The sequence below is a fragment of the Haemaphysalis longicornis genome, unplaced genomic scaffold, assembly GCF_048455015.1.
Source record: "Haemaphysalis longicornis isolate Haplotype H1 unplaced genomic scaffold, Haemaphysalis longicornis Haplotype H1 scaffold_5, whole genome shotgun sequence".
NCBI lineage: Eukaryota > Metazoa > Arthropoda > Arachnida > Ixodida > Ixodidae > Haemaphysalis > Haemaphysalis longicornis.
Window position 1 is genome coordinate 4,123,280 of NW_027526385.1, and position 121,896 is coordinate 4,245,175.

Genomic DNA, 121,896 nt, shown 5'->3' on the forward strand with positions numbered 1-121,896 from the left:
GTAAAATCGACAGTTGGGCAAGTTTGTTCTTGCACATCGTACAGTGCTTGAAGACGAGGAGAACAGATAAGGAGGGAGACGATGGCGTGAACTTGCAACCGATTTTTATTAGGCATAAACAAATGTGTATACTACCAGAACAAACACGTGCCCAGGGCGTCAGCTTGATATTGCGGTGCGATAAACACAAGATTAAGATACTCCTACACACGCATTTCTCTCTCCACTCAGTAGCGTCTCCATTGACCATTCTCCTTCTCATCACTTTTCTCCTCCTTCCCCTCACAGTCCCCACTCAATGTTCACTCCTTCCCCTCGACCTCATCTTTCACTGGCGACTGTTCTCCTCGGCATCCTCTTCCGCCTGCACTATGGTCGTTCTCCTGTTTCCTTCATGTAGTCCCTCGCTCTCTCCAGCCAACCCTCCCCCGTTCCTTCCCCCACGTTACTCCTTTCCCTTCCCTAATGGTCCAACCACCAATCAATTCCCAGTTGGTTATCTTCGTTCTCCCACGGCTACGCTGGCTTCGGCGTGTTCTTTAATTTCACTCTACGGTGTCATGGCCTCGCACGACGAGGCGCGGAATGTAAGAACCGCTGTGGGCCAAGTGAACTGTTCAGTTCCCGCAGCACCTGTACCTCTTTTCATTCCGGTGGTGAAAACTATCGCTCGGCCGTGACACATCTGCGCGCGCTTCAATGTCTGCTTTAATTTTACTTTCCGGCTTCCATGGCTGCACGCGGGTGAAGGAACGCGGCGTGGATTCTAAGGACAGCTGTGAGCCCAGTTCTTTCAGTTCTTTTTCCATGTTCCCCCGACGGTAGTGGAATGACACATACGCCATTTATTCCCCGCAGCGCGATATCACCGCTCGCTTCGGCGTGTATTTTTATTTCCGACCATGCAGCTGAATAAAAATTCATCCATGTCCAGGCTTCAAACTTCGTAAAAACGCGGGCAGTCGCTCTACCAACGAAGATAACCAGAAAGCTAGCCGTTCGTAGCGGAGGGCGAACTAGCAAGTTAATTGAAAATTAGAAGTGAGAGGAAACTGTTAGGCGACCAATTTTCGGGTAACCCCCGAGGTGGAGTAAGCATCTGCGAAGGGAAAATGTTTTGAAGCCATAAAAACCGGGCCATCTTAACAAATGTGAAACCTGGGGAGGGGTGAAGCATGCAGTGTATATATGTATTTAATGGTTGTAAGTCTCTGTCTTGCCACAGGGCGTGCGGTGATTGGGCGCCCGAAATCGCCGCTGGGAAGAGCAATCGCGCGCTTGCTAAGGCGGTGGCGCCCTCTCTTGCGTTGAACTAGATTTAACCAATTAAAGGCGAGACAGACGGACTGTCAGTTGTCTTCGTGTTTGGGGCGCGAGGCGTTTGGGAAAAGAGTTTCCGTGTGTGTTATTTTAGTGTGCGTTACGTTCTAGCGCAAGGCGTCGGAAAACGTGTGTAGGTGTTTTAGTACCGCGACTAAAGGAGACGACGGCAGGAGCCGGCGACAGCCCGAGCCGCTAAGGTGCTCCGCCTCTAAAAGATAAACACCCGTGGACATGTTAGCTGCCTTGTCAGGGCACCATTTCCTCCGTACGTTTCTATATCACATATTCTTTATCACACTATTTATTACATTATTTCCGTAACAGTGGAGCTAAAACTTTATCACGCAAATACTTGAATACACGGACACTATTTATTAATCTAAGGTATATATGCCTCGCTTTCCACATATTGTCACGAAGCTAGAGACAACACAGTTGTCTTGAAGGAAAACACGTTTATTGGAGCGAACTTGTGCTACCCTAACAACTCAAAGAATACACTGGCGGCGAAGCAGCCAATCCAATCCAATAATTTCCAATAATCCAATAATTTCTTCCGTTCTTCTTGCGGTAACGCCGGATTCACGTCGAAGTGATTCGGAAGCTTGAAGGTACCTTCGGGTGCGCGTTCAAAGTCGGCAACCGCGATCACGTCACTTGCTTCTTGCGTTTCTTCGAGGTACGCAATTGCAGCACCCCTGTTTAAATGCTGGCATTCCCGGCTGAAATTAGTGACCAAAACTTGGGATTTGCGTTGCTTAAAGCGCGCAATGCCTCTTGCGACAGAGACACCACGGTCGAGGAGCAACCTTTGGTCACTCTCTACGATAGCGTCGACGTCAGGAACCGCATCTTCACAGTAGACGCTGATCATCAAGCTTGTGCGGGGTGGCAGGGTGACATGATCGTCGGCGATGCTGATAGCAGCACGGTTTTCGGGGTTGGGTTTCGGCGTCATGCAGTGATCGGAGGAAAATGTTATAGACTTGGCCTGTAGATCAATTATTGCACCGTTGTCCGTCAAAAAGTCCATTCCGAGAATTACGTCACGGGAGCAGTTAGGCAGAATGACGAACACCACAGGGTACGTTGTGCCGTCTATGGTGACGCGCGATGTGCACGTTCCACTTGGCGTCACGAGGTGGCCTCCTGCTGTGCGGATGTGCGGACCGTCCCATCTTGTAATAATTTTTTTCAGCTTAAACGCAAATGGTCCGCTCATGACTGAGTAGTCGGCTTCCGTGTCTATGAGGGCGACTACTTCAAATCGTTCGATGGACAGTTGAACGTCGGACGCTGCTTTCTTCGAGTTCCAGGTGCGTTGTGGCGTCGTATCTCGTCTTGTGCGTGTTGACGGACTGGCACTGTGCGTCGTGGTCGTCGTCTTCTTCGTCGTCGTCTTCATGGTCGTCGTCTTCCCAGTACCTCTCAAACATATTTCTACCCACAAGATCTCCTCCACAGAACTGCTTCATAGACAGCAGTGCTTCGCCCTGCGAGTCTCGCGTATATGCTCCGCACAGCCGCCGAGGTTCTAAAAAAACATGAAATATAGCCTTTAATGCCATATTTATTTCAAATTATTAGTTTCATTAGTTTATTAGTTTCAAATAAGATCAAGCCTATTTTCTGAGGCAGCAATGCTAAGTTCATAGAATAATTCTGTTGAAGTATATATTTTTTCCATCTTATATAGAATACAATAAAGCCTCATTTCAGAGATTTCCGTTTTGGATGCGACGCATCTCTTTAACTCGCCTTGTCCCGCGTCGTTGTCGCGGTGTAGTCCGCATCCTCGGCGCGGCAGCTGTGCGCTCCGCCGTTCTCACCGCAGCGCCATGTGTGCGTCAGCGCGGTCTGCTCGCTCTCGTCGCCGTGCCAGCTGTGCGTTAGCGCGCAGCTTGCGCTCGCGCTTGCGGTCGCTCTTGCGCTCGGTTAACACATGCGCATGCGCATGCGCTGCTATGCGCTGCTATGCGCTGCTCTCTCTCATTCCGCTGCATATAAACGCGGTAAGTTCCGCCGCCGGCGTTCCGCCGCCGGCGCTCCGATGACATCGTCCGATGATTTGAATAACGCAACGGCAACCCCCGATGCGTCGCATCTACCCCATGGTTCCCCTCGCGGAAAGATGGTGTAAATTTTTTTCCTGAAATTTCGCGTATGAAATATGGGTATAACTTTGACATACTTCTGAGATTAACCCATCCAGTTTGTTCAGTAGGAGGAGCTGCATTGCATTTTCGTATTTTATATTTTTTGTAATTTTCCGAGGGATCTGTCGGATGTATCTTACAAAGGTGATATTTTATATGCAGCATACTGGTTGCTTGTACATTAGAGGAAGAGGTTTTGTCAAAGTAAAACACTTTTTGGATCATGCCCAAATAATGGAATTGAACACAACCAATATTGAAGATAGAGCAAGGTTTTATATAAAGTAATCCGGTGCCACAAATGCCATGCATGACACTGTAGCTGTCAATCTATTTGTGTAAAGGTATTATCTTAGTTCGACGCAAGAAATGTACTACGTTGAATATATTCTGCAAGTAATCTGGAAGAATCTCACGTGACGTGTTCAATATCTTTTTTATTGGTGTACAGTTAGGCGAAATTTCAGCAAACTTGTGGGGAGTCCAGGGTTCAGCATTATTTGCCTTCAAATGAACATGTTACAATAAACACCTGACACTGAAAAGTCACATGACATAACTGAAAGAACACACAAAGGAACGTTTAACATCAAAACACGGCTCATTGAATGATGGGAAGACAAACAGGTGCAAACAATCAAACGCAGTTACAAAATCTGCTCATCTTAACAGCTGCAAACTCTAGATTTGAGTGAAAAATTGGGAAAGAAGAGGAGGCTACATTAGAGCTAAATTGTTAGATACAGCATTCAGGCTTATTAAACATCTGTACATCTCAACAACTGCCAGCTGACAATTCAACTCTTCGAAAAAAGCATGGTAGCAAAACCAAACAAATAAACACAAAGAAAACCAGCTGAAATGGGGTAGCTCACAGCCAGATATTTAGAGACGTTATCCAGGTTTGCTCAAAACTCCATCCTAATTGTTGCATGTAGCAGTTCCGAAAATATTGCGAAAAGGCAGAAGTAAATAGCGGGGCACAAAACTTTTTACACATACCATTCGGGTTTGTTTAAAAACATGCATCAAATAAACAGCAAACTGAAAATGCACTCGCTGTTATGTATTAGACAGTAATGATAAGTGAAAAGCAAATGATAAGGAGCACAAGAGGCAGAATTAGACAATGTGCAGAAGGCTGAATCGAGCAAATATAAAATGTCGTAGATGTATGAACAATGCATCAGTGGGAAAGAGGTCAACACAGGCAAAACAAACTTTAACTAGCAGCTTCACAATCATTCAGCTGAATGCCAAAACCGAAACCTGAGCAATGACCATCAACCGCTCCTGTATAAATGTAAATAAAAGAAAATAGCCTGCAAAAGAGAAGAAACATGAATATCAACACATGAGACACTATAACTTCACAAGACCTACTTTCAATGCCGACATATTGCTAAAAACATCAACATCATTTGACCTCACATCATTATACAAATGAAACAGTCGTTGCATAGGAGAACAAACTTTGTTCCCAACACATTTAATTCTCGAAATAGCTTATAAGGTACCCACAAGTGTATTGACGACGGCAAACTCTCTCACTCAGTCACACGATGCAAATATTTAAACAGAAATATAAAATCTGCATCCTTCCTTCTCTTGGACAGTGTTACCAAGTGCAATTTACCCAAAACGTTATTATAGTGGTAACACGCTCTCCGATCAAAATGCCTATCATAAACAATTCTAACAAACCGTCGTCGAACATCTTCAATCTTCGCAGCCTGGCTTGCATACAAGTTTTTCCATAGGATAGATCCGAAATGAAGTTTCGGAATGACTAAGGATAAAAACAAACGTTTGAGACACGACACATTATGGAAAGGACGTGTGATGCTTGATATTACTCCTAACTGACTGTATGCCTTATTAACAAGCTTTTCAATGGGCACATAAAAACGTAGTGCTGAATTGACAAAAATTCCTAGGCCATGACACCCATCAACCCTTCTCAGGATGCATTGATCTAACGTGTAATCATATAAAACACTTGTGCATTTCCTGGTTAGACTCATTACATGTGTTTTGGTAGAATTTATTAATAACTTGTTAACAAGGCACTGATTACGCTGCAAATGTCGGACTGTAAAAGGGCACAGTCATCACGAGAGTCAACTTTTCGGAACATCTTGATGTCATCCGCGTAGAGAAGCATTTGGCTATTGCTTACTGAACAAGCGAGGTCGTTAATAAAAACATTGAACGAAATTGGACCCAAAATGCATCTTTGAGGGACTCCTGTGTTGGAAAAAAAGGGTTTAGACAACACGCCACCTACGTTCGGTCGGTCTGGTCAGCTATTTAGATAGTCACGATGAACATGCAAAGGTTGCTGCACACACCATATCGCAGCAGCTTTTGAAGTAGAAGATTTTGATCCACTAAGTCAAAAGCCTTAGACAGATCAAAGTACATTACATCAACCTGGCCGCGATTGGCGATGATTCAGCTAGTGCATTCAACAAACGTTGTCAGGTTGGTTTCAACCGACCAGATCAAAGTAAACTACATAAATATGGCCGCGATTGGCGATGATTGGGCTACTGCATTCAACAAACGTTGTCAACTTAGTTTCAACCGATGAGCCTTTTAGGGATACATGCTGAGAAATACTTGACATATAAAAAAGAAAGATAAATGCATAATAACGCAATTTGAAAAACCTTGGCAAAATGACTTAGAAAACATATTGGTCGGGGTTTTGTAACGTCACGCTCATCTTGTAGCTGCGAACATTGAGCAGACGGTGAGCACTCAGCTGTAGCAAGTGGGCATATCGGTAGAGAATGTCCTTGCTAGATTCCAGTTGCTTAAAATTTTATTTTTTGTGGTTATACGTAGGTATACATAGGCATTGGGGTATACATAGGCATGAATGGGAATCTACATTTAGCTTTTATAGCATCGGACATAACCTTTTGTTAAATAAGCCAGCACTCACTTCCAGCGCTTCCGCCTGCAGCACAACTTCAACGGTGCGGCAGCTTGCGTGATGACTTTTGTGGCCTGTGGCTGAATACCGATGGAAAAGCAGTACTCCTTAGCTTCTTTATGTCGAACTTCCAGAGGATGCTTGGCTCAAACGGGTTCTGTGTGAAGTGAGACCTCATAAGAAACAGCTACATATTATACCACAAAAAGAAGTCGTTGTCAAGCTACCAATGCAGTTCAAGGCCAGCCTGCAGAAAATCAGAACAAGTGAACGAAATGACCCGTTATGTAAACGGGTTGAGGGATCTGTCGATGTTTAAAAAGTGATACACATTGGCAGCAGATTACGAAGTTTGTTACGAATCTGGACTAAAAGCGTTGAGGCGAGTCAATGCAAAAACTTGTATTACTAGACTGCCTTCACTTTCATTCGAAGCTATTTCAACGCCTTTAAAAATTGAATGCACCACGGTGGCTCAGGGGCTAAGTAAGGTGTTGTGCTGCTGAGCGATACAGGCCACGGTGGCTGCTTTTCCGATGCAGCCGAAAAGCGAAAACGTCCGTGTGTCGAGATTTCGACGCACGTTGAAGATCCCCAGGCGGTCAAAATTAATCAAAATAATATTAGTAAGTGAGAGCCAAATGCTCGAAACTAGAGGTTTCCCCGAGTGCTTTTAAAGACGATAGTCTTTCTTAGGTTACTTAAACCCAGAAATTTTGGTCTGTCTGTCTGTCTGTCTGTCTGTCTGTCTGTCTGTCCGTCTTTTTTTTTATTACCAGTCTTCAACACACACTTACAACACAAAAATAACCACACTGCATTTGGTACAACACACACCGCCATTAACATACCAGCCGTGCCTCCGGCTAAGCTTTGTCATTTAATCATCACTTTAGAGAAATTAACGGCTCCACAAACTCCAACCAATCTGGTACTGGCTGCTGGACTCTCAGCCCCTCAACGAACTGCGGGACACTCTCCCGCAGAAACTGTCAGGCCGGTCGGGCATCCACGTCGCCATGGAGCCACGCCATGCGAGCCCTCCATATGCTGTGAAGGCCCAGGAGCATTATTAAATCGTAGGGGACTCCTTCGTTATTCTCTGTGGGTAAATACCGTATACCATGCGGGGTAAGTGGGAAGTCTTTGTGTAAAGTTCGCTGCATAACATCCCAAAAGTGAACCGCCATCCAGCAGTGTATAAAAACGTGGTCTATGTTATCCGGTTGTTTACAAATTAGACAGCCGCAACTGGCAAACTGTTCGCAAAAAAGGATCGCTTGTATCGCGAAGAAAAAGGAACCTATTCACCAACTGGCGGACAATCAGGTGCTACAACCCAAGACCGCCCTCCTTGACGCGTCGAAAAAGGCTATCTCTACTGCACCTTTCCCATGTAGATGACCAGATAAACATAGCAAATGAAACGATGCATTTTCTGTACATTCAAACGCGAACAGTGCAACACTTACATAACGTACCACACTTTGGCAATAAAAAATAAATTACAAACAGTCGCTTTAGCAAACATTGAAAGAAAAACCCCTTTCCACTTTTCTGCCCTTCGCGTATGTCCTGCGTTCGGGCACGCCAATACGGTTCGCTGTCCTGGTAGCACTCCAGCGGCGTCCCTAGATACGTAACGGGACTGGTTTCCCAGCTCACGTTGGCAAAAAATTCCGGTGTCAAAGACCAGTCCCCATGCCAGAATCTCAAACATTTCCCTCAGTTTACCCCACTACTTGTAATTGACCCAAAACGTTTAACAATGTCCACCGCTTTTGTAACACTATCCTTGGTCGTACAGAAAAGAGTAATGTCGCCTGGGTAGGCCAGAAGTTTTACCTCTGCCTCGCATAGCTTAAACCCGCGAATGTGTTCACTTTCAATTATATTTAAGCAGAGCGTTTCGATATACAGGCAGAAAAGAAGTGGGCTCAGAGGGCAGCCCTGGCGCACCCACCGTTCCACGCTAATGGGGCCCCCAGCGTCTTGTTTACAATTAATCTCGTGGTGCACTTCCGGTACGCCAGAGCCACCCCTCCTTGATGACTGTTCCAACGTTCACATGATCTAAAATCAGCAACAATATTTCATGGGACACACAGTCAAACGCCTTCTCGAAATCAAGCTGGAGAACAGCCACGCGAGCTCGGGCAGCGTCGCAGCATTCCAGCACACATATCGCCTTGTGTGTGTTTGAAAAAATAGTGCGTCCTTTTATGCCACACGTCTGGTGTGGCCCTACAGTCTGCTTGATGACTGTTTGAATTCTTTGTGCAAGCACCTTCATAAAAATTTTGTAACCGACATTTGTCAAGGATATAGGGCGATATGCTGTAACATGTTTAAGTTTGTCCGTGTCCTCTGTTTTAGGTATGAGTATCGTGTGCGCTTCTCCGTAAGAGGGTGGCAATGCCTTTATTTCGAAGGCCTCGTTAAATAGTGCAGCCAAAAGTGTCGATAAATCGTTTTTGAAGACCTTGTAAAAGGCTGCAGTTAATCCGTCTGGACCCGGTGACTTTCCGTTGTTCAAACTATCGATTGCACATTCAACTTCAGCAACCGCAATAGGCTGGCTTAAACTTTCTTTGTAGTCTTCATCAATCCTTGAGAAAGCACTGATAAACTCGGTTTTAAAGGCCTCCACCTCAGCCCTGCGGAAGGCAAACAAATCTTTGTAGTAGTGATGAAAAGCCCGTTCAATCTCTTGCTGATCACCCGTCACCCGTCCTTCCCACTCTATCTCCCTTATATGATTACGTCGAGCGTTCGCCCGTTCTATACCCAGCGCACGCTTGGTAGGGGCCTTTCCACCGGCTAATCGGTCCACTGTCGCTCTCACGAGGGCTCCCCGGTAGCGTTCATCATCAAGCGCCTCAAGTTTCTGTTTCGTTTTTCTGATATCCTCGCTAAACACCCCAGGCGCATTGCACTCTTCACGGATAAGTTTTTCTAGGTTTGACCTTAGTGTCTTTTCTATAATTTTCTGTTCATATCGTACGACAGTAGACATGTCAATGGCCCTCATTTTTACCTCTTGTTTACACCACTCCCACTGTTCACCGATTTTATCCCCTTCTATTTTCCGAATCAAACCACTCACTTTTTCAAAAAAGTTTTCATCCTTTAGTAACTTATCATTTAATTTCCACAGCTCCCACGTGAAAGGATTGGTCCGTTTCTTGTATCCTAGATTACACACCACCCGGCAGTGATCTGAAAATGATACAGGCTTTACTTCGTACCCTTCACATTTTTCAATCAAATCACACGATACATACACTCTATCCAGTCTAGCGTGACTGACTCCTTGAAAATGGGTAAATTGCACCTCCCGTCCTCCCTCTAGCCATTCACCCACATCCACCAACCCAATAGTATTTATTATTTCCTGCAGCACAGTCGTGCTCTCATCACAAAATGGCCGATTACTAATCTTATCTCGCGTGGATAAGACGCAATTAAAATCCCCTAGTACGACAAGACGCTTGTCTGTCAACAGATGCGGCCTAATGTTATTATAAAATTCAGCCCTTTCTCTAACTTTATTCGGCGCGTACAAGCACACTATTCGCCACTCTTCACCACTCAATACTACATCGCATACAACGAGTCGCCCTGACAAGCCAGAGCACACCTCTCGCACTCCAATCCAAGCCCCGGAAACATTTTCACCAATAACATGCAGCCAGCAGAAAAGCCAACTGCGTGGCTGACGCACACATAATACCGCGACGTGAAACGTTGCACCATGCCCCCGGTCTCCTCCACCCCCTCTACCTTTGTCTCCTGAACAGCTGTCTGTCTGTGACTCGATTCAGCCACCCGGCCAAAGTAAAAATTGATATTGCGCAATAGTCTTATATACTCACAGCCACATGTAAACGTCTTAGCCCGGTTGATATGTTCATATTTGTCAACTTTGTTGAACAAGAACAAGACTTTGCGCAAATATAAGAGAGGAAATTAGTGCACAGGGGACATTTACAGTGTTCCTTTATTAAAAAATTCATGGATGCTTGGTTTTTCGATAGGAAATGATATTCGACATCTACTGCAGAAAACCGCCGCCTCCTGGCGGCATATGAAAAATCACGCAGCAACAGCAACGAAAGGTTCCACTAGCTAGGTTCCACGTTCTGCTTGGAACGCACGTGGAGCACGGCCACGCGGCTCTATAAACCTTCTAGTCGGCCGCCTCCTTTCACGCGCGTTTCCGCCGTACTGCAGCGCTGGCATCGAGGAACCCGGCCTGTTGCAGTGGAACGCGGTAAATTCAAATCGCCTTGCGCAAACCTTTAGTATGTTTACCCTGGAATGAGCGCGACGGTACAGGAACAGCATAAGAGGTGAGCGGGAAAGCAAAGAGGAGCATTTCCTTGGCAAATGTCTACAAAGACTATCGTCTTTTGACGACATTTGCAACAAAAGGAGCAGATACGCGGCCAATTTTTTTTTCATCCTTTGCTATCTCCGGTTTGATTTGACTAACATGACGTCGCCCTGCCCTCCCGCTTCGCAGCGAAAACAGCTTCGTCGCTAATTCCTCGGTGCGATGTCATGTTCTAAGCTGTTGATTTCACCTTCAATTTGCCCACTCTAACCCTCCCCCAAAGTTTCAATCGAAAAACGGCCTTCGTTTTTGAGATAGAAGGACGATTTTTCAGCTCTTAAGACTGGCAAAATAGCGTTTGTCGTCGTCATAGCAACAGGCTCGCGGGATGGCGAATGCATACGAGTTAAGGCAGCCTCCGACGGCGGAGTTTTCAAACTGGCCTAATCTAAAAACGTTTGTCGTAGCGACTGTACTGGTTTGCAAGCGTTGCGAGGCAGCCACATACCAAGCGCCTTAAAAATTTGTCCGTTCTATTTGCCCAAGTTTGGCCGCCGCAGTTGTAAACAAGTAAGCAACATTGTCTATGGGCCCAAGAAAAATGACGCCACTTCCTCCACACTTTTCGCAATGCATTGGGATGCTAGGGGCCTCCCATGGAGGAAAGAATACTCCGGAGAGGCCCCTAGCATCCCAATGCATTGCAAAAAGTGTGGAGAAAATTACGTCATTTTTCTTGAGCCCATGGACAATGTTGCTTACTTGTTTACAACTGCGGCGGCCAAATTTGGGCAAATAAAACGGACAAATTTTTAAGGCGCTTGGTATGTCGCTGCCTCGCTACGCTTGCAAACCAGCGCAGTCGCTACGACAAACGTTTTTAGATTAGGCCAGTTTGAAAACTCCGCCGTCGGAGGCGGCCTTAACTCGTATTCCGCAAGCCTGTTGCTATGACGACGACAAACGTATACTTCGCCAGGCTTACGAGCTGAAAAATCGTCCTTCTATCTCAAAAACGAAGGCCGTTTTTCGATTGAAACTTTGGGTGAGGGTTAGAATGGGCAAATTGAAGGCGAAATCAACAGCTTAGAACATTATATCGCACCGAGGAATTAGCGACGAAGCTGTTTTCGCTTCGAAGCGGGAGGGCAGGGCGACGCCATGTTAGTCAAATGAAACCGGAGACAGCAAAGGATGATGGGATAGAGTGCTGGGCTCCATGGGCTCAAGTCATGGCGGGACTCGGCTTCACAAATGTGACGTCAGGGCCTCTCCTAACCTTTTGTTTCCTCCATGGGGCCTCCCCTGAGTTTCTTTCCTCCATGCGTCAGGGCCTCTCCCATGGAGGAAGAAAAATGTTAGGAGGGAGCATGACGTCAGGCGGCGCAGCTTCGGCAAGCCAACCTCCTCTGAAGCCGCTTTCTCCTCTCCTCGGGCTCCTCCCGCGCAATACATTATGGAAAATCCACCACGCTCAGGCCCGCGGTAGCATTTAGTGGCTCCGGCTGGCTGCCGGTGGAGATTGAGGCGAGCGCCGTCGCCGAAGGCACCGTACAGGATTGTTCACCAGCGTTGCGCTCCAAGCGTCGTATCGTGGAAGTACTGCCGCTGTCGCTGTTCAATGCAAGGCGAGACTTCGATCGCATTCACCCACACGAGCTGCAACCCGAATTTCACTTCTGACGTTGGATCGCTCGAACGCGCCGCCGTAAACATTCACAAGCATGGAGCGGCCTACATCTGCGCGGTGTTTGCCAGGCGTGCTGTGACGTTTGCGTTTGGCATTCTGCTGAGTTATCGCGCGTAACGAGTGTCGTGTCGGCGGGGAGGTGGTGAGACTGGCTTTGGTTTCGCTCGCGCGCGCTTTTGCATACGTTCGCCTTTTCGGTGCTGCGGCGTGGTGGTACGTTTTTATCTACGTCAGTGCACTGGAAAACAAAGGGTTCAGAACCCTTATGTTGATTGTGACCACCTCGCGTCGCAAGCAGTACGCCGGCTGTTTGTCCGCTGAGGACCGCTCGATCGGTGCGATACGTATATGAAAAAAAAAAAAAAAAACGAATGCTAGATTACGCCTGGGAGGGACCTTGCTGAATTGTGGACTGACTGCGCCTTGTCAATAAATGGTTAAAGAAACGGTTGAAATGGTTGATCTTCTCAACTTTGCCTGAGCGGCAAAGTTGAAAAGATCATTTCCACTTCTGCACGCGGCGGCGGTACACAATACTCCGACTGCGGCGTGAACTTCGACGGGTCCGAAAGCTCAGTAAACAAAGATGTTTTCTGCCTCTCCCGTCCGACCACTTTGCCCGCACGATCAGGCCGCTGCGCGTTTCGGGTTGCAGGCAGAGCTGCGCGCAACGACTCGTCGCCGAAACTCGAATACGCGGACGGCCCGGCAACCAAACGGATAGACGCGCGCACGCAGCGTCGGCGAAGGGCCACATGAGGCGCAAAGAACTACCGCTTGCCTGTCACGTGAATAGAACACCTCCCATCAGTCTTTCCTTTTTATTTTTTATGACTAGGCTTCACGATTGTCACGTGACGCTCCCTCCTAAACTTTTCTTTCCTCCATGGCCTCTCCTAACCTTTTCTTTCCTCCATGGATCGAGCAAAACAGCTTGATCGATCATGGCGAACGGAAACGGAAAACGCAAGCCGGAACCGGAAATTTTTTGAAACCGGAACAGGAACTAAGGTGTGAGCCAATAGCAGGGCGCGTTGGCACATCAATCGTTGTTGCTACTTAGCTAAAGCAGACGAAGGGACTTTACAAGCCTCTTTCGACGGATCGACCTACTGGTAAAAGGACCCCCCTTGCCCCGACCTCGGAGACCTCCCGCCCCCGCGACCTTCACTGGGTAAGCCAAACCCTTTGTCTTCCCTTGCGAGAACGCTGCAGTAGGACAGGACTCTCCTCCCTGCTGTGGCTGCTGGTCTGTTTGCACGCGCAACGATATTAGCTATAATAAACCTGTTGATTGTTTGTTGCGAGTCCGCGGTGTCCTTTTTCGCCCGAACCCTGAGCCCCGCGTGACTTTGCGCGCGGCGGTTTGGGAGTCGCGTGAGAGCCGCCAAGTTATAAAGACCGGGCAGCTGGACGGGTGGCGCCACCACTCGGCGCTACCCTCGTCAGTGGAATGAGCCGGTGCATCGGACTACACAGCCTCCCGTTATTTTTGTCGTGTTTGCTTCGGTGCTTTGAATGTTTTGGTGGTGTTGTGAGCGGTCATGTGAGATTAAACGAAGTCTAGACAGATGTGTTGGGTTTTTAGATGCAGTAACGACTGCGTAAACCTGTCGGACGCTTCTAAAGTCGGACGCTTCTAAAGTTGGGTATCGGCTGCAATGGCATGAGCGCTTTTTGCAGCGATTTGCGCTTTGCTCCACCCGTTCTGAGTACGAATAAAACTACTATTATTAGTATTCATTTCTCCTTAAATGCACTCACGGCTACGCACACTTATTGCATGCTTCTAGGGTTGGGAATGGGCTACATTGACATGAGAACTTTTTGCTGTACTATGCGCCCATGGCTCCGCGCGATCTAAGTAGGAATAAAACTATTAGGAATATTAGTATTCATATCTACCACTTTAAATTATCTTCACTGGTTTCAATGACTATGGTTTCTGCGCCAGCCTTAGCGCTGGGATACCTCGATACGTGTGGTTTGAAGAGAAAGGCACTTGCGTACAATATGGGTTGCCGTGTAGCCGTAGAAACGTTGCGGTAATTTACACTTTCTGAAACCGTGAGCTTTGTGCCTTCGGTTTTGGTGAGCGACACTGTGACAGTATGGGAGCCTGAAAGCCGAAGTGGAACTCCCACGTTTGTGGTGGTCATTTTATCAAGAGCCAAAGTTATTCACCCACCCAACAGCCCAAGCCATAAACCATCCCTCCTTCCCGTTTTACCACCTGCGTAGAATAAAGGCTGACACCGATAGTTAAAAAATGTGGCAGTGTCAACGTCAGCCGGTGTTTTTTAATGCTTAAGTATTGTTTACAGAGTACCTAAAAATCGTGTAATGCCTTGTGAAGACACCAAAAACGCGCGATTAGTTGCCTCTAATATCGGTGCACCATGAGTCCTCCAGCACAGACACATTTCCGACACGCTTGAAAAAGTTTAGTTTGGAGAGGGGTGCATGGCAGTTCAAACTTAAACAGCAAAATCATCGATCCTCTCGTCTAATGATTACGATGGTTGAACGCAGAGTTTTCTTCGTGCGAAATGAATGAGAAATGTTCAAAGTCAAAGACGCTGCTATCAAAAGACCAAATTGCGTGCTGGTCAAATTCGAAGCTCAACTAGTCAAAGTTTAAATCCAGATGGCAACCAAGGAAACCCATACGAGAAAGCTTTGCGATAAACCATCATCGTCGTTAGACGGAGGAGTGCATAATTTTTCAAGCGTAGGTTGCAGATTGTAACCGCAGAATTCAGTTTTGAAGCTGAGTACAGGCTTCGGGCACCCTCCTGTAATGCGTCCTTTAGCCACGCAGGAATTGGTTTTTGAAAAACCATTTACCAACTAGCCAGGAACCATTGCAATTCTTATAAATCAATGCTTCTCCACTACAAGCAATAACGTTCTACTATTATGCGGTATTTATTCTATCAACGATTCCAGATGACTGTAGTAAGAGCATTTTTGTGAAATTAAACACGTTTCAGCCGTAGGTAATGAAGTTACGGAAGCGTCGTCCATCACAAGTTCTGTTTTGAGGTAAATCTTAGAAGGCACCACCCCCCTTTGTCTTTCGCTTGTGCACGTCGACGCCGTTTTGTCATCAACTGCCAAAAAAAAAGGAAGGCCAGGAAGGCCAGCGCCGCTGAATTCCTCGATCGGTTGCACACACCGGCTTTGTGGGAGCATTTAGCTGCAATGTACTCCTCTATACGGGAACCTGCATGCAGTCATGAAAAAATTACATGAAGGAACGGACTTTCACTTCAAGCTTGACTTCCAGCTCGGCGCATTGAGCGTCGTCTGCTATTTGTAAATACTGAGTATGGGCGTAAATCAAGCACACGGCATGCCTCGTAAAGGTCACATCCACGCTCAAGATTTACCGATCTGAAAAAAGTCCTTGTGGTTATGTACCCTTTGCAAGCCGCACCGCAGAAAAACGACAGAAAGCCATGCACAATAACGCTGCGCTGACCGCCACCGGCATTCCACTAACCAGTGGTTCGCCACGGGCGGCGCTGTTCACTGAAGCGACGGTGGTGCCATACAATGGCCGCCCCGTCCCTATAGTTTGAGCAGGTCTTATCACGTGTCCTTCCGTTGTCTAGCGGGTATAGACCTTATGCAAAAACTGGCGCCCTCTTGCGGGAACCGTGTGCGCTTCCGCCATGTTGGGGGCTTCCCGGATCTCCGGATACGGCTGTATACCGGGGTTAGCGACGCGCACGTTGGCATTTATCGTTGTCCGAGATGCCCAAATACTACCGTGTAATTTGCTGTGCACAAAGATGATACGAGGGCGACCACGGAAATAGTGCACACATCTTTTTTTTTATTATTTCTGAGCGGAAGCATGCCTCCAGCCCTGCGCGAAGCCGCTTGCGGGTGTTGACTTCCCTTTGCGCAGTAATATTATAGCTAGACCGCATGCATAGTCACGAAACGAACAAGATGTGCAGGAATAAAAAGGATCCAAAGTGAGCTATTTTCTAGCCTGTATTTGGCGCGGAGCACTCCTCCCTGCTGGTAGTTAAGGCGCCCTGCATCGGTAAGCTCGTACTTTATCGTGCCGGTAGAGTTTTGAGTCTGCCGTTCGTGTTTTGCGCGCCCGTGTTTTCTTTTTATTCTGGACATTCGGTAGGATTTTATAGAAGTACTACGCATTCTTTCATTTGCCAAAAGTTAGAGGAAATAAGGGATCCGCGAGAGTCACACGTCGCGCAATGAGTAGCGCAAGTAACGTACGAAGTTCAAATCAAATCAAAGTTTATGAGCTACATCATAGTGAACAAATACATTGGAGTGGTACAGAAAGACCGAAGGAAAGGTACAGTAATTCCGTGTATCGGTCATTTACCGCTCGTCGCATGCTGTTCGAGCATAGCGTATATTCCCAAGATCAAAATTTTCGAGCGGAATTTTCTAAGCGGTAGTGTGCACCCAGTTTTGTTGGTGACGGCGCGAGCAAAGGACGCTCAACGGTCGCCGCGAGGCACGTGCTCACTGAGCGCTCGGCATTTTCTCGCTCTTTCAGGTTTTTGCAGTTTTTTTTTTGCTAAAGCCTTTGCGTGTGCTGGGGATGCTCGGCGGTTGCCGCGAGGCACGCGCTCACCAGCGCTCGGCAATTTATGGGTAATTTAGTTATTCATTGGCAATTTATTCGTAATTTATTTGCAATACGCGTTATACGCGTTATACGCGCTATACGCGTTATACGCCACACACGTTACGCGCTACACATTACGGCCAGCTGCGACAGCTCTGCTGTTAAAAATGCCAGGTATGCAATTTATTTTGTTAAGTGATTTTTTTTTTCAGGTTTCCTCTGCGTCCCAGAGGATCCTTAGCGTATAGCTATATCGGGAGTGCACCCCTCCCCCATTTCAACCTCACGACAGCCCGCAAGTTTCGAAGCGTTTCAGGAATGACCTCCTGAGAAACCCGCAGGATGCGAAACAACACGGATGTACTTCAATGTTTGCGTTCTCAAAGCCCCCCCTCCCCTCCCCCCCTTCCAAAAAAAAGAGAGAAGAAACGCGACAGCCAGCCCCCAAAATCTTCCCTGCCGGTGCCTCCCTGACTGCTTTTTCGATGCATAATGCGTATTTACGAAGTCTCCCGCAAATGTGGGCAACAGATAAAGGTCCTCAGATCACTCGTCGCTCATTTTGCTGCGCTTAAATCTGAATATAAAAGAATTGCCAAGGCGAGAAAGCCTCTCTCACGCTCCGTACCAAGCAATCCCGCGACCGCCATCCCCCAACATGGCGTCGCGTGCTCGTTTCGTTTTCATTCCGGTAGATGGCGGCACTTTTGCATAAGGTCTATTTCTACAGCTGCCCGATAGCGTTCCTCTCGGGTAGTTTTCTCCAACACCAAACTTACGGCCAGTAACACCAGCTCCTCTGTTGAAACCTGCAGACCCATCTTGGCGAAGTTTCAAACACACCATTGCTGTAGTGGCTGCCATACACAATTTTGCCTTATGACAGCGCCCCCTTCCTCCCGCCAAGCCCGATAACCTGTCAGAACCGCTACTTCTCTTACGCGAGGATTAGTTGCGTAACACGTTACACGAGCAGTTGCAAAAAAAAAAAAAAAAACTGCAATGCCGAAAAACCCTCACACCCTGCCAGTTAACATAACTGCGCAACGTCTTGAAAAGCCCACTTCATGGTACATGTTTGAAAGTCCGTACTCAAGGCGCACTGTCGACTAAACTTTGACACAGCTACTTCTACTTTAGTTGTACGGAACTCAAGCTAGACTTTTCAACTGTTAAGCCTGGCGCTACTAGGTCCACACGATATGCTTGTGCGAATAACTGCTGTTCGGGAGGTGCCTCCGCAGGGCCCACTATTACTGCGCTTAGAGAGACACTGAATGTTCATCTTGGACCAGGCGTTCTCATTTTGCTCTATATTTTCGTCCCACAACGAAAAGCTCCAAGAATAAAAATTAATGGTAATATCCCGATTTGATTGCTTGATTGAATAAACTTTATTCAAGACAGCAAGCGCGATGTTAGGGCGCCCGCCCGGTGAGAGGCGTCCTCAGTCCAGGATGTCTTGGAGTTGACCTGCTCGCGTTGCCCTCTCTACCAGCATGCGCTGGGTAGAGGGGTCGGAGCTGGTCAGCAACTCCACCCACTGCTGTGTGGTGATGTTGGGGAGTGGCGGTTGGGTAGGGGTGTTGGGGCATTCTACGGTAATGTGGTAGATAGTTCCCATGTTAGGACAAAAGTGACACGTGGCTGGGTATTGGGTAGTGTTGCGATCGAGCGGGGGCACCCGATCGGAGTTCCGTGGCCTCCAACATACGATGGGTAGAGTGTATGATGCGAGCGGCCAGCCGCTGATGCAGCCGAAGAGAAGTCCAGAGCAGTAGGATAACGTAACTGTTTACTTCATAGCGAGAGGTGAGCCGAAGCCAAAAAAACATACAATGCTCTGACGGGCGAGGTTACAATACAGGACTGGAGTAGAGCGCCCGCATGGATTCGCTGCTCAGACAGGAATGAATTTCAACGTTTGTGCTGCTTCTATTTATACCCAAAAAACGCCCCCAAGAGTAACACGGCACGAACATCACAGACACCCACACGCTCTTTCCATAGTTCGTGAGTCATCCATGGCTTCGTCCCACATGGCGTCCGAGAGGGGGGGAGAGAGTGTCCTTGAAAGGTGCCGGGGTCGCGCTATCGAAGGTTTGATCGCGCCGATAGCGAAACGTCGGAGCCGGGGAGGTCAAGGCGGGACTCACCGACGCGCAGGTGCCTGAAGGGTGTGGCGAACGTCATGAAGCATACCTGGGCGTGCCGCTGGCAGCCGCCGGAGGCGCGTTGCAAAGCGAGGTGACTGACCCGGCATGGCGAGACACGAAAGTACGATTCACCGACACGCGGGCGCACGTGGTCGATTCCCACGTGGTGGCTGATGCGGGAAAATACGGCGGCGTTGGCCGATTCGTAACAGCTTCTCCGCCGGGGGTCCGAGATCCCGATGGATAAGGGTCTGCAACCGTTGTCCGGAGGGATGCTTTCGCAGTGAAGTGCTCAGCAGACGCTCGACTCCAGGCCGGGGCTGTACGACACCGTGCTGGAGCTTCACAGGGCCGATCACTGGACGAGTAGTGGCTCCCCAAGAACGTCTCTGGCTTGGTCAGGCAAGCAACAGAACAACACAGCAAGACACAACCGCATCGCCGGCAAGTGCGAAGACAAATCCACACTGAAGATCTACCAGTCTTTTAGGTGCGAAAAAAATACGCTAATAACTAACTACACTAGTTATATTTTTAGCCCAGCAGTACGTTAGACAAGTGCACACACCTGAAAGGTGACATTTCGCGTGATTGGAAATGTCCCACACACACACAAAAAAACGTAATCGTAAAGGCGAAACCTGCTTCAGGAAAAACAAAGAAATTTGAGAAAGTCAGGCGTCTACAGGCCACTTCTCGCGCCGAGAGCTGCGATTTGAGCTCTCGTCAATGCCCTGAGTTTTTCCCTTCCGGTACCGCACTTTAGGTGCAGCCGTTCTCTCAACGCTGCTGTGACCGCGTGAAATGACACCGGTCGTCTTGTTTGACATAGGTCGCGCGCGCGGAGGAGCGAGCGGGATTTTCCCCCGTTCATACGTTATGCGCGCACTGCTTCTAGGCGGCGTTCCCTCGGCGCGATGCGAGCTCGCGGCTTTGCTCGCACTGAAACACGTGCCACAATTACGCGCTGAAGTTTTTGCTACCTCCTCGTTGCTCGCCTTTTTACGAACGCGTTCGGCAAGCAAACGCCGGAACGCGTTTGCGCTCTTTCCTCTAGGCTGGTCGGTTCCCGACTTCGATTCAGCCAGAGGCGACACCGCAACCTTAACTAGCTCAGCCGATGTTGGCCTATCGTCGGGAGCATCAGCTGGGAGTGAAACGGGCACGATGAGCTCTTTATACATCTTGTAGTTCCGTACAGTCACTAACTCGTCGCCCCTCGCGCTTTCAGCGACAGCCTCGGCACGCGAAAACCGAAGCGTGTTTCCGTTCTCCTTCCTTCCTGCCAGAACCACACTACACCCAGGCTGCCCTGTCTCAAAAGACGGCTCAGTTGCCCGCGAACTGCGCGCGTTCGGGTCGACAGCCGTTTTCAAGGATTCCATTGATCTAGCGCACTTCGAACATGGCGACGAAACATCTCTGCTCATCGTAGGGGCCTTACACACAGTGTACTTACGCTGCCCTCCATCTTGAGCCTCTGGAAATACCCAATCATCGCTTTCGGTCTGAGTTTCGCCATTCCTCACAGAGGTGGCGACCCTATCGTTACTCGAGCTCTTCGCAGCGAGCTCAGCTGGTTCTTTACTCGGCAGTTTCTCAAAATTGTACCCCTTTTCCCTTAACAGCTGATCCGACTTGTTCGAGAATAGGTACCTGTACTCCGGAAGTAGTTGTGGGGATACTGCTACCTGCTTCATAAGTTCACCAAACGGACCTCCGATGCTGACCTTAGCAATCGGCAGACGAACGTTTCGTGCACCTACGGCTGGCTTCACCCAAACACACTGTCCAGTTAGCTGATCCGGTTCAACGTACGAAGGGTGGACCATGTCTACCGTCGCCGCGGAGCCACGAAGAACTCGGCACGGTTTACCATTGACGACAAGCTCACGTACGTACGGCTCTAGAAACTGCCTGCTGTCCTCACTCTGATCTTGTACGTGAAAAACTAGTTTTCCCTTCTTACAACTGGCAGCGAAATGTCCCGTCTCGCTGCAGTTGTAACACGCAGCCTGTCTGCGCGCTTCGAAAGCTTTCTTTCTGCGCTGCTCCGCAGCGTCTGCTGCTCTCTCTTCGTTATCGTGGCCAGTTTCTCTATCCACGAAAACGACTTACCTTGCTCCACCGTCTTCCCGGGGAGCTCTGCCTTTCGGCCCTGACTTATCAGGCCTCGGCCTGAACTCTTTGTGGCCGTCTTTCGGCCCCTGCGCACCTCGAGGTGCGACGAACTCGTCGGCTAGCTGAGCTGCCTGATCCACAGTTTTTACCCCTGGCCTATCTTGCACCCAGAGTCTCAGGTTCTCTGGTAGACGGCGGTAAAACTGCTCAAGACCGAAGCACTCAACTACTTTGTCGTGCTCTCCGAAAGCCTCTGCCTCTTTGAGCCACTCTTCCATATTGGCCTTAAGCTTGTAGGCGAACTCCGAGTACGACTCGCCCCTAGCTGTCTCGGCTTCACCGAACTTCTGGCGAAACGCCTCTGCTGACAGCCTGTACTTACGCAGGAGGCTAGACTTGACTTTCTGGTAGTCCTCCGCCTCCTGCTTTGGCAAGCGGGCCATCACGTCGGATGCCTCACCTGGCAAAAGCATAAGCAGCTTTTGCGGCCATGAGTCTCGGCTAAACTGGGCCCTCTCACACGTACGCTCGAAGTTGACCAAAAAAAGACCGATGTCTTCTCCTACCTTGTAGGGTCGCATTAGGTCACACATTCGCAACGTAGGTCGGTCAGTCGCCGCAGACTGCACGCTGCTGCCACTCTGACGTCAAGGTTGAGACACCTCGACGTCTAGACGCTTCATTTCCAGCTCATGCTGTCGCTTTTCTCGATCGAGTAGGAGCTCATGCTCTCGTCTCCTTTCCTCCTGTTGTTCCTCTTTCTGCCTCTCGCGTTCCTGTTCTCGCTTTTTTTCCTCGCGTTCCTCACGCTGCGCGCAGCCTTTGCAGCCTGACGTTTAGCGGTCTCCCTGCCATTGATCAGCTCAATGCACTCAGACAGCTCGTCATCGTCAGCCCCAACAGCGAGTATAGCCTCTATTAGCTCTGGCTTTCTCAGCGCGTCTGTAACATCCAAGCGCAACTCTTTTGCAAGCTCCGACATTTGCGGTTTTTTCAACGCTTTCAAATTCATGGCCGGTCTAGAGTACTGCTTTCCCACTCCTCCAAAAATGTTTTGCGCGAATAACCCACGCGACAAAAACACACGCCTTACCAGCTATCCTCAGAAGCCTGGTAAAACTCAGTGAAGAAAAGTCCCGCACTCACCCTTGACCGCCGTGAATTCTGCGAAGTCCGAAGCCGCCTTGACGTCCGTGGTGTTGGGTCTCGCACCGCTGGCTCCAGGTGTCACGAAGTTGTCATCCGACCGCTGCCAACCAGTTGTTGCGACCGCGAAGGCCGACTGCAGCCGGGAAGACGTCCAGAGCTGATAGGCAAACGTAACTGTTTACTTCATAGCGAGAGGTGAGCCGAAGCCAAAAAAACATACAATGCTCTGACGGGCGAGGTTACAATACAGGACTCGAGTAGAGCGCCCGCATGGATTCGCTGCTCAGACAGGAATGAATTTCAACGTTTGTGCTGCTTCTATTTATACCCAAAAAACGCCCCCAAGAGTAACACGCCACGAACATCACAGACACCCACACGCTCTTTCCATAGTTCGTGTGTCATCCATGGCTTCGTCCCACATGGCGTCCGAGAGGGGGGGAGAGAGTGTCCTTGAAAGGTGCCGGGGTCGCGCTATCGAAGGTTTGATCGCGCCGATAGCGAAACGTCGGAGCCGGGGAGGTCAAGGCGGGACTCACCGACGCGCAGGTGCCTGAAGGGTGTGGCGAACGTCATGAAGCATGCCTGGGCGTGCCGCTGGCAGCCGCCGGAGGCGCGTTGCAAAGCGAGGTGACTGAACCGGCATGGCGAGACACGAAAGTACGATTCACCGACACGCGGGCGCACGTGGTCGATTCCCACGTGGTGGCTGATGCGGGAAAATACGGCGGCGTTGGCCGATTCGTAACAGTAGGGAACATGGCGTGGTACAGTGTATTGTGGGGGAAGGTGTTTGTCTGCAGCTTGCGTAGTGTAACTGCGTCGGTCCTGGAGAGAGTATGGTGAGGAGGTGGGTATTTCTATCGTTGTAGCCTATAGTGGGTGAGGATAGCGGTGTATGTGAGGAGAGGCGTGGACAGGGTTGGGGGCGGGGCGAAGGGGAGGGAGTTATTAGGGCAGTCGGCAACGGCCCGGAGTACATGTTCGCGGGCTGCGGCATGAGCCGCTTCATTGCCTTCTAATCCCATGTGACCTGGAGTCCATACGATATGTGCGAGGGGCAGATGGAGATTCTGACGTAAAATTCGCAGGGCTTGATGAGAGATGCGGCCGGTGAGGTAGTTGCGGCAGGCTGATTGGGAGTCTGTTAGGATCGTGATATAATCTTCTGTGGTTTGTAACGCGAGGGCAATGGCGACTTCTTCCGTTGTGGTGGGCTGTGAGGTGCGAATCGTAACGGCGGTGAGTTCTTGTCCCTGGTGATTGGTGACGCTGGAAACAAAAGCTTGGGGATTGTATGCCGTAGCATCTTCGTACCGAGTGGTAGTTTGTTGGGCGTATGCAGTCGAATGGTGGTGAGCTCTGGCTTGACGGCGGGCGGTGTGGTACTCTGGATGCATATTGCGTGGTATGGGGGCGATGCGCAATTGCTGGCGGATTGAGAGAGGGATTCGTTCCTTTTGGTCACGGCGAGCTTGAGCTGAGTAGCCGAGTGTGGTGAGTAGGTTCCGGCCAGTGGGTGTAAGGGTGAGCCGACGTAGTTGCGTGGCTTTGTGGGCTTCGATAAGTTCTTGCCATGTGTTGTGGAGGCCCAGTTGGAGTAATTTCTTGGTTGCTGTAGTAGAAGGAAGGCCGAGTGCTGTCTTGTAAGTTTGTCGGATTAGAATGTCGAGCTTCTTGATTTCGGCAGTTTTGAGGAGTAGGTATGGCGTGCCGTACGTGATGCGACTTGTTAGTAGTGCTTGGACGAGTCTCGTGGTGTCATGTTCTTTAAGGCCGTGTCGTCTTCGTGCTACTCGATGTAGGAGGTGTGTTAGCTGGGTCACTGTGCGCTATAATGGTAGGATTGTTTGTGACCCGGAACCGTCGTGTGGGATATTGAGACCTAATATGCGAAGTTGAGAAGCATGGGAGATTGCTGTCCGTTCAAGGTAACTATCGGTAGAGGAATTTTGTCCTTGACGCGATGAGAGGTCTGTTTTGTGAGAGTCAGAATCGATGATTTTTCGGGTGCACATGTCAGACATCTTTGTTGCATGTAGTCTTGAATGATGTGGACAGCTTGCTGTAAGGTGTCTTGTTTTTCTCAAATAGAGCCAGTGGAGGTCCAGAGTGTCAGATCATCCGCAAGGATGGCGTGTTTGAGGTGCGGAAGGGCTTGCAGCAGCGGAGGTAGGTCTTCCATTGCTAGGTTAAATAGAGGAGGGGAAATTACGGATCCTTGGGACGTACCTTGTGGTCGTGTAGGAAAAGGGGCAGTGCGTAGGTGGCTTAACCCCACTGTGGCTGTACGATTTGTCACGAATGCTTTAACGTAGTTGTATGTATGTTGTCCGCAGTTTGTCGAATTTAATCCGGCGAGTATGGCTTCATGGGACACATTGTCAAATGCGCCTTTAATATCAAGTGCCAGGATAGTATAGCGATTGGGAGAAGTAAGGTGGTCGAGGAGGTCTTCTTTTAGGTATAAGAGTATGTCTTGCATTGTGAGGTGGGGACGGAGGCCAAACATGGTGTTGGGGAAGTGGTGATCATCTTCTAGGTATCCAGAGATGCGGTTGTGAACGAGGTGTTCAAAGAGCTTTCCCAGGCAGGAGGTCAGGGAGATGGGGCGGAGATTGTCCAACTTGAGGGGTTTGTTGGGCTTAGGTATAAGGGTGATGTCTGCATGTTTCCATTCTGGTGGGATAGTGCCTTGCGCCCATTGTTCATTGAGATAGTCCAGAAGGTGATCAAGGCTAGCATGGTCCAGGTTTCTGAGGAGCTTATTTGGTATCTTGTCTTTGCCAGGTGTTGTATTGCGTGTAAGTTTGTGAAGGACGAAAGTAATCTTTTTGTCATAAATAAAATTTCGGTGTGCTTAGATTTGAACCGCTGACTTCTTGGTTAGAATTCAGGCATCTTACCGACTACACCATCGATTTTTTTCTTTATTATAACACCATCGCTTCATTCTCGTGAGAAGCACAAGACGAGACTGCGTGAATTTCATTGGCTGCCAAATGTGGTCACACAGTTCTAGCACATAGCCCAAAGAATGACATCCTGCTGAAGAGTCCAGCGGAGGTGCTGCTCTGGCCGTTACGGCGACCGACAGCCAAGAGATGGAACTGGAGAGCTGCCTGTCGCCTTCGGAGGAAGAGCTTGAACCTGCGGAAGAAGCCACGTCATCGTCAACGACCGATATGTCCCTCTTCAAGAGCCTCAGCTCTTCCGAGAGCAGTGACCCCGCGGAGCATGCTCAGCGCGAGCCAGGGCGTGCACTGGAGAAAACCATCGCTCTCCCTGGTTCCTCGAGCGGCTCGAGCAGCCGCCGGAAGGAACGCAGCAAGCCCAGCACGAGCGGCACGTCCTAATCACGCCTCTAAGTCGCCTGTACCTGGCCACAGTACGTCCAGTTCCAGTGATGATCCTACACCGAAGGTGAAGGACTCCCGTCTCGCCAATCCTGTCAGCCAGGTCGCCGATCTGCTGGGTAACACATCTCTCCTAGAGCGACTCGAAGCGTGCACCAAGCAAAGTCAGCCTTCTTCGGCGGACTCAGGTGATGCGGGAGGCACTGACGAGCGTCGCACTGCTGGCCCCTCCCTCGTTGTGACCGACCCTCGTTTCACCAACCCGATAAACCAGGTGCATGACTTGCTTCCTCCCCGACCCTCTCCACCGGATCGCCTAGATGCGTCCAAGCGGGCGTTGCCGTTGTGGGCAGCAGACACCGATGATGCCGACGACAACAAGAAACTGTGCGTCGAAGTCGACGTGCCGTCCGACGATAGTGAGTTTTGAGGATGGGAGGGTTAACGTGGTTTGTGCACTTATCACCTTATGCTGGTACGTTTTCTTACTTTGAATGTCCAGGGCTTTCGGGACTTGGACAAGCAGAGGGAGGTGATTCACTATGCTCGGGCGCAACACGTTGACCTTCTCTTTTTGCAGGAGTGCAATTTTCGTACTCCACGCGACGTTCTTTCTTTTCGCGAGCGCTTTGGTGTGCAAGCTTTTTTTACCTTGTCGGACAAGATGGCTTCGGGCGTAGGCGTTGTATTTCTGCGCGAGAGCTTGCGCCGCAAGGCTCATTGTACCTATGGGATCGGAGGGCGCGTGCTTGCAGTTGATTTTTTCTTGCTTGCTCGTCGCGTCCGAGCTGTTGTTGTGTACGCACCCGTGCAACATTCTGACTCTTCCTCTTTTTAAATGCAGAGCATTTCAGTAACTCACGATGTCACCCGCGTTGACGTCCTTCGTAGTCCGCACCGTCGTTGTCCGCACCCCTCCCCCTACACTATATAAAAAAAATACTATCCGGCGCCTGGTTTCGCTCCCTCGACCCCGCGGGTGGAACGCAATGTACATGGTGCTCTACCCACTGCGCCACAAAGCCGACACAGAATGGGAGGCTACGAACGCGCCTTATATCCTTGACTCATTCAAACTACGTCAAGAAGCTGCTGATACAACGCATTCACTACCACCAACTCCCCAAACACTAAACGTTAACGCAATACACCCACCCCCTATGCGACGCATTTACTCGAGTCCCCCTCGCGGGGAGATGGGCCCAATTTTTTTTCGCATCCCTCCACGCATTCCTGCTCGAACCTTACCCAACATTTTTGGTGGGTGATTTTAATTGTGTAACCGACCCTCAGCGTGATGTACGGGGACGTGGGCAAGGTCGACCCTATTGGCGGTGAGATGTTTGAGTGGCGCCACCTGGATCTGACGTCAGCTTAGGGATCCGCTCCGCTGTCGTCTGCTACACTCGCCCCGCTGCTACACCCGCGCCGCGGTCGTCCGGTTCTGACTCGCAGCAGTGCCTTTGCTAGAAATCACCCGCTTTGATGCTTTGGTGCTTTAAAAAGCGTGTTTTCAATCAGATTCTGACGGCTCTGAATAATTTCAAGCTTTGTCCCGCACAATTTTACAACACACGAGGAGAGAGAGAACGACTTTCAGAGAGCATCGCTCCAGGGGTTTATGCAGAATTTCGATTTTGGGGGGGTGTCGGTGGGATGTTTGAGGGGGGGGGGGTGTTGTATAAATCCCTAGGCAGGGTACTTGTGGTTGTGGAATCTTTTTGGGGGGGGTGTCGAAGTCCTTCTGGGGGGGGGGGGGGTGTTGGGGGGGTGTTAGGGGGGTGTGTATAAATCCCTGCATCGCTCAGACAATCGTGTGTAACTCGCCCTCGTCCTATCTGGCGTATTTGCGAGTTTCAGCGCTCAGAGCTCCTCGATAAGTATTCAAAATGCGTATGCTTCCCTTAACTATTTCTGAGATGCTCTTATGAAGGCTCAACAGTCTAATGCTACGCATCAAGCAGCGGGTCGCACAGCAGGAAATAAAACGGGTGTTTTTATTTCGTTGTTGTTAGATGAACGTTTTTTTTTTCTGTGCCCAACGCATTCATTTTTCTGCACCGTCCTAAACGTCCTAGGAGGTTTGGGGATGTTTGCGAGGCTCACAAAGTTCGTGTGAATATTCAATGCAATAAGATCTGTGCTACGGCGCAGATAACGTTGTCCACAGTACTCGAAGGCGGCTTTTGTGCACCTAATTTCTATCGAACCATCGATATCGTAAAGAACTCGATCTCAACCCGAAAAGTTATGACATGATTACGGTGTTGAAAACTTGATATACTTGCTAACTAACGCAATAACTAGTATACATGCCAATTTTCAGTATAACACAATTCGAAACCAATGAATATGTCCAGACAACTCTTCATTGTTTTCCAACCCATTTAGTCGCAAAGAACAAATCCTGGCCTACTCGGGATGACGTTCGGTGAATTGAAGAATGAATCTTACTCTCTCGTCTTGGACTGAGGAGCCTGCCCACTAACCAGCTCGATTTTACCATTAAAGTTTTCTCCTCCTCCTGGTCCTCCCCCTCTTGAGTGCAGTTTTACTATAACGCCTATCTGAATATTGGGATGATATGGCTGCGGTAAATGTACCGAAATATCCCTCCAAAATCTGAACAAACATAGCCTTACTGTATGTTTGCCTTACAGGTTACTCGTTTTGCTCAATAAGCCTGCATACTGGTTAGAAGCCTGGTATAAAACCAACACGCGCCTATACACACAGCAGGTTATTTGGAAATCAACCTACATTATTTGTGCCCCATAGTGCATGTCGGCACACTTTCATGCCGTGACAACGTAAAGTGACTTGATACAATAGTTTCGAGTGTTAGGCAAGATTGCCAAATCTGTTTTACCTTACATACGATTAGCTGGAATCGTAATGCCTTCTGCCAAAGCCGACAGCCCCGAAGGCCTGGAATTTGTTTTGGTCTTCCGTTTTCGCTGTTGTCGGTTGTCAGTCTGCGGCTGTTACCGTTGTTCGAAAGACTGTTGAACACAGAGGCTGACGGCCTAGCTCCGACTCTTCGCGCTCCGCACAGGACCAGCTTCGCAGCAATGCATGGGCGGCGCCGGCAATATTTTTTTCCGGAGCGGTATCAAAAACTATACTTAAAATCACGCCTTGAGCTAGTTTACGCTATTTTAAATCTTTTGTTACGAAAAAAAAAGTTGCGCATTCGCGAGATCTGCTGCGGACAAGCACAAAATCTCAACCGCGCGCAAAGAAACAGCATAGAGAGCGAGCCCGAGTGAAGCAGACGACAAATGCAAGAATCCCTAAGCCGACGTCACGGAGGCGCGCTCCGCAGCGCCGCCCGTGGTCGCGCTCACCGCCAATAGCGGTGCCCGGCAGTTAAAGGAGCTGATCGGTCAATTCCATCTCTCTGATGCGTGGGTGCAGCTCCACGGCGACAGGTTTGTCGCTACTTGGGAAAGGGGACAATCTGGCAGTCGGCTAGATAAGTTCTATTTCCCACCCGAGCTTAGCTGCTTCGTGGAATTTTGTGCCGTCCTCTCCTTTCCAACGGGGGCTCGTCGCGTGTCTGATCACCGGCCCGTGTTAGCGACGCTTAAACCTTGGCAACTGTGCGCCCCGCCGCCAGATGAGGCGAATGAACGAGCGTGTGCAAACCGACAGAGATAGTTTAGCAGCCCTTAATGCTTCGTTGACTGCTCTGTGCGAGTTCAGTTCTCTGCCTTGGGATGAGTTGAAGGACCACTGGCACGTGCTTTTAGTAAAGGAGGGTCGTGCGCGCATCACGGCCGCGCTTAACGACACGTTGTGGAGGCTTCGCATCGTCCAGAAAGGGGGCACCTTAACCTTCTCGATGCGGGACTATGTTAACCTCCTTAAGGTACGCTACGAGTCCCTCTTACGGCAATCATCGCAAGCGGCGAGCCGTGCGCAGACCTTGGGCAGGCCCGTCTCGGACCCCTCTGTACTAAGGCATATTAGAGCGGGCTCGCTTGACGAGGGTGGGCTAGCTACTGTTCCAGAGGTTACACTCGCTGACGGGTCGGTTAGCACGAGGGCTGAAGATATAGCCGATGTCTTCGTGGGACACTTCGCAAACCTATTCTCGACCGAGAACGCGTCTTGGGATGCAGAGGATTTTGAGGATAAGCTTAGTGCGTTTTGCGGGGTGCTTCCGTGTGTGCCAGATCACCTTGTTGATTCGCTGTGTGCTCCCGTGGATGCTGACGAGCTCGGCGAGTGTGTTAAAAAATTGAATGGTGCGTCGGCGCCTGGGCCTGACGGGATTCCTGCTGGGTTTTACAAGAGGTTTTTTCCGGCCATTCAGGGTGCGCTCCTTGACATGGTGAACGGCTTTTTTCTCCATGGAGTAAGGCCAGAATCCTTCCGTGAAGGTCGCGTAATCTTGATCGAGAAGCCAGGCGGGGATCCTACGCAGCCCCAGGCGTATCGACCGATCACACTCCTCAACACGGACTACAAGATCGTAGCATCCATTTTGGCTAGACGCACAAGTACCGTTTTGCCCGATATATAAGCCAAGTGCAAACGTGCAGCGTAGCAGGTCGCTCAATTTTCTCGGCATTGACGCGCGATTTGTTCAGTTACGCGGCAAAGATTAGCGCTTCTGGGTGCTTCATTTCTCTCGATCAAGCCAAAGCTTTCGACAGAGTGGAACACCGATACTTGCTTGGCGTTTTGCGCCATTATGGCTTTCCGCCAGAGTTTGTAGCTATGCTCGAGCTGTTGTACTCGGACGTGAGCGTTCGAATCTTTGTCAACGGGCTTTTAAGCAGTCCGTTCTCTGTCACCCGTGGGATAAGGCAGGGCTGCCCCTTGTCGCCTTTGCTTTTTGTCACTTGTCTTGACCCACTGCTCCACCGGGTTGATGCAAGCACTGCCATCCGCGGCTTTAAATTGCCAGGAATAGGCCAAGTTAAAGTGTCCGCGTATGCGGATGACGTGTCCCTGTTCATTCGGGACGAGGGCAGCTACCAGGCGTTTATGCGGCTATTTCAGGAGTACAGTGAGCTGTCCGGAGCTCGACTGAACAGTGGAAAAGTATGGCGGTGCGTTTCGGCCACGGAGCAAGATTATATAAGAGAGGAAACGCCCATTGCGGCAGGCGCAATCGAGCGACCAGAACTACGGTGACCTACGGAGCTCCGCAGCTACGGCGGCGAACAATTTGACCGCGGCACCTGGTTGAATGTATTAAAAGCAATACTGTTGTTTGCAGCATTCTTCACAAGGAGTGATAGCTATGCGCTCGAGCTGCTGCTCGACGCGAGGACGGAACGCACGTTTATCTCGGACGCAGCGCGCGCGCGCGCGTGCGCGCGTCATTGTCCCGCAACGATGCTGGCACTTTTCAGTGCACTGTCGCATAACCAATAAATTGGCCGGTGCACTGAACTCGCTTCGAGTGCATCGCATGCGAGATAAGGCCGTGCGTTTACAGGTTTTACATTTTTTTTACGTTTACAGGTTCGTATTTTGGGCTTGCTGCTCGCGCAAATTGCTTACGCATTAAAAGAAAATGCCCCTTTCATTCGCACGTACCGGCCGGATAATTTGACAGAAAATTAATCGCGAAGGCGGGATCATCAGCAAACGGAAGCGCAGAAGAGCGCACACACTCTCGCTTCGGCCACGGAATGTTTCGGCGGCCCGGCGAAACACCGACGCGATGCCGCGGCCGGGTTGCACTGGGCGAGCGCGAACAGAACGCGCGGCGGCCGTGGCGATGACCGCGCACTTCCTTCGCTTGCCGCCAGATGCCGGAAACTTGACGTTCGCCAAGTGCTTGTGACGTTATCAGGCTGCCCCAGGAAGCTCAGTTACCCCTCCTATTTTATTCTTGCTCCGTGGTTTCAGCGCATCCCTCATGAAAATGGACGTTGAGGTTTAATAGACGCCCTATTGTGTTTCTACAGAGTCAATAAAAAGTCAATTAAACCTCATCGTTTATAGACTGTGCTCGTTAAAGAGTCAACAAACTTTGTATTCCAAAACCTCAACGAACCTTTTATTGCCTTGAAGACATTGAGTTTTGATACACTTCATATTGCGTTTTTATAGAGTGAACCAAATCTCCCATCTTAAAAACTGCGGTCAAAATAAAATCAATAAACTTTTTATTACAAAAATACAACATGAAATTTATTGCCTTCACTATATTGAGTTTTAACAAACTTTGTATTACCTTTCTATAAAGTCGTTTGAACTCCGAATGTGTGGACTGTGGTCATTAGACAGGCAATAAACTTTTTATAACGAACACACAGCAAGAATCTTATTAACTTGATTATGTTGAGTTTCAATAGACTCTGTATTGCGTTTCTATAGCCCACCCACGGAGGTCTGGTAGCTTATCGGTGCATATATGTGGGGTGCTATAGCGCCGCCTGCCCCGCCTCATCAACTGAGGTCGCGCGATGGACGTCCCATCACTTCGTCTTGGGAGCACTTGGGAGCGGTGGCGCCTGGGATGGCGGACATCACCGCCGGAGAGTTCGAGCCCCAGCAAAGCTCCTCTGTTAAAACTTCCCAGAAAACCTGAGTCACAGGCAACATGATATTACGACATACTCAATAAGAGTTTTATAGAAAGGTAATAGAGATAAATTTAATAAAAACTCATCAGACATTCTGTTCATTCCTAGCTCATATGCAACAGGTTGTGATGACTGGGCACAATAAGGATTTTATAGAAATCCAATTGATATAAATTTAATAGAAACCCGTCAGAAACTGTATTCAAGGCTGACTCAAACGCAACAGGTTGATACGACCATACTCAATAAAAATTTTGAGAAAGCTAATTCAGGCAAATTTAATAAAAACTCATCAAAAATTCTATTTAAACTTTATTTACATGCAACACGATGTTACGACTATACTCAATAAGAATTTTATAAAAAATTAATTGCCATAAATTTAATACAAATCTGTCAGAAACTGTATTCAAAGCTGATTTCCACGCAACAGGCTGTTGCGACTGTACTCAGTAAGAATTGCATAGAAAACCTATTGAATATATTTTACAAAAACCCCATAAGAAACTCATAAGAAACTACATTTAGAACCGATAAGGCCTACTGACTTGGCTCTATAGACTTTAATGGAAACGGGGTGGCCAATTTGTAATGGAAACTCAATAGAAATATTCTATAGAATGTTGACAAAATTTTTATAGGATTCTTTTGAGCAATATCTATAACAAGTTCATTAAATCTTGGTAAAGATTTTTATGAGGGATTTGCGTCTGGCTTGGCGGGCGACGTAGAATGGGTGACGGGTGTTCGAGTACTTGGCGTGGTTTTCCATTCCTCGGGTGAGGTGGCGCGTAGTACGTGGAAGCGCCTCCTTGAGACTGCGGAGCAGCGTCTTGCAAGTCGTCCGTCGCGGTGGCGCTTTTTTATGTAGCACGCGTAGCAAAACCGCCACGCCATTTCACCCGACAGTTCGCCACAAAGTTTGGATCGTTCTTCTGGGCGGGCAAAACAGAAACAGTGTCAGGAGCGCTGCTGAGGCTGCCCAAGTCAATGGGTGGTTTTAGACTGCTCTGTTTGGAAACCATGTGCAGCGTGCTGGCGGTACGTGCAGTGATCGACCTAGTAGACTCAGACGAGTATCCAGGGAAGGCGCTGCTACAGTACTTTCTGGGAACTTTCCGGGCATTATTTTATGACGTGCACATCGCTGGTCCTTCTGCTGAGCAGCCGCCACCATTTTACGCGTATGTTATAAAAAATTTGCGAAATCTCCAGTCTTCCTTGCCAAGCCTAAGTTTTAGGGAAAGTACGGCAAGTGAAGTGTGCGAAAAAATGGCAATAACCCAATTAGACAACCAACAGATAGGAAGGTCACCCGGTGTCCGTTGGAATCAGCTGACTTCGGCGGCACTTCCGACTGATGTTCGGGATTTCGGGAGGTTACGTGGATGGGAAGTTCTCCCGACGTGTGACCGTCTGGCGAGATTCGGCGTTGTGCTTTCCGCACTGTGTCCACAGTGCGGCCACACTGAAACGTTAGAACATGCCTTGTTTCACTGTCGTGTAGCGGCAACGTTTTGGACTGTATTAAGCAGGTTGTTCGGACTCACACTTCGAATGAAGACTCGTTCAAATGATGTGTTGGTGAATTTTCTGATGTGCGCTGGTGCTTTCGTTTTGTGGAGAAATCGTGGTTCTGCATGTCTTCGAGCCCGGCCGCAACGGGCAATGTACCCTCTGCTGTGGCATGTCCGGTTGACAGAATCGACAGCTGGGCTAGTTGGTATCAGTCCATCCTAAACAGCGCGTAACAAAACAACGACGAGAAGGGACACAAGGCAGCGCCGTCTTGTGTCCCTTCTTCTCGTCGTTGTTTTGTTAAGCGCTGTTTAGGGTATCCGGTCGATTCTCATGAGTAATTTGGAGCATGAGTTGGCAGTTCTAGGGGAAGAAGCTTTCCTTTTGCTCCTGACAACTATATAGTGGTCAGGAGCAACATCCTGAGCGTTTCCCTAGTGCCGTACTGAGTTCAGCATAGTTTATGAACTCTTTCTTTGAACGCTGATGGACTTTGTGTGACATCATTTGCAGTAGCTTGTTGCCCACGCCAAACATTTTTGCGCAGTGTGTAGAATGACCACGTTACATGAAAACTGATTGGATAATTTTCTGTACTTAGGGCAGCGCTGTCATCACTAGTCGCTGCGTCTTGACATGTGGGTTATAATAAATTCTCTTTATCCCCTTGTAGAGCCATGGTTTCTTACATTCCCGGGGTACTGCGAGAAGCCACTAGTCCGGAGCCCGTCGTCCTCATCAAACAGCGTTTGTTTATTAGCCCGTAGTTGAAGGACAGAGAAAGAAATCGCGCATGCAGTTTGCCAACCTCTTTTTCCACTGACGTGAGCAAACGCTTATGCATCATTTTCATAACACTCAGAAGAGTTTCTTCGCGTTTTTGTATGTGCTTGGCACCGCTCGCCGTAGCGCAAAGTGGCATCTATTTCTTTTTCTTCTGTTTTGTTCAGCTTTTACTTCGCATTTCGTCTAATCTGTTTTTTTAACTCCAACAAGATGTTTTACTTCGTATTTGGTTTTTGTGTACTGGCGTGTGGCAGAGTCTTTTTTCTTGTCTTTTGCTATTATGCCCCGTTCGTGGGTGGTGCGGGTGGTGTTGCGAACAGGAGAAAACTACTCGACCAAGAAAAGCGCGGATGCCAAAGCCTCGAAAAACTGTGTAACTAGCCGAAGAGTGGTACGCAATAAAAACCTGACGTCGTGGTACCGTAGATCCACAGGTAAATGTATCCTTGTATAGCCTACAAGGCGAATTACTTTCAGTAGGAAGTGTTGTGTTTCACATAAGTGACCTGTAGTAAGTTGAGGGAGAGCGCTAGGAATATCGGAACTATTTAACCTGTGCCAAGGCGATACACTATAAGACTCGCAACACTTTTTCGTTAGCAAATTACACAGTTCCCAAGGCATCCATGAAATGCTGCGATAAGTGACAAGCAATTGGCGACGCAAAAATCTAAACGACCCGAGGTCGACTGAGGAAATGGCAGAAGTTTCGATGTAAGGTATGTGCCACTGAGAGGGCAAGAAAGAAGAAGCGCCTTTCCGCGTCTTCTAAGAAATGGGTAAGTGGATGCCGTCCCGCCATTGCTTCTCGTGGATTTTAGACTCTAAATAAACGGCATCGGTATTCACTATTCCCGCAACTCTAGCATTCATTTTCCCGCTTCTCGAGCGGAACGGGTAGTAGAAGGATCCAAATGCTGCTAGGCCAAATACCGCGCCATGGCTTATCGTGCCTCCTTCTTCGTTCAATGTTCTCCCTCTGGCTAATGTCTCTTGCGCTCCTTATCCTTAACACAACACCGCGCCCTAATCGTATATTGTGACTTGCCATCTCGGTTCCCGTGTTTTCTGAGTGTGTGCTACAAACATTTCAGGTTGAAGTGTCGATGCCTTGCTCACAGCTGCTCTAGCTCGAGGGAGAAAAACTGCGCGCATGTCACCTTTCATCGTTTAAAAAGTTCCTGCACAAGGGTCTACCCCTAAGTCAGGGAAGTCGAGGTGAAATGTAAGGACACGAAGCTTTTTGATAGAGTATATTGGAAGTTTGTAACCGTCACAAATCATGAAACATATTAGGTCAATATCTATGCGCATTGTGCACGCAGAACGCTTTAGGGAAATTGCGTATGGATAGTTTCTACGAAAGCCTGCGTATTTGCTTCATTCTGCGAATGTTCACGTTCTCCACATGCAAAAATAATTTTTAAGTTAAACTTGCAGCTAAAATTGAGTGCACCGAAAAAATAAGATTTGAAGCTTGTATAAAGAAGGATTAATGATACAGTCCACTTTGGTAGTCTGTATTATTGAAGAAGGTTGGGTGGTGGCATCCTTTACAGGAATGGCCTTATTTGTTCAATTATGTTATCCCTGACCACTTTCTCTGCCATGAAGTACAATGCAGTAAGAATCGACGTTTACACCAACAGCGGTCACAGTAATGGTGAGACTTGTACCGGCTGCAGGAGCTGACCTCCTGAACCACTGCGTTTAGCACACATTTAAACCGGGTACTGCTTTTTTACCATGAAATTTGTGTTGCCAAAAATATGTATCGATTTGACTAAAATTTTGCTCCTGCTTTTCTTTTCATACAAGCTGAACTCAGCCCCGCATCCTTTAGTAAGTATGTTGCTGAACACCACAGCATTTTTTGAAGAAAGCTGCTTGAGCTTCGCTCGGTATATAATACACGTAGACGGGAATAAATCAATTTTAAAGCTTCCAACCTGAGCAACGCTCGGAAGCAACAAACGATGATTGATATTTAAAGGTTTTAAAACAAAAAAAGAAATTTTCTCCTAATAAATATGCACAAGTTTTGGTTTGTTTAACCCAGATACTAACCCCCGTCACGAAATTCTATACGTGAATTCTTACTACTTTCTACTTCAACGAACATTCCAGTTGCTTGCTACCGTGCGCATGACTGCGACAACTTCTTCAAAGACGATCTCTACTCCGTCCTCCTACAATGCTGGCCATCCTTCATCCCCTGCTCAAGTGTTGTCTGGCGTCCCACAAGGCTCAGTTCTTGGTCCGCTACTATTTTCAATCTATAGCAACGACATTTCATCTGGCATTTCTTGAAATATCCGCCTCATCGCCGATGATTGCGTTTTTTATCGCCGAATAAGTAACAACCTAGACTAAATTCTACTATAAACAGATTTAAAATGATAGAAAACTGGTGCATTCTTCGGCTAACGACACTCAACTTACCCAAGTGTGAATTCATGTACATAACACATAAACGTTCCGAAGTTAATTACGCATGCACGGTAATGTCAACTTGCCTTTCACTAGTAGAATCATACCGATACCTGGGAATTCTGTTAACCGCAAACCTAACCTGGTCCGAACACATACTAAAACTCGCTGCGGAAGCATCTAAAGCGCTTAGTACATTAGAAGAAACCTTTCATTATCACCCCCAACCATACGCAAAATGGCATACGAGACCTTCATCCGAACAAAGCTAGAATACGCATCCGCTATTTGGAACCCTCGATGGAGGCGAAAAGCAAAAACGCCCGTGTGTGCACAAGATTTCGGCGCAAGTTAAAGATCCCCAGGTGGTCAGAACTAAACCGGAGCCCTCCACTACGGCGCGCCTCATCGCCTGCGTTGCGTCGGCGCGTTAAACACTACGATCAATCAATTTGGAACCCTCATCAGTCGTACCTAATCAATGCCATTGAATCAGTCCAGAACCGCGCGGCTCGCTTCATCACTTCTAAATATGATTGGCATCTCAACGACATAAAAGCATCCCTCTCCATCCCCTCCCTGACAACGAGACGTGAAATTGGACAGATATGCCTCTTACACAAACTGTATTATCGCTTTCACCATCTCCGCACTTCCCTCCTGCTCACACTATCCCGTTACTCACGCCATCTGTTCAATTCCATGAGCATCCAACGATTGCATGGTTCATCTAACCCATTCAATAGGTCATTCCTACCACGTGACATCGAAGAATAGAACAAGCTGCCAGACTCTGTTGTCCGTGAACGCAATCCGGCCAAATTCAAAGAATTATTGTTATCTCACCTTAGCCTTTAATTTCATACAATCCCCACGTCTTGCCCCTGCTGCCTTTTCTATTTTATTATTAATTTTGTTGTATAAATTTTCGAATTAATTAATTTTGGTGCAGAAATTTTCTAATGAACCATGTATCGAAGCGTATTTTTCTTGTGCCACATATGCACTACGACGACTAGCCCCCCCTCTTATGTAATAACCCTCTGGGGTCTTTAAGGGTTTAATAAATGATGATGATTATGATGATTATGATGATACTGTTAACCGGTCTATTTCTTCATATCTGCGGGACCCAGACTTACACAAGTTCTATCATCGTCTTATTCATACATTTATGTACAGGCGCAAAACTCACCAAGGAATTGAATGTGCGACTTCTTCGAAACACGTACCGTTATTCACTATCTCTTTCTTTTGAATTACCCAACTGCTATCGAATTAAGTTTAGGTTAAAACTGCTGGTTACTTAAGGAGAGCGGTCGCTGGCTATAGGGACCGTGCGATAGGGACCGTGCGACCTTCCGATACTACACGGTGGGATCCCGAGCAGACAGCCCTGAGGTAGCTACGCAGGCGCGGCGACTTCGTGATGTCGCATACGAACTGTTGCGCCGTGAACTGTGCTAATTCTTAGGCTAATTGCCCGCCGGGAACGAAGTTTTTTCGGTTTTCGACACGGCCGCATGCCTTGAGGACCAGCGAACGCAATGGATACGCTGCGTGCGCCGTGTGAAGTAAGTGGTTGTTGACATTTTCGTCCTGATATGTCCGTGTGCTGAACACGACGGTAAATTGCTTTTTTTTACATAGTACCGATGGGTCCGAATGGCAGCCGTCAAAAAGGGCAAGAATATGCAGTGCCCACTTCGTTGGCGGTAAACCATCGATATATACAGGATCGCCAGCATATGTTCCCACGATCTTCCCGCAGACCTACCGCAAAAGGACTACGATAGCTGGAGACAGTGGCTCCCGTTATGAAAAGTCAGTCTGTTTCCTCTATTACTTCTTATCGGCTGATAATTTTGGTGTCTGGGAATCTCGTGAGCGATTCCTAGTTGATAGAAAAGCGTGCATTTGGTTGACAACTGCAAGCGTCAATGTCGGCTCCTTTTGCGTGTCGGTAAATCAGTACTCGGGGAGGCTTTCCCCCCCTCGAATCGTCGCGGTTTTTATCACTCGCTGCAACCCACCGTATTCACTGATTAGGTACGTGTACAGACCGACGTTTACTAGCGACAGCGCACTCCAAATCAAGTCACCGCTGTCAATGATTTATGTAAAAGAAAAATGAGCGTCCGAGTATTCGTCAGCTGTTGTGCGTTTTGTGATCCCTGTTTGTTTCGTTCTTGTGCAGTGCGCTGCACGAAGAACAAGCACAGCCCTACCGCACACACCTGAACAATGACACGAACGGCAGAAACAAATGTTACGTTCGTTTTTTAGTTTTTTTTCGCCCGCGGTGAGCTGTTACATCTCGGTTATGAGGCTTCCGTAGTGGAGGGCTCCGGGCTAATTTTGACCACGGGCTTTTAATGTGCGCCGAAATCTCGACACACATTCGTTCCCGTTTTTCGCCTTCATTTCAAAAGAGCTCAGCAGCACAACGCCTTAGCCACTAAGCCACCACGGTGGATCGTTTCTTAGTTCACTGCGCACGCGACAGGCATACCAATGAATTGAAATTTCGCTATCCGCAACCCATATTACCGTCTTCAACACCCGGGGTTGTGCACATGCTGTTTTTTTTTGCAGCTCCCTCATTAATGCTACTTTTTAACACTCAAACCAAGCACAACAACAGAAGACTGTGGCTTTGGTCTAATATGTTTCTCTTATTTTGTTTTGTGCCAATGTTTCCATTTCACACACCATGACCCAACCATGATGAGAAATAAAACGCTACATATATGCCGTGGTGAGTTGCTGAGGAATTCTGAGTGATGTGAAGAAAACGTAGATACAACCTGTCATTTCTGAGCAGTTTCATTTGCTGAGGCCCATAAAATCCATTGTTTCGACCTGGCATTGCGATGCACTGGCGAAAAGATGGTGTGGTAACGAAGTTTTTCTTTTTTAACCAAGGTGGAGAAAATGCCCGCATGGTGCAGCTTTTTTCGAAGAGAGTAGGAGCAGTCAAGTTGACGAAGAGGAGTCACAACCCCAGCCGGAATCGTCACCTCCTGAAGACGAGTCCAACTCACAGGAGGAATTATCTGAGGATGACACGCATGCTGTAGAAGTTCAGGAGGTAAGAAGTTCCTCATTGATACGCATATATTTGTTTCAACTATCCCTACTTAAAGCACAATTAATGTCATATTCAGACCAGTTTGACTCGGATATTGGTCACAACGTATGTAGCACGCATGGTAGCTGTGTTCACCAATTTTAAGTTTTGTGACACATTAAATCACAATGAAATGCAACTCAGAAAAAGTATGCAGGTGTGGATTATTTTAGTTTTTTTTGTCGCACCAAAGTACTGAAATACTTTGTCAGGTGACACTGTAGCTTGCATAACTGCAACCACAAAAATTATCCAGGTTGACAGCATGTTGTCTTTTTTACCCAGAGATTGCAACATGATTTGGTTAAATATTTGCGTCTTCATAGGGACGTGCCCCAACTAGCATACGTCGACGCACAATATAATTACCATAAAGGATAAAAAGGTAATCAACAGAACTGTGTATGGGAAACAATATATTACATCATGATAGTTTTCACGATACAAACATGGTGACCACCTATTTTTTGAAAAGCATTAAACTGGTACAGTTTTAGTTTGATGCATCGTTTAATTTAAATGCTGACAAGGTTTTTTTTCTGTGACACTTCTTGGTGCATTACAGGTAACACACATTAATCACTGCATTAGACCTCTTAGATTTCGTTAAATGTACCCCCAAAAGTAAATTACCAAGATTAAAACTGCAGCTTTTAGGCCCTGATGAGAGCTTTAGGTTTGGTCGAGTAAACAACGAATTTCGTTCTGCTGAGGCGGAGTTGAATTGACAGTATTAGAAATGTCATAAAAACTGCTCCACACACAAAATTACACACGATAACAGTGGTTTCGTTCTTTTTAATTTTTTTCCCAGGCTTCAACTCAGACTGATGCAGGTGCCTGCAGTGCAGATGCATCCTGTATTGTTCTCAACTGCACACTCCAGGCAAATGGTTCCGTGTTTGAGGCTGCTGTTCAGTGCAGCCATGTCCCTGTGCCACCCAAAAAAAAACTTGTGACTAAGCCACTGGGACCATCAACACGGAGCAGTTCCAGCCCAGGGGTTTTCAAGGATACGAGTCTTTTTGTACTGAACTTATATAGTCCTCTAAGCCGCAAGAAAGAGGACTTCGATTACCTATTCGCTACAAACCTGACACCCGTGAAGAGAAACGGAGTGGTCATCCTGGGAGATTTTAATGCGCCACAACCGGCCTGGGGATACGGCAAAGCAACCGCAAAAGGAAATAAGCTATGGGAACTCATCCACCAACAAGGCCTGACACTTTACACGGATCCTAACCATCCAACAAGAATTGGTAACGGCATAACACGAGACATCTGTCCCGACCTGACGATGGCGAAAAACGTATTAAGAGCAGAACGGCACAACTCTGAAGAGACACTTGAGAGCGATCATTGTATTCTAGTCACCACACCACAGTCCCTCTCATTGCAAGGACCATCCCGTAAAGAAAACCCGCCTCGTCAACTGGGATGCATTTCGAAAGCAGAGAGAAACAATGCCTCTTCAGAGATTACCAACATAGAAGAGTGGATTCGGGATCTGCAGGAAGACGTATCCAGCCAATCCAAGGAGCCGACTTTATCGGAAGTAAAAGCAGCCTTCGACCCTCATTTACTTCACCCCTGTCAAGCCCGAAGAAGTATGCTCATGAGACGGCGCCGACACAAAATGAATAGGAGACTCAAAATTCGAATAGCAAAAATTACGGAAGGAGCCGCCAAGTACGCAGCGGAACTCATGCGGCCAAACTGGAACGAACTCTGCAACAAACTCCAAGGCACGTTAGGTAGTGCAAAAACCTGGGCGCTATTGAGAAATTTCCTGGACCCTACAAAAAGCCAATCAGCTACGCAAAACACCATCAAGAAAATCATGCACCAACACCCAAGAACCAACCAAGACATCCTTGATGCTACGGGACAAATATATAGGGCAACAGCAACCGTCGGACAAGCCAGTGGAGTACAGAGGCGACCCCAACGAAGACCTGGACAGACCAATCACCCTCTCTGAAGTCAAGCAGGCGGTTCAGGCCCTCACGAGTAACACCACACCGGGAGCAGATAAGGTCACGAACCGCATACTCCGAAACTTGGACGATCTCCATACAGGCCCTTACAACTTATTTCAACCACCACTGAGAAGAAGGCACACTGCCAAGAGAATAGACTTACGCTGATATCGTCCTGATTCCCAAGCCAGGCAAGCCACCCAAGCTGGAAAACCCGCGGCCTATTTCCCTAACCTCTTGCATAGGCCAACAGTTCGAGCCCGTTGTCCTAAACAGACTTCAGCCTTACATAGAAAAAAATAACTTTTTGCAACCAACAATGTCTGATTTTCGTCCTCACCTTAGCTCCCATTCTCCTCCAACTCCACGAAGAAATTACGCAGCAGATGTCTCCCTACAGCACCAAAGCCATCCTGGCATTAGACCTCAAGGCTGCATTTGATAACGTCAGCCACAAAACCATACTCAGAAACCTCAGCGATATAAACTGCGGGCAACGTACTTTCGCGTACATCAGCGCCTTCCTCCGCAACCGTACCGCCACGGTCGGCATAGGGGACCTCAGAACCCCCCCTCTTTCTACTCCAAACAAAGGAACCCCGCAAGGAGCTGTATTGTCCCCAACACTCTTTAACATAGCGATGATGAAAATTCCCGCTCAACTCGCGGTGATAGACGGCGTGCACCATGCTATCTACGCCGACGACGTCACCATATGGGCAAACACCGGCTCGGACGGCGAGATACAGGAAGCCCTGCAGTGTGCGGCCGACATTATCCAACAGTGCGCGCGCAAAAGTGGTCTTGAATGTGCGCCGGAAAAGTCGGAGCTACTCTTGATGAAGAAAAAATGCGGAAAAAGTCCATACGACCCATCTCAAACCTCCCTCACATTGGACAATCAAGATATTCCACAAGTACAGACTATTAGAATCCTCGGACCCTACCTTCAACAAGATGGCGGTGGATCGCACGCACTTCAATGACTCAAGCACACCACAAATCAAGTCATCCGCATCATGAGCCGAATCGCAAACAGGCGCCATTGCCTTAAAGAAGAAGATACCACCCATCTAGTACAAGCACTCGTCATCAGCCGGGTAACTTACACCGTACCCTACATCACACTCAACAGGCGTCAACAGGCGCAATTAGAATACCTCGTCCAGCAAGCCTACAAGAGAGCCCTAAATCTCCCACCCACCACCTCGACGAAGAAGCTACTGGCTCTCAGCGTTCACAACACGGCAGAAGAACACGTTGCTGCACACTTCGTCAGCCAACGAGAAAGACTCCAGCTGACCGCGAAGGGCAGGCAGGTTCTCGAACGCTTAGGGTATCCAACACAAAATACAGGCCATAACCACACGATGACACTCCCATACATGTATCGCGACAAAATTCATGCAGGTCCTATACCTAAAACATGCATCGTGAATACAACCAGGGGAGACGAGAAGCCCGCGCCCGTGCTCTCCAAATCAAATTTCAAAAATCCAAAGACGTTCGGTACACCGACGCAGCCAGCTACCCAGGGAGGCCCGCTATGGTCATCAGCGTTATTAGAGAGTTTTAGTAGTCCGTATGCTCCGGCCGTTCCGTTCGTTACGTTGCTACCGGGTTTACCGGGACCCGACTGCGCATGCGCGCGCACGTACCGGGTTCTTTCCGTGTAATCAGACGGAAAACGTGTTTTAGCACTCCGTAGCGTCGTACCGTTCGTTCCGTGTGACGGCTGATTAGTCGAGTTGTTGAAAAAATCCACACGCTAAAAATACGTAAATAAACAACGCAGTTTCCCCTAAAGCATTGCAAATCTAAAATAAATCGCGCTCGGCCGGACGCATTGTGAGGCAGGGGCTGCGGCGGCGGCGACGGCACCAGAGCGAGCGCAGGTGACGACATGGTCGCGCGCCGTTCACGTGGAGGAATGGCCTTGGCCTTGCCCGATTAAAGCGCTAGACACATGTACGATTGGTACACGCGATTCGTATGCGACTGATCGTTACGACTGTCACCACGACTAGTCGTACGCGTGAATTTGAGACACATGACCCGATGCGGGTGTGCTATGCCTCGTCGGCGCCGCTCCGCCCACTGTCGCACCTGCCAGATCGGCACACTCAGCGGCTCGAACCGGCGCAGACCACGGTAGCAACCGCTTGTCGCTGCTCTTTTGAATCAATCTGATCGCTAAAACGAAGTTCCACCTGCAAGAAAGTAGGTGTTAGTGTGGTGAAAAATTGTGCCAGGGATTGTTCTCAGGGCTTATTTTAAAAGCGGCGATCAGATATCTGCCGCGATGCAAACCTATGCTGCCCGGCCGTGGATACCGCGGCACGCGGTGCGCCGAGCGGCCGAGAGATGGCGATACCTGCGCGGAAGCATCGAAACCCAAAATATAGCCGGTTGTGCATCGAAACAGGCTACGCAGATGTCTCGGTCACCGATCGCTCAAACGGCAGTTGTAGCTCAAATAAAGTTTCACATGCGAGAAAAGGATGATAGTGTGGTGAAAAGTTGTGTTACGGATTGTAATTCGCAGTTGCACAGATAGCGGCGATCAAATATTCGCCAGGACCCTAAGCCTAAAGTTCCCAACACCCGCCAAGCCAACCAGAGCAACGCAAGCCGGTTGCGGGCTCCGGAAACGGTAACACGGAAGCAGAGCGCCGGGAGAGACGCCGGCCGCGTACGGAACAAATGGCGCATGCGGAGTCGGGTCCCGGTAAACCCGGTAGCAACGTAACGAACGGAACGGCCGGAGCATACGGACTGCTAAAACTCTCTATTGATGAGGACATGCGAGAATGAACGACCGCCACAGTAAGTACACCACGCCCTTTAGAAGCAGAGGAAACGGCAATAAAACTACCCATCACGTCAGCCCTGCGAGCCAAACACTTAACAGTAGTATCCGACTCACAAGCAGCCTGTCGCAGCTTTAGCAAAGGCCAAATATCTAAAATCGCCCACCAAATACTGACCAAACATTCGCCCAGTCAACTCCCCACCCCTTCAGTAATCTGGACACCAGGACACAGCACCCTGGACGGGAACGAACGAGCGCATGCATCAGCCCGAGCTATGATTATCCGGTCCCTGCCACCTCAGGGCGACCAGTCCACAGTTCCAGCGCCAATCCCTTTGACATATCATGATATTCTGCAACATTAGCGTTTAAGTCGTCGCTCTCTTCCTCCGCCGCCCAAACACCTAACCAAAGAGGAGACAGTAGAATGGCGCCTGCTGCAGACGAATACGTACCCACATCCCAGCCTCCTCCACTCGATGCACCCTGCAGTCCATCCGTCAAATCAATGCCCACTATGCGAGCGAGAAAAAGCTACTCTTTACCACGACACATGGGCCTGTCCCGCAACTGAGATAGTGCCCGTGAATGACAATCCAACGACTGAACAGTGGGAAGCGGAGCTGTCCAGCTCGACCCTGGAAGATCAGCGCAGACTGGTCGAGAGGGCCCGGGCGACAGCCAAAGCTGGCTATAGAATGAGAGCTCCTCTCACTTGGGAAGACGAAGATATATTTTTTGCCACCAATAAAGTTTTTCCTCCTCCTCCTCCATCCGACGACGCGGACTGACTGAGAAGCTTCTGCGACGGTATTTCGGACCCTACCGGATTCTACGACGTGTTGGCCAACTTCCAGGGGATCCCGATGGTGATTCCGGAACATCACGACGACGCACGCGGCCCGAAGTAGTCCACGTGGTTCGCTTGAAACCTTACTATGCAAGATGACGGACATTTTTGTTGTTTGCTCGGATTGTCCTTTGTTTTAGCATTGGGTAGATGCACTCTTAGAGAGGGGGCGTAATGCCACGAACCATGTATGGGTTTGTTTATTTATTGTTTGTTTTTACTGCCCGGCCACGCCCGGCTCTGTTATCTGTGTCCCAAGCGAAGCGTGTCTTCCTTTCTTTATTTTTATGCCGCACGGGCAATCAGATAAGCAGACTGTTCTGCCCTAACGTCACTAGCCCAGAATACTACAATGTTGTGGATGTAAATCGACGGTTCCAGAAACACTCGCGCATAAGGATAAAAGCCTGCAGAGCAGACGCCGCGGCATTCGAATCGTTGACGCTCGCCTTCACACATCACTTTGTTGATTGCTGCTTCGCCGCCTGTGTATTCTTTGAGTTGTTAGGGGAGCACAAGTTCGCTCCAATAAACTTGTTTTTCTTGAAGACAACTGTGTCGTCTCTGGCTTCGTGACAATATCAAGGAAGGTATAGGTGCTGCAGATTATATATTTAGCATGCGGAAAACGAGTCTGAAGGTCTAGGAGGACGGAGTAGAGGTAATCGAGGAAGGAACTGTCGCAGTCAGGCGCACGGTAGCAAGCAACTAGAAAGTTCGTTGAAGTAGGAAGTATAGTAAGAATTCACGCGTAGAATTTCGTGACGGGTGTTAGTAGGTCGGTGAAACTGTATGTGGGTGAAACTAACTAAAACTTGTCTATATTTACTAGAAGAAAATTTATCTTCTTGTTTTAAAACCTTAAAATATCAATCATTGTTTGTTGCTTACGAGTGTTACTCAGGTTGGAAGCTTCAAAATTGGTTTATTCCCGTCTACGTGTATTATATACCGAGCCAAGCTCAAGCAGCTTTCTTTAAAAAAATTCTGTGGGGTTCCGCAACATACTTAATAAAGGATGCGGGGTTCAGCTTGTATGAAAAGAAAAGCAGGAGGAAAATTTTAGTCAAATCGATACATGTTTTTGGCAAGCCAAATTGCGTGGTAAAATAGCAGTACCGGGTTCAAATGTGTGCAAAACGCAGTGGTTCAGAAGGTGAGCTCCTGCAACCGGTACAAGTCTCAACAATTACTGTGACCGCTGTTGGTGCGGTCAAGCGGAGAGAGAGAAAAAACTTTATGTGAGCACTAGTTGGACTAACGACGAGTGGTGACCAGCGCTTGGAGGGTGCCGTTGACCTGAGCTGCTCGTTCAGCAAGTCCTTGCTGGACTTGAGGGTCCGAGCTGCGTCCAGTGCTCCTCAGAAGAGATGCGAGGGAATGAGTTGTGGAGGCATTGTCAAATGATATGAGAGATTGTTTCAGGGGCTCCGCAGTCGGGGCATTGGGGAGAAGGAGATATTGAGGGATAAATTGCATGTAGTCTGGCGCGACAAGGCAGGGTATTGGTTTGGATAAGGCGCCAGTATCGTTCCTCTGCGACAGAAAGTGGCCAGTGGGTTGGGGGGAAGCGCCGGCGAGAGAGGTGGTAGTGGCAGGTAATTTTTTGGAAAGTTAACAGGCTGTCACGGGCTGATTGGGCTCCATGGGAAGGGGTGCGACTTGACCCAGCTCGGACGGTTAGCTCTTGAGCTGCAAGGTTAGCCGCTTCATTTCCTTCCAACCCCACATGGGCTGGAGTCCAAATCAGCTCCGCGTGGGAGGTGGGAGGATTTCGAAGAATCATTTTGAGTTTCGCCGTTTTCGAATCAGAGATAACAATTGTTGGGGTAGGCCGGTGAGTGAGCGCAACAGCAATGGCCGCCTCTTCCGCAGTGGCAGGGGAGCGCGCTACGATAGTTAGTCATTGATAAGGGGGTTCTTTAAGGTCGAAGAGTGCGGTGACTGCATAAGCATTGTGGTGGCGATAACTAGCTGCGTCCACATATGCGGTGGTCGGGCCCATGGGATATTTACGGGCGAGCACGCATGCACGATTTTCACGGCGTTTAGCATTGTGCTCCGGGTGCATATTACGGGGAATTGGACGAACGAGCAGGAGATTGTGTAAGTCGGGAGGAATGCGTACTCTCTCGTCAGTAAAGGTCGGTGCATGAAGCGCGAGGGAATCTAAGATGGATTTGCCTGCAGGGGTGGTAGAAAGGCGGGAAAGTTGAATCACAGAGTGGGCTTCCGTGAGCTCTTCAGCTGTGTAATACATGTCTAGGCCTTCCAGTTTGGCAGTGCAAGTGCTTTGAGGGATTAGAAGCACCGTTTTGTAGATTTTTCGGATGAGGCAATTTACTTTATACAGTTCTGTTTTAGTTGGATTTAGGTATGGGAGAGAGTATGTGATGCGACTTATTACGAAGGCATGAATTAGTCGGAGACGCTCGAATTCGATCATTTTCTTGTATCGTGCTGTTATGCGATGGATGAGGCCCCTAGTTTGATTGACATGAGAGGTGAGCTAGGAGATGTATCGGGTGTTGGCTCTGTTGTGTTGTATGATCAAGCCCAGTACTTTAAGTATAGAGACACTTGGCACGGAATTATTCTGTATTTTTATCGCTATGTCCGGAGTGTAGCGTGACCGGCGAGGAGCAGCGAGGGATGACTCATGAGCTCCGACATAGTAGAGGAGCACTCAAGACCGACGAGTTCCGCTTCCGCGACTACGACGTCTGTGCCTGCCTGAAACGCCTCCTCAATTTGTGCATCACTACCTCCGGCGCACCAGAGAGTGATGTCATCGGCATACAAACTATGTTTAAGGTGTGGGATTTGAGCTAAGCGTTTAGGGAGATTAAGAAGAGCCAGATTAAAAAGGAGGGGAGAGAGGAATGCTCCTTGAGGGGTACCAACTGAGGGCATGTGAATAGTGCCGGATTATAGGTCACCGACGTGTATTACAGCAGTACGATCAGTGAGAATCTCTTTAATGTAAGTGTAAACTGACTGCCTGGGGTGAGTCATTGCCAGATTTTGTAGGATAGCTTTGTGTGAGACTCTATCGAAGGCTTTAGTGAGGTCTAAGGATAGAATAGCAGCCGTATTTAGCTTAGATGGAGGGATGATGATCTCATGGTGCAGTTGGAGGAGGAGATTCTGGGTCGAGAGACCCTGCCTGAAGCCTAGCATTGTGTGGGGAAGTGCATTGGCCTGGGTGAGATGTTGAACTAGGCGGGTATGAATTAGGTGTTCAAGAGCTTTCTCTACGCTGGAAGTTAGAGATATGGGCCAGAGATATTCCAGTTTCAATGATTTTCCAGGTTTCGGTATCAAGGTTATCTTAGCGTGTTTCCATAACGATGGCAGAGTTCCTGTAGTCCAAAAGTGATTGTAAAACTGTTTAAGGATGGAGATGGGGTTGTCGTCCAAGTTTCGGAGGAGTTTATTGGTGATACCGTCTTGCCCAGGCGCCGAGCCAGGCTGGATCTTCATGAGTGCTGCTCTAACTTCCGTTTCTGAGATTTCCCTGTCCAAATCCGGATTACTATTGCCTGCGTATGCCGGAAGCTCTATGGTGTTCCCTTGGGCTATGTAAAGTGTACGAAGCCGTTCGAGGAGTTGTGTGTCATCACTGTGGAATTGTTGAATGATTTTCATAAGCCGTTTTATTAGCAGCTGTGCGCGAGTGACTGGGATCCAGCATGTGTTTAAAGGAGGGCCCAAGTACGCCTCATACTGAGGTTTCCTTTCATATCTTCACACGCTTTGCCCCACTGTGCTCGGTCGAGCTCAGAAGTATAAGATTCTGTCATCGTATGGCTAACCTTACTTTCAGGCGTTTATTGTGTTTATGCTTGCGCCATCTACGCTGTATACTGCGATATGCCTCCCAAAGATGATGCAGGTGGGAGTCTACTGTTTCCGCAGGTATTTCAGGGTCCACGGGATGGCCGTGAGCGCGTTTGTAATCGATAATTTGATTGACCCATGACTTATACGTGTCAGAAGTAACCTAGTTTGGCTCCGATAACTGCACCGCACAGGTTTTCCTAAAGGCGTCCCAATCTGTAAGGAATCGTTGGCGGGGACGGCGGGCAATTTCAGATTGGAGCCGTAGATCGAGCTGTACTATGAAATGGCCGCTTGCGAGGGTATGTGGTGTGCAGAGCCACTTAGCGTCTTTGATTCCGCGCGAGAAGGAAAGATCTGGGGAGGTATCTTTTTGCACGCTGTTGCCTATTCTTGTAGGGATAGAGTGATCGGACTCTGAGCTCCCATAGGGGACGACCCTTGCGATGGTGTGTGTGTAACCCCAGGCCGTGTGTGGGGCATTGAAATCGCCAATTTGAGTAAAGGATGAAGTTGTGAAGCCTGAATAGCAAGATGGAACAGTTGCTTGAATATGTGCGAGTGCGCATGGAAGGTACTATATACGTTGAGTATATACAATCGGGAGGCTTTCCTTTTGGTGGGGTAAACGACAACCATATCATGTGGGATATCAATACTGTCAAATTGCAAACGTTCCCCGGGAATGTTACGTTGGACCAATACCGCATGTGTATGGGTTATCCTTGGATTGCAAGACCTGACAGCCCGTCAACTTGACGTTCGGTCCGGGTTCTTGTAATGTTATCGCAAGAGGAGCTTTTGGTTCTGTGGAAAGAAGTAACTGCAGGTTAGAGCGCTTGCGGGTAAAGCCTCTGCAATTCCACTGCCAAACAGAAAACGTGGCTTCCGGCTTATTCATTGTTAAATTCACTAGATGGGAGGGGGTATTTCGCGGCAAATTTCGGTCGCTGGCAGGGGCGACAATTCCCCGAATGCAATTATGTATATCGGCCCGAAGCAATTCAATTGTTGTCTGCATGGCTGCCTAGTTGGCCAAGAGTATTTGGTGGAGTTGTAAATATTCCTCCTTCTGCTGCGCGAGAGCTGCTTGGCAGCAGCCTCGATCCCAGCGAGACGATCGCCTGATGTGGAGGTTGTGTCGGAGAAAATGGGGTTAGTCGTGGCTTTTCGCTTTACAGGGGGTGGTGTGGAAATATCCTTCGAGGCCTGAGTTGGCGGCTCCGATTGAATGGGGGAATATCAGGACGAGCGTGTAGTTGTTGTCTTAAGAGACTATTTTTGCGCTGTAAGGCTGCACTTTCTTGTTTCAGAGTGAGGATTTCTGTCCTGATAGCTTGAAATTCTTTAAGAATTTCAGTTTGCGTATCAGGGGAAGATGAGACACCGGGAGCAATGATGATGATAGAGCACTGGGAGGCGAGCGCTGGCAGCTCACCCTTGTTTTGAGGGTGCCGGATGGTGGGAGCTGTGAGGCATCGGGGTGACATAGGTGACCTGGTCGTCCATCGGGAAGAGTTTCGAATGTCTTGCCAGGTTGCCGCGGAGGAAAGTCCGTGGCACGAAGAGTCCCCGCAGAAGCTGCAGCCTTTGCGTACGAAACAGCAGGTCGGCGTGGTTGGTAGCGCTTGGGACACGCTGCCATCCCAGTAGCATGGGGGCCTTCACAAACGATGCATTTCGGAGTACACGAATGATTTTCTGTGGCGTTTATCAGTCCGCAGCTTGGCACCGAGAGGGAGCTTGTCCGGTTGGGCAGACGTCGCGTCGGTGTCCTGGCCGCCAGCGTAAAGTGCACGCTTCAGGTTTCTTGCGAAAACGCTTGCAGCGGTACGTTGCGGCGCGATACCGAACCCAGTAAGGGACGGTAGTCCCATCGAATAGAATTTGGACAGTGTTAGAATCATTCAGCCGCTTGGCCTCGAGCACCCCAAGTGCAGGGTTGAAGTGGGAGATGCTGTGGAGGATTTGGTCTGGTGTTTCGTCAGCTGGGATATTACAAATGACGCCCGTCGCTGTATTAGATGGAGCGGGTCCGTGCGTGGATAACGGGTATTGCTTGCCATTCAAGGCTAGCGCCTCCAGCTTCGCATAATTGTGAGCTCGCCTTTCGTCGGGGGTGCTAGCAATAAAAAATTCGCCCTCGCGTGAATGAAAATTTGATCGCCGTCATAGTCCCGCTTGCTCTTGCACGGTGTCAGCAAGGGTAGCCAGGGAAACCTGTGTGAGGGCCAGGCCGCCACCAGGCCGAAGGATGATTTTGATGTCGTCCTCCAGTAAAGGGAGGACCGGGGGAATCGGTCGAGCCACCTGACGGCGGCGTCGGCTTGAAGAGGAATTAGGTGCGATGGCGGAATTTCCCTGGAGCGATTGTCCCCGAAGGGCTTGTTGGCAGCGACGAGTGGTCACTCACGAGGGGTGGTTGAGGTCATCTGGAACGATATCATCTCCTTCGACAGTAACTTCCATCATGGTGTTGCCGAGGCGCTGATCCGCGGCTCGGCCGGCGCGCTCGAGCAGCGTAGTCAAAGGTGACGGCATGTGTTATGGAATGCTGCCGGCGGCCGGCGGTTGCGGCGCGGGGCGAGGCCGATGCTGTTCCTCGCTGTGGCGTTAGGGTTAGCTTCCGTAGAGGGCAGTTTGACTCGCCTGTTGGGTCGTTCTTGACGACAGTGGTGCCAGGAGAGTCCTTACATCATGCCGGATCGATTCGTGTGGAAAGCAGGGGTCAGGCACTGCTGGTCCGCGGGCGGCGGAGCAAGATGCGGGAGCGAAGGCAAGCCTGTGGGGCTATGTCGGCCCCCTAGCGGAGCACCGGGCCATAGGTAGGTGCACTTGCCCATTTTAAAGCTTTGAATCTTTTGTAGCCTCCCTGCTGTTTACAGTTTTAGCAACTACAATTCTTTCTGAGTGGATGTTCACGCGGTGATGCAATAAAAGTTGAGGAAATTGTTCACCTTCTTTGTATGTATACGATTCCCTTACACACACAAGAGGCGCCTTACAGATCAGTGATGTTATTTCAGGTCAGTTCGACGGGTAGCGGTTGAAGACTACTGCCACGGATATTTCAGCGTGCCCAAAGGGACGGACGTGTTCGTGCCGGCGCTGCATATCCACTACGACGCGAGTTTGTGGCCCGAGCCAGATAAGTTTGACCCTGATCGGTGAGGAGGGCGCGGTTTTAGCGGCGGCTCAGCGCGGCATTTATGTGTCTGCGTTTGCCCTTGCATGGAAGAGGAAATACTAGCAATGAAAGTGTCTGCATGTTCAGTTGGTGGTGCTTCCACTCTAGCAAAGAATAGCAATAATGCTATAATGTGCTTATGTCAACACGACTGGGAGCGGGCCGCAATCTCTAATTCCAATAACCAGACATTTTACTCCAATTTCATATGAAGCGAATCCACATTGTCAATTTGTCACTTGTGGGGCCAAGATATATGTGCTAGTTTTAACGTATATTGTGAAGAATTCAGACTGAAACCAACCTGCGCGAAGGAGCAAACGGAATGGGAACTGGATAAACGTGAGCGCCAACAGTGAAACTTAAAAAAAAGTTGTCGGCTGAAAGAATTACATCACCAATTTGTGGAGAATTATGTACGTGTGTGCTAGTTAGAAATGTACCAAGTTACCAATGTATTTAATTTTCATCAAGGATACCGTAGAAATTCGTGCCGCACACATTTCGGTGTCTTTAATTTGATGGTCTACATCGCGCGTAAAGCGACACTCACCTACTTGACAAACGCTCTTCATATAACACTTCACGCAAGGATCATTGGTGTTACCCTGCCAAGTGCAATTAGGGTGTCACCCTGTCATACAGTGATGAAATCTACCGCGTATTAATTAAAACGCATAATGTACGGCAGGCGACGAAAGTCTGTAAACATACCTATGGTGCAGTCCAGTTTTTCACCAGTTTATGTTATTAGGTAGAGAATTCTTGCCCTTTAAAATTAACCTCCAAGGCGGCTATCTTGTCCCGCTGTCTGATGTGGCAGTATTCATTTCGGTTGCAGCAGCAGCGTAAGTACGACTTTGTTGCCTAGATTATTATCCTTGTGCGACACGTTCTGAGGCATGCCCGTTTCGTGTGCCCGTCCAAACAGCTTCAGCCCAGAGAACATGCCTTCCATCGAGGCCACGTCGTACCTGCCTTTCGGGCTGGGACCGCGTATGTGCGTGGCAACGGTGCTCGCTCAGACAGAGATCGCGCTCATCATCGCCATGCTGCTGCGGACGTACCGGCTGGAGCTGCCGCCTGAGGAACTCGCCAGTGTGAGTCCCGAATTGGTGCACAGCTTACTAACTTACAGTATCACACACAAAATAAAAAAAGAGCTTGTTTTGCTTAGGAGGCCAAACATGTTAGGGTTCGGGGAGTCCCTTTTGCCTCGAGTACCTAACTGCAGGCCAGCTACACACCGCATTAGTGGCAGCTACTAACTCAGCTTAAGGCAACGCATCCATGACTACTTTTACACCTATCGTGACGCCCGCTATTCCTGTTTTTGAATGCCAGTTCTCAATTCTTTATCTGCAGTTCTCTACCACTTGCGTGAGCGTAAAACTGCCTAAAACATTATCATGTAATTCGGATTGCCTGACTTGTAAAACTCTGGTCTAATTTGTGCGTTAAACGTAGCTTCAGCCTTTGGAAAAGTTTTGCTCCATCGTATTTTTTACATTCTTTAGCAATTTATCTCATATGATTGGGTAATGACGTCTTCTCTCTCTATTCAATGTTCCCCTTTTTGTCTTTTCTTCAGCTTTTTTCCCATGGGTGCTTATCATGCTGGGTTTCACTTAATACCACGGAGTCTGAGCGCTTGATATTATATAGATTTCGTAAGTTTGCAAAACTACCAGCAATGAAAAATTATATTAGAAGCAATAGCGACTCCCCTGCGTCGACATAAGCTATGCGTAGGGGACGGCAAAAAAGGAGAAGCTTTACAAAAAGGCAGGGGAGAGGAAGGGTTAACATTTTCTTACGAAGTCCTCCCAAAATAACACGCAACACGTACCCGAACCATGTTCGGTTAGGTACCTTGCAAAAGGAGTGTGAGACTTTTTTTATTCATTTCAAACCTTGTAAACTACTATAACGCACATACGTGGACTGTGTGTCATGTGTGACGACACAAGTGCAAAGGCAGCTTTGAAAAACTGTTGGCCCAACAACCATAATATGGTGCGTTCATGCTAACTTCAGATTGTTCCCTTTCCCCTAATTCTCACGTTACTCTTCTCTGCAGGACGAGGGTGTGTATACAGCAACGGCGCTCCTAGGAATGCCCAGAGATGGCCTGAGAATAAAGCTGACCAGACTCTGAAATTGCCTTTGGTTAAGGATGTTTCTTGTTGCATATTCCAACCGTTGCCACAACAGCAAAATAACACACGCACGCCAACACGCAAAGAGACAACCAGAAAGGCAGTATAACTAGGAACGCAAAAACAGAAGAACTGCTAACCAAGTAACTACTGCCATGTATAGTATTGAAAGATGGCTATTACTCGGCGCGCAGAAAAAAATGGTCTAAGCTGAGGTCAACAACCTAAGAAATCATTGCCACGAAAACTCTCCTTTTTGACTAGAGCTCACATACATGTCTAAAACTCAGCTAATACGCGCCGTGGAGAAGCGATAATGCGCTAAATATGATAGGCAACTACTTTTGGCAACTAGTTTTTATGTAGAGACAAAAATACGTACTCTGTAAACGGGACCTGCTTGTTAGCAAATGATTTAATGAATCTGTGGTTATTCAGGAAGCAACAAAAGTGTGCTTGGAACATAAAAAGACCACCGTGTTACAACCACGATGCAATAAAAGCTGTTGTGCAATTCCTTCCTACCTTCACGTGAAACGAACGAAAACAAATGCGCTCCCAGCCCAGACAAATGTTAGGGCTAACAACAAAAATGCCGCATTTCCTCGGGTGAAGTTACGAGGCTGTTTTGCGGACCCTGTATGAACTCTGAGCGGTTTGTATCAGAGTTTTTCCAGACGCACCGTGACTCCCTCACTCGGAAAACCTAGGAGCGACGAAGCGGCATACTTCGGAGGTTCCTGGAAAAGGAAACAAGCAAACATTACATTGACGGACGGACGGACGGACAGACAGACAGACAGACAGACAGACAGACAGACAGACAGACAGACAGACAGACAGACAGACAGACAGACACGATTGCAGGCTAATCACATTGTGTAGCGGCAGTGTTTGATTTCAACCAGAGCTAGAAAATGCTTTAAATAAATTTTTAGATTCTCACTCGGATACTACATTGTAATTTGCTGGAAATATTGAAAGAAATGACTTGAAACGATACCCGACAAAACTAAAACAAGAGAACATGTTTGTACGGAACAATTATGGGGGAAATATGAAAGTTTTATTACGCGCGTAGTAGTGGTAAGCTGCACTGAACGAGTAACGAAACAGCAACGAACAGCATGTCTCCTTTCGTATTTCTGCTTGTATGGAGTAGTATGAGCAGGCTCTCGAAAATTATTTGTGAACACTGGATATTTTACATATACACTTACCGCTTATATTGCCGTAAATGATTCCGTTGACCGGTGGTCAAAAGGGGTGGCTTAAGTGGATAAACATGTTTATTCTCTCTCTCTCTCTCTTAGTGGATGGCGGGTTGAATGTATACACAGGCTCTCGTCATTTCCCTGACATGAAATCTTAGATTCGAATGGAGGTTTCACACTGTGGAGCTACATTTGTGTCATGGAACGCGCTGTGCGGAACGGTTGCGGACTAATATAGACAATGTAAGCATGTTTAATGTGAGAAAACCCTCGTACCCGCACCCGCTTTTTTCCTTCAAAAAGAAAAAAAGACGTATAGAATCTGCGAATCGCGCAAACCCACCTAGAAGTGCTGCATCCAATATTCTGGAGGAAATTATGCAAAGGAGAAAGGGAAACTTACACAGTGGCGCCACATCCCCTGTATATACGTTATCCTAACTTTGAACGCGAACATCGATCGCGCAGGTCACGAGGCTGTAGATGTGTCCACTTACGTGCCGGTACTTGGGGCTGGGCAGCAGCCTGTACCTGGTCACCAGCATGGCCAGAGCTAGCGTCAGCTCCATCTGCGACAGCGCGGAAGCGATGCACTTGCGCGGTCCGAATCCATACGGGAAGTAGGACATGGGCCGGATGCTGTCCCGGTTTGCCTTGCTGAAGCTGCGTCATGGCGGAGAAAGAGAGAGAGCATGAAAAAAAAAGCGCATGGACCATTTGACATGCTTCTATTGTGGCTGAAACGTCATTAGCATTATGGGCAATCCAGCCTTACTTTAGACGCATGGATCATACTCGCTGACTTCAAAGATATACAAATTTTAAAGCAGATGGTTCTAGAATGTAGCATTTAACTTTTTTCCCGCCAGTGCCGCTTGCACCCTTCACGCGTAGCTCTCATTCTGCCGTCTCTGTCCAGCTCCACGTCTTCTGAAAGAACCTGTGGACGAGACGTACACCTTGTCATTGCGCCCTTTCAGCAGTTAGCCGCCTGTCTAATTTTCGCCGCTTACTCTGACGTCCAGCCACAACCACTCTTCTGATATAGTCGTGTCAGCGGGTTTGTGAACGTTGCTGGCGGTTTTAATTTCTCTTCAGCGACATGATCCATTCGTTTCGAACACGCTGCTGCTCCACTGATGTCATTCACGCTAAAGCTGGTGATACAAGCGTGTCCCATCCTATTGTGTCGATGCACACGTCTTCAGACATTCGCCTTTCTGTCCAAAATGAACTCCTTTCAAGAGGTAACCTGGAAGCGGCCTTCGACGTCCTTGAGAAGCCTTCAACCGCCGTAGTGGTCTTGCAAATGCACTCCTGGAAATGTCGGATAGATGCGCAAGCCGCTCTGCTGGGTGCCGAACCCTAAAGTTGGTTCCGCTACTACGCAGCATTGCATTGCTGGGAACATATTTTTAGAGTCCGTATAAGAAGTTTGATAATAAAGTATGATGTCTGTATAAACACCTTCATAATAACCATGTATACCGTAGGAAAGCTATACTTTGAGCCCCCTTAAAATTGGCTTCACTACTTTACTCAGCGGCACTGCAAGAAACACATAGTTAGGGGCGATGTCAGCGGTATTATGTGAAAATATGAAGGCTCTGAGAACACTTACAAAAAAAATTGCCCAACTTCACTGATGTAACGTGGCGAACGCTGATGTTGACAGCGGAGCTGCCTGGCGTTCCCCAATCGCAACGAAGAGCTTCATAGAACGTGCCAAAGCCAGCAGCTCGATTCCCGTTCGCGTCAATTCATTTTTGTTGCTGCTGCTGATGATTGAGGATTGCTATTGGTTTCCCCTTTGTAGCGAGGTCATGACATGTCATCTTACCAAAAAGGACTAATATACATATGTTTTATACTTTTTGTTTAATACTAGCGCTGCTTAGGGCAGGCACAAAATACTTTTTTTTTCTGCTACAGGTGGTAACTGTCTTAGGCAATCCTCTCCTGTCTGCTTTTGTTCTACCAGCATTCTAATCTTCTTTTCGTCGCCTCGACAGCCTTGAAGTTAACTTCCTCTGTGCTACCCTTAAATCCTAGGTCTTCTGGAACCCGAATATTTCCCTTATGTAGATCTGGATGGATACCCTCGCATTCTAATACTAAGTGCCGCATAGCTTCTGTTTCTTTGCCGCAGACCACGCATACCCCATCATTTTGTGAATACTTTCCGACAGAGCTCTTAGTTCGCAAGCAACCTGATTTAGAATCAAAAAGCAAAGCACTGCTTTGGGAATTATCGTAGAAATTTTCCTTTCTGATGTCTAACTTCTCAGCCCTGCACATCTCTAACGATGTTTTAGCCTGCATTTTTTCTCTCTATTTATCCGTTTCTTGCCGCCTTGCCTCTTTTTTGGTTACCTTGGCTGTTTTGGATTCTGCACTGTTTTTTCCGTATTTCATCGTTAGCCTTCTAGTCTTCCTTAACCGCTGCTGTGGTCCGCTGAGCGCGTTATCTACTGGAACCTTTTATTACTTTCGAACTTAGAACACTGCCACAAGGGGGCGCCGCGAGCGGTTTTTGTTTTTCACGAGGTATTTTTTATTGCTTTCGCAAAGATCAGGCAGCCATACATTTTTACTCAAAAGAACAATGCAAATATCACTTATGTATTGATGTCTTGCATCAAATATGCTTAATATTTTCTTTTCGGTCAACAATGTTGACAAGTACAAACATTGCCACCACATTTAGTAGTTTACAAAAGCTTTGCCTACGTAAGCGTCTCGTTCAAGTATTCAGTTAAATTGCTGCATATGTGCTTGGCGCTTGCTCTCCTCCTCGCCAGGCAATGATATGCCCTGTGCACATCGCTGCGACCGCGTTACCACATTTCGGCCCATGACCAAGAACTGCTTCGCTGATAATACGCCCAGAAGACCGCATTTATCCCTACGCTACATAAGGGAACTTTTTAAGTTAGGCCGAATTACTATACAACGGTGCTTTGGTAGGAAAATTTTTTTGTGAGTGGGGGCAACATAAGCTCTCCTATATGAGAAGAGAAGATCTAGACCCTAGCGCACTCTTTTAACAGCATTTTAGTATGCGTCGAAGGTGCGAGACTTCCAATGTTACAGAAGAACAGACATTTTTTTTGCTGATCTCACATTGAAAAATCACGCCTTAAAAAAAAAAAAAACACATCTGCCAACCGTTCAGGGTCGAACTTTTTCGGTTCCGGCCACAGCTCGGGGTCGTAGTGGAGGTCGAGGGTCGGCACGGACACGTTCATGCCCTTGAGGATGCGCACTCCGTTGTGTTCGTAGTCTTCGTCGCATATCCTGCGAATCGAGCTGCAAGAACATGAGAGCGGCGCTTGTAGCCTCTTTATGCTGAAAAAAAATTATGAAAGTTTTCAAATTGAAGCTGTTTTATCGAAGCGGAGTGGATGTGTGATTCTGGTGGTTAAAGTTGGCACACTGAATACGGGATGTTTCTGCCTACCTCTACAATACATGAGTTTAAAATATCGACAGGGCAAAGATTATGCACACTCCATTTAACGACGACGATAATTGAACGCCAAGCTTTCTCGTGAGGGATTCCTTCGTTGTCGTCCGAGTTCGGACTTTGACTCGTTCAGCTTTGACCTTGACTCGCACGCAGTTTGGACTTTGGATCACAGCGGCTTTGACTTTGACCCTTCGCCATTTGATGTCGCACGAATAAAGCTCTGCGTTCAACCATCGTCCTCAATAGACGGAAAGTGCATGACTTTTCTGTCTATAGTTTTGCACGGTCATCCACCCCTCTCCAAATCCAAACTACTTCGACCGTTCCTGAATCGCGCAATCGGATAGACGTCGGCTTGACAACGCGAGAGAACCAGGTGCGATTCCGACCACGGGAAGCGTTTTTTTCTTCCCTTCACCCGCGATCGCTCATCATCATCGTCGTCAGAGAAAGTCGGCTTCCTGCAGTGCTTTTTGTGTGGACTGCAGGCCACATTGGTGACAGGCTGCAAGCATCACTTTTAAAGATCATCCGCCTGCCCGTCTAGAGTGGACGCCGCTCTTATTGACGACTAAAACCATTTAGGAGAAGCGAATTCCTGCAACAGATTTTGCGAAAAGCAGGGGTAAGTGAGAAAAACAGAAAGGCGAATCACCCTGGCAGTGCAGGGTAGAGTCTCACGACTTCGGACAAGACTTGTCCCAGGTACGTCAGCGTTCCGATGTTGTCGTACGTCAGTGCCCCCTAGAAAAAAAATATAGCACGGTATTTCTGCACGTGTGCCTGCGTTCATCTAAAGGTTGCTGTTCCACTTCCAAGAAATGCGAATTTCAATGCTTGGTGTTCAGTACGACCAGCGTGAAATAAGGACGCTTACATACTTAATCGAAACTTTCTTTCATTAACATAATATGATGCACAGGCGTTTTGTTGCAGTAAATGTTTTGACAAATAGCTAAGAAATGCATTCAAGATACAGAAAAAGTCACATAACAACTGCAGTGAGCGCTACGTGGCAAATAACAACAATGAAAAAGAACCGCACATCTAATTTATGCTCGTAACTTTGAAGAATAAAAGTGTGTGACCGGGTCTTAAATATACCACGGTGTTTTCAAAAGTGCTTATGTATTTAAGCCGTGTTCTTTTCAAAATAGTTGTGAGTGCAGCGCTGTCCTGTCTCGTTCTTTTGAGCCGTGTTTTCTTGCAGTAATATTTCATGGTGGAGGATAATAAAGACTTCTTAGAGAACATCCTGGCGCACTAAACTCGAAACCAAGTCCATGAAACGTCGCTTACCTCTTTTTCCACAAGGCCCAGCACCTCTGCTCGAGCCCGGTCCTGCACTTCGGGGTGCTCTGAGAGGAGGTAGCAGCCGAATGCCAGTGGGGACGCGATGGCCTCAATACTGAAATGAGGAAACGCGGGTAGCTTTACCTTGAATTTAAATGTAAAATACTTTTTCTCACGATGCACGCACTTCCCATGCCGCGGCTTGGGCATGAGTCGCTAAAGCCTCTCTATTGCTCTGTCACGAAGTAAAAGAGGAAAAAAGCAGCATGCCGGCGTGAATAGGCGCTGGTTCACGATACATTATTGCTAGCGGCAAACGTTGCTGCACAACTCTACTGGTTTTGCTATGCAGACGGTATTCGATTGATTTCAACGCAAACAATAACACAATAACACAAGGCGGAAAAATAAGAAACACATGGGCTGAGAGAGGGGGGGGGGACAGAAGGAGGGAAGGAGGAAAGGAGGGAGAGAGATGAAGAGATAAAAATGCAAGGTAACTCTGGGGCACCATGGGTGCATACACTCGGCGACAAAAAGAAAAGCATAGTGTGAAGGTGGTACTATTCATACCCTGTCGCGAAATTGCGCAATAAAAAGGGGCTTATTTGAGAATGACAGACTTCCCTGTGCGAGTGCTTAACAGTGTTGATAACCTGCTCGTCAACACCTAGTGCCCCTAACCACTGCACCTATGCACATGCTTTTAGTTACCCACAATCAAGAATTTGGTAAAGAACTTCGTCTTCAGTCATAGCAGTAACTGCATAGCAGCAGTAAAAGCCTCAGTAAGTTATCAGTATTGCGCAGGTTCATTACATATAATTTATAGGAGCGGTTAAAACTATGACTGCACATAACCCTAGCACCTACATGCAAATGAGTTGTTCATATGCAAAATGTTTCGCTGTTCATAGGTAAAACGCATAGTTCATCTTGCCTTGTCTAATAAAAATACCGTTTTCACTCTTTTAATTTAGCATTCCACGTGCTGCTGTCATCACAATTAGCGTCTCCGCGGTGCGTTCGTAATCAAATATGTGTCCCTTTGTTAAATTGTGCTTCGAAAAAAAAATGATTATCTTGCTGACTTACCTGGCAATGATGAAGATGCAAGTGTTAGATTCTGTTCGCAGAGTGGCTGGGTGAGCCATAAACACGTCGGAGAGCTTCCTCCCTATTGTAGAAAGGATTCAGGGAGGCTACTCAATATATATCCAGCCACGTTATGTCTGTGCATAGTAGTAGTAGTAGTAAGTATTGCCGAATGAGGCGGACTTAGCCTTGCATAGCTGCCGGCAATTGCTCCGCCTAATCGTCCCCAATACAACATCAGAGACTCTCAAAGTCATCACACCTCCCGTAGTCCTAAAAGAACAGACACACAATGTCACCACACCTCACTTAGTCCTGTGGACTGCAAGAATCCGAGTAGGAGATGAGACACCTCTCTTCGTACAATCCAGTGGCCCCTAAAAAATGTCCTCCGATGTAGCATGGGGCACTCCTAACTTTTGGAGATCACGGAAAAAGTTCGTCCGCTCAGGGTTGGTTTTGGAGCAGTTTATAATGTATTGATCAATGCCACCAGTCACACTGCAGGAGGAGCACAAAGGGGATGAATCAATGCTGATTTTATGTAGCCAAGCTGGTGTACGGGCTGAGTCTGTTCTCACTCGGCGGAGAAGGCAGGCTTCGACTCTTTTCAGACCTTTCGTCATGACTGGACGATGTACTGGTCGCCACTGCTGCCTAAAGTACTCCAGAAAAAGGGTCATGCCACATTCCTTTATATGTCGCAATTGCGAGTTATGAACAGCTGCACCATTCCTCGGTGTCAGTCGAAAAAAACTTAGTCCGCTGTAAAACTAAAAAAATTTTGTCGTGCAGCTGAATGCCTCCGTCACTCTATCACACAGGCTATGAAGTTTTAGCAGCGGAGCTGTTCAAGCTTGAGTTTGGTCCAGCGGCGCTAGAAAAAAAAAACAGCAATAAAAACGACGCACGCGGTGACTTCTGGCGTGGGGGGAGAGCGCGAAACCAGCTTACGTCAGCAAAGAGCTGAGGGCACGCGCTAGCCTCCCTGCCTGGCCTCCCAGCCGGGTCCAAATTCAAGCAGCGTCGAGAGCTTTTGTTGTTCAGTTTTGTTCAGTCATCGTTGTTTTGTTCAATCAGTTTTGTTGTTCAGTCATCGAGTTTATTGCAAGGTAAACGTTATTTCGAGATGCCGCAGTGTTTTAAAGCTGCTTAGCCCCTCCTTTACTTGAATTTGTTTTGGATACGGCATTTCGAAACCACAAAATTGAAAGATGCGTGAGCCACCACAGCCTACATCAATGTTTCGAATAGTTATTGGTACCATCTGACCGTTTAAAAAGGGGAACAATAAAAACTCATAAAAAAGTAGACATTAAAGGGGTCCTGAAATACCTTCCGCCGATGCGTGGATGTAGATGTAACCAAATAAAGCAATGTATTAGCAATCTCCTCCCGCAAAAATTTTGTTGAAACGATGAGTATTAGCTGAGAAATCGTAAATCAAAAACCGCGTATTATCGTCGCGCCGCGTTTCCTCCTCCTTTCTACTTACTCTCCGCTGTTGACGGCGAGCGAGCCTTCCCTCCCATGATGCTGCGCTCCTCGGCGGTGACGTACTTCCGCTATTGCGCTGCTCACATAGCCGTCTGCTACGGGCAAGCTTTGTTGACACCATGAATCCCGCTCTCCGCTCAAGGCTGGAAAAGCGAACGAAAAATCTGGCCGCATGTGTGCGGCGGCCTGGCCTTGCCCTTTCGCGGTGTACGTTGCTGCAGAACTTTGCTATCGGCGGCACGCGACTCTTTATCGGCGGCGAACTCGCAGCCGCACGGGGAGGATCCTGCGCTCACTCCCTTGGATGCACAGCGCACTGTTTATCCAAAAAGCGCCGTATCAGATGTCGCCCCGCTGGTGCCGGGTCTTATTTTGTGGCGGTGGTAATTCCTGGCGGCGGCATGTGAAAAAGACATTTTAAACCGATACAGAACCCGTGCACAAAACGCCAGTTCAGCTTGGGGTGACGCGTGGTGGAGAGCGGCAACGTTGGCAAAACATGCTCCTCCGCGGCTCTGAGCTTTCTAGCGCTGGAGCGAGCACCATTTCTTTGACAATCTCAAACATCGGTTGCCCTGGAAACAAAGCACAAACCGCTCTAGAAGTCAGTTACGGTTGCGTGATCCCGGTTCAGCTTGGGGCCCCACCTCGCGGCATATGGGCACTGCAGGCATACTACTCACTCCCATTTGGAAGTGCGAGATGCGTTTGGCATTACAGGAGGCGATGGTGTGTGTGTTGTGGACGCCTTTGTTTCGCGATGAAATGCGACGTTGTGCTTCTGCGGGTGGATAGTGCTTCCCATGGTCTGGATTATCTTTCTCAAGCGGCGTACGACTCAACCTCGCATGGCGTATGTGCAGTGTGCGTGGCTAAAAGCCATCTCGGCTTGTGCGCCAGAGTTAAGTGACTGGCTGTTCGTCCCCGCAAACCGCGCGCGAGGTGAGTGCCGAATTTACGAGGGGCAGGAGGAGGCAACCCATCGTCTGTCAATCGCGGTTCGGACTTGCAACGCATGTTGTGACGTTGTGTTCGTTCGAAACGCATCTCTGGATTGTTTGGAAGTTGAATAAAATGTATGCGTCAAACCCAGGCATTCGGCTCAGGCAACGCCGCCTGTATAAACAGTGCCTAACGCGTGAGCGAAAAATGGCCAAACAGCCACTCTCCTGTTGCTCTCTCCTACCCTTCCCCGCTCCGTAGCCTTCCAACGTGCTTTCGTGTCCGCCAGCCAGCGCCGCTTCTCGGAAACTATGCAAAATAGTGGAAAGTTTGTTTAGCGTTCCCGAGTCGGCGCTCCTACGCCTTCTTGTTTTTCACCATGCCTGTCTGTCTTGGTCTGTCACTGATAAAACTTCCTTTGTCACGAAGCAAAATCCCTTGCGCTGCAGCAGGCTGATGCCGGCTTTGCGCGCTTATCTACCCGGATCAGAGGCCCTGAAATTTTCTGAGTGGGGCATCCCACCTCTATCCCCTCCGCATTTAGGTATTGTTTTGACCCCGCTGTTCGCACTCCGCATCGGTACGCACTTCTAAAATTGAGGACTGTACCGTAGAAGCGCCCGGACAGCGTGGCGGGATCCCAGCTGCTTATCCTTTTGTTTCCTATAATTTTATGAAGTTTACAAGCACGTGATATTATTGGAAAGTAATCGTAGAAGTGAGCGCCTGAACAAAAAACGCGCACGCAAGTTTTTCTTCTCTAAATACTCCAGAAAAAAAAAATATCAGTAAAATAATGGCTGCCCCAGCAGAAAATATCATTTTTCTGTTAGCTATATGTCTACCCGACAATCAGTATGTTCTTAAACTATTTCAGTTCACCTCCGTCTTTATCTTTCGAAAACTGCAGCAAGTATGAAGCGAGTGACACGTTGAACGAGATCCCCCGTGCGCCACAGAACTAGCGCCCCGTCGCGGCTAAGATGTAAGCGAAACGGCCCTTGAAGCCCAACAGGCAAGCTGACAGACACACGTCGTAGAAGTGGGTGCAGCGTTCGCGACTCGCGAGCAGTGACGTAAGACGAGATGTCCGCCGGCACGCGCCACATAGCGGATCAGTGCCTGAACTAAGCGTCCCTACCCTTCCCATTGAAAAGCGCGCGACGCGTCAGGCAATGTTAATACAGGCGGCGTTGGCTCAGGGCGTTCTCTGCGATTGCAAGAAAGAAGTGCCACGGGGCTTCAACGCTTTCTTTATGGAACGTACTCAAGTAAGAGAATATTCATGTCGTGTTATGGCCCTGTTGCATTCAATACAAACGGTTAAGCGTTTGTTTACACTTGTTTCGTTTGTCGCAAAATGTCCAAGCACTCCGGCACTCCGCTGGCAGATCGGCCGGCGAGCCGACGCTGAGTAGACGACTCATCTCTTTGCCGGATGTGCGTGAAAAAGCCGCCCAATAGCAGGATGTCTAGCTCATGACGAACATCTGGGAATCGATGATGTAGACATGTGAAGATGGCGGCGTCCAAAAACACGAAGGAAAGGGTGAGAAAAAAGCGACAAACTTTGCAACAAAAGTGTGAGCTTTCCGCTGCGCGTAAAAGAGTAATACTTGGCACAGATGATGTTGACGACCCAATCTAACGATTGCGCTAGTCAATTTAGTGTGCTCAAAACGCCTTTCAGGGCCCCTTTAATAGAAGTCCAGGAAAGTAAAGGAGGCGTCGATTTTAGAATTAGAGTTCTTGTTCTAAAACACAGAAAAACGTAAAAAGGGTGGAAGGAGCAGTCGTGGGCGTTGAAACTATGAAATGTATATTGATGAGCAGAGGCCGAACATTTAGGCACTGAAAAGGCCGGTCTTAGGTGCCAAAAATAGGCAGAAAAAACGTTTCAGGCCTCCAACGTGGTGATTATAGGCTCCATAAATGTTTCCATACATGCAAATTATTCCGAAGATGTGAGCAACCTGCATCTACGACAAGAAAAAATTGTATGGCTTATGATGGCACAAAGGCGCCAAAAGTTGAACATAGCCGTTCAATTGGCTAATAAAGCTGGATATTTCTTGGCTTAATTCAACAAGGGCACTGCTCATGTTCAATGGCGACTGTTGCTTTCTCAGCCTCGTATATAGTAAAACATGCATAAAAAATAATACCTGACAGCTGTAATACTGATTAAAAAGGACTACTTTATGTCTGTCTTATGCAATTTAAATACGACACAACAAAAACAAAAGAAATTATAAACGCAAGAGCGACGACAATGCTCTTTCCCGGACTGTTAGGTACAGCTCTACCAGTTTTCACATCTACAATTATATTATCTATTTTTTCAGGGAAGACATCTCAACACTGGTAAATACACTTCCACACATTTGAAGAGCGTTTTTCAAAGGTGTTTATCAGCCGAACAGATTTTTGACGGAAAAGCGTGCTTTAGAGCCCATCGGCTTGTTGATTTTAAGGCGTAAGGAAATGCAGCTGAGCAGTGGTATTTCACAGTTGGCTCTTCAACATATATAGCATTGATCTGCTAACATAGGCGTGTTCCATGCTCAAGCCCTGCGTCGAAAATAGAGTTGCATTTGAGTATACCTCTACAACCAGGATGTGACTGCACGTCTTTGAAGAAATCTGTTTGGACGGCACGGGGGACTCAGTCTAAGGATGACTTAAAATTGTGGAAACAAAAGCTCACTAGCACCATCTTCATATATTTGGGTTCAAAATTCTGCCTCTTTTCACTGAGAATAAGCGTTTCATTCTGCTGGTGCCAGCGGTTGTTTTCCGGGAGCTGGTTGAACTAGCGGACTAGTGTTGGGACTTCTTTTTCCTCACCGGCAGCAGACGACGTTGATCATCATAATTTTCGTTATGCACCTCACAAGCTGTCGCATGCTCTCGAGGCTGCGCGGGTTCGCGCCCGCTTTTTATAGCATATTACATTAAAGCCTCACCCGAACAAGATGTGCAGCTCCACTTTCTGGACATCACGCCGCAGCTGGTAGACGCAGAGGTCCAACAACTAGGTTTAACCCCATAGAGTTCTGAGCCATCACTGTTGTCATAATACATGTACAATTGTTTCAAACTGCAGCTGAAAGCGAAAATTGAGGCTAAATGGTGTTCACATAGGCGCCGATTTTGAAAGTAGGCATTTATAGACATTTAAGCACAACGCACTGGCTATTCTGTAGATTATACCACAGAATAATGTTCGGCTATATTCAGTGGACCAGGCTACAGGGTTATCTTCTATTTTGAGACACTGCTAAAAGGACCCCGCTCGTCGCTTTCCGTGGCGCAGTGGTGCAGCCCTCGGTTTTCACGCTAACAGCCTTGGTTCGAGTGTCAGGATTTCTGAAGATATTTTTTTAAAGTAATTCTTTTTGCTGTAGCGTTTTTTAAAATTAATTCTACGCATTAATATGTAAAGAAGTGTCAATTGATATCTTTTAGGTCGCTCTAGATGAATAAGGCTAAACTATAGCATGGTACGGTCCACAGAATAATGCTGAGCATTGTCCTGTGGTCTGGTCCACAGAAAAGGCACTGCCTAAGCACAGACGCCACATTAGGCATTTATAAACACTATGAAGCATCATAAAAGTCCTTCTTAACCTCTAATTTATGCTCATATATGTCGAATTTGGGCGATAGGAGTGTAACGAACAAAATAGGCATTTGCCTAAAATTAGGTCTCTACTCATGAGTACAAGGAAATACATGATTGGGGCCTTTTTAATGTTCTGACAACGTACACGCATTGCGTACAGTTGATGGTTATGCACATTTTCTACCATTGTGGTCTGCACTCATCTCTCTAGCTTTCAACAATGTTTTACAACCTGAATCATGACCGCCAAGCTTTTCACAATGAGAATTACCCCAGGTGAAGAGGAGCGCTTTATTGCATCAGAACCAAAATGCATAAAAAAGGAAGGATTTTGCTTCTTGTTTTGCGGCTTGCTTTTTGGTTGTGACTGAATTAACAGCGGAAGTTTGCAGTTCTTGCAGTGGGAAAAGAGATGCATAACAATTTGACAAAGTTGAAATTACGACAGGGCATAGGGGGAAAAAGAGCTCAATTGTCAGGAGTAAATGGTTGACCTGACTGCTGTCGGCGATTAGTCATCATCATCATCATCATCATCACCAGCCTATCTACCCCCACTGCAGGGCAAAGGCCTCTCCCATTATTCTCCAATTGCCTCGGTCCTGTGCCAACTGTGACCAATTTATCCCCGCAAACTTCTTTATCTCATCTGCCCATCTAACTTTCTGCCGCCCCCTGCAACGCTTGCCTTCTCTAGGGATCCACTCTGTTACCCTTAATGACCAGCGGTTATCTTGCCTTCGCATTACATGTCCTGCCCACGTCCATTTCTTCTTCTTAATTTCTACTAATATGTCTTTAACGCCAGTTTGCTCCCTGACCCACTCCGCTCTCTTCCTGTCCCTTAATGTTACACCTATCATTTTCCGCTCCATTGCCCGCTCAGTCGTTCTCAATTTAAGTTGAACCCTCTTAGTGAGCCTCCAAGTTTCTGCCCCGTAGGTGAGTACCGGTAAGATGCAGCTGTCATACACTTTCTTCTTCAGCGACAATGGTAGGCTGCTATTCATTATCTGAGAATGTCTGCCATATGCACCCCACCCCATTCTGATCCTTCTAATTATCTCTGCCTCATGGTTTGGATCTGGGGTCACAACTTGGCCTAAGTAGATATATTCGCTTACCACTTCCACTGCCTCGCCACCTATCTCAAACTGCTGTGCTGTCCCGAGGTTATTGATCATTACTTTAGTTTTCTGCATATTAATTTTCAGTCCCACGGTTCTACTCTGTTCGCCCAGTGCGGAAAGCATGCTTTGCAATTCGTCCCCCGAGTTACTTAGCAAGGCAACGTCGATTAGTACACCCGTTTAACTTATCAGTCCGTGAGCCATTATATTGGGGGAAACTAAACTGCGCATGCGTGTTGAGTACTTGCCTTCGGCTTTGCTTGCTGCGTTTGCATCTTCCACCTCCGCGTTGATCAGAAGCTGCAGGACGTCCTCTTTGCTTGGCTGTTGGAAGCCATTGTATTTCGATGAAAAAAAGAAAAACGGAAGAAGAATTTCAGGCATAATTAATTAAACGAAATCAACCAACCGGTACACCTACAGTAGATACACCTAAATACGTCTTCATATTGTCCGAATAATACCTGCTTATTCAGAAAGTATAGACAAATTAGCACAGAATCTGGGTAAAGAAATAACTTGAGCAATAACGACACAGCGGCCGAAACAGATGAGTTCGCCCTGATTTCCAAGGACGCGGTATCGATCCCTGCCGCAGTGGCTGTTTTTCAAATGGAGGCGCTAAAATGGAAAACGCCCGTGTGTCGAGATTTCTGTGAACGTTAAAGATCCCCCCCAGGTGGTCGATATTAATAATCTGGAGAGAGAGAGAGAGAGAGAGAGAGAGAGAGAGAGAGAGAGAGAGAGAGAGAGAGAGAGAGAGAGAGAGAGAGAGAGAGAGAGAGAGAGCGAGCATTTTATTAAAGGAGACCTCTAATCGAGGGAGGTGGCCGGCAGCCGGAGCTGTTTGGCGACCTCCGTAGCCCGGGCTATGATGATCTTCTGTCTCTCCGGGTCAGAGCAGCTCACCGCTGCCTCCCAGAGCTCCGAGGAATCTGGAGCCCTCCACAACGGCGCGCCTCATAGCCCAAGTGTAGCTTCGGCGCGTCAAACTCCACAATCAATCGAGTCCGCTACTATTTTTCAAACGTGGGGTGTCACTTGCTAAGCAAGGTGGCTACTTTCTGCCGCGAGATAAGAGCTGAAGTGAGTTATCAAGCTGAATGAAAAAAGTTACAGCCGTTCCACTCTACGTGAAAACTGTTGGAAATGCAGAGCACTGATTCGCCATAATGGGCTGTAGCGCCGTTATCCGCTCACTGCTACCACCCGACGCATTTCAAATTTCCCGCCTTCGCAGTGCTCGCGCGCCCCCTGCCGGAAACTGCGCCAGCAGGAGTTCTGTTCTTTTTGTGCTTGTTTTCCCTCCCGCATCGCCGCCCGACGTTCACGAATGGCTGCGGCTTCTCGCTGGCGAAGTTCGGCGTCGGCGGCTCGCTTGCGGCGCTTGCGCTCAGCATCCGCAGCACGCCGCCGCGCCGCCTTCTCTTCCCGCGTAGACATTGTCGATGAAGTCGATGGTGAAACGTGAAACGTGCCGTGAACCCCCTGCCGCGGCTATGACGCAACGTGGAGCGGCTATGACGCAACGTGGCGCGGCTATGACGCAACACAATCCAACACAATCCACTTTAATCCAATCCAATCCAAATCCAAACCAATCCAATCCAATCCAAGCCAAGCCAATCCAATCCAATCCAATCCAATCGAATCCAATCCAATGCCAGACCGACGGGGAGCGATGCGGACTACGGACGCCAACGCGGGTGACATCGTGAGTTACTTAAATGCTCTGCATTTAAAACAGATAACAACTGGGTTTAGGGATCAACCCCGACTTTCTCAATTCAAACACATGCGCAGAAAGGGGATGGCGAGAGGGGGCGGGGGACGAGTATGGCGCCAGACGCTTACATCAGGATGTGCGCGGCGGTGGTTGATTATGGGCAGCATCCTGTCCATCATCTCGTCCGAAGGGAGTGGAATGAATAGCGACCGCAGGCCAACCAAGACCCTGTGCAGCAGGGGAATGTCGGGAAGAAGATCTGGAACAAAAACAGGCATTTGTGCAATGCATTAAGCAACCTGCGTTTACACTCGGAATGACACTTCTAGAAAATGGTTGGCGGAGAGTAAGCGTGCCACTGCCACTTCGGGGGAATGTTAGCGATTCATAGGTCATTCCACGCAACGAAAGATGGGGTTTGATCGCTAGAGCTGTGGCAGTTTTCGGGTTGGAAAAAAACAAGCTCCCAGAGTAAGCATCGTGACAAGGTTAACTTAAACTGATGATAATGATACACATAGAAGCCACTTTTTTGATGGCATGACAAATGAGGTAAGCGCAAAGAATTACAAACCTGGTAAAGCCAAATTTCAAGCAAATTTGACGCACTACAGTTGTGTGAACGCAGGCACATCATAATATACTCACGTTTTTGACAGGAGGAGGAGGAAGTGATTGTTGGGGGGGGGGGGGGGGGGGAGGGGGAAAGAGGCCGGTAACTGTCTGGCGTTTCGCCGACACCTCAACCGGTCGAACGGAAGCGAGGAGGGTGGGAGAGTCGAAAGAGTAGGTAAAGGGGGGAAGGATGTAGGGAGAAGGTAAAAAATGCCAAAATTACATGCAGGTCTACGCAACATTTTACGTGTGCTTGTGCGCAGGCTTTGAGATAAAGCGAAAGAAAGCATATCTTTGCATTTATTCTTGCGTAGAAAAGGTCACCGAACTCATGGTGTACATTTGCGTCGAGTCCCCGTCAAATTTGCGGCGGACAGAAAAAAAAAATTACTACGCTCATTGCCAATCGTTTAGAACCCACTATGTTCGGAAACATGACAGGCACCTACGCACAGCGACCTGATTATGGCACTCGACATGGCATCAAATGCTGCTATCTAACCAGCCCAAGCCGTTTAGGGGCGGAGCTCCTAAAGCCGTGGGTATGTCCATCCCGTGTGTCTCGTGGTACGTGACCGCCTAGTTCGATGACTCACTCGCAGGTGGCGCTACGTGACCGCCTAGTTCGATGACTCACTCGCAGGTGACGCTGGTGTGAGTGACGTCATGATGACGTCACTCGCACGTGACTGACACTATAAAAGGCAATCGCTGTTGACGCGCTTCCTCTTTCGCAACGAGTCACCGGATGGAGGAGGTGGTTGTTGACAAGGCTGCGGAGCGGAGGGCGCGCAGGGCGGCGGCAGCGCGCGCTCGCCGACAGGATCCCGCCGTGCGCGAAAGAGAGGCCGAAGCATCTCGTCTAGAAAGTCGCGCTTAAACCTCGCGTCGGCAGCTTCGGGCTGAGCTCGCTTGATGCGTTTTGCAGCCGCCTCGCGAGCTCTCACTGCATCGGGGTTTTCCTGCCGATACGAGCGCTTGCTTGCAGCCTCACGAACCCTACAACAACAACAACAAACGAACAAGAACAAAATAAAAGTTGATTTGTACAATGTACGCACACAGTCTTACGTCTTTCTTAATGATGTAATGGGCGAACTTTCACGGGAGAGTTACGGTTACCGATGATCTCCCCCTCTCGAGCTTCGCCCCACTTATCATCATTCATTCCGTGGATATGGCGTGATTTTTTTTATTCGATGAGAGCACATTCTCAAGTATGTGGTTAAACATAGCGAATGTAATATTATATTCTGCGACTGATAAAGAGAAACTTCTCGCAGCACTTTTGTTTCAGCGAGTGCAGCAATGGTTTTCTGTTTCTGACAGGTGGGCTGTGAGAAACAGCCTACCTGTTGGCGTTGTCATTGCCGCTGCACTCGGAGAAACGGCGAGCCCACAGGGGCTGGGATAAGGCCGAGCATGGCCATCACGCTCAGAAAACAGAAGTTGTCACGGCAACATGAGTATTAGGACAGCTTCAATGTCACCAGGCGATCTGCCTTCAACCCCCACGCAGTAACATGCTCGTAATATCGAACTAACTAAATTGAGATTTTCGTCAGCTGGTTCGGATGCCTAGTTGAAGCGCCGCAAAAAACAGCGGACAAGAAGTTTAAGTTAAACCTTGGTAATATATCGGACGAACAAAGAATACATAAATTCGTTGATGAACACGCATTTGAAGGCAATAGAGTCAATACAGCGTCAATATGGAGGCACCAAACGGCGTCAATTTGACGAAAAGCGAATTGTTTACCATGGATAATCAGAATAATTATCGCAAAGCGACGCCGTGGTATCCCTATTCACTGTCACTTCGTGAACCACACCTAAGTTTTAACAGAGGAAGGAACGTAACCCTATAGCCGGTCAAGACATGCACAGACCGCAGCCTCTCAGCGTCAACTTCTTGGCACTTACTAGCGGTTGAATTTAAAATTGTTCAAACAATCAGGCTTCCTGAAAAACCGACTGGCAGGGTACGTGCATAGGAGTATGCGGCTTAAGAACAAAACAAACTTGCCTTTCAGCCGTATCATGTTATTCATGAAGTTGACCTTCCTTCATTGCTCACCTTGTTGCAGGGAAACGGTTTTTACGGGAGGGGATAGAGGAGGAATAAAGTTTATTATTTTTTTTTCAATGGAAAGAGGAGGGGAAAAGGTGAGTGGGTGGTGGCCTTAGTCCAGACCGCCTTCAGGCCCCGCAGCGGCCCGCGCCCGGGAGCTCAGCTACTCGTGATCCTCGCGCTGGAAGCTGGTCAGCCTATGCTCCCACTGCTCCAGTGTAGGTGGTGGCATTGGGTTGGGATGTCTGACGGACTCCCACACGAGCGATAGGTGGTGTTTGGTGTATGGCATGTTGTGTAGTTGTAGGGAAAAACAGTTGGTGAAATGTGACGTAAAATTGTTATGTTGTAGTAAGTCTGTGTTTGGATTCGGCGCCAGATTCGTGAGTCTTGTGTATTGAATGATGGGTGAAAAGGGGGGAAAATGAGGCGTTACTTCTCTTAGGGCCTTTACTCCCTTCTCCCCATCCCCGCAGAGTAGCATGCAGGCGAGAACATGCCGGCAAACCTCTCTGCTTTCATCTAATAAAGAGCTCTGTCTCTCTCTCTCTCTCTCTCTCTCTCTCTCTCTCTCTCTCTCTCTCTCTCTCTCTCCCTGCGATAATGGTATGAAATTTCTGTGTATGTTTTTGGAACTCGAGTGGCTGGCCGAGGCGACTGGAGGTGTGTCGTCGACATCCGTTGGGAATGCCCGCGGTTAAATTTTTTTTTTCTTTTCGGCTCGAACGGAGCATGGTGTGTGCGGCCCTGGTTGTCTCCCAAAGGCAGATATCACTGCGAAATATTCCCCAAGCCTGTGGGTGGGAAGGCGCGTTCACTCACTGAGCAGGAAAAGTGCTACGCCGCCGAACTGGCCGACGCTCTGGCGTGCCGCGTGGGCAATGGCCGTTGCGGCGCCGTCCTCGCGCTGAATTTGCGTGCGGGCGCCGGCGAACATCTGCAAGCCGAAGTCTGCCGCCATGTTGCAGAAGGGCTCGAACAGCTCCACGCAGCCATCGCCGGGTTCGCTGGTTGAGGTGGGTAGCTTGGAATCGATCACGCCGAAGCACTCTTCAACGCACTCCTTCATCATCGGGAAAGCCTGTGTTCCCACAAGAAAAGGATAAGAAGGAGCAGCAGGGTTGGCTTCCTTCTTCGCGCTAAGAAATTACATTTATAGTCTCAAAATAACCAGAGTACTTTTGAAGACGAAAAAATGTTTCCGTAAAGTTAACACCAGCTCAAATAGTGTTGCACCTATACAGCTCGAAGTCGCTGCAAGAAAAGGTTGGCTTGCCTTCTTAATGTTGCTTGTTTTGAAGGCGGGAAGGACGACGTTCTTGAGATGACGCCAGTCGTCACCAGCTAGCCTGGTGAGCCTTACTTCGTTGAGAGGAAGGTTCTTGGACACGACGGTCATAATCTGGTTTCACGGGAGAGAATACACATTGGACGGTTTGAAGAAAATATAGTAGGTGTAAACTTGTGCGTCTGATGGAAATTGCACGAACAGTTATAAGAACCCCCCGCGTTACATATTTACTGCATAGAGGCCACAATTTCCTCACCCAAATTGTCAAAAATGCTTTTAAGGGCATGCGTACCTTCTTGCGGGGCTCACGTACACCACAAGAAAAGACACAGAAGCTTTGCGTTTAGTTGCGAGAGAAGAAAAAGCAACAAAAACAGTTTTTTTGAGGATGCAGCGATTTCATCTTAGAGTGACCTTAGAGTAGCGTCGATGTGTGCTAGGTTTTTGCAGTTTAGAAACATTGTTACGTTTGAAGTTACGTTGAAGGTTACGTTGAAGTATGACTCAGCTGTATCAGGCGCACTGTGGGAGGAAATTTGGTACCACGGGCGGGCAGGGTCTCCATGTGCTTTGTTTAAAGCCAGTGCGGAAATCTTAAGTGGGGCAGCTCCACCCTGCCTAAAGCTTCCAGAGAAAACCCACTAGAACTCTTTTCGTACATAATAGTGTCTAAACGCGTTTAAGTGAGCTGATAACGGAAAATCGACGCTGAATATTTTGGCTCTACAAGTGGTATTGGCCTCGAGGGCATACCGTGGCGCCACCTACGAATGACGTCACTTGAAAGACGCCGGGTTATGTTGTCGTCTGCTAGAACACATTGCATGTGCTGATGCGACCGCACGTTTTCATTTTTTTCGTAGCCACCATGTGTTCCCTCCTCGCGGTTTTGACGCAAATTACAGAAAAAAGTTGTCTACAGAGCGAATAATCCGGGCAAGCAATCAACGGCTCGCTTGTTCCCGACGACACCGCTGCGGCTGGGTAGTTGCTAGCATCGCCACAGACAGCTCGTACGCAGCCAGCTAACGCCAAGGACGATTCAATTGGTGCCGAGAAAAGTACGCTGTTAATTCATTATGAAATAATTGCGACGTGACATGTACGAGGCTGTGTGTAAAGAAAATAGACCTTGCAGCAGCGACGGAAACGTGCCGCTCAGTTGTGATCTCACCACGCGTACTGCGCGCATTGCCTGGTAAATGAATGACTACGTGAGAACGGTGAGCCGATTGCGACGCCGCACATGCTTAAAAGCGCTGGTACGATATGCAGTTTGGCTTAAGCAGGGCCTATTTCCCCTCCAATGAATTTTTTTATATTTATGCCCTGATTTGATTTCACTAGTACTCTGTACTGCTGACAGGCACGTACACAGGATATTTTTTTCGCGGGAGGGGAGGGGGGCAACGAAAGATAACTTTTTTATGCAAATTAGGGGAATGGGCGAGGGTACGGGTGTTGCAAGTACAAACACGATAAACACCCAGTGTTTACCACAAAGGCGCGTAAACCTGCAAAGAGAAATGAAATTAAGTGTAACCGCTTTTGTGATGGAGGCGAAAAGCGAAAACACTCGTGTGTTGGAGATTTCGGCGCACGTTAAAGATCCCTACTCGAAGTTTGCAAAATTAAAAAAAGAACAGCAGTAATTAAAATATTTACAGGAATAAATACGCGTACTGCACAGTAACTATACATTCCCTCGACTAATGTTAAGGCATATTTCAGGAGCATCCCACACGTTATACGCAATGTAAGTCGGCAGAAAGAGAAGTGCATGTAGGCACTCGAGAGTTTAGATCTCCGTGGCAAACCTCTTGCGCTTCCACATTTTTCTCCAAACAAAACCAGTGACTCCTAGTTATGAAGGAAGGAAACAAAATGCTATGCAAATTGGAAATGTCTTACGCCTAATACCGTGCATTATTACGTGAGGAGCTTTCTAAGAGATCGGCGCATGACACTAACACTCGGCTCCCTCGAATCCCAAGAAAGAAGGGCTGCAAACAGAGGCACGCCTAAGGGTTCGATAATTTCGCCGCTCCTATTCAACATAGCGATGATGGATCTTCCCAAAAGTCGCAATAGCATAGAAAGTATGAAACATGCGATATACGCGGATGACATCACATTATGGATGAATATATAGGCTCATCGGGATATATGGAAGAACAATTGCAAAAAGCAGCGCATGCAATCCAGGCCTATGCTTCAAAATGAGGAATGACCTGTTCATCGGAAAAATCAGAGCTCCTGGTCGTCACCAAGTATAACAAAAAGCAGGCTCAGGAACAACTGAAAGTCTACATAAACGGCATTCTTGTCGCCCAAAGACCTGACATTAAGGTTCTGGGACTGACCATTCAGAACAACGGCAAAGTTAACCTAAGAATGGGCAAACTCGTGAATCAGTGCAACCAAGTTATTCACACGCTGGCTAGGATCACCAACAGACAGCGTCTTAGAGAAGAGGACGCCTTGCGAATCAAAGAGGCGCTAATTCATTCCAGATTACTGTACCATCTACCGTATCAAAATCCAAGTAAAACAGAACTAAAAAAACTAGAAATCGTTCTACGCAAAGCACATAAAGTAGCGCTTGGCGTTCCTGCCTACACGGCAACGCAAGCGTTGGAAGACACGGCCACCACGAACACGCTCGACGAATTGATCACTGCACACAAGATAAGCCAGCTTCAGCGACTCCGGTATTCCGAACAGGGCATCCAAATTTTGAGAAGGCTAGGGTATGAAATGAGAGAAGAACATCAGCGCAAGACGCAGCTCACTCCAAAGATCAGAGCAAGGATTAAAATAGCCCCCCTACCAAGTTACATGAGCACCACAAGGCACAAGAACAGGAGGGCGCTGCGCGCAAAGGCCCTCCTGAAAATTAATGAAAAAACAGAACTAGATACTGGCACACTGTACACGGACGCCAGTTTCTCCAACGAAACAGGTGTCATAACAGTTGTCAACAGGGAATTGGAGCTTGTCACAGCATCCACCGAAAAGAAACTACAAAAATCAGCCGACCTTGAAGGAAGAGCAATAGCAAGAGCCATTGAAAGCTGCACACATAAAGACTATGCAATAATCTTCAGCGACTCACAAGCGGCGTGCCGCCAGCTCATACACAACCAGCTGAACACAACTACGGCACAGATAAAAGAAAAAGCGATACAGGGTAGCTCGACACAATTCAGGCTGCTCTGGGTCCCTGGGCATGAATGCATCCCTGCAAATGAGCGCGCTAATGCTCTCGCCCGCGAACTAAACAGCCGGGCACCAGCAATGGTCATCAGAGGGCAATGGCCTTCTCAGGCAGCCGCTACATTGATATAAGAGAAGCTCTTCGGGAGGCACGGCTTTCCAGACAGCTGTTTCCGGCACCTCACAGCATATATACTTCGACAAATACAGACCCATACGCTTCCCACAGCTTACATGATACACAAATTCCGAAAAAATGGAGGGTACCCCACATTGTCCCCACTGCAGGGAATACCCGGACATGTATGACAGACTTTGCGCATGCACCAAGAATCCCGCTCTCCCGCCCATACCTCACGACACCTTCGCCAAGTGGGAGGATTGGCTGGCCCACTCAACCGCTCAAGGCCAGCGACAGCTGACGGAATGGGCAGAGCTGGCCCTCAGCTCCATACGCAGAGCCCCGGACTAGGGGCACCTTCTTTTAATAAAGTTATCTCTCTCTCTCAGAATGCAATGCGGGAATGAACTTCTCCTCCGTCCTCTCGTTCAGCCCGTTGGTGGAGTAAACTCTTTGCCATGTGCAGACAACTTGACGATACTCCGACATCACGAGACTACGCGATCTTTAATGCGCCTGGTATTTTCATCCTATGCACTCGGGGTTTTATAGTCCTCTAATACAAAGAAACAGTTCACAGTCCAATGTTGAAGCCGAAATTTCTCTCGGCCAAAAGTATGGTTGGTGTCCGTCGAGGTGTCCGCCTCAGGTTCATTTTCACCAATCACCCCCTGCACACCCGTTTCTCTCAAGTTGACCATTGGCCGCCTTGACTCCGTGCCCTTCCCCGCTCAAGCCGGTGTTCTCGAGGTCTGTTCATAGGAAGGCAGCTCGGGGTCCGTAAAACCGCCGTTACGCATAAGAGCCATTAACCACAATGGCTTTCAATCAACAATGCCGCTGTCACTGGCTTTAGTTGTCCGAATGAATGCCGCCGGTGTCTCTTGCTGCCATACAACTGCGATGCGCGCCTTCACTTTTGTGACGAAACCGCATCGTCAGATGCATCGCCTCAGGCTGTACCCGGATTTTCCCGACGTCTGAAGACGCCATCTTGACAGACATGTAATCCTCATGTAATCTATCGTTCATTAAACCCGTGTTAACGACAACCAGTGTCGTCACAACTTTGTCACCCTGTCGTCGTCGGGCTTGGTAACGTTCTTGCAGTTCCCTTGTGAGCGATCCTTCTTGTCCAGACGGAAGCGCCGACTATGAAACAGAGTTTTAAAGACGATAGTCTTTCTTGGGCTACTTAAACCCAGAAATTTTGGTCTGTCTGTCTGTCTGTCTGTCCGTCTGTCTGTCTGTGACTCGATTCAGCCACCCGGCCAAAGCAAAACAAGGCCTGCGTAATAGTCTTATATAGTCACAGCTAAATCTACCCGTCTATGTCCGGTGTAATGTTCATACTTGTCAACATTGTTGAAGAAGAACAAGACATTATGCAAATATGAGACAACAAATCAATGCAGAAGTGATATTTGCAGTGTTCCTTTATAAAAATTCAAACATGCTTGACTTTTGCGAAATTAAATACTTCATCAACTGCAGAAAAAGAATCCACTCCGCCGTCGCCTGCTGTCGCCCGCGCCACTATAGCTTCTGGCGCCATTTTAAGAAAGCAACCGGCAACAGTTACGCAAGGTTCCACTAGATCGGTTCCACGTTCTGCTTGCTAGAGTTACTCAATAGTGCCTTGTGGTGCTCATGTAACTTGGTAGGGGGGCTATTTTAATCCTTGCTCTGATCTTTGGAGTGAGACAGTTGCGAAACTCCCCATAGGCCCCATGTATCGAAAGCCGGTCTTCGGGTGCCCCCCTGCGCCGGGGCAAGCACGGGACAAGTTGACTAGCCTGTCGTCTGTCGGCAGGACGTTGAAGCAGTACTCAAGTGCTTGCGGCTGCTGCCGTAAGTCATAAAAAGAAAAGCCGCAAAAACACAAGTAAATTTTACGTAATTATTGTGTTTTAATTTAAAAAGCAATCTTTATTTTACAGAAGAATTTTGAATAATAATAGTTTAGCGAAGTTCCCTTTTTATCTCCTAGGTGCCGCGCGCGTCGACTTGCCCCTCAGCTTCCACGGAGTGGGGGGGCTAGCGCCGCCCGGATTCTGAAGCGGAGTTTCGCAACTGTCTATATTCTGCTGCTTGCAACGCACGTGGAGTAGGGAAACGCGGTTCTATAAACGTTGAAGTAGGGCGCCTCGATTAACGCGCGTCTTCGCCGTACGGCAGCGTTCGCATCGAGACACCCGGTTTGGAGCAGCGGAACGCGGGAAATTTAAAATGATTTAAGCAAACATTTGGCGTCTTTACCTTGGGAGGAGCGCGACGCAAGAGGAACAACATGAGAGGTGAGCGGTAAAGCGAAGGGAGGCATTTGCTTCGCAAAAGCCGATAAAGACTATCGTATTTTGACGGCATTTGCAACGAAAGGAGCAGATACGCGGCCAATTTTTTGTACTCCCACGGTAACGTTCCCTAAGCGGGCGTAAACACTCGCTAGAGACGCCGGGCGATGGGGTCAAGCATCCCCTCGCGCCACACCGCTCGTCGCCATCCGGCTCCAAGCCTTTGTGTCGCCTTCGCTTGTTCGGCCGACGCTGCAGACGTGGTGAGCCGGACGTTGGAAGGCATTCCCTAGAGAAACCCTACAGCGGGTTTCTCTGCGGCAAGCACAAACTTACCTACAAACGCAACAGCAGCATTTCCACGAAAACTAGTGAAAAACGCGCTATGAGTTTGGCTCATGGAAGGAAACAGTTGAGCCGCAAACACCAGGCATGGGCAACAGTATCCACCGACACCACGACGCGCTAGAACGGAGGGATTTCTGGAATGTTTAAAGACAAAAACTTTCTTTTCCCCACCAAAGCATATCGACCCGAGCCGCTGAAACCGCCACCCTGGCGAAACAAGCGATAAGTCGCTGCTGTCCGAGAGGACCCAAGCACTGATTGCAGACGAACAGGGTAAAGGGGGTGCAGCGAATGGCAAATGGCAGGCCGGCAGCAGAGCACGAAGCCAGTGTGCAGCGGTACTGCTTCCGTCTAAACGGAGCAAACAAGCCTCGCCTATTTCTTTTTTTTTTAATCCCACGTTGACCACCAAATGAGACGTATTTTTTTTCGAAATGGACCTAATCCACAAACCAACACTAAAACTGCACTGCCAAGATAATCCCGGCAACTTTCCCCTAGAAAAAATTTTTCGAGAAAATATTTGAGACAACGCCCTGCAAACGTGTACGCACATCTTAAATCCTATGGAAAATGAGGCAGACCCTGCTGTGGCACGGATCAAAATGAGCCAAATTCATTTGCCCAATGAGATTTCGCTTTTGGTGTGACTGTTCGGGCTGTTTTGCGGGTGTTTTCATCAATTTTTTTTTTGCTTTTGAGAGATGGCTTATCATGCGTTTAGAGAGCGATGAGGAGATCGGCGAATGATCTGCCACCACACGTGTACGATAAGCGAACCGAAGTGAACGAAATGAAACTCAGAGATGTGATACTATCGTTTTACCTCGTCTCCTTCGTCCTTACGGAATAAATGTGCTTATTATCATATTTCCCATTTACGTAGCTAACAAATTAGCTGCCGCTTACAAGTCATGGCTAACCCCCCCCCTCTGTGGGTACGAGCCACTTCATTAAGGTGAAGAAGTTGATATGAGCAGGCTTCTTGTGAAGCATTTTGGAAATTTATGGCAAGGCCACGAAGAGCTTCATTAGTGTCTTCCGGCGTGCCCCAAAAAATAGCATACGGAACCATTCGAAAAGAGCTGCTAATGCTGCCAAGAGGACTCATCGGCTCGTCGTGTATAGTTTTACTGTTCTTGAAGCTATGTTGCATGTTTATTGCGTTTTTAGCTTAAAACTCTATCGTACCATTCGTGAAAGTCAATTGCAATAAAGTTTTCATAAGAATGCCGCATCAACTTGTCTGTTTCAACTGAGTACGAGCCAGATCCGAACTTATCCTAATATTGCTCAAATTCTCCGCATAAGTCTTAATTACTTGTCGCTATAGATTTCCCCTACCTTATATGTAAATGATGTCATTTAATAGTTTTGACAGCATTGCATTTAGGTCCAGTTCCAAACTCTCATTTTTTTTGTTTCTCTCAATTCTCCTTAGGTGGATTTGGCTCTTTTCGAAAAAAAAAACACACCTCAAATAGCTAGCAAGCCCAGGAATCATATGGAGGCGCTTTAGAATGTGTGAGAGGGGAGAAGAGAGGTGGCACGAGGAAGGGGGGTCCCCAGCCCCCCCCCCAAAACAATTTTCAGGGGGGGGGCAGCCCCCCGGGCCCCCCCTCTGGGTATGTCCCTGACTGCTGATATGTTTAGTTTTCGCGACAACTAGTCTGTAATGTATGAATGGTATTAACGCGAGTTTTCAACGCCTTCGAGCGGGTTTGGACATGGCTATATTTATTTTAAATGAAGGCCCCACCGTAGAAATTTATAATTGCAACACGGGATTTTGTCTGTTCACAGTGAGCCTGCGCCTTTCTCCAACATCAAGTTTGAGAACTCACCACTGCTCACGTACGAGGCAAAGCACGCCGTGGGGTAATGGGGAGTTTTAGAATAGGGGAACCAAGCGTTGGAGGCCCCAAGAAGTTAGGGCAATGCAATGTAACACGCTTGCGTGCGGCGAGTTTTAGAAGAGGCTCTTTCCAACAGCGCGGAGTCAGATGTGGGAACTTTAAAAGGCTTAGCGTCGCGGCAGATATTTCATCTCCGCTATGGTTACAGTCGCGAATGACAGCCCCTAACACAACTGTTCACCACACTGTCACCCCTTTTCTCGCATGTGAAAGTTTGTATCCGTGGTGACTGCAATTTAAGCGATCAATGATCAAGATACCTGCCACGGCCTCGGCCGATGTTTGCGCGCAGGTATCGCTACCCTTCGGCCGCTCGCCGCACCGTGCGTGAACGGACCGGCGGTGCCGGGACCGACGTCCGCGGCCGGTCGGCGTAGATCGCGGCGGATATTTGAGCATCGCTTTGAAAATCACAGCTGATGACACTACCTAGGACAATTTTTCACCACACTAACATCCACTTTCGCGATTGTGATACTCCTTTTCTGCGATCAGTGTGATTTTAAAACGCGGCAACAAGGTGTTGCTGCCGCGACCTGCGTCGGTTCGAGCCGCCGGCGGGCAGGCACGGCGGACGTGTGTGCGGGGCGTTTCTGCGAATAGCAAACGCTTGATGATTTCCTGCTTCATCCATTTCTTGCGAACGACAAGCGAAACCTAAAAATTTAGTTCGGTGATCGTGGTAGCCTACAATGTTGATCAGGGAAAGGAGCCGCAGCTTACGCTTACAACGGGTTCGGTCGGATACGTCCGCATACACCACCACGCTTGAGTCGTTTGCGGGTAGCCTACCGCGGTTGACACGATTTTTAAGTCACCATGTGGTCAAACTACGCTTCACGCATTAATAATTAACTCCAAACGCCGAAAATTAAACTTAAATACACTTAGAAGGCGCGTCCTAAACGAAATGTCACGTGCCGCAAGCCAACTACGCAGCACGGTAAGAACAGGGATCCTATACAAGTGACGTCAAAACGATAGCAGCGCCGGCCTGTCCAGAGGTGGCCCTCGCGGCCAATATATCAATTGGAAACGCGCTCAAAAAATGGCGCAGCCTTTACGACCGCGGAATAAAAAGGCAAGGGAGCGGCTTGTCGCATCTTTCCTAAGAAGAGGCAGAGTAAAACTCTATAGACACCACAGCGTCGACGCTCGGATACAGCCATCACGCCGATTGCCGTACGCAAGACCGTGGCGCCTCGTTATCAGATCATAGCTGTCTGAGCCAGCGGCGTTCTTGTCGGTGAACTGCACCTGGAAACGGGTGTCGAAATGGCGGAAAGCAAATTTCACTTTATCACCTCCCTTCATGTGATGATGCGCGATGCGGCAGCACACGGCGTGCCTTTATCCGATTATGTAATGCGCGCCTCACTCTTAACAAAAATGCTAGTTAGAAGGTAGTAACGGGCTGCATGTACTAACTCTTTACGAACTTTACTACCCGAAGAACGGTACGCAGGTCCGGCCACTAAGTATGGCATCTAAATGCTATCGTTACCACTCCAGACCGTGCACTCAGTAACTGCTGCTCGGGTGATACTAACACTAACTGACAGTAACAAAATTTTATGAATTATTCAACATAAAAACTGCAGCAGTTTTCCCACCCCAAATGACGATTACAAAGTTTTTTTCAAATCCACATGCTGACTTGCACGTGGTCACATTAAAACGCATAATTCTAAAATTAATCGTCACAATATTTGATTTTTGCGACACGCCCACTGACTCTATCAAAGGACTTTCCGCCGCTTGCTATAAAAGCAACAAGAGAAGGTGTATTTCTCAAGGAGGTTAAACCAATTTTTTTAACCTCCTTGGTATTTCTAAGGTAACTTAGTTACACTCGCACTCCTCGTGCATCCCGTTGGTTTTCTTGCTCACTTTATTTGTTGTCTTTATTTGATGTCGCGCTGCGCTCTCAGCCGAGCCACATTGTCCCGCGTAGCTTTTCACCAGGTTACGCATGACCACTTAGTAAAGAACTAAGTACCTTGTGTATATTGTGACAAGTAACTGGTTAGTGTTCTCATAGTAAGTGCCACGACATTTTTTAAGAGTGCTCGCTCAAGGTCAAAAACGTTGCATACGTACGTACGATCAAAACGAAGTGTACACCAACGCTATCTTTTTGCTTACAAAATCCATGGGTACGTACCGGCTATGGGAGAAACGCATTAAAGACTGTTGAAGCGTTAAGCTAGATCATTTCTTAGGCAGCTCGCTTGCCAAGTTGCCGTTTAGCGTATGGAAGAAACTACGGCACACGCCGGATCCCGCTCCCAATGACAATCAGTGAGGGATGAGTGTAAAGCAGAAGAGAATAGGACCTCCTCTCCTCTTCGCGTTCGTGCGTGCGTGCGTGTGTGCGTGTGTTCCACCACATGGTGTGTTTTAACTAATTCCTCCGAAAGGAGATCGACACTCGCATGTTTATCCAGCGACTATGTCCGGGAATTATTCGCGGTGCTGTTATATTATTACTTTGATATATAAAATATTCATACATGCTTTTAAGCAGAGTGAAGTAGAAGCTAAGAAGGAATTTGAAAGAGATCTGGGCGAAGTGTGCTCGACGCTTAGTCAGTCACGGAGAACCGTGCTTAGCTGGCGACGACAAAGCTTCGACAGCACTTCCATACGCAAGGGAACGAAAGAAATCTCCGCATTGTACTTTACAATAGTGCAAAACATGTGTAAGCTGCTCTAACAAACGCTTTTGCGGCAGCCGGTTCACAAGCATGTCGCCACTATCGGCCGGGAATGCAATCTGCAAGTTTCAAGTTTCAAGTTTCAAGATTGATATGATATCCTAGTATAAAAAGACAGCCCCGACCATCACGCCCTGCCAAGCGGCCACTCAGCTGCAACCAAGCGCGCGGTGTATGCCTTTCTTTTCACCTAAACAGGGTGGACTCGAATGCAGCGTCGTCCGATGTTGGTAGTTTTTGTTTCATGATAATACTTCATGTACTCTGAATTTAAAAGTCGAGTAACGTCTATTACAACACAGCATAAATAGTACTGATTTAACGCTAAACTAATCTCGTAATTATGACGGTTGACGACATTTTACCTGTCTTCCAGTGAAGTAGTGGAAGTCGTTAATGAAGATGCGTTTGATCAGTTCAGGGTCCCGAAGTACAATTCCTGGCATGATGCCATTGTAGTAACTGAAAAATCAACGATGATAACATGCAATCACTCCCTGCCGTACTAAGAAACGTGGTGCTACAGAGCTGGAAGCACCTTTGGGGAATTATTAGATAAGCCATGCCCTTCCACTCCGTGAAGAAGCTTGACCAGCAAAGCAGTGGTGCGTAAGGTTAAAGTCGTTTTAGCGGAAAAATTTCTTGTAGTTTGTTTCCGGATACCTCCGGTGATACGGCAGTTTGTTTTAGCCCTGCTCCCTCCGTAAATAGCCATGTATCGACAGCAGAGAGTAACGTTTACGATTTCACTGTGAAATAAGTAATTAAGACAAGTAAATGAAACTCGGCGCAATGTTAGGGTTTCCTTAGCAGCTAATTGTCCTATAATTTTTTTAATTCCGATAACACAATAGTTGAAGCCGTTTTCTATAATCCTGCTCCCTCCGTAGATGGTTCACTGCGCACCGGGCAAGATAAAAAAGCCACCTTACAAAGATTAAAGTCGGCTTCACCTCTTAGCGCAAGTGCATTGCTAGGAAGACATTTCTTTGGGGGCAATGTCAGCCATTTTGTCTTAAAATTGAAGACCCTAGGGCACTTTTCTTAAATGATTTTTTTATACTGGGAACCGGTTTTAGCGCGGTGCGGAAACCTTTCCCGCCGAGAGCGTGACACGGTACCAGCAGAGACTGTCGTCAGGCCCAGCCCTAGTACAGCGTCGCTGTTTTTAAAGGAAATAATAGATGATTCAGATGAGTAGGAAAAGCAATTTACGACAGCGCTTCGCCTTTGTAACCCTGCGCAGACCAGCGCAAAAGAGGGTGGATACACACACGCACATGCACGCACGCACATACATACATACATACATACATACATACATACATACATACATACATACATACATACATGCATACGCACATACATGCATACATACATACATGCATGCATACATACATACATGCATACGTACATACATACATACGTTTATACATACACGCATACATTTATACATACACACAGACAGACAGACAGACAGACAAGGTAGTCATCCTTCTTGAAATGCGGAATTTACGTTAGAGCTTCGGTTCCACACCTTGTGCTTTCTGGCTGGTGTGCTTGGTTCACGCGCACATATTTTTTCAGCATGTTCACCCCCACTCCCCGAACTTATCCTTAGATGTCAGGTTAGGGTCTTAAGATGGCCTCGAATGAGTGCAACCACGATTTTATTGAGCGGAAGAAGAAACTGCGGCTTCAATTATCCAACACCAATAATGTATCAACGCAAAAAATGCATATTTATACAGAAGCGGCGGTAAAGTTTATCGTATTTTTATTGTCTAATTTTAGGTTAGGGTCTGAGGCGCGTAAGCAACCGATAAAGCGAGTCTTAGCATCAATTTAGGCCAGTGGGGGTTATGCATGTTAATCGCAAATTTTTATTGTATGTACGCGCAATTGCAAAAGCACACGTTAACTGCTGGGAACAGAAAAAATAACACCGTACTCTATCTAAGCAAACGTTGTTTCGGCACATGTGTAGAATCAACAGGAATATTGCCTGTTAATTATCAACATTCATTCATTTTTGTAGAGGTCTTCACTTATTGCCTGCGGCTTACCCAACGATGTCTCCGTACTGCTTCAGCCACTCGCTCGATGCACGAGCCATACCCTGCAATGAGCGATGCGATTAAAGTCGCCGTATAGGCTTGCTAACAACTTTCTCTACTCTTCGAAACATACACACAATGAAAGCTGAATAGTAACACGCATTAAAGGGAGACAGAAATAATGACGATGCGAAAGGAGGGACGGAAATCATCGAGTTATCGATATCTTTGGTCACCAGATTAACCGTTAAACAACCATTAGGTTTCATTCCGTCCTGGGAAGGTGGGGTAACCAGTGGGGCTGTTTTTGCGTTATGGGGTGACCGAAAACTCTCGCTGAACCGGCGCGTTGGCGGTGGGGAAGCGTTCAGTAGGTGGAGGACTAGGCTTCACTGAGGAACACGTGATGAGAGAATGCCAGCTTACAAAAACCAAGCATATACGGATTTCTCTAGAGACGGCTTCACCTGTAAACACACATTTACTGCTGAAAAACACATTTCAGGGGCTATATGTGTCATCGGAATATGAAGCGCCGGAGGAGTACAGGCGGTCGTACAGAGAGGGGGTGCCGTCGAAAAGAAGGCTGGGTAAGCTTCACTGTGCAGCGTTGAATGTAGGAAAGCCAGCTTACAAATACCAAGCTTACACCAATCTTGCAAAAGTAGGCTTCATTTTAAACACAATGAAGCCAATGAATTTCTCAGATAATGAATGGCAGCCTACCAGTGTCCCTGAAGAAGAAAGTGTATGACAGCTGCATATTACCGGTACTCACCTACGGGGCAGAAACTTGGAGGCTCACTAAGAGGGTTTAACTTAAATTGAGGACGACTCAGCGAGCAATGCAACGGAAATGATAGGTGTAACATTAAGGCAAAAGAAGAGCGCGGAGTGGATGAGGGAGCAAACGCGTGTTAAGACACACATGGTAGAAGTTAAGAAGATGAAATGGGCGTGGGCAGGGCATGTAATGCGAAGGCAAGATAACCGTTGGTCATTAAGGGTAACGGAGTGGATCCCTAGAGAAGGCAAGCGTGGCAGAGGGCGGCAGAAGGTTAGATGGGCAGATGAGATCAGGAAGTTTGCGGGGATAAAATGGTCGCAGTTGCCCCAAGACCGGGATAATTGGGGATTAATGGGAGAGGCCTTTGCCCTGCAGTGGGCGCAGATAGGCTGGTGATGATGATCATGATGATTATAAACACAAACGCATTGCTGGAAAGATATTTATTGGGGCAGTGTACGCGAACGTGTAGCCGGAGCTAGAGGTTGCCCCGAAGTGCGGAAGGAGTGTCTTTTAAGAGCGAAGCTGTTTAGCAATTCGTTGATTCCGGTGTTCCACAAAACTCAGCACAACAGCATAAAGAAAAGAAATCACCGGCACCAGCAGGATTCCAGCCTGTGTATGATAGATCAACGGAGTTGCAGCCAGTCGTCTTACCCACTCGGCTACGACCATTTTTTTTGTCTGTTACACTCGGCTACGACCGTGAGTTAGTAATCGAGAATCAAACGGCTTGCTAAGTTGGCTGTGACTGTGGAGAAAAGAATCACGCCACCTGCTCCAAGGGTACACGCTGCACTACGGGCGCCTAGTTTCAGTGTGCTTGTTCCGTTCGTTCATTCTGCTTCTTCGGTTTCATTCTTCGTCGCCATAATAGCAACAAAGATGGAGTGAAGGTCTTTGCGGCAGTGAAGAAGCAAGTCGGCTGCAATCGTGGACTTAAAAATGTAGTGATGGTCATCGAGGTTGCGTACAGCGTCGCTACCTTCAAGTCTTACGCGTTGGTGTGGGCTTCATTCATTTTTTTTTCGCCCTAAGGACGCAAAAAGAGGGATATTAGCCTACGAACGCTCCGCTGTTAAAAACCAATGCTAGAAACAAAATGTGAGGAAAAATGCGACAGCGTTTCTCAAGCAGGAACTGGTACGTCTTGCGGCGCAGTCAGTACAGTAAGTATTCACTGCGTGTGTAAATTCTTTGCAAAGCTAGTGCGATGAAAGAAACCCACTCAGCAAAGCGGATTTTTACTGAAAAAAAACCAAAAGGATTGGCGTTACCTTTTGCCAGATTTCCATCAGGTTGCCAAATAGAAGGCTCGGTTCGGGACCAGGTATGCCGAGGTCCTTGAAATGGGAGAACGTTCGCTTGCGCCATCTGTAAAGGCTGAACGTCGCCAGAAACCGCTTGTTAGTGCTTATGGTCAAGTCGGGTGTGATGTAGAATATCAAATATAGAAGAAGAGAACTCAACTGAACATTGCAAAAAGAAAACAGAAAGCCCCGAGGTATTTCATTGCCGGCACAATCGTACTGCTTGCTACATCCGTCATCTTTGTTTAACTATCCGTTTTGTTCTTTTAGTTACATTGAAAACGAGAAGTCTCAGTTGCCGACATATGGAGTTCTTATTGTCAAAATTAATGTTTCGATCAATTGCCTGGTCGTATTTAAAGGTAGCGAACAGTTGTTACAGCGTTAAGCGTGGTCATCACCGGTGCTTCGGCGGTGAACGTTACGACGGCAATACTTGCAACGTGTAGGATTTCGCGAAAGCTGACTGAACAGCTTATGATGATGGTTGGTGTTTAATGGCGCAAGGCCAACGAGGGCAAAGAGCGCCGACTGAACAGCTTACATATCTGCGTTAGTTAGCATGATTTATTGTTATACGCGCAACGTATCTGGGCTAGTGCCGGCAACGTTATGGGCAGGGCTTTTGCAGCCGGTATTTTGAAACCGAATACACCCCACGGAATCAATACTGTTAGCGAAAACACCGCAGTGAGTATGGTGCGTAGGAAGCGGGCGTATACAACATTTTCCTGCGTAGAAGTGTCGGGAGGTTGTTCGGAGAGAGCGAACAATCATTAACGTGTCGGGGGATGTCAGCCACGTAAAAATGCTGAGCTTACTGTGACAGATGAGTGTGGGGTCGATGATGATGAGAACGATGATGATGTTGACAGTGTTGATGCCCACATATACGTCAAGTTATTTAGAGGGTATCGTCAGGCCTGTGTTTCGCAGGCACACAGAGATTTTGTCGCGCAGAAGGTAGCGTTCGGGACATGATCATGTACAGTCATGGACAAATGAGATGCAAAAGGAAATGAAATGCGGGGTAATCTCTGAATAAAGATAAAGAAAGAAAACACGAAAATATGAACCAGAACACGCAACATTGCAAAATCCTGCTCGTGGAGGTGTAATTATAGCGCGCTTTCGTTATTTTGGAAGCCACATTTCTCAACTTTGTTTTTGTAACTAAGCCACGCGTAAAGTTAACTTGCATGAGAAAAAATCGCGATATGTGTGCGTTCTGCTTCATATTGCTTCTGTGCTTCATGTCTGCGTTCTGCTTCATGGTTTGTAGCTGAGATAACGGGTGATTTTGTAAATGCACTGAATATGAGGGGTCAAATTGACGCAGTGTTTTTGGACTTTTCCAAAGCGTTTGATGTAGTTCCGCATGCTGACTTAATAACCAAACTGTTCTCTATGGGCATTGAGAGCAATATTGTCCGTTGGATACCATGTTACTTGTCCTCACGAAAACAATACGTGGCTGTGAATGACTGCGTTTCCGATACATTGGATGTGCACTCAGGAATGCCACAAGGATCAGTGCTCGGTCCTTTAATGTTCTTAGTCTATATAAATGATATCTACTTATCTGTTCAATCGCCTGTGAAGATCCGGCTGTTTGCGGACGATTGTGTTGTTTACGCCGATGTAACTCAACACTCCGATCAAATAAGACTCAATGATGCGTTGCACTCAAATAGTGTATGGTGTGAAACATGCGGCTTGAAGCTTAATACTTCTAAGACGGCGGCTATTACATTTACCAACAAAAAAGAACCTTTGGAATTTTCTTATACTATTATTAATGCTTATATAAGTAAAACCCAGCGAGTGAAGTATTTAGGTGTTACACTCGCAAGCAATTTAAGTTGGGAACCCCATATAGAAAACGTTTGCAGCAACGCGCTAAAAAAGCTGGCATTTTTTAAACGAAAATTGCGTCGTACATCATCGGCCGTTAAGTTAACAGCGTACAAAGCTCTCGTTAGACCAAAATGAGAATATGCGGATCTGATATGGAGCCCGCACCAAAAATACTTAATCAAGAAAATAGAAAGAGTGCAAAATTTAGCCTTGCGGTTTATATACTCCACACACTCGCGTTTTTCCAGCGTTTCCGTTCTTCGCGACAGGGCAAAATTACAAAAACTAGCTCATCGCAGAACTGTGTCTCGTATTAAGTTTTTATATCAGTTGTACCACGGTCACTACAAAATACCTCGTGAAAGTTACTTAACTGAGCCCCCCATGCGGTCTGATCGTACAAACCACAGCAAAACAGTTAGGCAACCATTCAGTAATATTAACGTACATCAATATTTTCTTTTTCCGCATGCAATTTCACTATGGAATAAATTACCCGAAGAAGTAGTTAACGCTAATACAACAGAATCGTTCATTCAGCTTGCAAACAACCTTTCCTTTGACCAATGGCTTTTTTTTGCCTCAATGAAGACAGCTGCTTCCTGCATTCGTTTTTCATTTTATGTGTAGTACGTAATTTCTTTGTGTATTCCATCGCTGTGTGTACATGTTATTACTGTTATATTACTCTTGTGTATTGTGTTGCATTGATGTGTGTGCACATTTTATTACTGCTGTTTTACTGTCGTGTTCCGAATTGCGAAGCACTTTTTTTTCTAATCAAATATATGTTAGTGGTAGTTGCAATTAATGTATGTGTACTATGTATGTACCCACTCCTGCTTGGGCCCGAATAGGGCCTGCAGTATTTGTAAATAAACAAATAAAAAATATTTTCGAGTTCGCGTTTCATTGGCTATTGCAGATCAGTTGAATAATCACCAAAAGTGGCCGATTAAAATGTGCTGCGAGGGACACTCCTTGCGCAGTGAATCGGCGACATTCAGCCGCGCAAGATGTAGTATTGCTTTTTCTCTCCTGGATAGTCCAGATGGAATCTTCGATTTGCATTGTGGCTCCATAGAATACAGGGGCGCGCAATGACGTGGTCGTCAGCCCAAGTTGATCGCTGCAGCCTCCATGCGACACTAAATGCAAGAATCTTAAGAATCTTTCCTGGATGATGGTTTCGCTATCTTTGGTGCACGTTGGTCATGCGGGTTTGATGCTGTTATGACCGCCTTCACGCTATCAGTTATTCCGAAACGGGCACGAGTCACGGGAGTGCTACATCACGGTGCGGCTGCAGAGCTCGGAGATGCAGAGCATCTATATTAAGCACAACCTGCTCTTTCGGTAAAAACGCTAAACAGCGGAGTGCAGCTGCAGAGGCCGTGAAGTTCCAAACAAATACCTTTCCTCAGCCGGCCAAACTCCACTTGCTTTATCCAACGCAGTACTTCCCGGTGTGCAAATTTTGCGCTTCCCCGGATACCCTGAACCCCATGGTATGGGAGTGTTCGGCAAACCCCAAAATTAAAAGAATCGCGCACCCTTCCCGTGAGCAGTGGGGAAGGAGCTGTCCAGCTCCGGTCTCGATTCCCAGCTTAGGCTGGTGGAAAGGGCCATGGCGGCAGGGGTCTCCCATGGAGTCCTGGACTGAGGAACCCACACCACTTTACGATGCTCTTAACAAAGTTTATTCTCTCTCTCTCCCTCCCTCCGTGAAGTTAGGCCACTCTGGGTGGGCTTCTCGAAGATGTAAGCGAAAGCCACCCGCAGAGTCGCGAGTTCTGTAGCCGTGGATGATGATGCGCGGCTTAGCATGGCCCTAAAGGTTGTGCGTGATGAAGGTATCCACAACACAGCAGTCACTGATGTGGAAGTGTCGGTTCTGCATTTTTGCGCAATATTGTCAAGGTTCGAAGAGCTTTAGGGCGGTGGCTGGAATGTGCTCCTTTGTTGTAACACCGGGCGGCACTGTGGTTATGGTTTGTATGGCCAGATGATGTGCAAATGGCAACTTCGCCCCTTCGGGAAATGTCTCGGGAGGAGAGAGCGGTACATGTTGCAGAACGCTGTCGACAACGGGTACTTTGGTGAGGGCAGTGATTGTGTGAAGAAGGTATCGTGTGAAATGGCGTAAGTAGAAAATCGGGTAACCGCAGACGAAGCGTCCATGCGGGATCGCGCAGACGAGCATAGAGCATAGTATTGGCCCGCTGGCGGGCCCCGGCATACTTTTTGGAGAGGCGGGCTGGTGAAGTGCAGTGCGGCACCAGGTCATTTTCAGACAGGCACTCTTTTCTCAGGTTATTACACCAACCAGGCTAAGGAGGCGAATGAATAAAGCTTCATCTAGTTTTCCTAATAAAACCGTCTTGAAGTTCACAGCCTAAGGATAGATTCTAAAACATATGCATTGATAGTAAGAATATAGTACACACTGAAAGTTTTTGATACATTATGAACCAACTTGCCCAGCAATTCCCTCTCTTGAACTGAAATCGGGTAGCAATGACAACAGCCAGTTCTTTATTTTACAACTAGTGTTGTCCGCAGAAAACTGACGCCAACTTGTTTCTTGGCTTTAAACGGTTTACATTTAGAAATTCTCTGGACTAATTTTACGACGCTTACCTAGACTTAACTTATACTTTTCACAACTCAAGTCTCTCAAAACACGGTGAATTAGGCCCCAAAAAAAGGCAGGAGAAGAAATACCTGTACAAAGCCGCAGCGCACAGCGCCAAGCAAGCAGCGGCGAACATTTTTCAAGTGGGAGCTGAGGCCGTCTGTACGAAGTAAAGCTGAGTTGCTGGCAGCGCAGTTGTTCTACTGCCCCATGCGAACATGCAGCGCCCAGATGGTCGTGAACTGATGTTGGCGACCCGAAAGCATCCGGTTACGTTACCTCGGGGCCCGAAATACACTAAGCGTGTGAAGGGCCCCAATTCGAGGTTCCGCACCTGCTCCGTTTCCTGCCGCACGCGATGAAGCACGCGCAGCAACGACCGGGGAGGGCCTGTTTGCTGCGTACTAGAATTTTTCACCCCTGAAACTCGGAATTCTTAAGTCCGACTTCCCCATTGGCGGGCTTAGCAGAATTCGCGCACAAGCAATTTCTTATGAGTTAGGCCTTGCAGTGCATATACGTCAACGTACGTGTGTTCAATTGTGACATTTTGTATTATTCACATACAGATCTATATAGGACATCCACATTGCCCCACGTGCGCTGTGCGCGAGACTACCGAGAACTTGTCTATCTGTCAGCGATTTGCCGCTGCGCGAACAACAGCGGCTAGCTGCCTGTCTCTTGTACGACGTTGAACAAGGTTTCAGTTGTGTCACTTTCTTCAACCCTGGGCCAACAACAATGACTCATATTTAGTGACAAAAATTCTCTTGCGTTTTTTACTGGATTCTGGACTACAGAGCATTCTGTAATTCTTCCATTGTGCGCACGGCTACATCTGTATGCGTTTGCGTCGTCATGTATATACGTTTTTTCTTTTTGTTGCTAGGCGCTTTGTGCTTCCTCGGCGCCATTCGCTGAACTTCTTTACTCACCTTTATTTAGAGCGTTCTTTCTTGCATCTTACTGTGTGTCATTTTTCTATTTGTCTTCTCTCTAAATGTTGGCTTCACAGTCTCTCACATTCACCTCACTGCATTGCGATCATTCCCATCTGGCTAGCAAGCACTGCCGCTAGCAGAGCTGACCTCTCCAGCCCATATTAAAGAGTTCTCTCTCTCTCTCTCTCTCTCTCTCTCTGTCTCCGCGTTGCATTCTGATGTTGTAAGAGAGCGTGAATATTTCCACTGCATACAGGTCCATGCAGTCTGATGATACGCCTTTATTTTGCTGTATATAGCATGTTGTTCGCTGAGCGCACGCATGTCCTTCTGGTGATTCTGTCTTGTGTAATTTTTATTACCCTGTGCATGCTTAAAGCCACTGTACCTTTCCCTTACTCCAAAGTTCGGAGTAGCCACTTCTCTCTTGTTTCGAGCTCACCTCTACAATAAATACATACTTCTCTATTTCTCTCTTTCTTTCCCTGGAGATTCGTGGAGGGCGTTTGATTCTGCGCGCAAGGAGGTGAAAAAGGGAAGCGATTGTTTTCACGGCTGACGAAGTAACGTGAGGCATACGCTGACGCGCTGAAGCAGTATTTACCATAAATGATCGTTCATGAGTATCGCTCAAAACAAAGCGGACGCAGAGTGCAAGTACCTTGTGAGCTCTTTACAGGCCTTGTTGTGTTTTACGACATTTAAAAGAATGTTGTAAAACACCTTGTGGGCTGTTAGAACGACTTGATGCCGTGTATTCCTGAAAATAATTGTGCGAAAGAAGATCGGCGCGGTCAAGGAAGCAACATTGAACTATACTAAGGAAACGAAAACAACTGTGAAGCCGAGGAAAGCAGATTGGCATATGAGGGATTCCCTTAGATGGCGACACGTAAGCTCTCTTAGCAGAAAATTAGGTGGCTGCGCTCAACTCCAGTTTGAAGGGATTGTTCGTGCGAGGGTACGCACCTTATAGACAATTATCCGAGATGCATACATGAACTTATCAGGTATTGTCATTAAACCCATGTTGATGTTACGAAAACGAAGGCACGTAGTAAATGAGACTACCGCGTCTTGCTTGGAGTTACAAACATTTCTCTGCAAACACATTGATTGATCGTGGGGTTTAACGCCCCGACGCAACGGAGGCGATGAGGCGCGCCGTAGTTGACTGCTCCGGATTTATTTTGACCACTTGGGGATCTTTAACGTGCTCGGAAATCTGGTACACACGGGCGTTTTTGCCTTTCGCCTCTATCAGAAAAACGGCCGCCGCGGCCGGGAATCGAACCCGCGTCCTGGTGCTCAGCAGCCCAACGGCTTAGCCACTGAGCCACCGCGGCGGTCTCTGCAAACACACTGGTGTTCTAGCTAATGCCGCATATTGTATGGAGCGCCTAATGTGTGTAACAGCTGATTCAACAACTAATAATCAGATTTCAGGGGTACTTCACATGAAATTTAAGTTTCTTTGGCATGTGATGTCCGTCTGGAACAATAGGCTGCCTGCAACAACATCTCGGCTTTTTTCATGTCTTGCATTTACTTTCATCATCATTATCATCATCATTAACAGCCTATTTGTGTCCACTGCAGGGCGAAGGCCTCCCCCATTGACCTCCAGCCGCTTCCGTCCTTTGCGGCCAGCGCCCATTCTTTGCCTCCGAATTTTCTTATTTCATCTCTCCATCGGTTTAATGGTCTTCCCCTTCCGCTCGTCCCGTCTCGCGGTGTGTATTCAGTTGTCCTTGTGTCAGTTCGTAGCACCACAAGGCCAGCTCAAGTCGATTTATTTTGTTTTCTTAACCTGGATCATGATATCCTTTATCCGAGTTTGCTCCCTAAACGAAGTTGGTCGTTTCCGGTCCTTAAGCGTTACTCCTAACATTATTCGCTCCATGGCACGTTGGGCGAACCTGAGTTTTCTTTCTAAGTGTTTAGTAAGGCTCCAAGCTTCCCCTCCGTATGTGATCACCGGCAGGACGCATTGGTTGAATACCTTTCTTTTGAGAGATAGAGGTATCTTACTTTTCATTAGTTGCGAATGCTTGCCGAATGCACCGCAGCCCAAGCATATTCTGCGCAGGATTTGTTTCTCGTGGTTGGGGTCAGCACTGACCATCTGACCAAGGTAGTCATGTTCTTCTGCTTGTTCCCGTGTTTCGTTGCGTATGCTGAAAAGACGCGTTTATTTAACCTTACTTTAGTTTTATTCATATTTACCTTATTTCCCACAGTGAAGCTCTGTGATTGCAGTTCTTCAATCAATTTTTGAGCTGCTCTGCAGATTCACTGCGCCAGACTGTCGTCTGCAAACCTCAAATGACTCAAGTATTCCCAGTTTATCCGTAAGTTTCAGTTTTCCTTTCAAGCCTCCTGAATACGCTCACAAGAAATGCTCTGAACAATTTTGGTGAGATGGTATCTCCTTGTCGCACTCCCTTTCGGAATGGGAATTTATCACTTTGCTTGTGAAGTGTAATTATGCCCGTGCATTCCTCATTTTGTCGTCTATGAGTCTTGGGTAGGCCTCTTCTGTTCCTTGGTATTTTAAGCCGTGCATAACTGCGGCTGTGCTGACCTAATCAAACGCTTTTTCATAGTCTATAAAGGTCATGTAGAGCGGCTTATTACAGCCTACGCATTTTTATATTACTTGGCTGATACATGAATGTGATCCATTGTCGAGTATCCTTCTGGAAACCCAGCCTGTTCTCCTTACTTTACGGGATTGTTTAAAGCATATCATCATACAAGGTGGTCGCTATTTGAAACGCATCTCAAAGAGAGAGGGCGTGCATTGGGGCGTTTAATTTGCAATTACCTTAGCATACATTCCGGCCCGCATATGCCCTATCCCTCCCATTTGCTTCCCTTCTGTCCCTCTCCCATGCTCCCGTCACCACCTCTCTCTCAATAATAAATTTGCCCCCTCTCTTCTAATCTCCCCCTACCTATTCGCTCCACACACCCTTTCCACTCTTGAATACCCTTCCCTCTGTTCCTTTTCCTTTTCACAAACATCTCTCACTCCTACCTTCTGCCTTTCCGCTGATGAGGCTCTCTGCGCCTCTTTCCTCACCCTTATGTCCTCACTCGCATCTCCCACGTCCCTCCTCTCTCCCAATCATCTGTCTCAAATTGCTCTAAGTACCGCCCATGCTGCTTTTCGTTTCCTCAGCTCTCCGGCCATCTGATGTTTTCCGTCTACCCATTCCTACTTTCCACCACCTCCTCATCGTTACCGTCCTACTCCTCCCCTCTACCACCCCACCCGCTCCCACTGGGCGTTTCAATCACTCCTTCCTCCTCTCCTGCTTTTCATTTTTTATAAGCCTTGATGTTGGCTGGTCGGTATCGGTACATACCCAAAGAGAGAGTGCTTTTAACGTACAGGGGACAAATACAGAACGGAATCAATGTACAGAACGAGTGAAGCGCGTCACTCGTACTGTACGTTGATTCCGTTCTGTGTTTGTGCCCTGTAAATTGAAAGCGGTCTCCTTTCGAGTATGTAGTTCCATTTACACCACTTTCTACTCATCCTCTCCTCCATTCTTCCGCAAAGCTCTCGCCACTCTCAGTAGAATCGCTCGTGGGAGGCAACGTCGGCGCCGACCACTATGACCGAGAACTAGCCATCCGGGCCGAGGAAGAGCAGCCACACCCCGTCACGAGTTATAAGGAGATCGTCCGCCAATACAAAGAAAGAAGAACGAGGCTTCTGAAGCCGCACAAGCAACTAAGCAGACGGCAGCAGACGATATTGCACCGCTTACAGGCAGGGTCGCTCGCACACCCGTCGCTTCTGCACAAAATGTACCCTGCAGAACACGAGAACACATGTCCGTTCTGCCGGGGAGACGGCACTCTCGCGCACATTATTGGGGAGTGCAAAAAACTCAATACACCCCCCTCTCCCCCCCCCCTCTTCCCATTCCAACCCGCTGGAGCAATGGGAGACCTTACTGTCCAGCTCTGACCTCGCCATTCAGCAACAGCTGGTGGCTCGAGGAGAAGAATTACTGGACACATATGGGTCCCGTGAATAGGGAACCACCCCATCTGGTGCCTGCGCGCACCATTCTTTTTTTGAACCTCAGTAAAAGTTGTTCAATCAATCAATCAGTAGAATCGACAGTTGGGCAAGTTGGTGCTTGCACATCGTACAGCGCTTGAAGACGAGGAGAATAGATAAGGATACTCAGGACGGCGCAAACTTGCAACCGATTTTTATCAGGCATAAACAAATGTGTATACTACCAGAACAAACACGTGCCCAGGGCGTCAGCTTGATATTGCGGTGCGATAAACACAAGATTAAGATACTCCTACACACATGCATTTCTCTCTCCACTCAGTAGCGTCTCCATTGCCCATTCTCCTTCTCATCACTTTCCTCCTCCTTCCCCTCACAGTCCCCACTCAATGTTCACTCCTCCCCCCCGACCTCATCTTTCACTGGCGACTGTTCTCCTCGGCATCCTCTTCCGTCTGCACTATGGTCGTTCTCCTGTTTCCCTCATGTAGTCCCTCGCTCTCTCCAGCCAACCCTCCCCGTTCCTTCCCCCACTTGACTCCTTTCCCTTCCCTAATGGTCCAACCGCCAATCAATTCCCAGTTGGTTATCTTCGTTCTCCCACGGCTACGCTGGCTTCGGCGTGTTCTTTAATTTCACTCTACGGTGTCGTGGCCACGGACGACGAGGCGCGGAATGTAAGAACCGCTGTGGGCCAAGTTAACTGTTCAGTTCCCGCAGCACCTGTACCTGTTTTCATTCCAGTGGTGAAAACTTTCGCTCGGCCGTGACACATCTGCGCGCGCTTCAATGTGTGCTTTAATTTTACTTTCCGGCTTCCATGGCTGCACGCGGGTGAAGGAACGCGGCGTGGATTCTAAGGACAGCTGTGAGCCCAGTTCTTTCAGTTCTTTTTTCATGTTCCCCCGACGGTAGTGGAATGACACATACGCCATTTATTCCCCGCAGCGCGATATCACCGCTCACTTCGGCGTGTATTTTTATTTCCGACCATGCAGCTGAATAAAAATTCATCCATGTCCAGGCTTTAAACTTCGTAAAAACGCGGGCAGTCGCTCTACCAACTAAGATAACCGGAAAGCTAGCCGTTCGTAGCGGAGGGCGAACTAGCAAGTTAATTGAAAAATTAAAAGTGAGAGGAAACTGTTAGGCGACGAGTTTTCGGGTAACCCCCGAGGTGGAGTAAGCATCTGCGAAGGGAAAATGTTTTTAGGAATAAAAACCGGGCCATCTTCACTAATGTGAAAGCTGGGGAGGGGCGAAGAATGCAGTGTATAAATGTATTTAATGATTGCAAGTCTCTCTCTTGCCACAGGGCGCGCGCTGATTGGGCGCCGGAAATCGCCGGTGGGAGGAGCAATCGCGCGCTTGCTGAGCGGTGGCGCCCTCTCATGCGTTGAACCGGATTTAAGCAATTAAGGAGTACTGACACCAACTTTTGACGCCTAAAAATGATATAATTGACTTAATTAGTTTGTACAGATGCCTCACAGAAATTTTTGCAGCGATCCGAGGCCGGAATCGCATCTAAAATCGATTTTGATTGTCCCGGCCGCGACCTTCCACAAATCGGCAGCACTAGGGAAATCGCTTTCGGCGTGACGAAACATCGGCCGGCGTGTCTGGCCGGTTGAGGCTGACGTCATATAGTCGTTTTCGGAACCAGTAACGATATCCTGCGGGGCTGTTGTCGGTGGTATGGCGTTTGGGCAGTAGACGTACGGGTGTAGCTGTGTGAGCAATGCTTGTAAACTTCGCGCACCTTGCGTGTTCGCCGTCTTTGCTCTTCAGTTCGTGGCCGGCGCATGGTGGTCCCTTGCACTGGTGCCGAAAACTGCGCGATGCCGACGCGCACCGCGGTGACGCGGCGGTGCGCGTCGCCGAGCTCGCCCAAGTTGTGCTATGGCAAGCTCGCGGAATGCGAAGTACTGCTCGTGGAAGCCTGTCCAAGCAAATCGACGACGAGGCCAAGATGCATTATTTTCCACGCGACGACATGCAGCGCTAAACGTGGACTGAGTTCGTGCGCGCGGGCGGCCGCAAGAAGTGTCGCCCGAGCCAGCGGGCTCGGCGTTGCTCGGGGTGGAGAATATTTGATCGCCGCTATCTGTACAACTGCGAATGGCCATCCCTTACACAACTTTTCACCACACTATCATCCCCTTTTTCGCATACTGAGCTTTATTTTGGCGATAATTGCCGTTTCAGCGATCGGTGAACAAGACATCTGTCGTGGCCTGTTTTGATTCTAGCGCGCAGGTGGCGCCATCTTTCGGCCGCTCGCCACACCGCGGTGCCGGCAGTGCTGGTTCGGAGAGCCGAACCACCGCTGCCGGTCAGCGTTACCATAGCGGCAAATATCTGAACGCCGCTTTTAAATTAAACGCTGATAACAAACCCTCGCCAAATTTTACCAAACTAACATCTACTTTCTCGCATGTGGAGCTTGTTTTTCGCGATCAGATTGATTATAAGAGTGGCGACAAGCTGTTGCTATCACGGTCTGCGCCGGTTCGAGCCGCAGTGATATTAAAAAATGGACGACGGTGAAGGCATCGCCGGCCTAATCGCCTGGCCAAATAAACTTGCTCTGTCTGTCGGGTGGCAGCGACTCATCCGAGTCTGACGATTCAGACGACATGTCGACTGCTCGGGCGAGTGCGGACCATGTGCAATCGTAGCAGACGATGCGGCGAACGTCCCTGACGTCACGGGTGCAACCGTGACGTCAGACTGGCCCGCTTGCAGGCTGGCCGTCGAACGGCCATTTTCCAGCGCGGCGACCGAATTTGAAAAGGGTTGCAATAAACGTGCTATAATTATTTCTGTGTTGGCGGCTGACGGCTTTCGGTTCGATTTTCGTAGTTACTGGGCCACTAGGTATTCTTTACAGCATAAAAACTGAAAGCGACAAATTTAGTGTCAGTACTCCTTTAAAGGAGAGACCGACGGACCATCAGTTGTCTTCGTGTTTGGGGCGCGAGGCGTTTGGGAAAAGAGTTTCCGTGTGTGTTATTTTAGTGTGCGTTACGTTCTAGCGCAAGGCGTCGGAAAACGTGTGCAGGTGTTTTAGTACCGCGACTAAAGGAGACGGCGGCAGGAGCCGGCGACAGCCCGAGCCCCTAAGGTGCTTCGCCTCTAAAAGATAAACACCCGTGGACATGTTAGCTGCCTTGTCAGGGCACCATTTCCTCCGTACGTTTCTATATCACATTTTCTTGATCACACTATTTATTACATTATTTCCGTAACAGTGGAGCTAACACTTTATCACGCAAATACTTGAATACACGGACACTATTTATTAACCTATGGTATATGTGCCTCGCTTTCCACATCTGGCATGCGCAGGTCAGTCGGAGTAGACCGGAAATGTTTCGCTCCAAACGCTAGTGTTTTGTTTTTCTTCTCAATAAGGGCTCCCGGAGCAACGTTTTTGCCGGTGTTTTTCCCGTACAGCTTGAAGGGCTCCCGGAGCGACATCTTGGTTGGTGTCTTTCACGTGAATACCACCCGTAGCCCGTTCAGGCGTGCACAGGAAGAGGGGGGGGGAGGGTAATGTGGCCTGCACGCGAAGCAGTTCTCTTCTCTTCCCAGCTTTCTTAATAAACCACCACGACGAAGCAAGGCTTCACGCGCTCACCGATGACCTGCCCGTTGTGCTGGTGGGAGATTTCAACGTGGACGTATCACTGCCGGATGCTATCTGGCTGCTGTGCGCCGTGGTCGAGCGTTTTGGTTTGGTGGGTCACGCAGTAAGATGTCCACGACACGGGAAGGGAACGGGAAGCCCCATGCTTTTCCCTACAATGAAGGCGCAGTACTTCTAATTTTAATTGATATAGTCAGCTAGAATGTATGTGAAGTCACAAATTACAAATAAACATGTTTTGTTGCTTCTCTGGTCATCCTTGTTCAAAGAGTGAAAGGGCACTGAATATTTTTCATCATCGCAATAATCGTGTTGTGTGGAGGACGCATTTTATTTAACGCCTGGATTCAATTGCTACTTTGAAACAGACAAGAATATACTAGCAAAATAGAGAACCATGAAAGCTGGCAAAGGTCACAACGATAAACAATGCATTGCGATAGTCCTTCGAAGAGAACCTGAAGATTGAAAAGCGGCTGTGCGGTATAGGTTGTGGTCACTGGCGTGTCACGCATGCGGGCAACCGTGCACGTACGGCGCCATGCTTTTGCCCATAGAGCTTATTAGTAAGTATACAAGAGAGGAAACTGCGCCTGGTAAGCCATGGGTTTATGGGAAGACACCCGCTTTTGGCTTGGGCTTGGCCTGACAATTGGATTCTTAAGCGGTTTTGGGGATTTGCTTTCTTCACTATGCATCAACACGTCTACGAGCTACGAGGGAGCCGAAATCATACCTGCTCTGTGGTAGCCGTGTTCGGTGAAACAGCAGGTAGTGCGTGATCGGACCTGACGTTGGTCATACCGCAGTAGGAGGACGTATGGCTCAGCGGGTAATATGCCGCCGCGAAATTTGTAGCTGACGAAAAACAAACAAAACGTACTCCAACGAAGACAAGATACGACAGATACGGGCGCCTGTATCCGCCCTATCTTGTCATCGTCCACAACTGTTTAATGCACGTTTTGTTTTTTCTTGAAGTATAAACAAACTCGCTCGTCAGCAAGTTTTGTTAAACTGCATCTGACGGTCGGCGCACCGGATAGGTACGCTCAAAAAACTTTCTAAACTCTTCAAACAACTTATAATTTGAAATAATGGTTCAATTAATAAAATAAGTCTCAAATGAGTTTCCCCCCGAACATCAACATTTTTCGTAACCACCACTTTGGCCTGCAGAATAGCAGGGACAACCGTTCCGGCAAGAATATGCTGTCCTTCCTGTTTTCTTAGTTTCAAAACAGCCTGTTTTATTTTCCACTAACATGATTCCACACTATTCTTCGCGTTATTGTGGCACTTTCTTTGAATTTGTGGTCACTAAAACGTTTCATTTTAAGCCAATGATGAAATTAAGGCGAGCACATTATGTAATGGTGTCCCATGACGACACAGACGGCCTTGATGTGAGTCGCATAGATGCTAGCGCTAGATTCCTCTCTAGTGTATATTGTAAGAAACTCTACGGCCACGTTAGGTAGGTTTTAGTCAGTGTTTTTTAGTCTTTCTTGGGCTACTTAAACCCAGAAATTTTGATCTGTCTGTATGTCTGTCTGTCTGTCCGCGACTCGATTCAGTCACTCGGCTAAAGCAAAACAATGCCTGCGCAATAGTCTTATATAGTCAAAGCTAAATCTACCCGTCTATGTCCGGTGTAATGTTCATACTTGTCAACATTGTTGAAGAAGAACAAGACAACCAATCAACACAGAAGTGATATTTGCAGTGTTCCTTTATAAAAAAATCAAACATGCTTGACTTTTGCGAAATTAAATACTTCATCAACTGCAGAAAAAAAAATCACTCCGCCGTCGCCTGCTGTCGCCCGCGCCACTATAGCTTCTGGCGCCATTTTAAGAAATCAACCGGCAACAGTTACGCAAGGTTCTACTAGATAGGTTCCACGTTCTGCTTGCAACGCACGTGGAATAGGGAAACGCGGTTCTATAAACGGTGAAGTAGGGCGCCTCGATTAACGCGCGTCTTCGCCGTACGGCAGCGTTCGCATCGAGACACCCAGTTTGGAGCAGTGGAACGTGGGAAATTTAAATTGATTTAAGCAAACTTTGGCGGCTTTACCTTGGGAGGAGCGCGACGCAAGACGAACAACATGAGAGGTGAGCGGGAAAGCGAAGGGAGGCATTTACTTCGCAAAAGCCGATAAAGACTATCGTCTTTTGACGGCATTTGCAACGAAAGGAGCAGATACGCGGCCAATTTATTGACTTTAGAGGCAGCCTGGTGGTCTTTCAGGAGACTGTCCTTGCGCCCGCTTGCGTTGTATTGCGTTTTTTTTGTGTTTTTCGGGATTGGGGAGTGCACGTGTGAGAGTCAGGGAACCACCCACGACATGGACAGCCAGGGGTGCTCCCGCAAGTGTCTGGGCCATGATTCAGACCGTTTCGTCGTGTTAAAACATTGAGAACGTACAGTTACCCCTCGGGAAAGACTGATTGGGGTGTTTGTGTGCCGGCCCGAATCTATAGCTGGGATAAGGCTTCCTCCCACACGGGCTGGAAACCAATGTCGTCGGGAGCGTCCCGCCTGCCGGAGATGTTACGATCAGCGTACGGTGTTGCGAAGATCGTCATCTATGTTATCGGATTCAGCCGCCGAAGACTTCGGTCCTCCGGTTTCTCCCCTCATCGACGGGAAGTGACCCGGCTTTGTCCACAATGACGCGGCGGGGACTGACGCTGCTGCTGGACACAAGCCGCTTTCCGCGAATTCACGGTCACCCGAGCGCCCGCCGGCGAGGGCAGCCACAATGACCGGGAGCGTCGAACGAAGGTGGTGACAAAGGCGTCGCGCGGAGCCGCCCGTGGCAGGCGCTAAGTGTTCCTGTCTTTTCGGCGGGGAGACACGCATCGTGGGAACCCTTTGTGGCGTGTCCGAAACTCCGCTGTTCAACGAGCGCCCGACGCCGGATTACCTATGTAGCCCAGGCGTCCTGCTATCGCTTTACCCTCGGGTGGTCTTAAGGGCTTCCACTTTAGGAAGATTGCACCACCGAAGTCAACCTGACGCCGACCTGTGCGAGACGAAAATTGCCTTTTCTCTGCGAGTGTGTGGGCGTCAATTTCAGTGCCACGGATTTTTGTGATTGGTGCGTTCCTGAAAACAGCGGGAGAAAGGCTGCAAGGAGGCGGACCCGACCTGGTTATTTAATCGCGCGCAGAATCCTGTTCACTCAGAAAAACACCATGTAAAGTTCTATATATAAAGTTGCTTTCTTCGCCGTAGTCCGCCCCAATATTTGCCCCAACTCAGGACCAACGGACGCCATCACAGCTCACACTACCAGATCCGCAACAACGTGCTTTGGCGATCTACCCATTTTTAGTTAACCCTCTAGTCTGCAGAGACACACGCCCCGGAACTGTGCTCGTACACATCTCACAAAGCGAGTATTATGGCACCCCTACTCCGCACTCATTGAGCATCGGAAGAAATAGTACGCGCACTCCGGTGCATCAGTGCGGGTGTACACAGGAAGCCCCGTGAGGCCTTCGCCACGAACAAACCTTTACAAAAAATGAGAGACGTTTATTGATCCATCCGTTATTTTCTTTCTTAAACCAAATCGTAATTAATCGTCACAAATTTCGCTAGAAAGGAGAAAAATTAGAGGGAGTGCAGAACCACCCCGGAATGCGCCAAGTCGTCATTTTTCAAGTGTTCGTCGCTCCCCCGTCTTGACCTTCCCCGGGAGCTTGGTACTGCTGCGGTTTTTTCTCGCACTCCGGCTGTGGTGGCGGCACTGTGAGGGGCTGTTGAGGCACACCTTCGATGCGGTACTGGTTCCCAGTTGAGGTCGCCACTCCGGCCGTCCCTCTCTCTGCACGCAGATTGTCGTGTAAAAATGATCGGCGATCTCCTGGGAAACCTTCTGTTAGTGCGAAGGAATCTGGGTTCAATAGGCAGAAGGAATTCCGTGAGCGAAGCGGAATAAATGGCGTAGCAGGCTGTACAGTAGTTTTCAAAATCTTCTAGGCCATGCCACATGTTTCTGAGTTACAAAAAAACCAAAGAAAAAGCTTAAAGTTTTAGTTTGACCAATCGTTTTATGACAGCAAGAAGAAAAGTCTTTTGTCCAGCTTTATGGCGTAAATTTAATGTTTCAGCCTCGCATGAGAGGTCAACCTGTATTTTGAATATTTTTGTGGCCTGTGCACTTTTGGCATGGCCCAGAAAGTTCTGGCGGAGATAGTACGTTTTGGTTTTTGTGTGTTCTCGACGGATTAGGAATTTACAGACAGCTCCAGAAATTAGGCTGTGCAGGGCTGCATTCGAATGCACTGGCTCAAGTGAACGTGTCCGAGTTTTGTGCATTTCCATGTGTGCACTTCTTTCAAAAGTACAGCTGTATATTTTATGGCAAAAAGCGAAATATCTGATCGAGATAAGGCTTAGGTGCACAGTTGTTTCCGCAGGCACTGGTTCGTTGCGCTAAAAAACGTGGGGGATATTGGAATTATAGCCAGTGATTGTCAGTCATCCTACTGCAGAAATTTTCTTACTAAAATGTTGGCTGCTGCTTTCTGCCAACGAATTTCAGCACAATACGAAAACTTGTGTTTTGTACAAACGCATTACAATGGTTGAGTGTCTTCCTCTATTAATTATCGGGTAGTTGTCTGCTAGACCACGCTTCGTACCAATTCGGTTTGTCGAGCAAATACGAAAATTGTACAATCTCGCGTTTGGCCCTCCGAGTAATCACAGATACATGAAAGCTGTGTTACGTTCTTTAAACGCAAGAAAACTGTAGTTTTTATGCGTTAGAAAAACGCCGTATTGACGAATGCTGCTCCTATAGTCCGGGTTTGTTGCAAAATTGCGTTCCCGTAATTTCGAGTGTACCAAATAAATCTAAATCCAGAAAGTCATTTTCAAACGACTATTCATGCCGACAACTTTTTTGGTGTTGCCAGTGGCAACCAAATTGAATTTTCTCCAATCGCTTCGTTCGAGCGAGGCGTGAATATGTCCAAACTCGGCGTAACGTATTGCGCGCGCCGACCCCACGCTTGAAGAAGCGCATGCACGAGTTTCCCCGCACATTGCATCCTCCAAGGCTTATCTCGCTGAAAATGGATGACGCTAGGAAGTCGAATTGGGTGCCTTTAGAAATGGAGTGACCAGTAAAGGTTGGATCACGTGCAGCTGCCTGGATATATTGATACGGTCTATGCATAAAGTTTCCTTGGCCGTGGCGATGAGATGATATTCGGCACATCGCTTTGGGATGGGCCTGTCGGCACACTGTGGGTCTAAGTTTAGTACACCATCGAAAACCAGTGTCCGTTGAAAATTAGGCCACATCTTGACACCGGTAACGCCACGAAAAGGGCTCGGACAGAAGGACAGAGAGGGCGTTAGTTAGGCGTGCACTACAGGGTTGTACTCCTTCAGCTGGATTGCACAGTTGTTGGGCATAGAATTACGATATAATAGCGATCCCTGCAGAGTTTTGAGATAATCGCCCCGTAATCGCTATGGGCTATGAGTAGCGATGCCCACCCATCTATCATCTTTTTTACTCTCTCTCTCTCCGTTCCTCGAGGAGACACTTTTGTTGTATTTATTTTCACGTGGTTTGTTTTTACACGTTTTTACCACGTTGTAATAAGAATGGCACTGTAATTACAATTAAAAGAACGTGGCCACTGTCAGCGACGCACGTATGTTTTGATTCAAACATGGCTCATTTTTTCTGGGTAATAATATTGATACGTGTGACGCACGCCAGCAGTCTCCAGTAGTTCGGAATAATCTCGTCTATAATTTATTGTTCAAGCATTCATTCGACTTTGGCCCCGTGGCGGAATTGGGTTACGGAGTGCCGAAAATTTTCGCATTTAGGTTTCCCCCAAAAGACAATCCTATTTAAAAGGTAAAGCTTGGGCGAGAGCCGTGTGCGCACGTTGGCCTCCTTTCTGCTGCCTGCGCTGATCAGCAGGGTGGAGGATGTGACGTCATCACCAGGCTGTGGGAGGTTAGTTCTATCGAGGCACCCCGTTATTCAGATACAGGTTACGTACGTGCAGATTAAATAACACGTTCTAAGCAAATCGTAAAGGATGAGCGGTGCGTCAACGTCTAGCCCAGAGGGAGGGAGAGGTTGGTTAGCCGGGTCTCCAGACGAGGACATAGGGAGAGATGGACATAGAAGCAGGTGTTAACACTTCACGAATTTGTGATTATTCAGAATGTAGAGCAATCGCAACTGAATGAACTGACATGAGCGCCTTTAGTCCAGAACAAGTGCGATCGAAGGAATTGTTCTGTTACTATTGGGTACGAATGCCTGACGCGCGCAACTCAGTTGGCAATGCCAAAGAAAATAATGAGCTGTCTGCGCGGTTTGTGTTATAGCCCGAGAATCCGCTCACCTGGAAACACGAAGAAGACCACGATCATCAGGAGAGCGACGGCCAAGCCGACCAGCGCGAACGTGGCAGAAAAAACGAGCGCCGCCAAGGACTTCGCTCTGGGAAGAGGAAAGAAAAAATACGAAGTGGGGGAGCGCACGCGGTGAATGATTTCCATGGCGGCAGACACACGCCCAGAAAAAGATCCCGATAATAGAGCACCCTATGCAATTACTCTTGGCATCTGTCACGGTAGCATCGCTCCATGAAATTATTCTTCCGCAAGTGAGAAATGCGTGAAAGCGGTGAACTGGCCTCGAATGAGTTCCGATTGGGACAGACTCAATACAAGGCTAGTTGCAAGGCGGCTGCAGTCCGTGGTCATTGCCTCACACGTTACTTACTATAAAGATCTCGTTTTATGTTACAACGATGTGTTCTTGTGAACAAGCGCGATTTTATATAACGGCAGCTGCGTTTCACCAGCGCATTAAAAACACCGAGGACGGCTTAGTTAAGGCCCTTGCAATCATTGCTGACGAAATCATCGTACTAGCGAACACTAAACAGAGACAAACGAGGCGACGAAACACACGCTAGAACTTCAACTCAGTTTATACAACAGAAACACAAAAAAGGCTATATGTACATGAAACGTGGAAAGGGCAAAAAGCAGCGAACACAAACAAAATAAAATAAAATAGTATCGCACTCGTCACACTTGCTCATATAACAGACGCGCATGCTGTACAGGTCTTCCTCGCCGACAGAACGAGAAATTTTTGAGGCATTCATGATAAACAGAGAAAGGAAAAGGTTCGTCAGTTCACCATCCTTGGCACTGTCTGCAAAGGAAATCGGTTTTTTGGAGAGGGGGAGCAGGTTGTGCACGGGTGAGGGGTGATAGCCGAACACACGTGTAAGTTTAATTTACGCCGAGTGATATTGGCGGGCACTGTGACGTGGCTCTGTTATATGAGCTAGTGGGACGAGTGCGATACTGTTTTATTTTATTTTGTTCGTGTTCGCTGCTTTTTACCCTTTCCACGTTTCATGTACATATAGCCTTTTTTTGTGTTTCTGTTGCATAAACTGAGCTGGAGTTCTAGCGTGTGTTTCGTCGCCTCTTTTACCTTTGTCTCTATTTAGTGTTCGCTTGTGCGATGATTTCCTTAGTTAGTAACCAACTCGCCCAACTTACCGCCTTAGTAATCATTGCTAACCTCCCTGATTATCAATGGTTTTCGAGGAAGTCTAAAGAAAAATAAAAGCTTGAACATATTTTCGGGTGAAATATGCTCGCGATGACGGAACGCATTCGGTGCGTCGGTTGTTTCTGTTCATAAACCGTTCCTGCTCCTAATTAATGAACGTTGCTTCGAGTTTACTAGTATAGTGCTAGTTTTTTTAATGGACTTTAAACCACACATCCCCTCCACATCCCGCGTCTAATCCAAGTTACTTGTTCGTTGAATTGAGCTAGGATGTTTTTACCAGAAGTACTTCCCCTATTTGATTACCGTCATTTCTTATCTGTAAGCTTTACTCTTGTCACCCTCCTTTCCGTAGCCCTCTCAGCTGGTCAAATTGTATCTGTGGGTAGTGGAGAGAGAGAGAAATGACCTTTATTGATTCGTCCTGCGAGAAAGGTGCGGGTCAGGCCACGCAGGGCTTCGCCGCACCTCGTCTAACTACCTGCGCTAGGTAGCGGGCGGAGCCCGAGGCGTCGTGCCTGGCCGGCCGCGCGGGTTACTCGGATCGCCCGCGCCGTCGCCGTCCGCTCGACCCACGCGGGGGCCGGGAGGCGAGGGGCGCTGGCTTTCCTTTCGCCGTTGCAGCGCCAGAGCTGCCTCGAGCCGCTGGACGGCCCTGAGCTGGTTGCCGTGCTCCGGGGAGCCGATCAACTCGCGAATGTCCGGCGGGAGGCGGTGGCCTCCGTCGCGCGCGCACTGTTCGTCGCAGCCCCACATGATGTGGGCCAGGTCCGCGGGTGCTCGCGCACACACACAGCACTCGGTCCACTCGTAGAGTTCCGGGCACACGTGGCGCGCGTGGAACTTCCTCCTTTGCACGCATAGCAGACGACGCAGCGTCATCACCAGTCTCATTAGCACCGACCGTGCGGTGGCTAGTGCTCGTGCTGGCAGTTCCATTAAGGCCATCATTATAACCTGACGTGTGCTCTCCGCTCTCCCACTACGGCTTAGCAGCCGTAGGATTACGAGGTCTATCATAGTACGCGCTTAGTGGGCCCCTGCTTATCGTGGCAAAGGCGACTACTGGTAGTTTTTCACGCCGCTTCCTGAAAGCACCGCGGCACGTCATAATTGCATGATTTATTTGTAGAGAAGTCAACTCGCACGTTGTAGTTCTCTCTATCCCGCACTTCCTCTCCATTCGAGGAAGAGTCATGTTTTTTGGCACTTGAAAGTTAAGGTGAGAATGGCTATGAATGCGTTGAAAATTGTAACTACCCTGTCTCCGTGCAGGCGCCGAACCACCTCTTGAAGGTCCTCCCTGGACTCACTAAAAAAACCACGTAATCCACAAATCTCAAGCGGATGGACTGATTGATTTGACTGGTATCTATCTCTTACTTCGACGATTGGGCTTCCGAACCGTCCCTTTGGGGAGGCTATAAATCAATTTCCTATCGAGGGAGCGTTGAAGATGACAGTGAATCAATTGTACTTACTCAGCAACCGCGGAGGCCTCTCCTGAAAAATATCACCCGAAAAAATCCTAAAGCATTCATTGGAAATTTGTAGTCCGCGGCATTCAAATCTGACAAGTCTTAGTTTCTCTTTTGCCTCGTAATGCCGACGCATCGCTCGATAACTAATCTGCTCACATGGTGAATAAATGAGTCGTTGCCAGATCCGGGTAACCACAAAGTGGGTGCGAAATTCACATTCACTGGGAACGAGGCTATGCGCCTACTCAGTGTCGTCATTAGGGGCAAGGCGCAATGAAGGTGGGTGCGGACGGGGTAGGCACTATAGCCTATCTCTACAACTGCTGGTGCGTCCCGGAATAGGCAGGATGCTGTTACACGCCGAGCTGGCGTGGGTGGAAGGTCTAGTGTCGTCAACTGGTATCGCAGCTTATAATGAATTTGACTTCGTTTTACAAGGTTAACGAAACCCCGCAACACTCTTTTCAACTTTTTTATAAATCCTAAATGCTTTCAAAACGTGGGCATCAAACACGTCTCATGAAATACCTCAGACAAAATGTACTGCTCTCAGCCGACCAGATTTCTTGGAAACCTGCTCAAAAGATGTTTCTCTGCTCTCTTTGGCGAGTCTTGTCGTTCTTTGAACTCTCGAATCACGTGATTAAAGCAATGTACCGGCTAGTGGTCGCTTCCTATCTGCTGCAGCAATAAAGGCATCCGATATCCACTTTAGAAAAAAAAAAGCCACAAAGAGAATGAGAAACGGAAGGCGGGTAGTATTGCGTCGACGAGCAAATCACGCAGTGCCGTTGTGTGCTATTGATAACCGGAGCTTTGGAAATGTTTCCAGACGCGACGAAAAGAGTGAAAGCGTTTATCGAAAATGTTGCAGTGTCCCATTAAGGTTGACTAACCCTAAGGCTGAATGCTGTTCAACAAGGACGATGGCCGAGGCCGTTAGTCATAGTTACAGTGAGAAAGGGAAGACGGAGAAGGGTAAAGTTTTGCTGGCAGGATTGAGATTTTGTGAAGGGAACTCCTCATCGCGTGGCTATAGGCGAAGCGGGTGCGTACTGTCGTCGGGGTTCGGGCCGAACAACTGAGGTGCAAAGCGTGCCAGCGCAGGAAACATGCGCGGGTCAGGCGGATACGGGTAGGGTTCCGGTTCACCTGCGAGACAGACAGGAAAATGAAGACTTTGACAACAAGCAACAACTGTTTCAATGCGAAATTTTGCTCCTCGTCATTAAGCTGTAAGGAAAGTGATATTAATTATGTAATTAATCAAATTATATTGCTGTTGAATGAATCAATTAATTAATTTAATTATAAAATAACGAACAATTATTATTAATTACACTGTAGGTCTTTCAAACACCCATACGTATAGCGGGCATACAATTTCACCGGAATGCTAAGACAAAGCAAGGTGAAATAAAACTAACAAAACATTTTTCAAGACAATATAAAATATAACAGGACTCTTCTGAATAGCAAGTAGGTTGATATTATATCAACTACCTTGTAACACTTCGCGTACACGAAGAAAAATTTACCAATAGAAAAGGCGTACTGCACACAAGAAAATAAATGTACAAACAAAAACAGTATAATGCAACACTTCAAGGTTCCTTCTACATTTGGTTTAGAGCAACTAAAATAGCTATGGGGACACCGTTAGCTTTTCCACTAGGAAACAGAACTCGTCTAGATTCCGATTATTTACAACCTCACCTGGGAGCGTGTTCCAAGCGTCTACCGCGGAGATGAAAGCGTACATACAGTATTAACGTCTTACATTCTTGTGCATTGAATAAACAATTAACGACTCGGAATTAAACAAAGAATCTTTCCAACAACACATCTGTATTTCCTGCATTACCCAGAAGTATAGTTGTGAGGAAACAACTGCGAATCACGGGAGCAGCATTTCTTGGTTATTTTTGGGGGGGAGCACCAGATAATAAAGGTGTTTGTAGCATAGATTAAGAGTTGAGAAACCAGCTCCACTCACCCACAACAGTCCGCGCTGCAACGGCGGAGGAGCCGTCCCTGAAAGCGGTGCTTTCATGATCTGTAAAGGTCTTGTTGATTAGTACACGTAATGTCCTATACAAAAATATCCGTCTCCAAATCCACATTTATCACAGCGCACCCCCTCCGTGCGCTCCCTCTCAGTTTTCTGTAACGACATACGCGCCAATATGACGACCTCGCGGCGACAACTGAGTGCGATTGTTGCAGCATTGTGTTGCTCAGAGCAATGGGCGGAAAGTATACAGTTGGATTTCCGCCGATAAACTGTTAGTACCGGTACAAGCATATATGCAGTAGCGGAGCTTTCCAATTGTCGTTGAAGGAGCAACAGTGCAAGTGTGTACGTGTTCACTTTCTTCCAGCTGTGCCTTACAGACGACAATTTGTACGGAGGGCGCCACAAAGGCAGTTGAATCAAAACTCTTCGCAAAGATGAGGCCGGGATTATAACACTTTCAAACAACGTCGCTACTGAAGATTACGACTGCTTCGAGCTGAACCGCGTTGGCAGCAACAGGGCTCACTATCGCCTTGCGTACCATCGGCTCTTTCGCTGATTTGGGACTTCTTCAGATGCACGACCTGCGTGATTCAGCAGTAAGTAGACTCGATCTTTTCTGAACATGTGTAATCAAACAAATGCTCCTAAAACCCCCCGTTAAAGTAGTGCAGCAATGACGTTGTCAATGCGCAGATCTTTAGTCAAACCTCCCATGAAGTAGCAATTGTGGGAATGCTGGAATTGTACGGTGCACGCGCTTCAAATTCAACAGGAAAATTATTTCTAGGAAAAATAATGTTTGATAAAGCATTGCACGCGTATCTTACTCGAGCAAGGCTGTCATGATTATGTTCATTTACCCTAAAAACGTCCGCGAACCTGCAACGTGATTGCAAAGCCTTTAGAATACGCCTGAAACCTCGGTGTCAAAAGAACACTGCTCTTCCGGCTGTAGACTTTGATATTTGTCCTCTACCAGAGGAATGTCGCGTTTGTTTAGGTGCCGTGTGGTTGTCACTTGCTTTCATAATTGTGTTACCGCGTTTATCACAAAGCAATGAAATTGATGGAAATTGGTAAATGGCCCTACAACATATTTATATTTTATCACAAGGCAGGGCAACATTCATTCGAAGGGATGGCTGACCGAGTAGCAACCCCTGAATATTAAAAACGAAGAAAAATTGCAGAGCTGCCCCGTCGGTCAATTATTTATGAAGAAAAGTGGGAACGGCTGGATAGATGTAATCCAGCGCCCTGTAAGATTGCTTTACACCTCAGCTCTTAAGCGCCCGCTTCGCCGTTGTTCCGCGTCGCCGCCGGCTTCTATGTAGCCGAGCTGACCAAGAGGGCACCGAAGATAGACAAGATAGAATGAACAGCAAAGTGGAGTGTGAAAGCCTGGCGAAAGTGTGAGGGGGAGGGTTGTAGTATGCTGAGGCCTCGCGAGACGTGCTCGGTAGTGGCGACGCGCTGCGAGGTAACGACAGAGTAGCGCACGCCGTCGTGCGGTCGCTGATGACACTATCACCTCTTGAGAACCAACAGCTATGCGCCGACACCTAGAAGACTGCAGTTCGCGCTGCGCTCAAATTTCGCTTCAGGGAGCACCGTAACCGTCCGACAGTTTTAAAATGCTCCCTATACAATAAAACAATTCGGGAATTCACCCAGTATTTTCGACATCTGTGACATTGTGTGACAGTATTCTCGACATCTGTGATCCCGAACATGCTTACATCATAAACGACATTGAATCACTGCAAAATCGTGCCGCTCGCTTCATATTTTCAGATTATTCACGTCATTCCAGCGTCACAGCACTAAAAACACCGCGCAGAGATACCCGAACTATTTCATCGTTGCAAGCTTTCACGCCTATCACTTCTCCATAATCTTTATCACCACGTGTCACTTCCCGGCGATTTGTTCGAGCCGCCTGCCATTATTTTTCCACGCCGCGATCACCCCTACAAAGTTAAACGCGTAAACTGTAAGTCATCTGCTTTTTCCTGGTCATTCATTTCACGTACGATTGGAATAATCTACCATCGCACATTGCCCCAGAAAAAGAGGCTACGAAATTTCAAGACATAACTCAAAATACCGACACCATTTAACTTTTGCTCTTTTACTTGTTTTTTCCTCTTTTCCGGAACGTGCAGATAAATGTGTACCATTTTTCACCTTGATTCAGCTTATTTGCGGTGTGACGAGTGAGTGCGTATTTTTCATTCGTTTTTGAGTGTATGCTTTATTTGTTTTCTTTTTATTATTAAGTGTATTTATTATTTTTTCTTGCATTTTCATAGGTTGTTTACTGTGTGCTTGTCTGTATTCGAACGATTTGTTTTCTATTCTTTGCTGTATTTTTGCTGTCATTACCAATTACCTGTTACAACATATACTTCAACCTTAGTCTGTATTTATTTTAAATTTTACCCCTTTTTTTTTGTTTTTGACGTTCATTTTTTGTACCTTTGCTCATGAACCCCCCTCCCCCCCCCTATGTAATACCCTCTCACGAGGGCCTTTAGGTGTATTATGACTAAATAAATAAATAAATAAATAAATAAATAAATAAATAAATAAATAAATAAATAAATAAATAAATAAATAAATAAATAAATAAATAAATAAATAAATAAATAAATAAATAAATGAATAAATAAATAAATAAATAAGTAAATAAATAAACAAGTACGTTCTCCATACAACGCAGCGAGCATTGCAGGCGTCACCGGAATTATTCTTAAAATAGCTTTAGAACTCCCAAGAAATGGAGCCAAATGTGGTCCCCACGCGAAATAGGGATTGTTCTATTTGTTCTTGTAACGTAAAAAATGGTCAAGCCTAATAAAATCTCCCGGCAGAAATGATACATAATCCACCAAACTCAGCCGCAGAAACAAGATAATTACCTGGTAACGGCTGGTTCGGCCTGCGCGGGCCTGGAAGCAACAAACACGAAAAAAAATATAATGTTACACAGGTTAAGGATGGAACCTTCTTTGCTGGCTCAGAAAAAAAATTACAAGATGAAGCGTGAGGGTTTCTCGGTGTTGCGTTTCGGCGATTACACCGTGAGCGGCATGGCTGTCATAGACTAGCTCACACGGACGCATTAACTGGCATAGCCATAGAAGTGCCTTACATACCGCCCTCTAAGATTCAAGCACCCTGACAGGGAACATTGAAAGAGCTCCCGCCCGACAACTTTATTGGGAACACGTATCGTCGATTACCACATTCAGATACAGAGTAGTGCAGAGGCGTGTCTTTATCCGCTTTACTCATCGTAACAAACAAAAATCGACGAGATATTTTACAGAATAGAATAACGTGCACCCGAAGCAATGGCACATACAATAGCCAGCGACCGCTCTCATTAAGTAAACAGCAGTTTTCACCTAAACGTAATTCGATAACAGCAGTTTTCACCTAAACGTAATTCGATAGCGGTCGGGTAATGCAAAAGAAAGAGATAGTGAATGACGGTACGTGTTTCGAAGAAGTCGCACATTCAATTCCTTGGTGAGTTTTGCACCTGTACATAAATATATGAATAAGACGATGATAGAACTTGTGTAAGTCTGGGTCCCGTAGATATGAAGAAATAGACTGGTTAACAGTATCATCATAATCACACACCATTTAATAAACCCTTAAAGACACCAGAGGGTTATTACATAAGGTGGGGGCAGAGTCGTCGTAGTACTAAATGGCACAAGAAAAATACGCTTCGATACATGGTTCATTAAAAATTTCTGCAGCAACAAATTAATTAGAAAATTTACACAACAAAATTAATAATACCTAGAAAAGGCAGCAGGGGAAGTCATGAGGATTATATGAAATTAAAGGCTAAGGTGAGATAAGAAGAAGTATTTGAATTTGGCCGGATTGCGTTCACGCACAAGAGTCTGGCAGCTTGTTCCATTCTTCGATGGCACGTGCTAGGAATGACCTATTAAATGGGTTAGATGAACCATGCAATCGTTGCATGCTCATGGATTTGAACAGACGGCGTGAGTAACAGGATGGTGTGAGCAGGAGGGAAGTGCGGAGATGCTGAAAGCGATAATACAGTTTGTGGAAGAGGCATATCTGTCCGATTTCACGTCACGTTGTCAGGGAGGGGATGGAGAGGGATGCTTTTAGGTCATTGAGATGCCAATCACATTTAGAAGCGATGAAGCGAGCCGCGCGTTTCTGGACTGATTCAATGGCATTGATTAGGTACGACTGATGAAGGTTCCAAATTGATTGTCGTAGTGTTTAACGCGCCGGCGCAACGCAGGCGATGAGGCGCGCCGTAGTACAGGACTCCGGTTTAGTTCTGACCACCTGGGGATCTTTAACGTGCGCCGAATCTCGTACACACGGGCGTTTTTGCTTCTCGCCTCCATCGAGGGTTCCAAATAGCAGATGTGTATTGTAGCTTTGTTCGGATGAAGGTCTCGTATGCCATTTTGCGTATGGTTGGGGGTGACAATGAAAGGTTTCTTCTAATGTAACTAAGTGCTTTAGATGCTTCCGCAACGAGTTTTAGTATGTGTCCGGAGCAGGTTAGGTTTGCGGTTAACAGAATTCGCAGGTATCGGTATGATTCTACTAGTGAAAGGCAAGTTGACATTAAGGTGTATGCGTAATTAACTTCGGAACGTTTACGTGTTATGTGCATGAATTCCCATTTGGATAAGTTTAGTGTCATTAGCCAAAGAGTGCACCAGTTTTCTATCATTTTAAATCTTTTTATAGTAGAATTTGATCTTGGTTGTTACTTATTCAGCGATAAAAAACGCAATCGTCGGCGATGAGGCGGATATTTGAAGAAATGCCAGATGAAATGTCGTTGATATAGATTAAAAATAGTAGCGGACCGAGAACTGAACACTGTGGGACGCCAGAAAACACTTGAGAAGGGGATGAAGGATGGCCAGCATTGTAGGAGGACGGAGTAGAGATCGTCTTTGAAGGAATTGTCGCAGTCAGGCGCAGGGTAGCAAGCAACTAGAATGTTCGTTGAAGCATAAAGTAGTAAGAGTTCACGCATAGAATTTCGTGATGGGTGTTAGTATCTCGGTTAAACTAACCAAAACTTGTCTATATTTATTAGGAGAAAATTTCTTTCCTTGTTTTAAAACCTTTCAATCAATCATTGTTTGTTGCTTATGAGCGTTACTCAGGTTGGAAGCTTCAAAATTGATTTATTCCCGTCTACGTGTATTATATACCCAGCTAAGCTCAAGCAGATTTCTTCAAAAAATGCTGTGGTGTTCAGCAACATACTTACTAAAGGATGCGGGGCTAAGTTCAGCTTGTATGAAAAGAAAAGCAGGAGCAAAATTTTAGTCAAATCGATACATGTTTTTGGCAACACAAATTTCATGGTAAAATAGCAGTACCGGGTTTAAATGTGTGCAAAGCGCAGTGGCTCAGGAGGTCAGCTCCTGCAGCCGGTACATGTCTCAACAATTACTGTGACCGCTGTTAGTGTAAACGTAGATTCTTATTGCATTGCTGTTCATGGCAGAGAAAGCGGTCAGGGATAACATAATTGAACAAATGAGGCCATTCCTGTAGAGGATACCACCACCCAACCTTTTTCAATAATACAGACTACCAAAGTGGACGGTATCATTAATCCTTTTTTATACAAGCTTCAAATCTTATTTTTTTGGTGCACTGAATTTATGCTGCAAGTTTAACTTAAAATTATTTCTGCATATGGAGAACGTGAACATTCGCAGAATGAAACAAATACGCAGGCTTTCGTCGAAACTATCCATACGCAACTGCCCTAAAGCGTTCTGCGTGCACAATGCGCATAGATATTGACTTAATATGTTTCATGATTTGTGACGGTTGCAAACTTCTAATACACTCTACCAAAAAGCTTCGTGTCTTTACATTTCGCCTCAACTTCCTTAGCTTACGGGTAGACCCTTGTGTGGGAACTTTTTAAACGATGAAAGGTGACATGCGCGCAGTTTTTCTCCCTCGAGCTAGAGCAGCTGTGAGCAAGGCATCGACACTTCAACCTGAAATGTTTGTAGCGCACACTCAGAAAACACGGGAACCGAGATGGCAAGTCACAATATACGATTAGGGCGCGGTGTTGTGTTAAGGATAAGGAGCGCAAGAGGCATTAGCCAGAGGGAGAACATTGAACGAAGAAGGAGGCACGATGAGCCATGGCGCGCTATTTGGCCTAGCAGCATTTGGATCCTTCTACTACCCGTTCCGCTCGCGAAGCGGGAAAAGGAATGCTAGAGTTGCGGGAATAGTTAATACCAATGCCGTTTATTTAGAGTCTAAAATCCACGAGATTCAAGGGCGGGACGGCATCCACTTACCCATTTCTTAAAAGACGCGGAAAGGCGCTTCTTCTTTCTTGCCCTCTCAGTGGCACATACCTTACATCGAAACTTCTTCCATTTGCTCAGTCGACTTCGGGCCGTTTAGATTTTTGCGTCGCCAATTGCTTGTCACTTATCGCAGCATTTCATGGATGCCTTGGGAACTGCGTAATTTGGTAACGAGATAGTGTTGCGAGTCTTATAGTGTACGCCTTGGCACAGGTTAAATAGTTCCGATATTCCTAGCGTTCTCCCTCAACTTACTGCCAGTCACGTATGTGAAACACAACACTTCCTACTGAAAGTAATTCGCCTTGTAGGCTACACAAGGATAAATTTACCTGTGGATCTGCGGCAACATGACGTCGGGTTTTTATTTCGTACCACTCTTCGGCTAGTTACACAGTTTTTCGAGGCTTTGGCATCCGCGCTTTTCTTGGTCGAGTAGTTTTCTCCTGTTCGCACCACCACCCGAACCACCCACGAATGTGGCCTAATAGCAAAAGACAAGAAAAAAGAGTCTGCCCCACGCCAGTACACAAAAACCAAATACGAAGTAAAACATCTTGTTGGAGTTAAAAAAAGCAGCTTAGACGAAATGTGAAGTAAAAGCTGAACAAAACAGAAGAAAAAGAAATAGATTCCACTTTGCGCTACGGCGAGCGGTGCCAAACACATACAAAAACGCGAAGAAACTTCTCTGAGTGTTATGAAAATGATGCATAAGCGTTTGCTCACGTCAGTGGAAAAAGAAGTTGGCAAACTGCATGCGCGATTTTCTTTCTCTTACTTTCAACTACGGTCGGTCTAATAAACAAAGGCTGTTTGATGGGTACGACGGGCTCCGGACTAGTGGCTTCTCGCAAAACACATTGTTCGACAAGTCAGTACACCGGGAATGTAAGAAACCATGGCTCTGCAAGGTCATTCTTTGGGCTAGGTGCTAGAACTGTGTAACCACATTTGGCAGCCGATGAGATTGACGCAGTCTCGTCTTGTGCTTCTCACGAGAACGAAGCGATGGTGTATAATAAAAAAAAAAGCGATGGTATAGTCGGTAAGATGCCTGAATTCTAACCGAGAAGTCATCCGAAATTTTATTTATGACAAAAAGATTACTTTCGGAATATTACAATTAACTTTTATTCCTGGAGCTTTTCGTTGTGTGACGAAAACATAGAGCAAAATGAGAACACCTGGTCCAAGATGAAGATACAGTGTCTCGCTAAGCGCAGTAATAGTGGGCCCTGCGAAGGCAGCTTTCGAGCAGCAGTTATTCGCGCAAGAATATCGTGTGGACCTAGTAGCGCCAGGCCGAACAGTTGAAAATTCCAGCTTGAGTTCCGTAGAGATAAGGGAGAAGTAGCTCTGTTAAAGCTTAATCGACAGTGCGCCTTGAATAGGGACTTCTAAACGTGTACCATGGAGTGGACTTTTCAAGACGTTGCGCAGTTATGTTAACTGGCAGGGGGCGATGGATTTTTGGTATTGCAGTTTTT

General features: G+C 47.7%; 2 protein-coding genes and 1 long non-coding RNA gene across 3 annotated transcripts; 1 reads left to right on the plus strand and 2 right to left on the minus strand.

Moving 5' to 3' along the window:
* The first annotated feature begins 53,370 nt into the window (after nucleotides 1-53,370).
* On the plus strand, nucleotides 53,371-55,081 carry LOC144138976 (steroid 17-alpha-hydroxylase/17,20 lyase-like). Its single transcript, XM_077671479.1, has 2 exons — nucleotides 53,371-54,023; nucleotides 55,004-55,081. The coding sequence occupies exons 1-2, from the start codon at nucleotides 53,826-53,828 to the stop codon at nucleotides 55,079-55,081; spliced, it is 276 nt and encodes a 91-aa protein (XP_077527605.1). The 5' UTR covers nucleotides 53,371-53,825.
* LOC144137826 (cytochrome P450 3A14-like) lies at nucleotides 54,812-94,572 on the minus strand. The gene is made up of 14 exons (XM_077669832.1): nucleotides 94,398-94,572; nucleotides 89,784-89,889; nucleotides 87,729-87,781; nucleotides 86,028-86,124; nucleotides 75,036-75,161; nucleotides 74,582-74,840; nucleotides 71,202-71,332; nucleotides 69,596-69,671; nucleotides 62,154-62,235; nucleotides 61,065-61,173; nucleotides 60,421-60,509; nucleotides 59,465-59,605; nucleotides 56,794-56,959; nucleotides 54,812-55,822 (listed from the first exon to the last, which is right to left on the minus strand). Exons 1-14 carry the CDS (start codon nucleotides 94,442-94,444, stop codon nucleotides 55,745-55,747), a joined length of 1,560 nt encoding a protein of 519 aa, XP_077525958.1. The 5' UTR covers nucleotides 94,445-94,572; the 3' UTR covers nucleotides 54,812-55,744.
* An 11,905-nt stretch (nucleotides 94,573-106,477) lies between these two features.
* On the minus strand, nucleotides 106,478-114,169 carry LOC144139020 (uncharacterized). Its single transcript, XR_013316015.1, has 4 exons — nucleotides 114,012-114,169; nucleotides 113,072-113,167; nucleotides 109,342-109,439; nucleotides 106,478-106,784 (listed from the first exon to the last, which is right to left on the minus strand). It is a non-coding gene; the product is annotated as an uncharacterized LOC144139020 (long non-coding RNA).
* Between the last annotated feature and the right edge of the window lie 7,727 nt (nucleotides 114,170-121,896).

Excerpts from the sequence above, each read along its gene's own strand:
- LOC144137826 (XM_077669832.1), bottom strand. The coding sequence starts at position 94,444 with ATGTTCGCCGCTGCTTGCTTGGCGCTGTGCGCTGCGGCTTTGTACAG. Across the intron at positions 69,672-71,201 it reads ACCGCCGCGCACATCCTGAT|CCAAGCAAAGAGGACGTCCT; the intron begins GTAAGCGTCTGG and ends GGCTTCCAACAG. Across the intron at positions 61,174-62,153 it reads TGCATCTTCATCATTGCCAG|TATTGAGGCCATCGCGTCCC; the intron begins GTAAGTCAGCAA and ends TCCTCATTTCAG.
- LOC144138976 (XM_077671479.1), top strand. The coding sequence starts at position 53,826 with ATGCCCGTTTCGTGTGCCCGTCCAAACAGCTTCAGCCCAGAGAACATG. Across the intron at positions 54,024-55,003 it reads CGCCTGAGGAACTCGCCAGT|GACGAGGGTGTGTATACAGC; the intron begins GTGAGTCCCGAA and ends TCTTCTCTGCAG.